This window comes from Amblyomma maculatum, chromosome 1, assembly GCF_055883805.1.
Source record: "Amblyomma maculatum isolate TAMU_Amacu chromosome 1, ASM5588380v1, whole genome shotgun sequence".
Classification (NCBI taxonomy): Eukaryota; Metazoa; Arthropoda; class Arachnida; order Ixodida; family Ixodidae; genus Amblyomma; species Amblyomma maculatum.
Genome location: NC_139344.1, coordinates 426,961,382 through 427,089,832, shown reverse-complemented (window position 1 = coordinate 427,089,832; position 128,451 = coordinate 426,961,382). Strand labels below are relative to the sequence as shown.

General features: G+C 48.8%; 2 protein-coding genes and 1 non-coding gene across 3 annotated transcripts; 1 reads left to right on the top strand and 2 right to left on the bottom strand.

The window, feature by feature from the left end:
- Positions 1–2,641: 2,641 nt before the first annotated feature.
- LOC146209312 (uncharacterized) lies at positions 2,642–3,463 on the top strand. Its single transcript, XM_084579940.1, has one exon. The coding sequence runs from the start codon at positions 2,642–2,644 to the stop codon at positions 3,461–3,463; it is 822 nt and encodes a 273-aa protein (XP_084436066.1).
- Positions 3,464–30,243: 26,780 nt separating this feature from the next.
- TRNAV-CAC (transfer RNA valine (anticodon CAC)) lies at positions 30,244–30,316 on the bottom strand. Its single transcript has one exon. It is a non-coding gene; the product is annotated as a tRNA-Val (tRNA).
- Positions 30,317–37,452: 7,136 nt separating this feature from the next.
- Positions 37,453–117,034, bottom strand: wts (serine/threonine-protein kinase warts). The gene is made up of 9 exons (XM_084599422.1): positions 116,547–117,034; positions 81,782–82,071; positions 59,272–59,395; positions 54,938–56,271; positions 53,916–54,200; positions 52,431–52,851; positions 49,199–49,372; positions 47,565–47,671; positions 37,453–46,030 (listed from the first exon to the last, which is right to left on the bottom strand). The coding sequence occupies exons 2-9, from the start codon at positions 81,980–81,982 to the stop codon at positions 45,572–45,574; spliced, it is 3,105 nt and encodes a 1,034-aa protein (XP_084455548.1). The 5' UTR covers positions 81,983–82,071; positions 116,547–117,034; the 3' UTR covers positions 37,453–45,571.
- Between the last annotated feature and the right edge of the window lie 11,417 nt (positions 117,035–128,451).

Here is a 128,451-nt window from a genome sequence, read left to right as displayed (position 1 = left end):
TTGACAAAAAAGCACGGGCTTTTTTTTAACGAAATTTGCGCCTTCTTTTATGCGATTGCATTAAATTGCAGGCAATTGCATACAGTTACTAAAAGGCTATGTCTGATAGGAAGCCATTTATACACACATGCAAGGGTTTTGTCATCAGTGATGCATTTGTAGCACATTTCACAGCAGGGCTAATGGAAGTGTCATGCGTGCAACCAAATTCAATCGTTGCTCATCGCCTCCGATGCGCTTTTGGCTGGAGGCGACGGGGAGGATGACGGCGGGGCTGTGTCGTGCTAATGTGTAGCCACTAGCAGACGGAAATTACTCTGAGGTGACACTTGTTCACATGCGCTTATTACGAAGCAGCATATGGGGCTTTCCTCCTTGTCTTGCGGTCTGGTATTGTGCTGACGGGCTCGCCGGTTGCTTCCTCTCTGAGCACAGGCTGGGCGGGTTGCCTGTCGAGTGACGACACGTATCTCCAAACCTTGCGGCTTCCCTGGCTCCTTGCGGTAATACATTTCATCTTGCTGTGGTCATATGCTGCAATCTTGCGTTGAACTACCTGCTGCATTGTTCGTTTGAAGCCGATTTATTGGTCCCAGAGATGTTGGCACTCGGCAGTGGTAAGCGCATTTTTCACCGCTGCTTGGTGCAAATAGTATGCTTCGCGACGCACGTAAAGGGCAGCCTTTACTTCTTCATCCCACCACTCCTTGCGTCGACAGCCGCCTCGTGAGTTGAACCGAACCTCATGGATACTCATGCTACGCCTGAGTTCACCAACATACTGTTCATAACTCTCAGGTGGCGCAATCTGAAGCCTAGTTTCAAAGGCCTTCGCAACAACCTCGTACGCTGAGGCCGGGAGGTAGCGTCGGGATGGCTCACGCTGCTCCCTGTGCAGATTCTGCCACACCTATGTGCGCAGGCTGGATATGTTGCGCCAGCTTATGAAACGTGAGTCGATGCACCTGCGGCTGTTCCTTGCACACCACGTAAATTCACCCATGAAATCGGGCCGGTGCTGCCGCGACGCTGGCGCCATCTCTCGACAGTTAACTAAACACGTTGGCACCATCTTGAAATAGCTAGGGTAACTATCACGGGGGAAAGCCGACTTTAAAGGGAACGATGGGAGATCGTTCCCCACAATTCTATCAGCCATATAGTATCGCCACCATATAGCCTTCCTACTGGGGGGATGTAATAGGGGGATAAATACGTTTTCCCCACTTAGTCGCGGCTGACAGTCCAAACCGCGGCCCCGACCCAGTGATCGCGTGCGCTACTGAGTGTACGCCGATCACTGCGGGCCGTGCTCTTCGGAACAACGCGTGCTGACAACTGGCATTTATTGCTGCAATAACAACGCCAGCTAGCAAAAAACACGCTAATGAATCTAGGTCGTCCGACTCACCAGCAGGGCTACGGGCGAATTTTCGCCTACGCAAGGGTATGGAATAAGCTCCGAGTCCGGATAGGGCGACCAGGCGGGAAAAGTCACGCAAGTCTTCGCCTCGCCGACGACTGCGAAGTCCCGCGAGGAGGCGTTGCGTCCGTTCGCGTCGAGTTCCCGATGCCGAAGACAACTGGCTTTCCCGCGTGCGCAGGGGGGAGGGCTTCCGTGGATCCCCGGCTACCGCAACGCTGGCACCATCTTTCGATAGTAAATGTTAACCACTAATGCTGGCGTCATTCCGCGACAGCTAAATACCACGGGGGGAAAGCCGACTTTAAAGGGGACGATGGTTGATCGTTCCCCACACACCTAAGTACTAACAATTAGCACTACTAACAGTGACTACCAATCAGCAACTAACGAAGGACACTATACTTAACTATCATAATGTTCATGACAGCATGTTATCACGTCAATTAATTTTAAGGATACCACAAGTTTACTTTTTTTCTGCTGGATGCCATTTGAATAGATGGTGTGGAATATTTCATTTTAACCCTCATGTTCAGGCTCAGATTCGTACGATGTTCGTTTTATGCTGCCAAAACTCGAGCAAAATAATTTCGTGCCTAAAAGAAATTGATAGAACAGAAGCCTTCCTATCCGCTTTTTTTTTTCATCTTCATTTTTGTGCCACACGCAAAAGACAAATAAAATGCAAACTGAACTCTTAGTTTAGATTCCAAAAAGGCTCTTACCATAGGATGGTCGACTACTGATTAAAGTTGGCTAAAAATGTTTTCACCATTAGCATTTTCAAACGACCTATGTGAGCTTAGAATTCCATGCGAGAATCGAGGTAAATAGAATTTTTGTGTTTTTATTTAGTGTGGCCATGGGCCAGTTCAAGACGAACGTAGTACCTTCTTCGCCACAATGGAGTTCATGGAGAGAGAGCAAGAGGGGGAAGCGGTTTTCAAGCAGACATCGGCGAAATTCATGGGGCTTGGAGTGCTAGACACTAAAACCAATTCTAGTCAAACGAGATGAATTTACAGATATTGCCTTCTCTGGGAAGCACAGTTCCAGCCGAAGGAGATGTATAATCATCTATTGTTTCCAGGTCACAGCACCACGAACAAAAAATCGGACGTGAACCGGGAACGGCTTAAATAATAACCGATACAAGGAATTCTACAGCGCCACAGTGCTGCAGACCTCTTTTTCCTCCTAAGCAGGGCAATCGAAATGTCCTCATCGTCGTCATCTTCATCATCATTGTCATTCCAGATGCTATCAAAGCACGAACTATTCCACACCAGCGCCTACCGCCGCCGGAGACGCGGATGCGATGCTCTGGCCGCCGCTTGTCCAGTAGCCTGTCCGCAAGATGCTGAAGCCAGTGTGGTAGTGGAAAAAGCGGCGGCAAGCACCTTCTTGCGGGGACGTTCTGAAAATTTGAAAGGTGACGGGGTGCCCAGTATGGCGACATGGTTCCACCCGGCCACGATCCTGCTGCTGCTGCTGCTTCTGGTACCCTCCGTTTGTTTCTGTCTTCAAGCTAACCCTAGAAACCGGCGCGAAGTCCACAAGCGCGGAAAGCCACCCGGAGGCGACGACGGTGGACGGCCTATCACGGGCCTCCATAGCATCGACAACGCCAGCACTAAAGCAAAGATCAATGCCAGCAACAGCAGTCACAAGCAGCGGCCACACTTGGTGGACATCGGCAAGCTCCTGCAGGCCGTTGTATCTTCGCAGCCAAACAACCGCAGCGATCGCTCGTCGTCTAAGCAGCAGCAGCCGATCAGAAGCCGGCACATCGACGCCTCCATGGCAGAGCTGGTGGCCGTGCAGACGCTGGAGGGAGATGTGGCCTGGATCGAGGTGAAGTTTGTGAACGACTCGCAGGGGAAGGGTGCGCGGGGGCATCGCCACAGGACGCGACCCTACAGCATCGACGAACGTCTCGCGCTGATCGTGCCGGTGTTCTTCGTGCTACCGTTCCTCGTTTGGCTCACCTGCATGGTGACGTGCATCGCACGTGTATCGGCCAAAAGCCCGTACTGAGACACACAGGCTGACATTCCAGCTGACGAATGTGCAGAGACACAAAACCTGAGCTCCATAACGGCTCTGAGCATTGCTCGCCTCTATGTTTCATTCCTTCAAGGACGTTTAATTCCTTGCACCGATTAACACGTCGTAAACAGATGGGAAAGAAACGCGTGTCCGTCGAGGATGTTTAATTTCTTGCACCGCAATTAACACTCTCTAGAAAATTCAAGAGAATGAGTGCCAGGGACGCAAATGATGGACTTTTTTTGGGGCTCTTGATCGATCCACGAATCCGAGCTAGCGCACAATGCGTCATGATGTGATCGCCTCGCTCTTTCAGGTACTGCCACAGAGGTCGTGTGGCCACAATAGCAGTCACAACCGATAAGTAACGAACGAAAAAAAAATTCTAAGGATAGCGCGACGAATTTCTCACAGCGGAAATATAATACCACCTGTAACCGTGCCAGTGTCCTTCAATGGTTTGATTGTACTAAATATTTAGCAGACGTCTGGCTGTGCTTGAGATAGTCAAATATGCACATTATGTAACATTTACAGTTAGGCACGTCGTATTGCAATAAAAGGTTTGTATCCGCGATCCTCAGTAAACAGTAACGGGCGTTTTTCGGTCCAAAAGAATGATGCAGAGGCAGCGGCGTTCAGCATAAATAAAAAACTGGAACCAAGCATGCAAGCGGCCCAAGAGTGCCTGAAGCCCTGCCCACATGGCTCACGTAACGCACGCTTTGATCAAATGTCTCAACGTACAAATGCAACGCCGAGCTGCGGCGCGGAAAGGCGGTAGTGTCTATTGGAACTGTCATCACTCACAACATGACATTTTGATGCGTTAGCTTTAGAATCTCGTCGCAATAGCAAGAAAAGCGTCCTTCAAAAAATTAGCTGGGGTTTAGCATTAGTTAAACTCGGTAGGCTGCATAAGCAAAGCCGACGTAGCTTCTCTTTCTGATCTGTTCTTCTTCTTCTTTATCTTCTTTTTCTTTCTTTTCCTTCTTCTTCGCCTTCTTCTCTCCAAGCCTTCAGTTATGTTTTCAACACAAAATATACTGAAGGCAATATTTTGGTGATAGAAGCATATTCCCTTCCTAAATAGTATTTATTTCATGTAATTAGCAATGAAAGGAGGCTTTTAACAGATGCTGCAGAAGTTTTGATGTTAGAAATGAAGAAATTAGAGGAGACAGAAACCTGATTTAAAATCTTGTATTTTCTAGAAATTTGCACATTTTCAAGTGAGGATTAGCTTTTATGTTTCTAGGGATGAGAATCTCCCCCAGGGCTCATGCAGTATTACTTGAGTTTATAGGGAATGTGCTAGAGGACCAGCTACTCCCTTTTTTACTTCCTTATAGGCTTATTCGTGTTTAGAATGACGTCTGGTCAATGTTGGTAGTCGGGTTGTGGGACGTAATGAGAAAACGACATGATCGTGTTGTTCCAACTGGGCTGTTTCAATATGGGGTGGTGAGAGGTATCGAACGTCCAGGACATTCGGACTCCGAATCAGACATGCTACTCTTATAAATCATGCACGTATACATGCAGCTTGGCTAAACGAGACTTTATATCTCTCGGATGGTCTTTCACATAGTTAGGTAGTCTACAACGGTATGCTAAAGCATGCACGCGAAATAATAAAGGCACTAGTAAAAAATAGTGATTAGGCTATGAGCATAGCACATGTGAGCATATGCTGAGTTAGTGGGACTTCGGAATGCTAACGGAGCTATTATTGCCTCATCTCCAAGAGAAAGGGAGGGGGGGGGGGGGGGTCTATTATTATAACCTGCTGAATATGTGAACCCACAGATAATAGAATTACGGGCGACATGTGTGAAGCGAGAGTACCAGGAGGAGACGGAGGTTCGCCTAACGTACTTTTGTTTAGCCCGATCTATCGGGAAGAAGACATTGTGGAGCTGCAAAAAATGGGCATTCCGTGAATATACTGCACAGGCCAGGGCATTTGGGGAGAGCCCAGCTTCAGGCTGGGTAGAACGATTTTATGTGTGGTGCTGTGCCATGGAGATGATCGCTTAATGTTCGAGTGTCACCCGTTTCATGACCGAGCGCTGCCAGCTTTCTTGGAGGTAGCGGTGACTCCGAGTCAGGCGTCGGTGAGATTAACAAAATGTGTTTTGTGCACTATACATACAGGGCATTTTACAGACAAGACAGGCACAACGGCCGAAAGCTACTAGCAATACGCGACTGTTCACGCACAGCGACGGCCAGCGGGACTCTACGTCCCACCATCCGGCTCTCCTTGCGAGAAACACTCGACGGATGGTCGCGATGGCCTCTCTCTCCAAACGGCAGCGCTCGTGCTTATATATAAAGCCCTGGAAATCACTGTCACTCAAACTATCCAATCCGAATGCAGCATTTATTGGCTGCCAACCAATCAGCGGGCGCATGCGGATGACCGCTTTAAATCGGCCGCGGCACGATGGGATTCTGCCTCAAGGGAACTGGCACCTCAACGACTGGCAACTCGCCACTGGCACCTCAACGACTGGCAACTCGCCACAAGTTTGGACACGTCGCTCGGTAATGCTTCCTTCCAGTACGCGGCTGCCTTGCGGCGCAGCATCGGGGTTTTTCAAGGAGGCATCAGCGGGATAAATTTGGCATTCGGCTGAATTTAATCCGGGCAGCTTGCCCGAGCACGACAGCGAGCCTGTGCCATATCCGTGTCTTCTTCTGTGGGCCCAGACTGGGCTCGGGCCTATACTTTAACGGGTCTGGGCCGGGCTCGCGAGCCTCTGTACTAAAAGCGGCTTTATGCGAAAACATTACTATATCCCCACTAGGCAAAATTCTGTCGCCTCCAGGCAAGGCGCACTCGGGCTCTCTCTCTTTGGCTCTTGCTCGTGGGGGAGACAAAGCGGCGCGCCCTTATGAACATCAATGTCGAATATCGGCCCCGAATCTGGGGAGAGCCGTAGTCTCGACGCTTCAAGTCCAAGTTTAGCAGTAGCAGCAAAAGGGTTTATTTCGGAAAGGAAAAGCTAGGGCATATAGTTGTATGGGAGAGAGATTTGGAGCTTCAGTGGTCAATTCTTCTCTAGCTCAGGATCCTTCCGCCACCACCTTGACCCTCGTTACCAGCATAAGCTGTGGGCTCGGGTCGGGCTCAGTCAAGAGGGCTTCCAATTGCCCTAGACTATAGCACTATTTAGCTTTGGTAATGGTGAGTGTTTTTTCACGTGCTTAGGTGACGTCGATAACCGCACACTACACGCATTCTTTCATGTATACCTGGTTGGCTGCGTTTTACGATACGTGACTCTGCTTGGGTATCTGTGTGTTTACAAGCGCTCTTAAGCAACGCCGCGCGCCTTCAATTCCTCCCCGTAAGATTCTGGCGATCTGAAGGGTTCAACCGGCAAATGTACCCACCGGCGAGTGGACCCTCAGATAAATGTGTCTATCGTGACATATGTCACGATAAGAACAAAACAAAAGAGAAGAACAGAAAGAACATTAATAGGGAAACTCGACCGCGCAAAAGGTAATGATTTCGCATTCCCACATATAAGCAGCCTGAAATGTCTGTATAGAACAATTTATTTTTTTACACTCTTTATACGCTATCGCGAGGTTAACAAACGGTAACTCGCAAGGTGTTGCAGTTTTGAACAATTTATATGTATATGTACGACATTTTTAGTTCAGTAATATACGACTGCTAAATTAAAGAAAAAAGCGGGCCTTGATAGAATCCTGGAAGCACAAGTTTCACTGTGTGCTTCACCGGTCACTAGTAAAAGGAAATGACTGTGAACTAAATTCATCTCATTACTTTCTGATCGTGCACTTTTCGGGCATTATAGAATATCAGCATAGGGCAAGAGTATGGGCTATTTGGTGTTCCAAGATACATACCAACGCAACACAGCAAAACACACGACGAAGACAGGTAGACACACAAGTGCTGATCCAGTGTCGCGCGATTAAAAGCGCCTGAGATACAAGAGATAAACCAGTAGGGTAAGATTGCGGGAGTCACTGTATCAGCCGCTTGTGTGTTGTTAAGGGTGGCGACAACGGGTTGGCGCGGGAGCTGCCGCGTTTTTCCATCGAGGCAAGCAGTCCCGACCGAAAGAGGTGAACGGCCAGGAAACGGCGACGGCCAGACGCCACTTGGAGTGGCCATCACAAAAGAAAGCCGGAAAGGAGCGCAGTGTTGCTCCGCCGGTCTGCGACAGCGGTCAACTACAGGCCATCGGGACCAAAAGGTTCAAGTGTCTCCCTCAAGGCAGCCACACTGACATCTCTTCTGAGAAGTCGAGCGGAGTGACAGAAGGTGTCGCCTCTGGCTACGCTTCTTCAATTCGTCTTGCCGCCGGCGTGCGGCGGCCTGTTCGACGCAGGTGTGCCCCAGACCATGAGACGCCGGCAGCCACCGATCGACGCAGGTGTGTCCCAGACGATCAGACTCCGGCAGATACCGATCGAGTTCCTCGTGTGCTGCATCTACACCGCCACAACAGCTTCCTCCTCACCCTTCAAGTCTAAACTTTAGAGGGGACATGTGTGCGAGAATGAAAGTGTGTCAATGTGAATGGCATTAGAGTGATAAGCTCCCTCGACAACGAACTCGCCCTTCACCTAGGGAACCTGGGGAACACGAACCCTTTAAAACTGTGTATTCGGGCGTCGTCAGTTCTTCTCCGTAGTTCTTCTCTACTCCTCCTAAACATGTAAATAAAACAAGTCTTCGTCCTTCTACTCCCAACTTCTTCGCTCAGCGGCACTTCTTCCTGGATGGAGCGGGCGTCGATGTGGCCGAGGATCCGTCCCCGCCTCTAACAGTGTCTACCTATACCTCGTCTTACAATATACCTGCAGCACTGCGAAAGGCAGAGGAGCCCTTGCAATTGTCTAAAACAGTCTAAATTGGCTAAATTGCAATTGGCTCCTTGTAATTGTACTCCTAAGTGTCTCTCGCCCCTGTTCACTATAATAGAGGATTGTGCTCCTACTGTCACCCCCACCAATTTTGAGAGGCGCGTAGGAGTGCAACTGCCTATTGTAGTGCATGCCACCATGCATGCGACCTGAGTTCAGTTCCCTTCTACCCTTTGAAAGGATCGGAAGTGCTGTGGTTACTACCTCTTTGATCATAGAGTGATGATATAGTAACACTATAATTTCAAACCACCACTGAAACCAAATATCTCACATCACAGTCCGATACTTAAGCATTCTCTCTATATTGATTTCCGTCCTAAATAATGGAGGAGGACGAGATAAAATCTCCTATAAAGTGCGGCTTGAGAGGCCCTTGATTCCTTCACACATTCGATAAAAACTGATAATCATTCTGTGATTTGAATGCTTATTTATAGTTATTGGCATCTTTTGAGCGGTATTGAACAATTTTGCCTCAGAGCTTCAATCGGACTGGCAGATTTGTATCGGAGATAGCAGACAGCTCAGCGACAAGTGTTATTTTGCACCAGACGGTATGGCTGATCCGGCGGGTCGCTAACCGACACCACGGCCTACGCGAGCACGACCTCCGTCGTCTTGTACAGGCCTTTGTGCTAAGCCGCCTTGTCTACTCCCTCCCCTATCTCTTTCTGTCTCGTGCCGAGGAAGACAAGGTAAACCGTCTCATCCGCCAATTAACCTATAAGTCGGCTCTCAGGCTACCCACTTCCACCCCCACTTCTCGTCTGCTGGCGATGGGCGTCCACAATACTCTTTCAGAACTTGTGGAGGCCAAACGCATGGCACAACTCGACCGTTTATCTTGGCAAAGTCCTCCTTACTTCCCTTCGCTTGACCCCTGTCTGTGTCGCCCATCCCTTGCCCAGCTCTATCTTCCCAACGCTCACTGTCAAGCCCCTACCTAAGAACTTGCACCCTGAGCATCATGCCGCTCGCAGACCTGCCCGCGCCTCCACTCTCTGGTGGCAGTACGTACGGTACACGGTCTGACGCCGTGTATGTTGGTGCGGCACCCTACAACTCGCACCCGCCTATGCCCTGACCACTGTTTCCAATACACGATCCCCCCTCTCCGTCGCCACTACCCCTGCTCTCACTTCCACTGCCGCAGAAGAAGCAGCCATCGCCCTCGCCATTGCCAACACACCGGCCCTTTTCGTATTTACCGACTCCAAGAACCCAGTCCGCAACTTTGCAAAGGGTAGACTCTCTTCCTCTGTGCTCAACATTCTTCAGCACTCCTCCCTCCCTTCCCGACCTATCCAACTCTTTTGGGTTCCGGCTCACGCGGGGCACCCTGGAAATTAGGCGGCAAATTCCATCGCTCGCGAGATGACCGACCGAGCTGACCCCCTCGACTCCGGGATGGACACGCGTGACTTTCTCCTCCCCTTCCATAACATATTACCCTTCACTACCGCAGCTCCCGCTTATCCCTCCTTCCCCCTCTAAAATCGAACAGAATACGTGGCGCCATTTACAGACCCACACTTCCCTCGCCCCTGCACACCTTGACCTCATTCACCCCGGTACCTTCTCGCCCAGTTATGCACGGCGCTCTCCCCGAGCCGACTATGCTATGCTCACATTCTGTACTTTGGTCCGGCACACTTTCCCCCGTCTCCTGGCAATTAAATAAACACCTCGCAGCTGTAGGAGGCTGCTTTAGCCAGCTCGGAGCCACATATTCAACAGAGGCTAACGACCTAGGCAGCGGAAGTTGCCACCAGGCGTGACCTGGAGGCCAGGACCAGCAGCCGGAAGGACCACGGAATGGCAGCAATATACATTTATTTTGGCCTTCACTAAATAACGTTTTTACCACCACCACCACCACCTCGCACCATCTGCTTTTGCGTTGCCTAGGTGTACGTGGTGCATATATAAGTAGGAACGCGCGGCCAGAATAGACCAACTATATGAGGAGAGCCCTCAGCGCGTAGCCTAAGCTATCCTAAGCGTAGCTATGCAGTTGTTGTTTTCGCAACTCAACTAGGTTTACTCGGTGCTAAAACACTCAATATTTTTCGTAAGAAAGCCAAAAGTTATATAGCAGCATTGCGGGCGGCCTTCGGTCTTCCGGCTATGGCATACAAGATGCGCCTTGTCGCGACTCCCTCCGTCCAGGTCACCATCTAAAGTTGGACGCCTGGCTCGGTGCTGGACAAAGCAGCCTTCCACTGCTAATAGTGTGCCGGAATCCCCGGGTTCGATCCCGAGCGCCTGTGAATGCCTTCCGGCGGAGGCGAAACGAAGAGGCGTCCATGTGCTGTGCGATGTCAGCGCGCGTTAAAGATCCCCAGGTGGTTGAAATTACTCCGGATCCCTCCACCTCGACAGCCCTTTCTCTCTTTCCTATTTCACTCCCACCTTCCTCCCTCCCTTATCACTTGGGTCAGGTGTCCACAGAGGGAATGTGGCAGATACTGCGCCTTTCCTTTCCTGTGAAAGATTGATTGATTGATTGATTGATTGATTGATTGATTGATTGATTGATTGATTGATTGATTGATTGATTGATTGATTGATTGATTTATTTATTTATTTATTGATTGATTGATTGATTGATTGATTGATTGATTGATTGATTGATTGATTGATTGATTGTCCATTATTGAATGGGAAGGCTCATGGCCATGGATGGGGGTAAAGGGGAGTAGACAGAATTTTCGTTGTTTGCACAGGTCGTCGCTCAAATCATATTGCTCTGACCACGCCACTAAGGGAGCCATACTTGGCAAATATCATCTGTAAGCATCAGTTTGTAAAAGGGAATGGTAGTTCAGGCGGTATGGTTTGATCTCGGAGTATCCAGTAGAAAAAGCAGGCCAATCCCAGAGTAGATGAGATATGCCGCCGCGAGTTAGAGTCGTTTATTATTAAAATTCCGAAGTTCCCCCCGAAGTTCGCTTCTTGGCAAAGCGGCCGTTGATCGACGTTCGGTCGCTGCGAAATAACGGACGCATTTAATATGCGCTCCGCAAGCTTTGTCCTTTGCAACGGGAACTCATCCCAGCTATCTGTAATTGGTGCGATGAACCTGTGCATCTCATCAGGAACCTACTGATGCCAACTTTTTCCTGCTTGACCCACCACATAACAAGGAAAGTCCATCTTTTTACTCATCACGCTGCACCCAGAGGCTGATCCTTGCGGCATTGCCGCACAGCAGCCACCGACACCGAACGCCGCAAGGGAAGCATCTTCGCGCTCGGACGCCCCGGCCCTTCGGCGCCGTGATGGTGGCATGGAACCCATTCTAGCAGACGACGTATCGTTCTCGAACTAATTGCTGCCAACGGATGGTAATTAGCTCATGGCAAGCGAAGCCAGAATCGTGAATACTCATCAGCCATTATTCTAAACCAGCCCCAAGCCACGGCGGGACGCCGGCCCCGACCACCCCAACCCTCTGCCATACGCCATCCAAAGCTTCCCATTCACGACCAAAAGATAACTTTCCGCCCCATGGGGACCTGAATCCCCCGACCGTGAACGGCGTTGTGCTTCGCGATGCCATTTTACAAGCAGCCCGCCTCGGACCCCAAGAGGCGAAGCCCGACACAGTCATCATCAACACCCTCCAACACCTCGTCCTCGTTAACACTCCTGACCCGCAACGCCCACTCCGTTACCTCGCCATCAAGTCCATACACATCAAACGCGTTACCTACGACATTACTCCTACCAAGCAGCCCCGGAGGGTCGCGCCCGTGTTGTGGTCCACAGTGTCCCCTCCTCAGTCACGAGCGGAACCATCCTATCGGGGCTTGGCCTTGCGACGCCTAGGCTTGACCGAGTCCATCACCATCATCTTCTTCGAACAAGACTGAGTACCTAAGCACATATACTACTCATCTGTGCTGTATAGGTGTCACCTCTTCAAAAAGAAAATCTAGCATTGGCGGAACTGCGGCGCACTCGGTCACCGCACGAATGTGTACCCGGCTCCAAAGCAACGCCGCTGTCCCGGATGCGATCAAGTCGAAACCCCCAAGAACCGTTTCTGCACGCCACAATACAAGATCTGCGGCAGAGTACCCATGACGGCAGACAAAGTCTGCAAGGCGCGCTTTTGCACCTCATGCTTCGTCAAAAATCGTACTAGGATGACAAGCGAGTCGCCGAGGGAAGCGTCAGTCACGCTGCCACCAGTCACACTCCACCCCAATATCGCAGCCGATCTACTACCCGCATCGCCCGGCCCCACAGGTCCGGTCCCATTCCTGGGCCGAAGGAAGGCAACTATCACCTATAGTCGCCACGAGAACATCTGCCCAGGCACTTGACCGTCGCACCAGTGAAGTGAGCTGGGCAGGTGTAGTCTCCCATTACCACCAATCTCGGCTTCTAGGCTCATCTGCATGCCCTCCAGCAGGCAAAAAACCCCACCCCTACTCCGGCGCAAGCGGCCGCGGCCACACCTACCTTTACTCCCACTGCCACCTCCCGCTACTCGCAAACCGCCGGCCAAGCGGGCCGCAACTGCCACTATCTCCCCGACTTTACCAACCTCGCCCGAGGGAGCACCAGCCCTTCCCCCGAATTCGAGGAACTCGTAGAGGCCAGAATTCAAGCCGGTGTGCAAACAACCATTCAGGCCACCCAAAACTTTTCTAACCTCACTACTCATCTCGACGAATTCATTCGCCGAATTTGAGACCCTCCAAGTGACACTCGGTGCTGCCATGCTGCCAAAAAAGAAACAGGCCAGGCTGCACGCTCTCTCTAACCCCTCCACAGCAAACGACACCCTCAGTGATTGCGAGTCCATGCGTGCACTGTCCTCACCACCTGGCAGTGGAACTGTGGAGGTTTTGGCTCCAAGCGAGGACTGGTTCATCAGTTCCTATAGCTCGGGAGACGACCCCGACATGCTCGCGCTGCAAGAGCCCTCCAGTCCCCTCACCCTACCCAGCTACATGCCCATCGCTCCCATTTCACCTACACCCTCTCGGGTCGCATTTCTGGTACACTGTAAGAAAAAAGAGGGTACCAGGGAACGCCTTTTGAGCACGTAAAAATTTGCCACATGTGCGACTCCTTTTGGAGGTATCTAGTGACTCCCCTCCAGCAAATACCATAATGACCTTCCACTTGCAGGCAAACCGTCAATGCGACTCCGTAAATAATTGCCGCGTTGCCTCCGTCAGGGTGGTCAGATGGCAACCCTTCAGGCGTTATGCTGAACACCTGAAGGGTTGCCATCTGACCACCCTGACGGAGGCAACGCGGCAGTTATTTACGGAGTCGCATTGACGGTTCGCCTGCAAGTGGAAGGTCATTATGGTATTTACTGGAGGGGAGTCACTAGATACCTCCAAAAGGAGTCGCACATGTGGCAAAGTTTTACGTGCTCAAAAGGCGTTCCCTGGTACCCTCTTTTTTCTTACAGTCTACCAGAAATGCGACCCTTAAGAATAAAAAGGCTCTCCCCTTGGATTCGCATTGACCCTTTAGAATATCGCCGAGTTGCCTCCTTCGGGGTGATCAGCCGGCAGCTTTTCAGGGGTTCAGCAGGATTCCCATCGTTACAGTGAAATGACTCCCATTTCTGGGTCGCATAGCGTTTGTTGTTCGCCGGACGACTCCCGTAAAAGTGTCAGGTGATTCGTATTTGCGGCGCCCTGCTAATCCTCTAGGAAGTCCCTTGAAGGAATGGCCATACTCTCCACTCACACTGTGCCTCCTTTTTTGAGGTGTATCCGAGTTCCATGAGTGTCTCTGTCATGCAACGTGAGCATAAACATTCTTCTGAAAAGACTGGGTTCTGAAAAGGCAAAACTTTATTAAAGAGTGTTACAATTTATTATTTCTCCAATGTCCAACAAATAAAAATATAAAAAGCATACAGGGAAGCAGCAATCCACAAGTACCCTGACTTTTTAAACATTATCTGCAGCGCACAGTAGATTCCTCCGCTACTTAAGCTGGATAGCACAGCATAAGCTTTAAATCGTAAAAATAACCAAGCAGCTACCACACTGTTTATTTGCCTTGAACAGAAGAATACCAGAACTTCAGGTTCTGAAGGCTTACCTCTTTGCCAACTTTGAAAGTGGGATACAGTTCAGAAAAATCATTCCAATTTGTCTCAGTTTTGAGGGCTTTTTGTTTGCTCGTACTCTCCTGTCTATGGTGTCCAAGTTTTTATCTTGGAGTCCTAAATTATCCCTGTACGAAGGGCTGCTTTCTTGATTTCCTTTTTGGAAAGTTCAGAATGTCAGTAAAAAATCTCAGTTCAATTCAGTCGTGTCCGACTCTTCGTGACCCTATGGACCATGTCACGCCACGCTTTCCGGTCTCTCACTATCTTCCTAACATCACATAACTTCATCTGCAGTGCCTCGAGGATACCATATAACCATCGCGTTCGCTGCCTACCCCTTCTTCGGCGACCCTCAACCTTTCCCAAGATCAAATCTTTCTCCAGCGACTCCTCTCTTCTCATCAGATGACCAAAGTAGCTGAGCTTAAACTTTAGAATTTGACCCTCCAATGAGCAGTCAGGGTTTATGGTCGACAATATCGACTGGTTTGATCTTCTGGCAGTCCAGGGAACTCTCAAGAGTCTTCGCCAGCACCACAATTCAAACGCGTCAATTCTTCGGCGGTCAGCCTTTTTCACAGTCCAACTCTCGCATCCATACATCACAACTGGAAAGACCATAGCACGAGTTATACGGATCTTGGTTGGCAGACTAATGTTTCTGCTCTTTACTAGGCGGTCAAGGCTAGCCATTGCTCTCTTTCCCAGAAGCAGGCGTCTCCTAATTTCATGGCTGCAGTCTCCTTCCGAGGTAATCTTGGAGTCCAAGAACAGAAAATCTGTCACAGCTTCCACTTCTCGTCCATTGATGCTCCAGGACTTGATAGGGCAAGACGCCATGATCTTTGTCTTTTTAATTTTCAGTTTAAGCCCAAACTTCTCACTCTCTTCTTGTACGCGCATCAAAAGTCTCTTGAGATCCACTTAACTTTCTGCCATTAAAGTGGTATCATCCGCATATCTAAGGTTGCTGATCCGTTTTCCAGCAATCTTCACTCCAGCTGAAGACTCGTCCAGACCGGCCTTCCTCATGATGCACTCTGCATATAGGTTAAATAGGCAGGGCGACAGTATGCAGCCTTGCCTCACTCCTTTCTCGATCGGAAACCAATCAGTAAGACCATGCCCAGTTCTGACTGTGGCCTCTTGCGCTTCATACAGGTTCCTGAGGAGATAGATGAGGTGAATTGGAACTGCCATCTCTTGGAGAGCTTGCCACAATCTGTTGTGATCTACGCAGTCAAACGCTTTCGCATAATCAATAAAGCAGAAGTAGATGGGTTTCTGGAACTCTCTTGCTTTTTCCATGATCCAGCGAAGGTTAGCAATTTGGTCTCTAGTTCCTCTGCCCTTGCGAAACCCAGCTTGCACGTTCGGAAGCTCTCGATCTACATACTGCTGCAGCCTACCTTGGAGGATTTTCAACATCACCTTGCTAGCATGCGAAATAAGCGCAATCGTGCGGTAGTTGGAACAATCTTTGGCACTGCCTTTCTTTGGAATGGGAATGTAAACTGACCTCCTCCAATCCTGTGGCCACTGCAGGGTTGTCCAAATCTTCTGACATAATGTATGCAGAAAGTTAACAGCGTCATGGTTGAGGTTTTGAAGCAACTCAGCTGGAATGCCATCAATTCCGCTAGCTGTGTTCTTAGCAAGGCTGGCTAAGGCCCATTCAACTTCACTCTTCAGGATGCCCGGCTCGAGATCAGTAATCACAACCGTCTTATGTTGAGTTTGCACATTCGGGTCCTTCTTGTACAGTTCTTCTGTGTATTCCTGCCACCTCTTCTTTATCTCTGAGGCTTCAGTGAGGTCCTTGCCTCGTTTGTCCTTTATCACGCCCAGCTTAGTACAGAAGCTTCCTTTGATATCTTTGATTGTCTTATACAGAGCTCTTGTGTTCCTTAATTGGCGGTTGTCCTCAACTGCTTGGCACTGTATGTTCAGGAAGGCATTCTTATCTCTCCTTGCTATTTTCTGAAAATCCGCATTGAGAACCTTGTATCTTTCTCTTTCCCCCATAACTTTTGCCATCCTCCTTTCCTCAGCTATTTGCAAAGCCTCTTCAGATAACCAGTTTGCTTTCTTGCATTTCTTTTGCTTTGGAACCACCTTAGTAGCAACTTCTTGTATTATATCACGAACATCAGTCCACATCTCTTCGGGCTCTCTGTCTTCTAGATCTAATTGTTGAAATCGATCCCTCACTCCCACAGCACATTCTAATGGAATTTGATTCAGATCATACCTGAAAGGCCTTGTAGTTTTCTGCGTTTTCCTCAATCGAAGCTTAATTTTGGCAACAAGAAGCTGATGATCGGTGCCACAATCGGCCCCAGGCCTTGTTTTTACTGCTTGTATAGCGCTTCTCCATCTCTGCCGGCAAAGAATATAACCGATCTGATTCCTGTACAGACCGTCCGGTGAAGTCCATGTGTACAGGCGCCTCTTGTGCTGTTGAAAATGAGTATTCGCTATGGTCAGGTTGTTTTCTTGACAAAACTCTACTAGCCTCTGCCCAGCTTCATTTGACTCGCCATGACCGAACTTGCCTATAATTCCGGATATTTCTTCACTCCCGACCTTAGCATTCCAGTCTCCTATGAGAAAAACGACGTCTGATGATGGGTGCGGTCTAAAAGGCATTGTAGGTCCGCATAAAATCTCTCAACGTCAGCTTCTTCAGCAGTAGTGGTCGGTGCATAGACTTGGATAACTGTTATGTTGAAAGGGTGACCTTGGATCCGAAGTGAAATCATTCGGTCGTTTTTCGTAAAAATCTAATCCATGTCAAATGTGCTTGCAACCCCCGCCTGAAAGTAAAGAAACCATGACACAACACATTACATACGTTTTACGTTCTCTCCACTGTTAGAAACGCCCCGCCGGTGTGGCGCAGTGGTTACGGCACTCGACTACAGTGCCAGAGGGAGCGGGATCGAATCCTGGCCACGGCGGCTGCGTTTCCATGGAGGCGAAATGAAGTGGCATCAGTATGCTGCGCGATATCAGTGCACATTAAAGAACCTCAGGCGATCCAAATTTCCGGAGTCCTTCACTACGGCGACTCTCATAGCCTGAGTCGATTTGGGACGTTAAACACCACAAGACAAACCAAAACTGTTAGAAACACATAATAATTAAGCAATACTTCAATGAAAATCTGCATATTCAGAATAGAAATAATTTTCATGCATCTCAGAACACTCTTCAATGTTGCAACAAGAGCTGCAGGATGCCAGTGTCTGCATGGAAGCTCGATGCTTCGTGCAGCAAATCACCTGCACTGAACATGTTATTGATTAAGGCTCGTTGAAAATCAGACAGGACATTTTGGTATAGAGCAATGAAATAACAGAAGCCATTGAATCATCCAAAAGTTTTGTACATTAAGACTACCCATCGGCAGACAGTTTTCACGCTGTCTATCATCAGCATACCTATTTACCTTTTTCCTCTTGTGCATCAATTTTGGTACTGCCAGAAGCATTCTCTTTCTATTTTTCCTAATCCTGTTCCTTACAGAGAAATACCAGGAAGCCTACTCAAAGACCAACCGACTAGCGCACCTATTTTAGATGCGAGATATTTTAATGTTAAACATTTGTTGGCAACAGAGTACAGGTTATAACCTAATATTGCTAAAATATAATCACCAACGCAACAATATACAACTCCACATATGATATAAGTGGTGGGAGAATTTAAGACAGTTGTATGGTGTAGGTGACATAGATCAAATTCAATCTGCTTACAACTGCAAGGATTTTGCTTTCATTAGTCCTCACTGCTTGCTGCAATGTTTCATACTGTCAACGGTTTTATTTTTTATTCTCTGATTAATTTGTGATTGTCTTAACAATGGCACCAAGGGTCGTGAAAAGGTCTCGTTTTACATGAAATCTTGCTATGGCATAGATTAAGGCATTTTGAAAAATGTGTGCGTAATTATTAGCAGAAACTCCATGGCCCTCGGCGAAACCTAGGCACACCTATTCCTGGGAAGTAAGGGCAGCGAACAATGCACTAGCCGACTACCCCCGTCTCAAGCCTCCCGCCCCGCCCGAAAAGTTATTGTCGTGAAAAAAGTGTTCAAGGCATGGTGCACCAAAACCAAATCCTGCTTTGAGTGCCAGGCCTCATGCCTTGGGGAAAGAAGTTTGTGAAAAGGGTGAAGCAGTACATATCTTCCACAAGACAAATGTATAGTAAGCGAAGCGCAGCTGCCGAGCTCTGCGATGCATGCGAGGAATTGACGGAGCTGTTTTGCTGGAGACCGACTGAAACATGCGCAGAATGCTGCTTCAGTCATGGGACATTTATCAGACGTCCTCCAAAGTCCTGTGCCTTTATCGTAGCAAGCCAGAGAATGAGTTGCCGAAAGGAATCCCGCTACATAGTGACAAACGTATTCATATATTTCAAGTCGACACATGAAGCTACATCGCCACAAATCTTTGGACTGGCACTACGTGAACGCAACAGATCTTTGGTCTTTCTACCTGACGAATTATTCATTGATTCGTCATGTTTTCGAGCTCCTTTACTTTACTCGCCATGAAAATCGGAATCCTTCTCTGCATACTGCGATAACATGCGATAACGCATCTTCAATCAGACGGTATGCTCTCGATACTGGGGAAGAGCTAGTCGTATTTTATCCTGGAGTCATTTGCTGTGGCAGCGTCGATGAAACGAAGTATGCAAAGATGCCCAAACTATCAATACAAGGTGATGAGAGCGAAAGTTCGGCGGCCACGTCCATTTAATCAGGGCTCTTTTCATATCGATCCAGATATCGATCCTGATGTCGATGCGGACATATATTCACCCTGGCCAAGGCCCTGGGGTTTAGAGGTAACAAAGGAGGCGTGAACGAATCGGCGGTACAGGTTGCAACAGACGTTTGGAAGATTGGAGGAGGCAACTGGGCATCCATAACACATGGGATGAGATCGCGGAAGCGGTGCGTACTTCACAGGTAGAGCGGCTCCGCCTAACCTCCACAGCCAGATCCATACTAGAAAAAATGGAGATCGACCCTTGTGGAGGCGCCCAGCCAAAATCTGAAATAGACATGGCTGTATATGGATACCCCCGCTTCCAAAAAACATGCATCCCGAACACCACATAGGAACCTCAGGAAAAGATAGCTCAAATGATCAGTAGGAAATATAGCCGCCTGCCGCCGGAGGAAGTAGCCTTTGTAGATGCTGCCGGAAGTACAAGCCCCTTTATGGTTGCAGCGGTAACTATCGAGCGGGTCGGGTAGACCGCGATCACCGCGGTCACCCTGACAACTAGATCACCGGAGATAGCTTAGGAAGTGGTAGCTCTACGAAGGCGAAGGCGCGTTTCGTGGTCTGCGACAGCAAAACTGCCATACGAAATTACAATAGTGGGTTTATTGCCCCCCAGGTGAATCGAATATTACACCAATATCCAATTTCGCGAACTGTACAGTTGATTTGGACTCTGGAGCACACTGGCGTTTCCGGCAACGAATCCGCCCATGCCCTAAGGCGTACACCGAGCTTGTGGCAGAGAGAGAGAGAGAGAGAGAGAGAGAGAGAGAGAGAGAGGGTGGGAAGGGGGAGCATAGAGTGTGCCAAATCTTATCCCGAGATTGTACAGCGCTATCTACTGAGTAGGCAGGTAGCTGCTGTGCCAGCTCCTACCCTAAATTGCAGGCAGGCCGTCGCCTGGCGTCGCTTTCAGACTGGAACATTCCCACATCCGCTCCTGGCGAGCCATATATGTTCCCAGGAGAAAGATCAGAATTTTGTATAAACTGTGACTCGAGAGGGCCCTCGAACACATCATCTGCCTGTTAATCTCACGCCGCAACTCTGGGTGAACATGCTGCGCTGCTCGGAACCTGGGCTCCAGCTAGCTGCCATCCAATTGGCCTGGGACGCACCGGCCAACAACGTCTTACGGCCTGCGTCTGAGGCGGGGCCGCCGCCATCCATCCCAAGCGACGGAGGGTCGGAGCTCCTACATACGCTGGGGCAAATAAAATGTTATACTCTCACTCTCTCTCTGGATAAATAGCAGGGAGGGGACACGTGGAAGCTAAGTCGAAATTCAACACGGGGTATTTAACGATAACCCGGGCCTGAAAGTAAAGTCGTTAAAGTTGAAGGGTTATCTCAATTAAAAAGTAAAAAAGAAAGGTTGAACATCGTGATGATTATCACCACCCCATTTCCCCCCCCCCCCTTCCCGAGGGGATGCTCCCAACATCCATCCATCCATCCACCAGGAGTGCGCTAGCAACCTGCGTGCTAGGGTAAAAAAAAAAAAAAAAAATCTGGTCTTAGGCATCAGCAGAGATTGTTGCGCAATCACCACTAACTCTAACAATGTGTTACAGATCATTATGTGGCACTTGATTGGCGTAATAATAAGCAGTTTTCAGCACAGCACCCATCCACTTCAGAGAGCTTGACGAACTCCCAAAGAGCGCGTATATGAGACATTGGACGCCTGTCATTGCCTCGGAGGCCTCTAGAACATATCTATAACAAATACAAAGTAAAATGAGTAATAAAGGCGACGCTCCCAAACAACCGCTTTACAACATTTGTATATCCACAGAATAATATCTCTCGAAATAATTAATACAAGGAGTGCATTTGTCAGTGATCACATTTACTTTACTTCACGTCCAATACATGTCCCTATTGCCTCAAAAGGAACATGTACAGAATTGCAGTAAATATAATTTTCGCAAAAAAAAAAAAGCATTATCAGCAATTGGGAAAAATGCGACAGGTGGAAAATATTTATATAAGTCCTTTACATATGCTGAGTCGAAACAAAAACGTTTAGGGCTAGTGACCCTGACTATATGTATACAGTTTAGTTTATGGGGTACGTCCCAAATCAACACGGGCGATGAGAGACGCCGTAGTGGACGGCTCCTAAAATTTCGACCGCATGGAGTGATTTAACGCACACTAGCATCGCACACCACACGGGCGCCTTGCATTTCGCTTCCATCGAAAGGCGGCCGCCGCGACCAGGATTCGATCCCATATTCTTGGGTACAACTTTCGAGCGCACCACTGCACCGACGCAGCATGCAGGGCCCTCTATATAATCAGTGTCCAATAAGGGATGGTCACAGAAATTCTGTTAGCGTCTGCACGATGTGCCAAACTTACATTAATCATATCGCAAAATTCATGTATAGTAGAGAAGTAGGAAACAACTTTATTTAAAGCGTAAGCGTCGAGAATTTCCTCGGCCAGGGTCACCAAGACCAGCTGCTCTTTCAGCTGATCAGAGGCTAACCAAGCCCGCCACGTTGGGGGACGAGGGTGTGGAAAGTGAGGTGACTGAATTGCAACAGGGCAGGAAAGCAATGCAGTGTTCTACGTTTGCATAGTTCTCAGAACAATTTGAGCATGAGGGGGATCTAATGCGGTATAGAAACGATCGGGCAGTAGTAAGGAGTGTATTTAGTTGTATACGTCGAAGTATTTGCATGGTGGGGAGGGTCTGGTCAGGAGAAGTGTGCGAAGGGTTTCCCTAATGTTGGCATAGTGTTGTTTTCTTTTCTTTTTTTTTTTAAGTGAAGAGTAGCGTCCCATGTGGGTGAATAAGGCCAGGGAATCCCAGGCGGCCGATGCTGAAGTTCGCGGTCGAGGATCGCTACCTCATCGCCTGGGATTCCAGCGAGACCAGGAATCCACCTCAGTGTGACAGTGTGGGGACGTAGTTTGATAAGAGCTCTGCGTAGGTCATCCTGCAGTTCTCCAGGAATGCGACCCGTATGAATGGCGCGTATAGCTAGCTTGTAGGGGGTGCTTGTGCGAGGTCTTGAATACTGGCGACTATTGGCAGGGTCTCGAAAGTCGCTGTAAGAGGAATATCTATGTAAGGTCCGAGGGTATGCGTCAATGTCTTGCTGCAACTCTCAATTGAGTAGGCAGCCGCCCCGACGTTAGTTCGTGATGCATCTGTGTAGACGATCGTGGAATCACTAGGATGAACACGATTCAAAACTCGAGCGGAACGCAACGTTTTTTTGGAATGGGGTTACTCGGTGGTTGTCTAGAAGCGGGGAAGAAGGGGTAATGGAGGCCGATAGGTTTGACTTCAACTTGCTGAAGTATTCAATGCCCTTGTTTGGTGCCAAAAAGGCGTGCCGTATTGCTGGTCTCGATGTTGCTTTATGAAGTCTTCCAGGGGCAAGAACACCCCTTTAGAGTATAGGCGCTCAGTGGACGTATGTACAGGGACGTTAAGGTCAGCCTTATACAATGTATGAAGCGCAACGTCAATCTAATGTCTTTGACGACAGGTTAGATTAAGGTGTGGAATTGTATATAAAATTTTGCTGAGTTCTAATGCGTGGACAAGCTGCTTGACTTGACCCTCGCGTATCCCGACATGCTTATTGACAATGCGCGCGACTAGATGCGTAAGCTGATTGCAAACTTTAACGGTTGTAGAAACATTGGCCTGATTGGTTGACTCATGGATATGAAGTCCAAGGATCCGGCAGGACGATACGCGAAGCATGGGGTGACCTGCCATTGTCAGAGTGATTAGATATGGTTATGCTGGCATTGATAGCGAGTTTTTTAATCAGCAGCAATTCGGACTTTTCAGGTACGGGAAATAACCCTACTTTGCAAAAATAACTAGTAACCGCGTCGATACGTCTTGCTGGTGGGGTCTCCTATACTACTCCAGGAGACCCAGGAAGCTGAGTAAGGTCGTCTGCATATAGTTTGTTTTAGGCTTGGGATAGACGCTAGAATATAGACGAGGTAGTGGAGCCATTCCAAGGTTAGAAATGGTGAGTGACAGAAAAGCGCCCTGAGGAGTACCACGTGTGAGGGAGGAAGATCAGAGAAAGAATCGGGGAGGCGGAACTTGGTCATGCGGTCGCCGAGAATTACAGTGAGGTAACTGTACGTCTTTGAACCACAGCCAGTAAAGGAAAGGATGTTTAAAAGAGGATCGTGGGCAAGGTTATCAGAGGCCTTACGCACATCAAGAGCCACTATGGCTTGGTTCTGGGAAGAGGGAGGAGGGTCAAATTCATTCGCGAGGAAGAAAAGGAGGTCCTGATAGACACACTTTTTCGGAAACCAATTTGTTGAGGGGAAAGAAATCTGTGGATCCAAGATGAACATCGAGCCGATTGAGCATCATCCATTTCATGGTCTTTCCAAGGCATGTTGCAGAAACTGGGCGGAGATTTTGAAGTGCAGTTTTTATTTCTCAATAGATCATCTATTCAGTGTGTTTGATATTGTGACCATTTGGGGACATCTTGTGAATGTTTCCGGTTTTCTGGGCTCGACTGTTTCTCGACTGTTACTCCCACCGGTCATTCCTGCATACATACGGGGTTTTCGATCATAATGAAAAGGAATAGGCAGCACCAGAATATATAGCGGCTAGATTAGTGATGTAGCGCGGAGAAGCACAGGGGAGTTAAAAACTGGTAAGGCATGGTGCTTATATGCTAGTTTTATTTTTCAACATAAAACTAATAAAATGAACTGCTGCAGTGCCAGGAATTTCGCATAAGCGATTACTAAGAATTAAATGAGAGAATAGGCGCCCGGCAAATTAATGTGACCGGGCCGAGAAATATTGCCACTTCTATAGCTTACAACTTACCGCCGTCACTGACGGTAGCACGTAGTATGCCACATGGATACGTACCACTTCCGAAGCGGCTATTTTTCGAATAGTCCTATTGCGGAGGCGCTCTGAACTTACAAGATGCGACATTTTTCGGGTGCCCTATCATGGACACCATATGGACAGGGGAGGTCTGTTTTAGGAAGCGAGACTTCTATTTTTTTTTTCGGGTGTATTTGATATTGTATGCATGACTGATATTCAAAAAGCACTGAAAAAAAGCGTCAACACAAAATAAATAAAGCAAGAGACGGGGTTGAGTGTTCATGTAACGTCAGTCTGTCCGATGATGTTACCAGTGGGTGGTGGTGGTAAGAACATTTATTTACACAAGGGCCAGGAGGTATGTTTGGATCGGCCCATAAGGGACCGATCCTTACAAGCACTAGGTGGAGGTCCCTAGTTGGGGACCCCAGTGGCGGTTGCCGCCGCTCGGGCGCGTCCGACTAAGGCTTGTTGGGCCTGTAAGTCGTGGCAGCCGAGCAGGACCGCCTCCCAGTTCTCCCGGGTTGGGTTGGGGATGGGGGGAATAGCCGGGTTGGAGGGGCAGGCCCACACCATGTGATAGATGTCAGAAGACACCGCTCCACAGTGTGTGCAGCTGCCACTAAAGGAGGGGTCAAAATGTTTTAGGGCTGCCGGGCACAGCAATGTATTGGTGAAAAGGCGGAGAAGAAGCCGCTCATCCGCCTTTTTGAGACCTTTGCGTGGGCTGGGATAAAGGCGATGACAATTTTGATAGTACGTCGTGATATCTTTGAAGGTGTAGGCCGGATTAAAATCGGGTTCCTGATCGGGTAGGGAGGAGAAAACAGCCCGGTGAGAGAGCGCGCGGGCGGCTGCGTCTGCTGCCTCGTTTCCTGCCAAACCCTGATGAGCAGGGGCCCATATAAGGTAGCGGTGTGCGGGGTCCGTATCCCGTATGCAGTTTAAGTAAATTTTATAGGCTAGTAAGGGAGTCCAGCCTTGTCTGACGTTCCGACAGGCTCCTCGCGAGTCGGTAATTATGTATTTTGAGTCGGAATGAGAGGCCGCGAGAGCAATCGCCACCTCTTCTGCGTGTGTTGTACTTTGGGCTCTGAAGGTGAGACCGTTAACCGTTTTGCTGTTGTGAACTACAGCGGCCGTGTACCATCCCCCGTGGTGAGGGCCGGAGGCGTCCACGTAGTATACACCTGTTTTGTTGCCATAATGTCGGGCTAGGGCTTCCGCTCGTGCCAAGCGCCGACCATTATGATCTTCGTGTGACATATTCGCTGGCAGAGGTCGCACGCAGAGGGCGCGTCTCCACAATTCTGGGATGCGAAACCTGTCTTCCATGAGTGTGGTGTGTTGGATATGGAGTCGAGCAAGAAGGCGGCGACCCGACTCCGTTTGCGACAAACGCGTGTACTGATTTGTAAGGTGCGCCTCCCGGAGCTCCCGAAAAGTATTCACCACCCCAAGGGCCATAAGACGGCTGTTTGAAGTAGTGATGGGGAGGTCCAGGGCACGCTTGACAATTTTGCGAAGGATAACCTCAAGGGCATCCTCCTCTTGTTTCCGTAGGTGGAGATAAGGTGTCGAATATAGAATCCGACTAGTCACGAAGGCGTTTGCCAGCCGCAAGGCATCCTTACTTCGCAACCCCCCGCGTTTGTTTGAAACCCGGCGGACCATGCGGCCCACCTGGTCCCCCACCTTACGGAGTTTGGCCAATGTAGTGTCTGACCGTCTGTGTTTGTGTATGTAGAGTCCGAGTACCCGTATCTCGTCAGCTTCGTGTATGGGACCACTGTCTAAAGAAAGAGTGATTTGAGTTGTGCACTTTCGCGAGGGGCGGAGGTGCACAAATTCTGATTTTTGTGGTGAACACTGAAGACCACAGCGGCGGGCGTAGCTGTCTACTATCGTCGCCGCTGTTTGCAGGCTGGTTTCAATGTCCCCGATACTGCCATGCGTGGCCCACAGGGTGATGTCATCGGCATACAGGGCGTGCTGCACACCAGTGACACCATCGAGCTGGGCAGGCAGGTGCATCATAGCCAAATTGAAGAGCAGCGGGGAAAGTACTGCGCCTTGGGGGGTTCCCCGCGTGCCGAGTAGGTAAGGACCATGCTCATTATCTTGGATGCGAATGTAGCACTGACGATCCGTGAGAAATTGCTTGATGTATTGGAATGTGTTGAGACCACAGTCGGTCTGGCTTAGGTGGGTGAGTATAATCTCGTGTGTTACATTATCAAATGCCCCTTTGAGATCTAAGGCGAGTACTACCCGGTCATTATGGGGGTATTCGAGTGGGTCAAGGACTTCCCGATTGAGTTGCAGGAGGACATCTTGAGCGGATCTGTGTGGGCGGAATCCGAACATGGTGCCTGCGAATACATGTTTTTGTTCAAGATATTCAGATAGCCGGTCCCGCACCACCGTCTCCATTAGTTTGCCCACACAGGAGGTGAGAGAGATGGGACGGAGGTTATCTGTGTCAATTGGTTTCCCTGATTTAGGAATAAAGGTTACTAGAGCCGTTTTCCAGTCGCTTGGCAGGGGGATGTCCCCGCGCCAAATCGCATTGATGTAGTCAAGGAGGGACAGGTATGCCGAGTCGGGCAGGTTCGTCAAAAGCTTGACGGTGACCTTATCCCTTCCCGGGGCAGTGCCCCGTTTCATTTTGGCAAGAGCCGCCCGCAGATCATGGAGTTGGAAAAGTTGATCCAGCTCTGTGTTCTCTCTGCCTGCATAAGAGTATGATGATCCACGGGGGTCTTGGGCTGTACACAGATACTGGTCCCGGAGTTTCTGTGCCAGTTGAGTAGTGTTGCCAGAGAAAGCATGCATGGCTCTCTGCAAATGTTTCTGTGTTTCGGTTCGTGTTTGGGTTGGGTCGATGAGGGCTCGAAAGAGGCTCCATGTGTTGCGGCTAGACATTTGTCGCGCGGCCGTGTTGCATCTATCCACCCAGTTGGAGTCGGCGAGATGGGCCGCGTACTCAGCCGCTTTCTGGGTGAGCTCGGCAATTCGAGCTTTAAGCTTTCTGTTGTGTTTCTGGCGTCGCCAACGGCGGACGAGGCTGCGACGGGCTTCCCAGAGGTGTAGGAGGTGGTTATCCACGTCCGTAACCGCCTCTGAGAGCTGGATATGTGTTTCATGCGAGCGAAGGTGTGTCAGCAGCTGTTGGGACCATGCTGAGTAGCCCTGCTCGGAAATGGGTGTGTTATCAAGTGAGTCAAAATTTTGCCTGAATTTCGTCCAATCTGGGATACGGGCTTGTGTTGTGGGACGTTTGAGCGGGCGTGTGTGTATTGTAATGTTAAGGATGCAGTGGTCACTACCGAGGGTTTCCTCGGTGTTGAGCCAGTCTGCGTGTCTTATGTTGCGAGTGAAGGTTAAGTCCGGACACGTATCCCGTGTCACGGAGTTTTCTAACCGTGTTGGGCAGACCGGATCAGTGTGGAGGGTGAGGCCCAAAGTGGACGCAAGTTCCGCCAACTTACGTCCGCGCGACTCCTCCTTGCGATACCCCCACAGCTGACTGGGAGCGTTAAAGTCGCCCACGATCAGGAGGGGATCGCGACCCGCTACTCTTAGCGCGCGGCTGAAGAGGTCCGCGAATGTCACTCGCTTGAGTTTGGGAGGGCAGTACACGTTGAGTACATGCAATGGCGGGTCCCTGCGGCGGAGTGGTAGAATTGTCACCATTACATAGGAATAACCTAGTTGGAGATCGAGATCCACCAAGTTGGCTGTGCATGCTTTGTGTACGAGAAGACAAGACGCGGGATCCTGTTGGAACGTCGTGTAATTTGAAAGTGTGGCGCCTAGGCCTGGCTCCTGGAGGGCAACCACGGCTGGTACACACTCGAATGTTTCAAGGTAGAGGCGGAAATTGGCCCGCTTAGTGCGGTCCTTAAAGCCTCTACAGTTCCATTGTGTTATTAATGTTGAGATGGCCGAATTGGAGGTAGAAGAGCGCCTTTGACTAAGGTGTCTCGCCATGATTTAACATTTTTGGAGGGGAGGAGGAGGGAGTGGCTGCCCCAGAGCCAGCTACCTGCGGCACCAAGGGGGTTGCGGCAGGAGCGGGGCAGCTGTCCTCATTGTCCGAATCAATGATCCGACGGTTGAATTTTGCAGGACGGGATACGTCCCTAATGGGCCCCGACCGACGGAGGAGGCGGGGGTTGTCCGAGATGTGTTTTGAGACGACCGCCGGTATGGCAGTTATGACCTTGGTGAAGATCTGGTCCATAGCGGCTTCTATCATAGATTGCATTTTTGAGGATAAGCGTTCCTCCATCGCGGAGATCGCTGTCACGAGGGCTGGCGAGAGCTCCGTGTCGCTCTCCATCGCGTCCGAGTTCTGCGAGCTCGGAGCGGCGGACGCCAATTTTGATTCTAAATTTTGAATTTTGTTCAGTAAAATTTCATTCTGTGCCCGGGGCACGTCAATCTGTTTTTTGTATTCCGCATCGAGCGCGGAGACGGTGAGTGGGGAAGAGGGGGGCTGGGGAGAAGAGGAGGCGATCCCCGCCCAGCTGCTCACCTGTTTGCAATGTTGGGGCGCAGATGCCCGGGCGCCGGCAGCGCCACCCGTCTTAAGAGCCGGGAAGTGGTGCTTGTCCATGCCGCTGGGCGGTGGCGGTGGAGGCGCCTTCTTCTTCCCAGGCGGCGTTTTGATGTCGGTGGCAGGATCAGCAGGCGGCGTTCCGCCATTGCCACCTGGAGCTTGTTGCCTTGGCTGCCGCCGTTTTGCTGGGGGCTCACGGCGTTTGGCCTTGGGGCCTGGTGCCTTGAGCTGGCGGAATTTTCCCGTGCAGTCACGTGAGTTGGTAGGGTGGGCTTGCCCGCAGACTGCACAGGATGGACTGCATTCATGAGGTGCCTTGACCCCGTCGACGGTCGGCACCGTTTGGCCACACAGGCCGCACTTTTCGTTGTCCGGGCAGGGGCATGTGTCCGCCCGGTGGCCCACAGTACCGCATCGCACGTAGGCCGGGACAGTTCGCTTGTACGCACGTACAAGGGTCACTTCTGAATTATAGTGAATAAATCGCGGCACCACTTTGCCCACAAAAGTGAGCGCCGCGACGTTTGATTTCCCAAGCTTGCGGATATCGGCAAGCTCTCCAGCACGCCACTGGATCTTGTTTTGGAGTGACTCACTGGTCTCGTAGTTTGCTACGGTGATGACGCCGCGACACACATCACCAGTGAGTTTCAATTGGCCGTACATGGGGAGCTGACCTTTGGGTGACGCAATTTCGAAATCACGCAGAAGCTTGTCAGCGACGTGCGGTTGTCGGGTGCCTGCGACGATAAGATTTTGCTCCCACGTGGGGAGGAGGCTGAGCGATGCTGCGGCCTGGGTGCCCAGGTAGGCCGCGAACGCTGCTCCCAGCTCGCCATGTTGGAAGACATCCTTGAGAGCGACGGTCACCCGGGGCTTCAGGATGATGACAATGCCTTCGGGGTGAAGCCGAGGAAGCGGCTTTGGTTTCCAAACGGGTCCAGAGTTACGCGGGGGCCCGCCGTGAAGTGCTGCAGCGCGCACAGCAGCGTTTTGCTGTGTTGAGGGGTCATTCAACTTGGTGTCCGCCTTCTTGGCATTCAGCTTGCGGGAGCGGCGTTCAACCAATTTGAATAGCCTCGCGTTCTCGATGGGCGCAGAATCCGGGCTATCAGGCGCAGACGTTGCCGAAATCTCTGAACAGGTCATGGTGGCCGGGTCGTAGCCACGTTGTAACTGTTGAGCCATCTTGCCGCTGTTGGGCGACTCACCCACTGCCGGGCTGCGGCGCAGCCGTTAGGCCTAGCGTCGCCGCCACGACACGCAAGTGATGATCGGCCCTAAAAATGCCTTAATAGTCCCACCTGTGTGCGGGTGGTGTCCACAGGTAGCTGCCAATTTCACGCAGACAATCGCAGCTGACTTGATGGGGTTGAGGTCGAAATTTCGTTGCTCCAGCCAAAACTTTCTTACCAGTGGCAGATGCCAGCAGTGCACCGTTGTCAGCCGAAAGAGAACTTTCGCACAGTATCCTTGGTTTTTCCGAATAGACTGTAAATTGTGAACAAAAATAAAAGTTACCGAAAAAAAAAAAAATACTGTTTCCGCCCGGGATCGAACCGGGGACCTTGCGCGTGTGAGGCGCACGTGATAACCACTACACCACGGAAACGGGATGGGTGCGTATGATTTCAGGTTAGTATTACTTCAGTAAGCAAGGTTTTGTCCGTAAATACTTTAGTTTTTTTTGTTTTTCTCAAATGTGTCTACATCATCCTGCTGGACCGCATGCGACGGCGCTGCACATCTATCAACACAATTGTACACAAAGACATTTCAGCTGTTACATTCTTTGGCGTCGCCCATGGTCGCCCTGCACAATGGCAACGCTTTCAACATTGCCTGGCCCTGCAGTTCTGTCGTGTAGAACTTCCAAACAGACTACATCGCCAAGAACCAAAAAAATGCATTCTGCAGCGACGCATGCACAGTTGTAGTTGGTAGCATTTTTGTGCTTTAATTGAATAGGTACAACACCACTTTGGCGTAACGTTCAGGCGTTGTACAGCGGGAAGCATCTCGGCTCTCATTTTATACGGTTTTAAAGTAATCGAATGTCTTCAGAACTACTTCCGAACACCAATACTGGCGAAAGGAAACCGCCTGCTCGAGAATGGCCATCTTTAGAACGTGAACGGCGTCGACGTCATCGCGAAGATGTGCGTGCCGCTGGCGACGGAACAGAATGACCAAGGAATGACCGCCTGACCGCGCGCACAAACGGAGGTCTTTTTTTTTTTTTTCTTTGTAACGATATTTATTGCATCAGGGCATCAGTCGGATATGTGGTGATGAATTAAGAAATGATTAAATGAATGAAAAATGTTGGCTGATGTAAACGGAGCTATTCATTTACCTATCGTGTTCGCACCTCATACCCAAACATTGAAAGTGCGCAGAGAGAACCTCGCCGTTTCTTTTTTTTTTTTTTTTTTTTTTTTTTTTTTTTTTTTTCTTGCTGTTTGATTATAGCAGCATAATAATTTCCTCGCGGTTTCGCTGTACCATGACGAGCACTTTTGTTCTTGGTGCACCTTTCGACAGTGCCGCGTTAGTTACAGCTTAGGAATGCAGGTGCGGTTCCCGCTACGGGTGTCGTGGCGATTGCATGGCACTGTGCGGTTGTAGCGCGCGTCATCAACGAAAACTGGCATGAATTTTGTACCTCCCTCAAGCTTAGGGAAAGCGCGGTGGGAAATGTTGGCACTCATCGACAAAGCTTCCGTAAATGATTAGAGTTCGGATTTTTTACTGTAATCACCTACCTGGCATTGTAGTTTTTCCTGATACTGCCGCTTCTACTTCTTTTGCAGGCCACAGAATCCCTGGTTCCATGGCTGATAAGTACATACTGAAGATTTTTTTTTTTCTTTTTTTCACTTCATGATCCACTTTCTTGGTCTATCACACTTGCGACTCGCGAAGAAGGAGGCGCGACCGCGGCAGTCGCATGCGACAAAAGAGATGCACTTGCGTATTCGACTTGCGGGTTGCTTTCCACATCGTGTCTACCTTGACTGTTCACCATGTTCACGTCAGCTAAGCCACTGATTGGTTTAACGGTTTGCGACCAGCAGTCGCGCGACTGGAAATCGAGCAGTGCCCGAACGGCCCGCGGCAGTCGTTTTTCGACCGATGTGACCATCTGTGTCTGTCGCTTTTCGACCAAAACGGTCGCGCTACCGCTGCGAGTCGCAAGTGTGAACGGGCCTAAGCTATGCATTTCATCATTTCATTTTATACCATCGCTCCACGATATGCACCTTAGAACACATGCACTTAATGGACGCATTTTATCTCCCCACACATTTCTTTTAATCTCCTCACGATTCGTTTTCCATCTTTACGTCCCGAATTCCCCTTAATTCCTACACACAGAGCATGTCAGCGAAATTTAAACGCCGGCTAAAATCTCTGTTCTTCATTTAAGGGTCTCTCTCTCTCTCTCTCTCTCTCTCTCTCTCTCTCTCTCTCTTTGAGCAGCTTGAGCAGTCGGGGCATGAGATATATTTGGCGCGGAACGATAGAACAAAGCTTCATGCTCCGCGTAAGCCCACGAGCTTTTTTTTTTTTTTTTTTTTTTTTTCCTTCTTCATTTCGCTTGAAATGCGACTGGAATTGATGCTGCGGCTGCGCGACTTCGTTGCTTTTCTGGACGATACGTCTTTTAAAAGAAGGCCAATGCCACTCGATATACCAGTACACACCTGATTTTACAGCACGGAGCGCGTCGAGAGTGTTGCAACAGCGTGCGGCTCCCCGAGTCAGGAATTTATACCGTTTCCTCCGCTCAATAAGCAATCGCCTTATTTTAGTTCCTTGGCGCATGTATACGCCATTGGCCTCATAGCAAAACGAATTTCAGTTACATATCTCACAGCCACTATATCCTTCTCTCATATCATTTTCCCCAGGTTCAACACACAAAGCGGTGCACTTGGGTTTCCTTCGCGATTGTGGCAGTCTTTCTCGCCGCCCTTGCGTTTATTTTTATTCTTGTTCACATCCGTAGTAGTCGAAGCATCGCGACCACTGAAGCCACTAAATGAGTAAATCACACTCAATGGGATAAAAAAAAAATTGCCCACGATTACGTTACTTCCAATTTGAGCGCAGCTCAGCAGCTAGCTGTTTCACCTTTGCGATAGATTGAAGCAAAGATTTCGAGCTAGACACGTATGTACAAGTATACAGACAACGTTTTTCTTTTTTAATTTTTCACGCGTATTCCTTCAAGAAACACTCCACCAACAGTTCTTGGCTGTCATGAAACGGAGTGAGAACGGGAAATGTTCTCCAGTTGCTGCGCGTGCTCCTGCCCCCATCGTTCGCCGCTGAGTGTACCCCCCCCCCCCCCCCCCCCCCCATCTCTTTGAAGCGCCGGCTCGAAATAGGGGCATGAAAGGGGGCGGAGCTGGTTACGAGGCCGACGCGGCCGACGACGACGCGAAACCCAAGAACGGGTGCCAAAGAGCTGTGCTCTAAAAACGCGAATGCAGAAGGAACACGTACAGCGGCCGCAACCACGGCCGCTCAATGGAGGCGCACTCGCAACATACACGCCTCATCGCTAGCCGTCGACCGCCAGGTGGCGCCACACGTCTCAGCAAACTCCATTGCAGGTTGCTTATAACTATAGTGAACTAGAATACTATCCGTATTCTAGTTCACTATACTTATAACTACGCGGATCAATGTTATTTGTTTGCATCACGGCCGAGTGAGACCGCGTGCATTGTTACTCCTGCTCCGACCGCGTGTGGCCACTCCGGCTCTTGACGCACGCGCGTAGTGCATAGAACCAGAGTGGCAATGCACGCGGCGTCACTCAGCCGACCTCAACTCCAGTACGTGCATGAAATGCGTGAGACGCAAAAGCCTGCAGAGCTTATAGTCTGGCTTCATCCAATGGGGGTTTTACACAGGTTGAAAGCGATCAGAGCAGCTGGCGGCCTGGTTTGCCCATAACATAACTAAGCAAAATCATATCTTGCAATGTTACTTTTTCTCATTTTACGGCACTTACCTGAAAAAAAGTATTGACACCGCGATCTATAACGGCTGCAGTTTTTAAAAGTCCTCTTGAATATTTTGCAAAGAATCATTCTGTAATTACACTTCACAATTAAACACAACTCAACCAAGTGAGTAAAAATTTAAGCAACAATTTTTGCCCCACTTGTGGATGAATTATGGAAAAAATAATGTAATCAAAACGAGGTTGAGCTTTCTGACAGGGAAATACAGCCTCCCAATCATATTGTGCGATTATCATAAAAATTCGCTCATTCAGCACCTAAAACACAGTGCGAACTGACAAAATCATAGGGCAAGAGCAAATTGGTCAATAACTCGAAGTGAGAACGGTGTTGATCGAATATTAGGGGAATCCCCCAAGGTGGAGTCTATTAAGAGAGTGATTACTCATTGCCATCCACCTAAGCGCAGCCATACGGCTGCAAAAGAAAGCTATACAGCTTTCTCAGAATTAAACTTTGTAGTTAAAAAAAAATTTGTTCCGGTCCAAGAATCGAACCTGGGACCACTGCCTTTCCGGTGCAGTCACTCTACCTACTGAGCCAACCAGAATGGTCAGCAGATCAGATGGTAGGATGAGAGTGAAGTGATCAATAACCATTCCCACTTCGAGTTATTGATCAATTCGCTCTCGCCCTACCATTTGTTCTGCTGACCATCCTGGTCATCTCAGTTCAAAGAGCGACCGCCTCGGAAAGACGATGATCCCGAGTTTGATCTCTGGACCAGAATGAATTTTTCTTTAACTATGAAGTTTCTGAGAAAGCTGTATAGCTTTCCTTTGTAGCTGTAAAGCTGCACTTGGTTGGATGCCAATGACTAATTGCTCCCTCATTATTAGTCAGTAGAGTAACACCATAGCCTATTACTGCTAAACACTAAACAGTGATTAAACCGCGCTCTGAACTTCACTGGCTTTGGGTAACCACATGCAGAGGCCTCCTCTAATGCACATCTTAATGTTCCTGTGACAGAACTCCCTCTCAATCTCACACTGAGACAATTTCACACTTTTTCCACACGGTGGAAGGGAACCAACAATTCGCTTCGACAATTGCCTTTGCAGTTCCGGTCAGCAGTGATGAGTTGATGAAGTATATCAATAGCTAAAGCTAAAGATGAAGTTTATCAATAGCTGAAGCAGGAATTCAAAGAAACTGAAATGGGCAATTTGGTGTCCCACTTACTAAAAACAGCAGCCGTCTATCATTAAGAAATAGTGATTGCTCTATTATTCCAAATGCTCACCTTCCCATCAGGAGAGGGAGAAGACAAAAGCACCACTTCACAGGCTTCCTACACACTATTGCCACATGCCGCTTTCATCATGCTAGAGCACCTGAAAGATTCGTGTGCGCGGTGCCTATAGACGCTGCTATTGAGGTCTCATACTATAGTCGGATACAACTCGTCTCCAGTAATCACCCCCCACAATTCCTCCAAAACATAGAGTTGTCTGCTGTTACTAACCATCCAACCCAATTCTAAGTTTAAAAAATTTTATGTGATTTATTTGTTCGGTATAATGAAGTATCAAAAACTGGTTTTTGCACTCTCCAAAAGCGTTATATACACACGCTCCATACCATGGACCACATTTACCAACTGCTGTTTTTTAAAGCTTTGCGACATTTGAATGTATCGTCTCAGAAGTTTGATTTTTTTGCTTGACTGGTTTAACGCAAAAGGATGTGATTTTTAAATTTCCAATCTTACATGCGTATGGGAAGTTCCCCTTATCTAAACGCACAGCATAATATCTTTAAAATGGAGATCGTAAACACTGTCCTCATAGCAAAGGTTGCAGGCAAATGTATACATTTAACAATGAAGCACTGAATACACCATAGTGGCAGAACGCAGTTTTTATTGCCTTCAAAAGAGGAGCTGTACTGCTTGCTCATCTTTGTTCATCGCAATCACATCTTCACTTTCTAATTTCTACTAATGAATGCATGTTTCCCTGTTGCCCTCTACCGTAGCTCTCCACTTCAAGCTCTTTCCACATGAAATCAAGGAAACAAGCTCACTGAACTTTATTGTGGAAATAAGATGGCTGGACTGTATCTGTGCTTTTAGTAATGTGCAATTAGATAATGAAAAATAAATGAGGTATGTTTAACAAAACTTGAAGTTGGGCTAGATGGTGCATTGTAATTTGACTGAAGATGAAGCGCACGGGAAGACGCACACAAGAGAAGAAGACACAGCGCGTATCCTGTGTAGCGCGTGTCCTGTGTCTTCTTCTCTTGTGTGCGTCTTCCCGTGCGCTTCATCTTCAGTCAAATGAGGTATGGGTGCCCGCAAGAAGCATATATGCGTGTCTTTTGGTTCAGCCAATGCACTAGTGCCAATTTTACTGCTGTACAGAGGAACGGTTTCATCACCCCTCTTTAATTATCTGAGTTGAAACTGGTGCGATGAGGCGCTCGCAAAGAAAAATTTTATACCTCTGTCATTGGTGCAGTGGTAAGACGCCCGACTACTGTGCCGGAGCTCCCGGGATCGAATCCCGACCACGGCGGCTGCGTTTCGATGGAGGCGAAACGAAGTGGTGTCCGTGTGCTGTGCGATGTCAGCGCACGTTAAAGAACCCCAGGTGGTCGAAATTTCCGGAGTCCTCCACTACGGCGTCTCTCATAGCCTGAGTTGCTTTGGGACGTTAAACCCCACAAACCAAACCAAACCAAACACGTTTGATCCTCATCGAACTTAATCTGCACTCAACTCTATGCAGATTGAAGTCACACAGCAACTTTCAAGGGCAATCGAGCCCAAGTGAAGCCGCTTCCTCAAGCGCTCTCGAGCTTTCAAGCACAATCGAGAGTGGTGCCACCACGCTCGATGTCAGCTAATGACGCACACAAAGGAAACTTCTCAATAGTAATTCAAAATGGCCGTTTAGCACCGGATACTCCAATCCTTCTTGAAAATCTCAATGCAGATCGAATTCAATGAGGATCGGAAATGTTCGTGTGATAGGTATTAATTAGGCACCATGCAGAGCGAGGCACCATGCACTGTCAAGTAAGACTCCCATAATTGTCCACAATTTTAACAAGTTTTTCATTGGTAACTGTAATAATGTCAGCAATATGTTTATAAAACAGTTCAGTAAACGCTAGCATTACATCTGGTCACCAGCAAAACGGAGCCATTAACCAGCTATAGCAGTAAGTTTCATCCCGAATCGTACACACTCATAACCAGTTATTTCCACTATACTAGGAACCAACGCAAAGAACCACAGCAGATTCGAGAGCTGCAATAACAGGAGCTACTGAACACACAGAAGGAAAGCACAGAAACTAAGAGAACATCAATGATATCAGGCCTCATACAGCTTTCACTGCTGATGGCAGTTATTTATTCTCCTAAGGGGTGGTTTAAACTGTCTTTGTGGGGGTTACAGCCTGCATGAAAGCAAAAAAAAAGCCAAATACATGAATTCTTAATTTTCACATATTAGGTGAATCAAATGTTAGTAACTAGAGTTCGTTACTTCTGCCTACCCTCGGGAGACCCATTTTAGCTTCTGGCATTCTCAAGCAAGTCAATGGACACCACTTACAGAGAAGATTGGGGTTCTTTATGCTGTTCTCATTAACTATGAACACGTCATGCCGCCCAGTGAACACAACGGGTGCCACCTGCAACCACAAATTGTGCATGGGTGCGATGACAACGACAAAGGGAGAGACAAGCCACAGGTTTGTGGAAGAGTTTTCGTTTTATTGTTATTTCTGTGCCAAGGCAACACAAGAGCTGAAGATAAAGGCTTCAGGAGCTGAAAATAGGAGGAGGAGAGAGAAAGACAGTGTTGTGTGAAGCCAAAGAAATGCAAAGCACTTCAAGAAAAGTGTCGGAAAGAATCCAAGTCTGAACAGCACATGAAAGAGAGAAGGAAACAAAAACAAAAGCCTTTATGAGACATCCTCGGAACAATGCGAGGCTGAAAACTGTACAAGGCTTCTTTGTTTTGACTAAAAGCCCGCATTCCTATGTACACCATCCTAGAAAAGAAAAAAAAGAACAACTTGTGTTGCAAAAAAAAAAAAAGAAAAACAAGAAATACACAAAACAAGACGCCTATATATATATATATATATATATATATATAAAACGAGAGAAGCTACAAGGGGAACAGGGAACAACAGTCTTATGTCCAACCAAAAATTTACAATATGTACACACGGCACAGAACAAATCAAGAAACGAGAGAGTTACAGCGAAAAAGACGAGGAAAGACGAGGGAGCAGCAAAGCACTCTCTCGCGATGCTTCATTTCTCCCCGACAGAAGCGTGGCTTGAGCTGAACAGTAACCGAGTTAAACAATAATCAAGTTCATATCTAGGGTGCAGTATTCCTCTATGTTATCACAAAAAGCAGCATGCAATGGGACAACCATGCTGTGCTTATTTTCAGGCATACAGCAACAGGTGTGTGTGTATACATACGTCTCATAAACCAATATAAAAACTAGTCGTCTTCTGACAAAACAGCAAAGCTTCATATCCTTCATTTCTCATGAAAATTGCAAATGCTCTAGAGGTCGTTGCATTTTACAAATCATCCGTAAAAACAAAGTAATCAGCATGTGGGTTTCTTTCTCGCTGGGCTAAAATAAAACCAAGTGCATTTTTGTGACATTGTACACTTCACAGGCCACCAGTCATCCCTTGTGCAGAAAGGGCTCCCGCAAGCACAAGCAGCAGCATGTTACGAATGCAACCTTTCGAGCAATGCTGAAACGGCGTGATGTGGAGTAAATATGTGTGCCTTACACACCTTTAACTAACTTTGAATTAACAATCACCAATACGCCCTTGCCTGTACGGCAGCCCATCAAACATCCCACGATGAGAAAGCTTTACTGCCATAAAGCAAGCAGTAAGAGGTTTCCCCGATGCTCCCACTAATAATATAAAAAGTCTCAGAGCACGTGCTGGTTTCACACTGTGCCGTTATATTTACATGCCAAAACACAACTTAAATTTAAAATGGATGAGTATCTACAGCTACATGCCGTAACCAAGAACAAAGCAGTGTTTTTTTTTTTTTTTTTTCATATCTAAACCATTTTCCATGGGCACACGCAGAAAAAAGCTTCTTTGACCAGGCACTTTATATAAGGCTACCGATAACATAGGCCAAAGTTTAAAAGCACTGCTCTTCTTTGACCCTGTTATAGCAGTGATTAGCAATTTTAAGGCACACTACCACAGTGGTGGTTGTAAAGCAGTTGTGTTACAAAAATATCTGCTCCACTGAAGCAAGAGTTTAAAAGTGATTTGAGTTCCAAAACTTGAGCCATGAATGATCACCACAGTGCTTAAGTGACACTTCGAAGAACAATTTTGTTGAATGGTGGCACGGTAAGGATTGTTTTAGTCCATTTGAAAAACAACATCCGTTCCTCAGTTTCACTTCGACCAAAAATTTTCATGAGCCAGCAAAACAAGGAAGGCTTTTGCACTATCACAGCTGACGCCAGTACAAACTTCGGAAAATTTTGAAGAAAAATAATTTAAAAAAAAAAGAACTACGGTATTTGTAACACAGCTCTCACACTACATGCGTTCAATACTAATGGCAGACAACGGTGCACAACTTTTCAAAAACCAGAAACAAAGAAGAAATGCTGCAAGACAGCTGGTAAGAAATGCATTAGCCTGAGAGGCCAAAATGGTCATTAAAGGTTTTCCATGCACAGTGACCTTGATGCTAATAACAAGTGCCACAACTCCGACGACCTCCGGCACTGCATGGTTATACACAAACACAATACACACACAAGAGAATTAAACCAAGACAACACAGATGATGTGCTCGCTACCAACTGCCTGTTCTTGTGGTACGAAGAAGAAGGTTTAATTCTCTTGTGCGTGTATTGTGTTTGTGTATAACCATGCAGCGCCGGAGATCGTCGGAGTCGTATAGCCAACTAGCCCGTTCGCAAGTATTACTGAGCCACAACAAGCTTTTTTTCTTTTCGTTTCAATAGGTGAACATTAAGCAGATGATCAAAAGTTTCTACTAAAGTGCATTTACCTACTCTCACACAATAAAAAATCCTCCAACAATCAAACAAGCACTCCTCTCTGAAAACCTGTCCCACATTACTGCACGCTGAACAAGTACCGCATAGTTCAGACACCAACAATTACACTTCATGGACAACTGGAACTAAACTCTGTTCATTTCTTTTTTCCTTTTCTTAATTTTATAATCTTGGAAGGCATCAGAGCAGACAGCACCAATGCTACCTAAACCAAGCTCTACAACAGTCAACAGACGATGGAGTGAAAACAAAGTGCATTCTAAAAAGCCAGCAAGACCCTTCAGAAAATACGGTCGCATTATTCTTTACCTTGAAAAGTGTAGTAAAAAAATACTCTCTTTGAAGTTGGGGACATGACCCCACTCCTCCCTATTTCCCCCAATGTGCGTGCATTTACAAAATATCGAGCACTGCACTAACCTAACCTAAAATGCTGCAGTTCCCCATATGGCACGTAAGAACACATCTACAACCTTAGCACAGGCCCGTAGAGCACAGAAGCTTCAACAAAGCTATTAACGAGCGAGCAATTCGTTGCATGCATTTCTGTTTCATGCTGAAGGAAACAGCGGCTGGTGTAACTGAAATACAGTGTTCTGACTGCTTCTAAAGAGCCAAGGTGCCATGGGAAGAAAAAAGTCGGTGCGTAGCTACGAATGTTCTTTTTGTGCTAACAACAAACTGCGGGTGCGAGATGACTTTAAGGGGCACTAAGACAAATTTAAGTTGGCCTGGACAGGAGGATAGCAATGCTGTAACTAGGTTGTTCGCTCTAGACGAGTATTTCGAACCGTAAACATTCAAACTAAATGAAAAATTATATACTTTCCTGTTCAACCGAATATTTGAAATTATAGACTATCCTTACGGGCTTATTAAAAGCCCCGCAAAAATGAAATACAGGTGTCTCAACTCCAGCCATTTTCATTAAACCAATCACAATATATGCCAATGCTCTTTTCTTTTTCTATCCCAAATCTCCGAGGCTAGACGATACTACCGTGCAATTTTAGCTAGCAGACATGGAGTCCTTAACTGAGTTGACATCTTTATCACTGTCACAATCATTATCAATGACATAAGTTTGAATATCGTGCAAAGGAAAAACATACTACTTTTAATCAATTTCTGAGCAATAAAAAGTCTTTTACTGCAAAATGAACATCAACCAGGCCACAGAAAGCCTAATGACCAAATTATGCCAGCTGAAAGAATGGCTGGAGTTGTCCCTTACATTTTAAGGCCAAGCTCAGTACCTGTAAGTAGTAGCCCCACCTCGCCACAACGGCAGGATTAAGAAGATGCAACTTTCACACACTTTCACACTGATTCTGTTTCACAGATTTCATGCATTCTGATTACATAACGGCAAAAACTGTCAAGACACAGAAACTTCCACTCCGGGGGCCATCTGCCTGAAGCTGTATTCCTCCGCTGTATGAGCAGGTCATTCATAATGGAGAGAAAACAAAATTCTTCCAGAACTATCCCCAAGGCATACCTGAAACCTAATGTACAAATAAAAGCACGAGGAAAGGATAACAACTACTTCGTCCTTTTCCATCCAAAAACCGCTGCCTACAAACTGCAAAAAGGTCGACAAGGTCCAACAGAAAAACATTTCCCTTAAGGCACAGGCTTATAATGCAGCAGATCCTGCATATGAATCTCTCAGGTGACTGATTACCACGGGTCAACTGATCTCGGTGTTTAGCAATTCGCAAAATTGGTCACAGAGCACATGGGAAGGAATAGCATGTAATGAAAAGGCTCAAGGTGTGGCGCATGCAAACAATATTTTTACTATGGACGGATAGCTAGTTCATGCAGGTTTTGCTGCAGTGAGGTATTCAACCAAACGGACACCACTTATCTTGCATAGCAAGGATTGCTAGCATTATAGGCCGAATTCGATCCTCCGTTCTTATATAATTCTCTTGAATATAACAGTTGATGATCTAGTGGACAAGGGCACCAACCCCAAGAAGGTTTCTGAAACTGAGCGTTGTGAGCCGGCACTGAGGTGTATAAGGGACTATTGACATTCATTCAAAAGGAAGACATTATAGTGGTGACATGTCTGTGACGTGACTGTACTGACTTTACAGATCCCTCTCCTACCCACTACTTTTATATCCACTCACCCCTTTCCCGCGGTGCAGGGTAGCAAACCGGTTTCTTTTACCGGTTAACTCCCTGCCTTTCCTCTTCATCTTCCTCCTCCATTATAGTGCGCCACTCTGAGTCTTCTATGCAACAACATGTGCAGCAAAGCCTTAATTCCAGGGGTGCGTGAATATTTGAAATTTCGAATATTAATCGAATATGTTTGTTATTTGACTCGCATTCATAAAAGTGATATTCGAAATTCTGAACTTTTCGCAGATTACTGAATGCACGAAAAATATTCGAATTCATTGCAGTTTCACCCCAGCACGCTCGACTGCATGGAATATGCAGTGAAGCATCCGCAAAACGAGATGGGACCATTGTGAAAAGGACCTTCCTGACAGTGCGTGCAAGGCAAAGCACTTGAAACCGGAAAAAACATCGATCATTATACAGGTGCTCATCAGACAAAATTACTGTGATGCAAACGGCTTTTAGCAGCTTTTTCAGGCCCATTCAATGATTCAATCTTTTTGGCTTATTTGGACATTTTTTTGAGGTCCTTTGAAGGCCAAATTAATGAGAGTTTACTGTATTGAGCAGCAATATGACAGCTCCTCCCCAGTTCATGTGGGTTTTTTCTGTAACAAAAAAAAATTCTGCATAGAATATATGGATTGGGTTTTTCGGTAGGGTACCCACTTCTATGCAACTCTGGGTTAATTTTACTTGCAAATACCATGTCAATTCTGAAATAAACAAGACTTCTTTCCTTCACTGATTAGGTATTCGATATACGATTCTATAGTCGAAGGCATTTTTTCTCATTCGTATTAAATCAGTATTCAAATTTTCAATAGCACACCGATAATTGAAACCCTAGCTTATAAACATTTTTAATGCCAGTATATTTGCCTACAAGCAGAATAAGTTCTAACCCTCTAAGTCTTAGCCCAGTCTTGTCCTGTATTCCACTTTATCCCGTTTGTAGCTCTAATGAACATTTGTCTTCAAGCACTAGCCCAGCTATGTGCTCGAAGTGTTTCATAAACACTTGCTCAGGCATCTCTTTCACCAACTGCCTGCTGAAAAAAAAGAAAAACCTCTCATTCCTTCCGCGCGTCTTGAAAACGTCACGCGGCAAACAGCCGATGATGCGATCGTCTTTGGGGAAGGTGCACCGTCCAATGCGTGGTGCGGAGTTCGATATATGTATCAAACAACCGGCGCAATTGAGTTTGATATACGACGCAGCTTTCCTATACTTTTACATGGGATTTTCAAGGGGATATTCCGTGAGTTCGATATAACCAAAATTCGAGATGTCCGGGTTCGATATATCCGGGTTTGACTGTATCACCTTAGCACTGGATATAACCCCTGGCAAAATCTCTCCAGCCAAATTCATTGAAAACATTTTATATGTCCTAGTGAGCAAAGACACAATGGTAGAACAGTGCAAACTTTCCCTTATGTAAGGCACAGTTTGATATGACTGGATGAACTCAGTGTTCAAGCTGCAACTGCTCCTCAAGCTTAAACCACTATAATTAGTCAAGACTAAAGAGTCCTCTTTAATGGCAATTGCTGTTTCAAGCATCATTAAGTTCAAAACAAAATTCGATAAACAATTTCGACTGCCTTGCACGCTAAGACAGCTATACGACGAGAGGATAAATGATGACAAAGTTGCTGTGAACAAGACATAAGGAAACGGACCTAGAAAGGTATGTACTGAAACTGCCTTCAATGGGTTTCAGTCAGAGCGCATACCTGTGCACAAGTTGTACTGTTGTGAATTCCCACACGAATGTTATTTCTCCGCACTCTATACATACATGTGTAAGCAGCCTACCGTGCTCTGCCAGTCACCGCCATTAAGAGGAGGTTCTCTTCCCACCCACTCCTGCTCACAAGACCGCACCTCGCGCTCTATCGCCTTCCCCGTTAAAGGATGCAACAAAAGGGTAGAACAAAGTAAAGGCTGTCACACACCAAAACCAAACATACTCGGCAAATAACAGAAAGAGAGAACTACACAGAAGACACAGCGGGAAAAGGAAGGAACAGAGAGAGAGAGAGAGAGGACAGGCACTCACAGACTCCTCCAAAATATCCTTGCAGATCAAATAAATAACACAGAGGGCATGAACTCCTCAAGAGGAGAGGTAGCTGGTGGAAGCTATTATACAAGAGGTAATAATAATAATAATATAATAATAATAGCATTATAGAACAACAAGCAACAATGGCGCTGGCAGCCAGCAGGTGGCATGTCCTCTCCCGCCTTTTGTGTGTTGCCCACCGCTGCTAAACGCGTGCGCCGGGGAAGAAAAAAAAAAAAAAAAGAAGTGTCCTCCTGCCACGCCACTTGCAGATGGCGGCTTTACTAGCGAACCGCCTCGGTACGTATCACAGTCCAGCACATCTCCCAGCGCAGCGGGCCACCCTCCTCGAGACAGGTCAGACAAGGGGGTGGACAAGGGAGGATGGGTGGGTGACGGCAGGAGGGCATGTACACCTTCTCGCGAAATTGGAACACAGTTTTTTCTTTTCTCCTAGTAAAGGACCGGGACTTGGCTTCGCTTTGTCACCAAAGCAAAAGCAAAAAAAAAACACACGCACACACGCACAAAGAACAATGCAACAGTGCCACAGTGTGTGGCATAGCGCAGTCAGTACTACGATGGACTCCTCAGATCCAGGTGAACTTTCGGTAGCGGGAACACAGCCTCTCCACAGTGGTCTTGAAGAAAAGTTGCCTCATTTCCGCTTCTTTTCTTCTTTTGTTCTTGGCGCCAACAATGACTGATTGACTTATTATTGATTGAAGGCACAGAGAGCAGTGGCATGTGCCAGCATATCGGCTAATTTGTGCACATGCTGTTCTTTGCAGGCGCTGACACCGGCCAACACTGCTGATTTTGTCAACCTTGCCAAAGACGGCCGCTGCTTCAAGCACATTGCACTCCTGGCAGCTTCAGTCGGCACAACAGGAAATTCATGGTTGTCAGGACTGCCGGCAGAGCAGCAGAGCAGCTTGTATCATAAGAACGAGGTTGAAAAAAAAAAGGAGCTGGCAACATGCAGGGCTCAGGGAGACCAAGTGTCCCTTTCCTCAAGCTATGACAGCTTTGACATTTCTAGCCGCACGGCATGCGAGTACCGAATGCAAAGACCACAACTGCTGCTATGAGCTCACTCTAGAAATGAGTCACTTCCAGTAGATCCAAGTGGCAAAGAACTCACCGCTCTCAGCGGGGGCATCTCTCGGTGCGCACATCAGCTTTCCACGCTCTTGAGGCAGCACTGTGATAGCCACGCCTCAGTAGACACTATAGATGCAGCTCAGGCACAGATAACAGGCCTGGGGTGTTTGCCAGCTACGCTTGTATGGGACAACAACCTCCTCACACTCTAGTTTCTGCCATGAACTAACAGTGCTTGCAATGGTGTTAACAGTGGCAGACCTGGTCTTAGAAGGTCTGGTTTCACATATGAGCCTGCATTTACAACAAAGCCAGCACACCCACGTCCAGCTGCTGGTGTCATCCTCTAGAGACGACACCACTCGAAGAGGGCTGCCAACCGATTCACATAGGGGATTCCGACACCTGTGCTCGCAACCAGAACTCTCATCAGAAAGGCAGTACCACTGGTCACACATAAACTGGCGACCCCTGTCCATCGAGACCATCCTCATTGCTCGGTGACCCCGTGACCCCAAGGGCAGCCCCCGTACCAGCCCGGACTGGGTATGCCTGGCCACCGTCATCAAAGAATCTCCGAAAAGTAAATTCGAAGAAAGCGTGCTCTGGATGCCGTCCATTGGGTTCTGGTGCGGCGGGCGGAGGCTTGTCGAGCGCCACGTCGTCCACGGGATCAAAATTGGACGTGTCAGCCGGGTAGCGAATGTTGGGAATGTAAGGAGCTGGCTTGTTGCGCAGGCCACCCTCAAAGTCGATGGAGGCGAAGAAGGGGTGCGCCTTGATCTCGTCAGCGCCATTTCGGCCCAGCCGCTGCTCAGCCCCACAACATAGCCGCAGAATCAAGTCCGTGCTCTCAGGCGACAGCTTGGCCATTTTGGGAATCTGCAGGGTCGTCTCCCAGTGGAGCACCTGCACGATGAACACGCAAGACCCGTGAGCAAGGACTGCCGCAGGAACAACTCTTCCCCGCACTGCAATGTTGCTAACCACCAATTACAGGAGGTAAGCTTCCTCATCAGCAGATGTGCAGGCAGGCATTCAAAAACGCTGTATCGAAAAACAAGAACAAAGTTTAAAGAGAGTAGCGCCATCTGGTGGCAAAAATGCAAACTTTCAGGTAGACTCAGTTAATGCTACCATTAGAACTATTTACAAAGTAGTTCTAGGGCTTACCAGCAAACTGGGCATATACAACACACTGGAAGAGTTGATAAAGGCACATAAAGAAGCAGAAATATTAAGGCTTTCAGCCTCAGTGTGCCGCATGGTACTGTGCAGACTAGGAGTAGAGCCGGTTTACAACTCTAGCTACAGGGAGGTACTACCAACTGCAGCCAGACGACATGTCAAAATCCCACCCCTCCCCAAAAACATGACAGTGGAAAGACGTGCAGCTAGGAGAGCGAACCGTGCTCAAAAAAAACCAATGACAAGCACAGTAGCAACCCAGCTGCAGTCTATGTAGACGCGGCCAAATCAAAGGAAGACAAATACTTCACCACTATGGTGCGATTGACAGACGACGAGCCCAGGTTCTTTGCAGTAGCAACAGTTGCCTCAGCAACAAAGGCCATAGAAGTAGCCATTGCATTAGCTCTCAGAGATGGTAGTGTAGGCACAATAATTAGCGAATCTAGGATTGCAATCCACAGTTAAAAAAAAGGTCTTATTTGCTCTTGCAGCAGCAAGACTAATCAAAAACTGCCAGAGAGTAAGCAGAGTAGGAATTATTTGGGTTCCTGTAGCCGAGGGAAACGGGGGAAACGAAAAGGCGAACCGATATGCTCGAGCTTTAGCAAACTGGGAGGGATCAGAGAGTTTCTTGGCGTCCCCTGTAAATGAAACTAACACATAAAAGACAAACACCAATCTTCATGAGGCGCGGAAACTTTACCCTCCACCTCACCCAGACCTTACCAGAAAACAACCCTGAAACCTACGTAGAGCCCAAGCTGGGACAGTCATGACCCACATTCTTCGATCAAAAATTACGAAACAGCCCATCGATCTCAACTGCTTAAACTGAGGTCACAAAGCAACAAGAAGACCACTTCTATGGGAGTGTAAGGTAAATCCACCACCAAAACACCTCCTACCAGCACCCTCACAGGGGCCTGGCTTAGGCTCCTGAGGGAGCCGGACAAGAGCACATGAGCCAAACTTGCGGACAGGGTGGGAGAGGTCGCCCTTTGTTAGAGGGCCACTGATCCCATCCTATTATCTTCTTGATCAGTAAAGTTTCTACAATCCAATCAAAAAGCAGTAACATGGTGAACCACCAGGTGCCTCTTCCATGCGTGCCTGCTATGTTAAATATGTCACTGTAAAACTTCGTGCCACAGAAGCCTTTACAATCATGTGCATGAGGTTGTCTCTTGAGCTACAAGGTTGCGCTGCCATGTCAGCTACTCCTCCAAGCATGTGCAATGCTACAGGTCATTACCTTGTACTGCGTTTCGCTAGGTGTTTTGGCCAGGAAAGGTGGCTGGCCAACCAGCATCTCGTACAGGATCACGCCAACACTCCACCAATCGCACGACTGTCCGTAACCTGCGAGTGAAACAGTGCGCGTCACACAAAATGCACTCACATGCCAATACACGGTTACAATTCTCTACACTCTGACCTATAGTCCATTGTGTATGGTGTATGTACTAATCCCTTAAGACCTTTAGTACTATATGTTACACCACGTACACTAAGCTAAACTTTATTTCCGAGATTTTGATACCAGATCTTTCAACATGTCGCTCAACAGAAAAACAATTTTTGCCAGTACAACCTGGGCACCAAAAAGCTCACAGTAGTCGCTCCATGGCAGCCTTCAAACCCAATTCAGTGCCCCGAATTTTTACATCAGGAAAGAATAAAAATGAACATACAATTTCATACAGATGACAATGACCATAACAAACCAGCACAGTTCCAAGTTCTTTCTTGCAGTGCCAGTAATTTCTTACTGTATAACTGAACAATATGTTGAAATGCTGTACAGCCACTTTTGGATATAGTATAAAATTACTAATGCAAAAGGCTTATAATGACCCACTAGACAAAATTCCATCAGAGACTATTGTTGGGGACAAACGCTGGTGAAAAAAAAAGTAAAGGGTGGCAATGCATCAGCCTTTGTGTAGCCACCGAAACGGCGAGCACGACGATGGCATGCAGAACAGAGTGACCCTTGGAACAAGGAGCCAGCCCCCCTCACCTCCACCACAACTGAAAAATGACCTGTATTCCCAGGCCTCGAAAGGCCATCACTTCTCATAGCCTCCAGCTAACCATTTGCTTGTTCAACTAGTTTTTAAGCCTTTCACACCAAGACTGTGATGCAACTGTTCATGTGCCGTGGTCTATAGGAGACTAGAAAACTGTGCAAGATGGTGCACAACTTTTGGTAGGCAAAAAAAAAAAAATGTGCGCTGAAACGACACACACGGAAGGAAGAGAACCCAGGAAAAGTGGTAAACTCTCACTTGCCCTGCCTTCCTTTCGTCTGTGTCTTTTAGTGTGCTTAGCAGTAACGTAACACATTTCTGACCACAACAAGTAATTTTTTATTTTTGAATATGACCGCTGTACAAAGCGATGCAGGTGTAAGCTCCCGTTTTCTCCCCAGCACCAACTGCTATCAATCCGTACCTTGTAACACCACCATATGCACTAAATGTGATGGACACATTAGATGTGACCTGCAGTTTTATTAAAGCCCACGTCGACAATGTTGCAATGCAGTTGCTCGCTGCGTGTGAAAATCTCACCATAGGGCTCATAGAAAAAAAAAAAAAGAAATTATGAGGGACTTTAGCGACTAAAGTAGTGAAAGGTGAAAGCCTGAGTGCCGCATTCTGCTACGCAACTGGCACTAAATAATTAACTAACAAGAAATTATGTTGGTAATTAATAGTTAACTAGTCATCGACTGGTACTTAATTAATTAGTAATTGAACATTGATTAACATCTGGCCATATAAGGCACGCATTCGCGCATACTGTGATGGTGCTCAGTGATTCGTCGAGACCTCTATGACGTCATCCCGCCTCAGCCAATCGGCAGAAACCGAGCTCACTCACCGTGCCTTGCCAGCACCTCTGGCGCAATGTAGTTGGGCGTGCCCACCAGCGACTGTGCCAGGCATCGCTGGTGCTCTTTCCTCCGCCGCCTCTCCAACGGTTTGCTTTTGGAACAGTGGCAGTCCTCAGACCAGTTCTTGTCCGGCTCCATGGAGTCCTGGCGTGCATGCTCGCCTGGCAAGACACAAGCAAAGAAAAACAAAAAAAAAGTGAGCATGCAATAGCAAAGCAATGTGTGAGAAAGCAAGTGCGCTCCGATGCAACCCCGCAAAAGGCCCCTGCCCGTCCCACCCAGAAGTCTCTCATCCCCCGCAAGCCGGTCAGGGCACAAAATGAACAGGCTCTGAAGTCTTCATCCGAAGAAAGGGCTTTGGCTTCAAGTGGCTGCACTTACACAAGGTCAATGCATTGAAAGCCTGACAGCTGAGGTCATACTTTAATCCCTGTGTGCAGTTCACGCCCTGTAGAAAAATTGCCATGCTCCGTCGGATGCTCTGTTCATGTGAGAATGCAGTTTTGAACCGCACTACCTACAATGGAAGCCACAGGCCACCACAGAATTTTTCTCCCATTTTGTACCCGAACCCAGAGCACGGCCACGGAGCAGTAGAAAATGCCCCACAACCATTCAAATCAGTACCAACATTTCCGTGGTTATCGCAAACATCATGCAGAAAATATTGCGAGCAGCGTTTAATTCAATTTCAGTCACCATTGCGGCAACCTTGACACCAAAGAAGTCAACAATTTTCGAATGCAGGTGAAAAGTAAGGCGCCCGTGTGCTGTGCTATGTTACTGCTTGTTAGAGAACCCCAGGTGGTCGAAATTTCCGGACCCCTCGACTATGGCATCTCTCATAGCCTGAGTCACTTTGAAACGCTAAACCTCACAAACCAAACCAAACTAAACCATTTTCAAGCTGAAAGTACAGCTCAACTTTTAGGAGCTCCAGACTGAGATTGCGGCAAAAATGCAGTCAGATATGTGACGGCACAGTTGGAAAGGGGAGGTAACCAGAAATCAGCCTTGTCGCATTTCCTATCCATTCGTGTTTCTTGTTAAACTACATTTCCATCACATTTACTCGGGGCGGTGGCTCCGCGTGAGAGAAAACAACTAAAAAGAGTCGAAGAAAGCGGGCTGTTCTGACTAGCATCTGCCGCCCCCAGAGGCGGCACAAGCTTGAGGGAGCCGAGTGGCCTAGCAATTCAAGGCGCATTCTTTTTCAATGGGCGTCATGTTGGCCGCGGCACTAGCTTGAGAGCCTAGCGGTCCAGTGATTCAATAATAATAATAATAATAATAATAATAATAATAATAATAATAATAATAATAATAATAATAATAATAATAATAATAATAATAATAATGATATTATTATTATTATTATTATTATTATTATTATTATTATTATTATTATTATTATTATTATTATTATTATTATTAATTGGTTCACAGGAAGGGAAAGGCGCAGTATCTGTCACACTTGTTTCTCTGGGCACTTGAACCGCTTGCGCTGCATCTGGGGACGGTAGATGCTAGTCGGAACAGCCCGCTTTCTTCAACTCTTCTGTCGTTTTCTCTCTCGTGGAGCCATCGCCCCAAGTAAAGCCAAATACGATCACTTAGGCTAACTAGTTCAGAAGCCCTTTTCCAAGCCCCATGCTTATTTGGCTCATACGAGTAGTTTTCACTGGTGAAAACCGTTTGGCACATGAAGGGCACCTGGGACTTCGATATCGACACTGCGGCAGCCCGAAGAAGACTTAAGCATGAAGTCATTACAACATAAGGGTGAAGACAAGCATCGAAAGGCAAACAAATTTCACACTCACTTTAAAACATTTGAGCAATCCTACAGTGTCAACATAACCAGGCACACAACAAGTTCAATCTGATCACTGCATGCGAGGATGTGCTCTTGGTTGCTTGAGTGACAATTTTGAAAGGAGTAGAGACCCCAAATTTTAGTGATCACTGCATGCGAAGATATGCTCTTGGCTGCTTGAGTGACAATTTTGAAAGGAGTAGAGACCCCAAATTTTAGTTGTGTATTCTGTCTATGGGATAACGCGCCGCACATTACCAAACATGACTAGCCAGGTCGACTGCGTGAAAAATCACTAAGAAATTGATAATTTTCATTTCCCCTGCAGCTTTGACTTCAACCACTGAAGGACGGCAGTGACGTCATGGACACGCTGAGGTCGTGTGAGGCATAAAAAAACTGCGGTATTTATCCCTGCTTTGCTCATTTTTTTAATTTGCAAGGATTGTTTAAATAAGCCCAACAAAAAGTTAAAATCTCAGAAAATGAGTGAGCAACAATTAGGTCTCACTTTTCTTCATCACTCACTTGATCAAAATTATTTAGCCGGTTTAAGTTAATTCCACATGGTGATTCATGTACAGTATCATTTTGCACACTACTAGGGAGAAGAAAACACGTGTGAAACATTCAGGTGTCCCTACTCCAAAACTTCAAAAGGCATGATTTCATGCTATGCACGACCCTTTTCTTCTTTCATTCTGTGATCACAGCTCACAGGCTTTTATTTTATTTGCGAACATCTACAACACCCTGCAAACTTCTTGAAGCCCACTGAGAACTGTGGAACACTTTCACAGCTTGACTAACTTAACTAAACATGATTCTTGAAGCAGAGAAAGCTACAGCCATGTTCCACCATCAAAAATGTGGCGGTCAGTGGCAGGATCAAAGCCTTCCACATATGCCTTCAAATGGAAGCATGCCACCTCGACCTCACTTTGCTCAATACAAATCAACACGTGCAAGTGGCTGCAGCTGGTGAACAGCAAGACAAGCTTAAAAAATAAAAACTACCCGTTGAACAAACTTTGGTTTCATAAAAATGAAGGAAACCCAGTAGCAGCAGCAACGTTGACAACATGCACAGCCGTTTCTGACTGGCCCAGGTCGCAGCTTGGCCTCACTTGTATGTTCTGTTTCGCTCAATGGCTGTCATGATAGCCATGGAAACGCTTCAGGCATTGCACTGCTCGGGCAATCCTGCAGCTTAGTGAGAGCGCACCGAATATGGAATGCAAAAAGGTACCTTGCTAGCATAACAACAAGCACGAAAGCTGAACAAGCAGGACTCCGAGGATGAGGGCATCAGATTTAGCCCGAGCAAGACTGTGCCAGAGAACAACAGCCACAGCAGCGGCACAAGCTAACTAAACAAGGAAGGCCCGATCAAAGGGGCTCACCATTTTTCTGATAGTACTTGGAGTTGTGCGTCCACCGGAAGCCCGTGCAGAGGCCAAAGTCGGTGAGCTTGATGTGGCCGTCACGGTCAATGAGCACGTTGTCCGGCTTGATGTCACGGTGGATGAATCCCAGCTTGTGGACACTCTCCAGAGCAAGCACCAGCTCGGCAATGTAGAAGCGTGCTAGGGGCTCCTCGAAGATGTCCCGCCGAATGAGGAGCGACATGAGGTCCCCTCCCGGGATGTAGTCCATAACGAAGTACAGGTTCTGCTCATCCTGAAACGAGTAGTAAAGCTTGACAACCCATTCATTGTCTGCCTCAGCCAGGATGTCGCGCTCGGCCTTGACGTGCGCCACCTGGTTGCGCTTGAGCACGTCCTCCTTGCTCAGTGTCTTCATGGCATACAGCTGGCTAGTGTCCTGCACAAAGGCGACAAGGATAGTTAGTCCCACCTCTGTTGCACTAAGAAAGACCGCTGATATTGGATTCCACAAAACAATTATCGCTCCCACATAAGATTTCACCAAAGAGATTTCATCGGTGAATGCACTCAATATATCCATCCCAATGCTGGACACCACGATCAATGCCTATGGCTACAGATACACACTGGTAATAATGAGATATCAAACAATAATGTGGCCCTGGCTACCAGGCAGTACACTTCATATTAATGTGTAAAGTCCCATTTTTTGTTCCACACTCAAATGCATTACAGCACTCTAATACTATATGTCTTGCTGACAACAATTTCAGCAGTCTGGAACTTCCTTTTTAAATCTGCACTACATCGCAGCACCATGGCGATAAGAAGGGGGTATTTCTCTTCATAGATGCACACAAGAGAATGGAAATAAAGATTCAAGGACCCTAGTTTGCCATAATTCAAGAAAAAATTGTGTATTTTGAAATTTTCGTGGAAGAGCATGTTAACAATAATATTAAATTTTCCGATGTTCAGGTTACAGAAATTTGCACAGATGACCGAAAAATGGGGATGTGATCACTTTTATGAATCATCAGAAATCCTCTCAGCGTTGGAGTCTGCCAAAAAACAAAACCCTTCTCATGCCTCAAAATCTTTCCTCACGCATCTGCTGGAGCAAGCTAGCATGTGAAGCACAGCAGCTGTATGAACCCCAATACTGGCACCACTCGAAAGCAATATCATGGTGTTTGCACTAATACAATGCATCTTGCCCTAAAACTTCTTCCTGAGAACACACATAAAGTCAGTCGGAACGAATCAAGCTACGAATATAGTGCGACCTTGTTTCCTTTGCTCTCCAAAGTGGCCACAGCAAGCTCATCCAGTAAGCTTCCCAGTTGCAACGATAATCCGAATATATGTTTCAATCTGCTGGTGGTCCCTTTAATAGAAGGTGGCATTGCATGTGCACCTCTACACAGTGAAACCAGCACCCCTTCCTCTCCCAAAAAAAGAATACACAGCAATCAAAGATAGAAAAGCACAGGACCACACCTTCTTACGGACAAGGGCCACCTCGCCGAAGGCCCCTACCCCGATGCGTTGGATGTGGCTGAACATGGACTTGTCCATCTTGGCGCGGCTTCGACGAATGTAGTTGGACTCCTTCTGGTAGAGCATGTGTCGGATCTGGCGCTGGGCTTCCTCGGAGAGGCCAACCTTGGCCATTTCGGCCTCCAGCTGCTGCCGCCTGTGCTGGCGCTGCTCGTGACTCTTGAGGATGTTCTCCACATGCTGCTCCATGAAAAACTTGTACGCCTCTGGCGAGTAGTTGCGTACCTGCAAGAGAAGGGCAATACTGCAACTGCGCCTAACCACTACTCGCAACGAATCAACCAGTAGCGAGCAATTACGATCACTGAAAGAACAGCAGACACTTTCATCACCTGCCAGATTCCAGTCAATTCTGCTTTTACGATCTAACTCTGTTTGAAGGTGCATAAAAGGCAGCTGGATGCTGCGCGGTGTGCATGTTACAGGTCCCCGCATGCTTGAGATTAGTCCGCAAATTTACACTATGATGGGTGCCATTCAAGACCAGAGTTGCTGTGGGATGTTAAGCCCGGAGAAATGGCCTCCATCAGAGGAACTGTCTTAAATGCAGCGGCACATGCATCTCGTCTAATTAAGCAATGAGCACTCATGATTTTTGGCGTATTGAATGGTTGCAGCCGACATCCTGCAAGATCTCAAAGTGAACTGCAGCTTAAATGAAATACTGTACTCCCAATACATGCAGGAAATTTGCATTAAACAGGGATCTAAGTTGGGTCAATGCGTACATTTTCATGACACATGCTTTCTGCACCTAATGCTAGATAACACCAAGACGTGGAAAATATGGCACTGCATGCTCGGACATTAGTGTCACATAGTTCCCATGATGCTGAGCTCTCGTCTCAATCTTGCATGCTGTTCTTTTTGAATGTTCACATTCCTGTATAAAATGCAGCAATTGCCTGCACATAGCAGATATATACAGCTTGCAGGGAACTGAAACAGAGGAATGGCCATACCTTGGATGCGCGCCTCTCTTCTTCTTTCTCCTGGGGCCAGGCTCGGCGAATGGGGATGGGAGACTGGTGCGTTGTCTTGCCCCGGCCCGAGTCGTGTGTTGAGTCTGACTGAGTAGATGGCGATGACGCTGATGTCACCGACACAAATGACACAGGAGACTCGGAGCGCGATGCCGAACTCGCAGTGTCGGTGGCCACGGGCGACGCCTTACGCGGCCCCCCGCTGGCACCCAACGTCGCGCCCACCAGAGCTGACACCTGTGAAGAGCAGATGCTCGCCACTGTAGTCACCAGGTCCGAAGTGGCCGATGCGGTCGTCGTGGCCACAGTCCTGCCACCGAGCAGAGCCGAAGACGTCTTGCCACCTAGCGCGGCGGCGGCCCTTTGCGCCGCCAGTGCCACCACGGAGGATGCATAACTTGGTGGCTCGGTGGTGGGCACGGTGGTGGGTGGAAGCGGAGGGGGCGGTGGGTCCTGGCGGTGCAGGGCGTAAGGGGGCGGTGGGGCCCCGTTGTGCGCCGCGTAGGGCGGCGGCTGGGGCTGAGGCGGCTGGACGGCGGTAACTGAGGCAACACCTCCTGCACTCTGGTTGGGGTATGGCGGCGGTTCGTGAGGTCTCGATGAGGCCACCGAGAAGGTAGGAGGTGGAGGCGTGGAGGCGAAGTTGTAGGGCGCCAGCGGGGCCGTGGGCGCGATGGCAGTCTGTAAGATGGGCTTCTGGACCTGCGTACTCTTCACCGACTGCATGATGACGGGAGACTGGGACTTGGCCTGCCGTGCCGACCAAGCCTGCAGGGGCCGCGGCGGGGGCGGCGGGACGCCCGACGGCGGCGGTGGCGTGTAGGCCGGCGGCAGGGCGCGTGACTTGGAGCTTCCAGAGGCGACCGAGTAATCGCTGCTGCTACTCACAGTCGTGTTGGCGGGGCTCTGGCGGCCCCCCGAGCTGGACGAGGCCGCGTAGGATGGCGCCGACGAGAGGCTGCCGCTGCACGGGTAGGGCGGCGGTGCGGCGCCGCTCGGGTACAGCAGCCGGCCGCCACCCATCAGGGGACCCTTGAGCGGGCCTGCAGAGCCTGAGGAGGCGCTGCTGTAGCCGCCCACCGAAGAGGGTGCCCGAGGCGGCTGTTTGAGTAGCGGGTGGTGCGAGTTGCTGGTCAGCTGCGCGGCGGCCACCCCTCGGGGTGGCGGCGGCGGCGGTGGGGGCTCGCTGGGCGGAAAGTCTGGTCGCTGAACGGGACTGTCGGAGCGCGCCGTCTCCATCATGGAGCGTTCCCAGAGGGGCACGCCGTCGGCCTGCAGGCTCGCCTTGCGCAGGGCCTTCATGCCAGGTTTGCCTGCGACACCAGTTTAATTCGCCTCAAAACATTTGCTAAGAGCGACATCTCAAGGAATCGTGAGCAGACTATGGTACCCCGAGGACAGTCTACCAGAGGCGGCCCTCTTAACGCATCGCGCTACGAGCATGCGTTCCACCGGGGGAGGCGCATGCGACCACGGCTCTGGCTACTGCGCGGCGGCGTCCGGCGTTGTCGACCGTAGCCTGATCGAGCACCGGGCGACTGACACGCGGGTGCGCTCCCCCGTGACGGTGCAGCGCTGACCGGGGAGGAGCCGTGTATAAATAGAAGGCCGCCGCGCGCGAGGCCCCGAACCTTCCGCCAGGGACGCCCGTCCGTCTGCGTGCGTCAAGGCGGCCCCAAACAAACGCGCGCTCGAGCCCTGGCGCGCGGCCCCAGACTCGTCTGGACGCTGCCGGCCGCGGCGCGAGCCGGATTCCTGTGGTTTTGTTTCTAGGCGTGACTCAGGGGACTCTTGGCAAACGCGGCGCGTGCTCAGGCGCCCATTTGACTACACCTTTTCTCCTTTTTTTTTTCTTTTTTTCTTTTCTTTTTTTTTTCTGTCGGGAGCTCTTCTGGCACCGCGAAAACGGCTGCAGACGAGGCTCCGGTCGGTCTCCGGGGTTCGATTTCTGGGTCGCGCTCCGGCCATGACGAGACGAGCACAAAAGCCCACCACCCTTCTTCTCTCTCTCCTTTATGGAGGGGAGAGGTACGCCCCGCGTAACGGCGCGAATGAACATGCGAATCTCATGACCATGCAGTGCACTGCACGAAGACCGTGCTAACAGCGCAATGCCGGTGCGAGACGCCATCTGGAGGAAGACCCGAGTCCATTTTCCTAGTCTGTGCCGTTTTCAAAGTGTCGTTACCGCCTTGGCCTGGACTCATATGATTAGTGGAAACGCCGGAACCAGAAGTGGCTACCACCTCTGGCTTCGGCGTTTCCACCAATCAGACGACTCGTGGTCAGGGAGATAGCGTAACTCAGAACACATGTCTGCTAATGACGCGGACCTCCGCTCCCAGCAATGCGAGACAGCGACTAGCACGAAGCTGCGATCCCTACCTCACTGCTGCACCTTGCTTTGTAATGTTCACCAATCCTTTATTACCACGGGAGCGTCAACGAAGCGGCACGCGCAAGCGCACAGAACGTTAGCTTAGTTGCAACTTCGTCTGCTCGAGCGTTCTGGCGATAACTGACGTGACACAACCATTCTGCACAAGACGCTGCGTGTATGCTCCACTCCGTGCGTATGCACGTACCTTTGTCCGTTTCTCCCCTGCGGTCCTGAATGGGACGCTGAACGATGCATGGGTCGACGCTACCGAGCTATTCCTAGAAAAACAGAAGAGCTGTACGCTGGAGTGCTTTAGCTGGTATCCGCGCGTGGCTCTGATGTGCGAGTGCGAGGTCATGTGGGAAGGAGCGTGAAGAAAGTTGCCCTATGACAAGACTGTCCTTGAGTCGCGGAACGCCTCTAATCTGAGTTTTGGCTAGACGAAATTCAGCTTTATCGACGATGCAGACATTGCTTAGTCAGAGGCAGTCGGAGAGAAAATTCGTGCGCGTTTTTAAAAGCAGCTGCGACCCGTGAGGGTGTCCTCTCATACCCAGCGCAATATTTGGGCAAAAAGAGCCTTTATGCGGGCGGGGCCCTTCGTGAAAGTTTCCGCGCCTAATAAGACTCCTCGCACACATGCGTACACATAGGGTGTTGTGTTCATCGAGGGGCAAAGTCATGTTTCCACAAGACGGCATGACACAGTGATGTCTGTTGGCACAGTATGTAGCATACAGGTTCGCATGCTTTTTATTTTTTTGCCCAATAGGGGTACAGTGTTGATCAAAAATGTTCAGGACACAGAATGCGTCTAGAAGTCGAGAAGTCCGGTAGGGACAATTTGGCACTTGAGGCGTGCCTTAACTGCCTAGACTACGAGGACAGAAAGCAAAGCCGCTGGCATGAAAACGTTTGGACCTGGTTCTCCTTCGAGGGTATTCCTAAACAGCACGGACACAATGCTGTGAACGGGGACTACGCGATGAGGAAGCATGGCATGCCGATGCCTTATTTTGCACGCACGTAACGTAGAGTGTTGACGTATAGCGGCACTGCGCAGCCACCACTCGGAGCAGGCCCGCACTGAGCACATAATTCGGGCGACGACTCAGGGTTTCGTATAGAACAAGAGAAAAGTTTCGGTTAGCGGTTACAGCGTCTGCCTGAAACAAGCAACAGTAAATCTGCAATGTCATCAACAGCGTGGGCCAGTTATGCGCGCCTACCAGACTCCGTGGTAAGGTCACGCTGGCAAATGACGCCACCCCGGTGACGATACAACACTGAAATGACTCAACACGGCCTAAGCGCTTGGCCCGGACGGAGGCTGTTGACGAATGCTGCGCGACTCGTCCGTCTCTTGCCGCCCTTGGCAGCACGCCTGAATACTTCGCAGAAACCGGAAGACGGGGCGAGCGACAGGCTTTTCAATTGCACCAGGAGGGCGGCGCAACAGCCGCGTGTACCAGCAAGTCATTGCGGCGGACCTAACTACATCCATTTCAAAATTGGCCAAAGGGCGCTGCCATATTGGAGACTGGGCTGCGCTCATAGCACAGGAAAAAGCTGCGGATTCTCCGCTCACGCCTGCTTCACAGCCCAGTCAAACCAGTTTCTCCCAGGGTCGTGAAAAGGTCAAGTCGACAATGTCGATTCGAATCGGCCTACCGGGGTCACGCGAACTCTGGCAGGACGAGTTGAGCGAACCTCGCAACGAGCCGATTCATCCCGGTATGTACAGATATTAACCGAGCAATGACGCGCGTCAGCTGCAGTGCCAGCACTGTGAAGCGAGAGTGGTCACGGCAGAGCAGCTGACCAGGGGACAAGACGGCTCCTGTGACTCCACATTAGCTACGCGCACTCTCCGTAACATCCTGCTTAACGCCGAGAAGGTGACACAAAGTAAGGGGATGGGAGGGGTACTCACTGGACGGCGCGCTCCGCGACAGCCCGTTGACCATGGGCGGAGGTGGCGGTGGCGGAGGCTCCTTCTCCTGCCCGTACTCCATTCCCTTGGAGGCGCTCCATTTGGAGCTGCGCGAACTGGTGTCCTGCGAGACGGAAAAGAGACGGCGTGAGTGAGAGAGGGTAGCGACGTAGGCCCACTGTTGTGTCCCGCTCACCCATGACGCAGCACATATGCACAAGTCGCGCGATGAGCTGTCAGCACTAGCCCCTTGACCGCCGAGCAAGCGAAGCACAACCAAAAATGAAACCACAGATGGCACAGCTTCAACGTAGCAAAAATGCGCAAATAGCGTTGTGATGTAATCACATAATTGGGGTATGTATATTAAACGACGGGCGTAGCCACGTTGTGACATCATTAAGTAAGAGTAGCCGCCATGGGTAGGTATGTTGTGACGTATATCACGACAAGGTGACCATGCTGTGATGTCACCAGATTCGCGCGGCCGCCGGGCCAGCGTTACTCCCTATGCAGTCGTTCCGCTATATACAGGGTGTCCACGCTTACTTCAGCCAAGGGTTAAAAAATAAAACACTTGAGGTAGGCCAGAGAAACCACTTGTACACAGTTGCCAGCCATCTTGTGCACCACGGGCAATGTTTTTGTTTTGCAATTAATTAATCCGTATTTAAGATTTTTCTGATTTACGAGCTTGCAAAAAGTTATACGTGAGGCTTTCTCGCAAATAAATGAAATCGGGGTTTCAGAAAGTGCTGTCCAATTTCGCCAATCACATTGTCTAAAGAGAATATTTAGTAAATTAGATAAATTATTTTAATTGCTAATTAGTTAATTGCAAAAAAAAAATGTCTATTGTGCGCAAGATGGCTGGTAGCTGTATACCAGTGGTTTCTTTGGCCTACCTCAATGTAAACCTTGGCTAAAGCTAGCTCGGACATCATGTATAAACATGCCAGCCCGACGGGTGCCGAACTGGGCCACTTACAGCTATCATTGCTGTCAAAATTGTGGCCCACCCGGTTAAAGCAGAGGGTTCGGAGCGATGGCAGACGATTCGGTACGATATAGAGCACACAATTACTAGTTGAGTTAAGACACAGCGTGCCTCAGGGATTCGTATCCACGACCTTTGGTCCGCGAAACCGTAATGAGGGCGACCTTCAGAGGGCCGTAGCGGCCAAACCAGCGGTCGCAGAGACACCACTTCGTCGCTTCTCAAGTGAAGCAACGCGTTCAACGAGCGCGTCATCGCATGCACGGCGATGGACGCGGAGGCGGGACCTTCCGATTGCTTCCAATGCTACCGAAACGGAAGACTAAGCTGACGCCCTTCACTCGAACGCTGAATCGGCGGAGCGCTATATTTTTTTTTTTTTCTTTTATCCTCGTGGGAAATGCAAATGGTGAGAGGCAGATGAATGAGCTATATCCGCTGTGGACTGTTCGGCGCAAGCGGCGTCGGAACTCGGTTCTACATGCAGTTCTTCCCAAGTGCTACTCGATCAGTTATGAAATATTAAAGAGGGCATCTCTAGATTATTTTCGCATCCGGTCAAAAAATTACAGGACTGCACCTAGCTTCGCGCAGAGCTTAATGGCGAAAGCCTTTCCTCCTCCTTCTCTTATTCTGTCAACCTCTTTTCTTCTTCTATCTTGCGTGTTTGTGTACTCGTTATGATTTCATTACTTTCTTTTATTTGGCTTCGTCGTCAGAACCTGTACTGTAATGTTAGTACTGTATATACTTATCTGTACTATATGTCAGACTGGGTGGTTCTTATAAATTGGTGAAAAGGAGTAGCCGGAGCCGCTATGCGGCACCAATAAAAACCTATCGTGACGTCCTTACCGAGGAAATTATGTTGACGTCAGAACCTATTGCGACGTCTCGCTGACACATCTCGCGGGATCACGCAGAATCTCGCTGAGACATCTCGCGAACACGAGACATTCACCATAAGCATTGAAAGCCTTTCGCCTTAATAAAGCAAGCCCTGCCATATATCCGCCCCTAGCACGGTACCGAGCAAACGACTCGCGTACATTCGAATACGGTGCAGACCAGCCGGTGGTCCCAAGCGCCGAACGTGCAGTCCGTACCGTGTGCGCAGTTTCTCGTTCTGCAGCAGCTGTGGCCTCGGACGATTCGACGGCGAGCAGACCCCGTCGGGGCCCATGGGCCGACCATAGCCGACCCCGAAATAGCCGCCAGCCGGCCACCGGCGGCAGATGCGCAGCCGACGTGCCGAGGCTCGGACACGCGCAGTTTTCAGGGTGCGAGCTTTGGCCGCCAGCCAACCTTCCCGGAACGCCGCGCACCATGTGCACCCGCGAGGGAGAAGCAACGCGCCGCCGCAACCCACGCGCCGTTTGCTGATGCGGCTCGTGTGTCTGTCACGCAGGCCGGAAAATGAGCGCGCCAACAACCCCGGGGCTGCTATTCCATCTGCCGCGACGTCTCGTGCGTCATCGTCTTCTCGAGGGCTCACGACGGCAGGACCCCGCGAAGTCCCCGGGCGACCGGGAGCAGACGACGGCCCCGAAAGCCCCAGGGTCGGCACAGCATCAGCGTCTTGAGACGACCCGAACATGTGGCGCAAAGCGCGGCAAAGTGCCGGTGGCAGTGGCCGCCAGCCCCGCGTCTCTTTCGCCTCCTTGGCGCCCTCCGCGAGCTTTCCAAGAGCCGACCGCAGCAGTACACAAAATAATCGCGCTTACGGAAGCCGGCACTAGGCACCAAGGCACGCAGTGACAGATGGACAAGATACACAGGTCGAACAATCTCACACTTCTCCGAACCGCCTTCTACTCGATGCCTTGATATGGTCTCTGCTGCACCGTAAACCTTTCCTGTCTATCAGCTCGTAGCAATGCTTCCTCCAACTATTTACCTGCACAGTTCGACTTGTGAGCACGTGTTGAAACGTGCGCCATGGAAAGGGTGATTCAAAGTAACAAAGAAATTAAAATATATTTCTATAATACACATCGTGGAATGACACGGCGACGAAATGGTCACAAATGGTTTTACAGAAATGTTAAAAAAAAAAAAGAGAGATTGTTTACCGCGTTAGCGCTGGAGGCCACACTTGACAGCTGCGATGACTACATGGCTAAGGTCATGGTAAGGTGACATACATGGTCGATCGCGAATTGGTCGACAGGGTTCGTCAGGCAGGGCAGGTCAGAAGTTCCACGTCGGAAAAATTACGAAAGATGCTTACCGCCTAGTTGAACGCTTCATCGAACGTTTTGCATATTTTATTCACACTCTATGACATTTAACTCTCCCAATACACAGCACACATCTTCTACACCCACTTCACAACGGGATAATGATGAGCAGCATTTCCAGCCGCCTTTTCCGCGTGGCGTAGTTCCTCCGCCTGCACCGCCCGCGACTAAGGCCCGTGGTCGTCACCCATAGCGAAGCGGAATCATGCTCTGAATCCATGCGGCAAGTTATACCTCACTTCACGTATGCACTCCAAACTCGCAGCCAATAGGAAGGCGAAATTAAAGAGTTTCGGGAAACAGAAGGCACATCTCGCTTTCTGGTGGACACATCACGCTCCGATTTTCTGTGCCTCACGACGCGACTTTGAGACATATAAAGGTTTATGGCCCTTGCCTAACTACTGCCCAGCGTTATAGCTAAGAGGGGGAACACCAGCGAAGGGGAGAGGGAAGAGAAGATAGGGTGGAGAATAAAGCCCCTCAATAGTGGAGAACGGAGCGCAGCGCCCAGGGATGTCTGCAGGAGACGGGGGCGAAAACGGCACGCCGCGGTATTTATCGGCCGTTAGGTGCAGCTTTTGAATTTCTTTGCATTTTACATTCCTTTAAAATAACATACTCGCGTAGCCTCCTTCACAGCAAAAAAAAAAAAAAAGTCTAACGCATATATGCAGTATACAACTCATTATTCGTTTGTGATTTTTTAAATAAATTTGACTGCCACATAGCCACAGTGGCACTGTCTTTATCTGCAGTGTCAGACCTGTGCATAAGATTGTAACTACAAGTCAATGTGTTTGGTCGTAGCGTTTGAGCTGCAACTCAAGCACTACGGCCAGAGCAAAATTGTTACCGTAAAAAGGATGACTAATAACATGTGCAGGAGGCGTAACATGGAAATTCTGAAGAGGCAGACAGTCAGAGCGTACTGCATAATGTTGAAGAAAATATATAGCCAGCTCACAAAAAAATTGAAATAGATGAGAAGTACACTTTTGGAAGGTGATCATAGAAGGTATTTCGTCTGCAGATGGGATAAGCGGTCAGAAGAAAATATAGGAAACACAAAAAGGAAAGACACATTTTAAACAACAAACAAATAGTGGCAATAGCAAAGTGTCCTGCGGAAAAGTTGGATTATAAAAATGATTTATCTGTAAGAAATTAAAAGTAAAAATGAAAGCCTGCTAAAAAGAAGAAAAAAAAGCCAAGAAGCTGGCGGCTTTGTGATGGTGTAATCGAGCAACAATGAATGGCTTCGAAGGGAACAGAGAGTGGCGAAGAAGGCGACGTTTTCGCATCACGAAATAGAGAAAGAAAAATTTTTAGAAAAGAAACTGGAGTTAAGATCTTCCAGGGCAAACTAAAGCAGTCCAATTATCACAGAATGGCTGAAGATCGCGATACAACCAAAAGTGTGCCAAAAAATTCTACCTGAATAAAAAGAGCCAAAAAGGCAGATGTGATGTTGAGGGAAGCAGGCAGAAGGGGGGGGGGGGGGGGGGGGGGGGGGCTACAACACTGTGATATGCATTACATCATTCATAGACGAGACATTCAAGAGCAACAATTAGGAATTATCACTAAGAATGTGAAGCTGCACAGGTCAGCATTACAGAAAGTAGTTCGACTGAAAAATCTTAACTAAAAAAAAAAAAAAAAAGACTGCAGCAAATGTTCCTAAATGCACAACTGCAGGGACATAAGGAATTTCATTAAATTTAATGGATGCTATGATGGCAAACATTAGGCCTAGTTGGTTATACAAGTGTACTCCTTTGCATAGCAATAAAAACTTTCTTCAGTTAGCAAACTTTCTTCACCTTGCCTGTGTCTATTTTGTTCCATCCCGCAAAGGAAGAACATCGTTGAAAGCTTGGTCCGGATAGCCAGTAACAGTGTTATGATTTTTGAATTTGATCTACAAAGAAAATTGAGATACTACAAGCATAAAACCCTTCAAAGCAATTATGACAAGTTCAGTTGCATACAGGCTGCCCATGCAGGCAGTGAAATTAAAAATGACGGCTTCGACAAAAGTAATCAATGAAAGATCGAGCATAGTTCTGTCCTTGCACACTACACATATTTGCTCCCGTCAGGTCACAGAAGAATTGTAAGCTCAACAGCAGGAACATCCTCCACCCAGAGGTGAGAGACAAAGCTGGGAGGGTATGCTGGCTGACCAGTAACAGAGCCAAAAGTTGGCCTCCACGCAGGCACATCATGGAATAGGACAGTGAGGCATAACAGGTGGGTATGCACACACCGCTTGCTGGCCATAAAGGCACCACACACAGCATAAGAGGACCCCAACGCCAGACATGGTTGCCTTACCGATTGCTTTGGGAACTTCACAAACACATAAAGTTTACACCCTCTATAGACAGGTTAACTGCTTTTGCTAGTGTCATGAAGATATGTTCATAATAACTGGAAGTTACATGTTTGGAAACTTTCTATGCAGTGGTCGTTTAACCACTCATCGAGGTCACTATAACTTCTATTTTACATTGCAAATACAAAAGAGAGTAAGGCCATACGCCTTGACAAAGGATATATGCACATTTGCTTTGATGGCCATCTCTCATAGCCAGGACTGTAGTTTGTACAGTTATTGGTGCGTAAGTTATTGGTTGATTACGAAAAAGCATTTGACTCAGTTGAAACCTCGGCGGTGATGCAGGCATTGCGAAATCAGGGGGTAGACGAGCCGTACGTGAAAGTGCTGGAAGATATATATAGTGGCTGCACAGCAACCATAGTTCTGCATAAAGAAAGTAACAAAATTCCCATAAAGAAAGGTGTTAGGCAAGGAGACACAATCTCCCCAGTACTATTCACAGCTTGTTTAGAGGAAGTATTCAGAGACTTGGAATGGGAGCAGTTAGGGATAAGGGTAGATGGAGAATACCTCAGTAATCTGCGATTTGCTGATGACATTGCCTTGCTAAGCAACTCGGGGGATGAACTGCAAATAATGATTGATGACCTAGACAGAAAAAGTAGAAAGGTAGGCTTGAAAATCAATATGCAGAAGACTAAGGTAATGTTCAACAGCCTCGAGAAGGAACAGCAGTTTACATTAGGTAGCGAAATACTGGAAGTAGTAGGCGAATATGTCTACCTAGGACAGGTAGTAACCGCAGATCCGGACCATGAAAAGGAAATAACAAGAAGAATAAGATTGGGATGGTGCGCATTTGGCAAGCACTCGCAGATTATGACTAGCAGCTTACTGGTATCGCTCAAGAGGAAAGTATACAACAGTTGCATCTTGCCTGTACTCGCCTATGGGGCTGAAACGTGGAGGCTAACCAAGAGAGTTCTACTTAAGTTGAGGACAACCCAGAGGGCTATGGAACGAAAAATGGTAGGGGTAACATTAAGAGATAGAAAGCGTGCAGAGTGGGTCAGAGAAATAACTCAAGTTACTGACATTCTAGTGGAAATTAAGAAGAAGAAATGGACATGGGCAGGACATGTAGGGCGAAAAGAGGATAACCGATGGTCACTGAGGGTAACAAACTGGATTCCAAGGGAAGGAAAGCGTAGCAGGGGGCGGCAGAAAGTTAGGTGGGCGGATGAGATTAAGAAGTTCGCAGGGGTCAAGTGGATGCAGCTAGCACAGAACCGGGTTAAGTGGAGAAATATGGGAGAGGCCTTCGCCCTGCAGTGGGTATAATCAGGCTGATGATGATGATGATGGTGCGTAAGAAAGGTGGCCAAGTTTGGACACTTTGCTGTGGCAACGAGGTAAAGACAGCAAAATCTGTTGCCATGTTCACGCCCGTCGTTTGTCAATGCTCAAGATCTGCAGTTAACATGCAATGCCTATGGATTTTGTGGCAACCCAGGTTCCCCAAAGTTCTCAATGAGTGCATGTTGATGTGACCACGAACCAGTGACCAGACCAAGCCTTGATTGTATACGCTGTTGAAGGTCGGTTCAAACAACAAACTGGAGAACGCCCACTTCGATATCAGGTCTCCATCTGGTCCATGGCCGGACTCGTGCGGCGGTCCAGTCGTGTCTGGTCATGTCAGTAAACGCGGCATACCAAAAGCCTCTCCTAATGTCTAATCAACGCAAGGCAGGCAAATTCACATGACGGACCAGCTGAAGACCGAACGATCACGTGAAATTGTACATACGAAGTGCCTGCCCACAATGTGCACTTATTTATGCAACAGGAGAAAACAGCAGATGAATGCGCTGAGTAACTCTAGCTCCTGGAACCCAGTGCGAGCGGACAGCCTCACATGGGCTCAATGTTTTCCAGGATAGCCCAACTTCTTAAACATGCTACATTCAGCCCTTGAAGGGGGACCATCCGAGTTCTGCCCCTCTGCTCCCGGTAACTCAAAAACCCAAGCTTATACAACATAACAAGTGAGCGTGCTGAAACGCTAAAGGAAAGCGACAAATACCTTCAAGCGACTGACCTGTGCTGCCTCAAAGCTCATGCATCCAGTGTCGCAGAGTTACTAAAGGCTGTCACAGTAATTTGTATGAAAACCATGGTGGACGAAAGAACTGGATAAAGGCGATAAAACGACTTTAAACTATATACTAGTGAGACTGTATAGTAGTATGGACGACTGTTGCATGGTGCTGAGTGGATGCACTCTTTATTATGTGGCTGCAAGTAAAAGATATATTGCTGCACATAATACAAGCACACTGCTAGGATGATCGGGATGCAGGACCATGTGATACTCATTTGTATGCAGCTGTACAAGTCATTCCCATAATATTGCTTCTCACTCTCGTCCAGCATTTTAGTGCAATAGTAGTATGTTATGTTGTGCATGACTAGGCACTGGGAATATGAATGGAAAGCTTTCTGTGAGACAAATAAAAAGAATGTGTTGCCCATGAAAGATTTAAATGCAAGAAGCTCTCCTAGCTATATTGTGAATAGCTGCTCACGGAATGAAGCGGGGTAGCAGAAATTGGTAATGTGGAGTCACATCATGATGGCACACAAAAATGGACTGCCATTTTGAATTTACCGTTATTGCCACCTGCTGCAACCTTTATCACTGCCAGGGGTGATAAGCACATTAAGGATGGGCACAGCCTTTCATCATGACATATTTACCAACATGAACTTCAAACACCGGAAACGAGAAGTCGCATGATGCCGAATCCGCAGGCAAAAACCAGTCCACCTTGCCGGCCTAGATGTTGACGCGGTGACGGAGTCAATCAGGGCTTCATACGTACGACAGATTTCACAGCTTTCACTGTAAAGGAGTGATTTCGCCGCTTCCTAAACGCCAGTCTAGAAACTACATGCTTCAGGTACGATGCCCAGTGGTGTACTGTCAACTTTTTCTCACCTGGCTAACTTCCTACACATGAGGTAAGCAGAGACATCCACCGAGTACTTTGCAAAGCACAAAACTTTGGAGCGGCAGGAATTTGATTCCCTTACACCGCAAACAGCATCCCTCGTTGCAAGAAGTTTTCTAGATTTGACCGCTTCATGTCGTCCGGGAACGGCGACCATCGGTGCAAAAAAGAGGGGGGGGGGGGGGGGTGACATTAACGCTCTAAAATAAGCTTCCCACGGGAACCGCGTCCGAGACTAGTGCGGCAGACTGGCAGCCCCGATACCGCGACGGCCAACGAGGGAGAGGAATCCGGCATGCCAGGAGAACTACACGCCGCGCTCACACAGCGAACTGACCGGCTTTGATGCCCGCCGCCCGAGATACGCGCATCCGGGGCATCTGTATTCCGTTCTGGCTCTGGTCCAGGGAGCGCCGACGCACCAGCGAATTTAATTCTGCAGCCAGACCCCGCCGAACGACCGTTTCTCGCAATCGGTTGTAAGAGAACAAAACAGAGAGGACGGGAGCAGGAGGGGACAAATTAACGAAGTTCACCTTCATATCACGCAGCAAACCTCATACGAGCGTTTTTCTTCGCCGTAGTATGTCGCTTCCGGAAACCACCGCGTTCCCCCGCTGCCCTATGGCCAATGTACTCCAGCCGCGCTTGAGCCAGCTGGTACATGTCGGGGTGGGCAGACCCGAGAACGCACGGATTCGCGCGCATCCGGGCCTGGGGTGCAGTACAGCCATGACCTCTAGGCGCCGTCGAAGGCCAAGGAGTCTGGCGTTTGCCTTGTCATCACATGCGGCGGGGTGTCCGGCATTGAGCGAAAACCTCACCTATTTGATTCCGCGACGGTGAGTCGCGTGCCTCACCGTGCCCCCTCTCCTGTCCCCGCGCTCAGACGCAGTAAACTTCACGAACAGCTAGTTCCTGCGGCTACCATTCAAGCGTTTCCAGGCGGCGCAACAAACACCACAAGCATTAAATATCAGCATGAAATGGCCAGCTACGTGAATGATGATGATCGGGCAAATCAAGAATATACTGCAGTCCTCAAGGCGACGCACGGTAGACGCAGGTGAGGGAAGAGATGGGGGGGGGGGGGGGGGGTGTACAGCCTACGACACTCTCCTTCACCACAGATACCACACGCCGAACCATACTGGCGTCCTCGAAAGGGTCAGCATAGTTCCGCGGAGACCCGGCCGATGAGCGGTCCGAATCGGACGCTGGACAGCTTCGCCGAGGCGAAACAACGGCGTCCTCTCTCCGCAGTGTTGACGCCCCAACGGGGTCGTCGGGCGTCAAAAGCGAGAGAGGGCAGAGAAAGCGCACGGCGTGGAAGACGGCGTCCGCGCGATCCCAGCCATGACGGGCCAGGCAGTAGCGGCGGCGTCCGCCGGTCCGGCCGGCGCCAGGCGACCGGTTTGCGCAAGCCGCCCATTACTGCCGAAGGGTGGAGGGAGGGGGCTGGCCAGCCGTGTCCTCGACCGCCGAAGAGCCCTCTTCGACCGACCCGACAGGGGTAGCCGGTCCCGAAAATTAAATTACCGGCGGAGGGGGCACATGCCACAACCGCCGCATCAGCGGACGACGTCTCTTCGACGACGCTCCCTCCTCCGTGGGGCACAGACGACGTCGTCCGTCCTCTCTTCCTCGCGATAAGCGGGTGCGTGCCATGCGGTTGCGCAAGCGCACGCCAGGGGGGATGCTAACCCCCCGAACGAGGAGAGGGTGTTCCGGCCAGCCAGGCGACGAAACACGTGCTTCAGCAAGCTCTCCCCACTCCGTGCTCGAGCAGGCCAGCCGAGCAGCAAAGGCCAGAAAGCGAGCGCCGCGCGTCACCGCGGCACGCGCTCGTCAAACACCACAGCACCATGAACGGCGAGGGACGGTGCCGGCGATCGAACACCCTGCCGGAGCCGCGGGGGGCGAGTCGGACTTGGAACAGACGCGAGTGCTCTCGACCATGGGTTGGGGGTTGGCCTCCCGCGGTGGCGGAGAGGCCGCGTTTTGTAACGATCCTTTCGCACCCATTTGATCGCGCTTCATTTTTGCGTGGCGTCAAAGTTGAGACCTGAGAAAGAGATGGACGCTTGCCGTTGCGGTATCGGACACACGGTGCTGACCGGTAACGAGGACACACAAGTGGTCCGTGCGAGCTACCCCTGGGATCACCTCTTGTGATTCCGTCACACATGATGGTTGCAAGCTGAGCGCCAACGGCTGCATATACCTACCGTGGCATTTCGCCGGCCGAAAACATTGCAAGTCGTTCTTATTGCGTTTAACCGGCGAAGGTGTCTCGCGAAGTAAGCTGCATTTCCTTTGAACGGGGCTTCGCAGCCGGAGTTTCGAAGAGGAACAGTTGAAAGGACAATATGTTCCCCAGGGATAGAAGCCCGCATTCGCTACCGCCGGTATTCCGTAGAGGCTGCCTTCCCTTATACTTCTCCCCAAATGACGATTCTAAATACACCACAACGCGTTCGGAGACAAAAAATGGATGAGGAGGATATGATGCTGATGCGGCCATTCCGCTTTGTATCGGGGATCACAAAGTTCTGGATCAGGCCAGTTCACAAAGTTCAGGATTAGTTCTCTCTCTGAGTCGCTGGCGATAGCTTCCCCTACAGGGTCGCATAGCCGGGATCACCGACGCTACCAGTCGGCTCCGAATCGCGGAACTACTCGTGTTCCGAAGAGGGGGGCTCTCGGCTTCAGCCGCAGCTTCATCGCACCAACTTCTGGGCGAGGAGACTCGGTGAAGCTCGACACAGCCGCTTTAATTTCGCCAAGTTCCCCGAAAGATGAGAAAGAAGATGCGCAAAAATATTTATTAAAAACAACTTCTTCCATGTCATAGCACCCGTATGTCTCCCGTGGATGAAGAAGCAATTATTGACAACTGTCGTGACGCTGGGGCTACGTCGACCCGGCCTTCACTTGGTAGCGTGCAGAGACTCGGGGTTGAAGTAGGATTGAATCTTCGAAGTTGGTGAAATATGTACAAGCAGGTTTAATGGCACTTTGAGAAACTTATTTACAAGATTATTTACACGAAAAAGAAGGGTACATCAGCAAAATGACAAGCGTTAAGAGTTCATAGCGAGAAGCGACTGGATGAGCCGTTTACCCAGGGCCCAGAGCGACATTTCGTGCTCTGCAGCGTCCTTAAAACCCCCTATGTCCAGCCCCTCTCTGAAGATGCTGACCAACCAAATCCAGGGCACGCCCCTCAGGTATCGGCATCCAATCGAACAAATCACTGCACTGATGGTCTGAAGCACTGACTGGTCCGGCATTCATTCGTTGGGCGTGATCACTTGTTGGCGGGAAAAGCTTGGGAACGGCGAGGAGAGGAGGTACATTTCTATTCTTCAGCAAAGAAACCACAGGCTGGTTCTGACAAGGGGTTTTACTTCTCAGAAACCCGAGTGCACGTGGCGCCGCATAGGGCTCCCAACATGGTCCCTTTTCGACAATTGCAAATCTTTCCTGCATTCCCGGGAAATCACTTAATGGCCGTATGAGTCATGCTCCTTTCTTGTCCTGCACGTCAGCGGACATGTCACTCTGTCGTCTCCTTTGGATAGGAGGCATTCATCACTGGAGGATAGCACTTCTCGACTGGAAGGGTGAACAAAAGAAAGAAAGCACTTCCTGCTATTTCCCGCAGGGGGACGTTTCTTTGTGTTTTTCCAGACGTTCTCTTGACAGGGTCAATTTGGCATTTGCAGGTTGTCCACAAAGCAAAACAGGCTTACAAAACAGGATTCCTGGAAACAGGCTCACTTAGAGCCATTGGACCATCACCACATTTCCACAGCACTTATTCATGCCCACAGGCGAACAATAGAGCGCGCAAATGCGGATGCACGGTCGTAACAGCCTCCTCCCCCGCCAGAAGAGACTCGGAGGGCAGCAGTCGCAGCTGCTGCATGAAGAGACGACTTAATGGCCTGCACGTGAACGCTTGAAGCTCGCTGTTGCTTGTCGCGTTGTCTTGATTGTCGTAGGCCAAATTGCTCGAGCTGTCTGAAACTCAACCACATGTCGAAGCAAGCACTCGGCTCCCGTCTGAAGAGACCAGGTCAAAAGAAAACTGCCATTGTTGTTCGAGAAAAGCCCACACTCAAGACGTTAGGACCTACGTATTCCTAGAAAACCAAACGTGCTGCTTTACATAGTCACACATATACAAGCGCACGAAAAAAAAAAAAAAAAAAAAAAAAAAAAAAAAAAAAAACCTGATTATCAATTTGGATACATGGTGAGGAACATCTCGGACCGCTTAGAAAGAGCGGCTAAGCGCGTCCGCATTCCCATTTAACTTCCCTTTTTTGTATCTTATTTCAAAATTGTACTGCTGTAAAATCAAGCTCCACCTAAGAAGGCGACTGTTCTTCGATGTCGCAGTTTGCAGCCAAGCTAGGGGACAATGGTCCGTCTCTACGGTGAATTTGGCCCCTCCAAGATAGCACTGCAATTTTTGAATGGCCCATACAATGCAAGCGCACTCTTTCTCTGACGCGCAATAAGCCCTCTCTCTAGAACTCAGTTTTCTGCTCAAGTAGAGCACGGGGTGCTCATTACCGTCATCTCTCTGGCAGAGAACAGCACCTAGCCCTCGATCACTGGCATCACACTGGACCGTGAATTCTCGGTCATAGTCTGGAGCTCGCAATACCGGACGGCTAATCAGCACAGCCTTCAGGTTTACGAAGGAGGCTTCCTTTTGTTCGTCCCAGACTACATTTGTCGGTTCTGTCTTGCGGAGAGCGTCGGTCAGAGGGCTAGCCAAAGCTGAATAGTTAGGGATGTAGTGATTGTAGTACCCAGTCAGACCCAGGAATGCTCGAATTTCCGTCTTCGTGCTCGGCCGCGGGTAGTCTGCTACCGCAGAAATCTTAATCTCGCTGGGTTTCCTGAAACCTTGACCTACATTGTGACCCAAGTAGTCCACGGTCGCCCTTGCCAGGCAACATTTCTCGGCCTTTACGGTTAGTCCAGCTTGACGCAAAAGGCTCAGTACAGCTCTTAGATGTACCATATGGTCCGCCCATGAGTCGGAAAAAACCGCAATGTCATCTAAATAAGGCACCGCGAATGTTTCACACCCATTTAAAACCCTATCCATGAGTCGGGAAAAACAAAATGGAGCATTTTTGAGCCCGAAACTCATCATTGTTGGCTGGTAGCTGCCCGTCGGAGTGACGAAAGCCGCGTATCTGCTGGCGCGTTCAGTGAGCGGTACTTGCCAGTATCCTCGAGTAAGGTCCAGCGTAGTCACATATGCCGCTCTACTGACCTGTTCTACTCTCTCCTCAATATTCGGAATAGGATACACTTGATCCCTGGTGAGAGAATTTAGCTTTCGGTAGTCTACCACAGGCCTAGGGTCTTTACCTGGAGCTTCTACTAAGATCATAGGCGAAGCATAATCGCTTTCCGAGGGTTTTATTACTCCTAATTCCAGCATGCGAGTTACTTCCATATCCAGAATTTCTCTTTGCCTTGGAGAAAATCGGTAGCACCTTGATCGCACTGGCACGTCTGAAGTCAGCTCAATATCGTGCTCAGTCAAATCAGTTCTGCCTGGCCTGTCCACGAAGCAGGCCTCAAACTCTGTTATTATCTCGCCCAGATCGGACAGCTGGGATTTCTTTAGTTCTCCTCTCTGCTCCGTCTTTTTGAGAAGCTCCTGAGCGTTGCTTCCTTTTCCGCTGAGGCAAATCAAGTTGTCCCCCATCTCCCCGGGAAGGTTTAACGTTAGATTTACCACGGCTTCCCTCTGCACATAAGGCTTCATAAGATTGCAATGATAAATGCGCACTTCTTTACGCCTACCGGGAATTTTCACTGCGTAGTTAGTGTTAGAAAGCTTTGCAACGACTTCAGCCGGTCCTTCCCACTGTACTTCGAGCTTATTCTGCCTTGAACTTCTCAGCAACATCACCTGGTCCCCGATACAAAACGTCCTTTGACGGGCTGTCTTATCATAGTACACCTTGGAACGAGCCTGGGCTGACTTCATGCTGGCCTCAACGAGTTCCTTAGTGTTATGTAAGCGATTCAAGAGGTTCAGAATGAATTCTACTACTGTTGGGTCTTCTCCTCGCCCCTCCCAGGCTTCGCGCACCATTCGCAAAGGTGAGCGCAGTGACCTTCCGTACACCAACTCGGCTGGGCTAAATCCAGTGGATTCGTGCGGCACTGACCGCAAAGCGAAAAGCGCTGCAGGCAGGCAGGTATCCCATTCGCGCTTGTTTTCATAGCATAGTCCCCTCAGGACTCGTTTGAGAACAGAGTGCCATCTTTCTACGCTGTTGCTCTGCGGATGATGGATCGAGCTATGCACTACCTTAATGCCGCATCGCTCGAGAAATGAGGTGGTGAGGACACTCGTGAAAACGCTACCCTGATCACTTTGGACCTCGGAAGGGAATCCAACTCGTGCAAACACTGACAGCAGCGAATCCACTACACTCTCGGACGTCACCTCGCGCAGCGGAACAGCCTCTGGAAACTTTGTGGCTGGGCATAACATAGTGAGGATATAACGGTACCCTGACTCTGTCACAGGAAGTGGCCCAACTACATCTATTACTAACCGGTGAAACGGCTCGGTAATGATTGGTACTAACACCATCGGAGCTTTCCACTTATCTTGCGCCTTTCCAACCCGCTGGCACGTGTCGCATGACCGTACAAAATTTTCCGTGTCCTTAAAACATCCAGGCCAATAGTATTCTTGCAACAGCCTCTGCTTTGTTTTCTTTATTCCAAGGTGACATGACCACGAGCTGCCATGGGAAAGTCGCAGTAAGTCTCCGCGGTACTTTTGGGGAACGACTAATTGGTCCCGCTCTACTCCGCGCTTATCCTTGAATAAGCGATACAGTACTCCCTTTCTCATCTCGAAAGAAATATTGTTTGCTGTCTTAGTGGCGCGGTGGCGCTCCCTTATCTCCTGTATCTTGGGATCATTGGCTTGCTCTATAGCTAAGTCCTCTCGGGTTCCACTTAAAAGTCTCGTGAGATTACTAGACACTGGCGGCAAGAGGTTACTCTCAAGAACGTCCTCATTCCGCGTCTCATCAAGCTCACTTTCAAGTTGACATATCTGAGATGCCTCGCTCTCAAAGTTTTCTGACCTGCTATCTTCCGCATTTACCACTGTTTTAACTGCCGTTTCCTCCGCTGTGGATTTTTCTGGAATGAGCAGTGTAGCTAGTTCTCGCGCCTTTGAACGTGTTAAGGCTTGCACAACTCTGTCTCCGAAAAGGATGCCCCTCTTTCGCAGCAGCATGTCCGATTTGTTGGAGAACAAATACGGATAGCACTTAGGAAGCTTTCCTGAAACGGCAGCCTCGGTTGTTAATTCGCCGAAAGGGCCCTCGATGACCACGTTCGCGATCGGCAAGCACACACTCTGTTCCTCAACTACCTGTCGGATCCATGCACACTGTCCTGTATAGTCGGAAGGCGATACATACGCCGGATGGACAACATCCATCGTTGCGGCCGAATCGCGCAGTACCTTGCAAGGCTTCCCGTTGACTACTAGGTCATGCAGGTAGGGTTCTAAAAGCTGCATATTTTCATCGCAGTCCCTGACATACGAGAAAGCAATCTTTTCTTTCCGGCAGTTGACGGCAATGTGACCCTGCTCATTACACCTAAAGCATGTGAGCGGCTTCCTAGCCTCAAGCTTATTCTTTGTGTTCTGCACGTTGGTCACTTCCCCACTTTTCTCACTGCCGTCCTTTCTATGGAATTTGCCTGAAGAAACCTTCATTTCTTCGTTTCCAACTCTAGCAAAGTGCCTTTCCTGACGGTTTTTCACACTGAACTTGGGATTGCGGGGCCTATCCACTGCTGGGTTGCTGAATTGTCGGCGCGAAGCATACTCCTCAATAAGTTCGGCAGCTTCAGTTGCCGACTTAATTTCGCCTCGGTCCTGTAACCAATTTCTTTCTTTTTCTGGGAGGCAGTTATAAAACTGTTCCAAAAGAATTCGCTCGACTACAGCGTCCCTATCACTGTAGGAATCTGTGCTCTTTAGCCACTCGCCCAAATTGACTCTTAAATTGTACAGGAATTCAGGGTAACTCTCGTCCCTGGACTTAGTAGCGTTCCGAAAACGTTGTCTGAACGCCTCGGCGCTAAGCCTATACTTTCTCAGAAGGCAAGCTTTGACCTTCTCGTAGTTGTCCGCGTCCTCCTTGCTTAGCCGCGCGACAACCTCCGCTGCCTCGCAGGGCAGAACCGTCAATAATCTCTGAGACCACGTGTCTCGCTGGAAGGACAGTTTTTCGCAAGTTCGCTCAAAGTTAGCCAGATACAGACCGATATCCCCTGATATCACATATGGCTGCATGTACTTTGACATCTTGAAATCTGCCTCCTTGTTGAGACGAGGTACCGCTAGCTGGGGACAATCGCCCGACCTCTTGCTCAACTCTAGTTCTAATTTCCGGAGCTCAATTTCTAGCTCCAGCTTTTTTGCTTCTCTTTCAATTTCACGCTCTTTCTGCTGTCTGAGCTGTTCCTTTTTTTGACCGATGAGGTTCCATGCTTCACTGAGCTCCTCATCATCGGTTCCCAGATCAGTGATTGCCTTTATAATCAAGGGTTTTCGTGCCAAACCACTTGTATCAATTCCCAATTCCTCACACAATAGCAACAGGTCCGGTTTCTGCAGCTTTTGTAGGTCCATGATCGCTCCGAGTGTCGGCTACTTCCAAAACAACTGTGCAAACTACCAACCTAAAGGCGTTTCCACACTCTCTTTACCAGTTCTAAAATCTAACCCTGTTCTAGAACCTGGTCCACATCAGAAGAAAAGCCAAGCACTCACCCACACATGCGATCGATGTTCCGAGCTGCTCTCTTGTTGGCCGATTGTTGCGCCTGCTTGTTGCTTGAGAGGCCACCTCCGATCACCAGATGTTGTGGCTTGCAGATTCTGATCCACCTCGAATCACCAGATGTTGTGGCTTGTAGATTCAGATCCCACCGCTGCCACCAGTTGTCGTGACGCTGGGGCTACGTCGACCCGGCCTTCACTTGGTAGCGTGCAGAGACTCGGGGTTGAAGTAGGATTGAATCTTCGAAGTTGGTGAAATATGTACAAGCAGGTTTAATGGCACTTTGAGAAACTTATTTACAAGATTATTTACACGAAAAAGAAGGGTACATCAGCAAAATGACAAGCGTTAAGAGTTCATAGCGAGAAGCGACTGGATGAGCCGTTTACCCAGGGCCCAGAGCGACATTTCGTGCTCTGCAGCGTCCTTAAAACCCCCTATGTCCAGCCCCTCTCTGAAGATGCTGACCAACCAAATCCAGGGCACGCCCCTCAGGTATCGGCATCCAATCGAACAAATCACTGCACTGATGGTCTGAAGCACTGACTGGTCCGGCATTCATTCGTTGGGCGTGATCACTTGTTGGCGGGAAAAGCTTGGGAACGGCGAGGAGAGGAGGTACATTTCTATTCTTCAGCAAAGAAACCACAGGCTGGTTCTGACAAGGGGTTTTACTTCTCAGAAACCCGAGTGCACGTGGCGCCGCATAGGGCTCCCAACATGGTCCCTTTTCGACAATTGCAAATCTTTCCTGCATTCCCGGGAAATCACTTAATGGCCGTATGAGTCATGCTCCTTTCTTGTCCTGCACGTCAGCGGACATGTCACTCTGTCGTCTCCTTTGGATAGGAGGCATTCATCACTGGAGGATAGCACTTCTCGACTGGAAGGGTGAACAAAAGAAAGAAAGCACTTCCTGCTATTTCCCGCAGGGGGACGTTTCTTTGTGTTTTTCCAGACGTTCTCTTGACAGGGTCAATTTGGCATTTGCAGGTTGTCCACAAAGCAAAACAGGCTTACAAAACAGGATTCCTGGAAACAGGCTCACTTAGAGCCATTGGACCATCACCACATTTCCACAGCACTTATTCATGCCCACAGGCGAACAATAGAGCGCGCAAATGCGGATGCACGGTCGTAACAACAACCCAGTCGCCTTTCCGGAAATGACTCCAAAATTTGCTTCCGCTACTGTTGATTTTCTCCACTGTTTGCAAGGCGTAGGGCTTATGTTCTAACAAATTCAGCTTACGGCTGTGTAGCGAAACAATATTTGTGAGCGAACTTTTGTTCCGATAATGAACAGCGTTCAACCGGACAAATCATAAGACGTTCAATGGTGCACACGCAAGAATCGCGTCCGGGCCACGGCAGATTCGGTGCAAAAACTTTGAGCCACCCTATCACAGTAACCAGATTCCGCTAGGCCTCCCTAAAATAGTCATGGTCATACGGAACATTAACGTCTCCGAGAATCTGGCGAACGGCAGTGCTGGGATTTTGAGGCACCCCTTAAAGTTATGGCATTAAGAATACTCCCGAAATTGCAGGAGTAGCATACGCTCGCAGAGACCACAACAAAATGATGGGAGTGCCCATCTATCTGCATATCGGTCCGTCTGAAATAAGCCTCAAATACTTGTACAGAACTCCTCATTCGGAACCGGACACTGGTGCAGCAAGCAGAACACATTTGCATCCATTTCTCTGACCACGGGGCTTCCCTCCTCACTATTAAAAAGTGGGAAAGGAATGTAGCTTCAAGAACGAGCACGTGAGGAAAATAAAGTGTGCTCTGTAACTGTACGTGCATGACTCTCCAAAACAGTTTGTTTCAGCATAAAGAAAGTAAACAACTGCGCTAAAATTCTTCGTTACCGAGTGTCGTGATCGTCGGTTCCATTCTTTGTCTTTCAACCTAGCAGTGATCAACAAAACGCAGACACTGTCACTACGCGGAAAGCAGGGGTCAAAGTCCTCCGAGAAAACGCGCACAAACAGATCATCCATTATCTGGTGGCATAAAAGCCGGCAGGACTTCACACCAGACTGTTGATGCCCGTCCTAAAGCACGTACTACCACGTTTGCTGCATCATTATTTCCTCACTCAGCCCCAGACCGGAATGGCCTTCCACACGAAATTTTCTATTCGTATGACTGATATAGTTAACCAATAATATATTTTTCTGCATACGATTATTTATACCTGCACCCACTCCTAGCGTAATACCTTCGAACTGGAAGTCTGGTAACAAAGTGATGTGAGAAGCAGCCTTCATGCCGGGCGCCGCGTGGCTAACGCAAACAGCGAAATACCTGCGCACAACTGACAGCCTTTTCTCCGCAACCTGAAAGACTGGCAACGCGAACGCAGGCACCGAATGGGCTACAAAATATACCTTCGGAGAAGCAGTTCAAGCTATAAAAAAAAAAAGGGGGGGGGGGGGAATGCTTAAGAGGCCCGGCTTAGCCAGCTAGAATACCATAGCAAACAGAACAGGCAGGAGGGACGAGCGAAAAGAGACGGGGGTGGGTGGGGGGCGAAGACTCCCCCACAGAGGCGTCGTGGCCACGTGCCACTGCGGTCACGTGCCGCCGATACAAATAAAAGGAGGAGGAGGAGGAGAGGGAGACAAAATACGCTGACACACGCGTCGCTGCGAAGAAGGCCGCGCGAAGGACGCGCCCGTAGACGAGAGCCGCGGAGAAGCTCGCAGGCTCCAGGGGACGAGCACAGCTTGTCCCGGGGGCGAATCTCGGCCCCCGCCACGAAAGCAAACCCAGGCAACGAAAAAGGCACGGCTCTGCGAACCGAGATGCCTTCCCCACAAGCCCCGGGGGCCGCGTGCGGTAGCCTTTGCCCCCGTTCCTCTCTTTATTCTCTCATTCCGGCAGCCGTCAGGATGGTCGCCGCCAGCACAGCGCCGGCTGTTGTTAGAGGGGAGGAGGAGGAGGAGGAGGAAGGCACGCTCGGAATGCGGCCCGGCGCTTTTGTTGCCTCGGTCTGCGGTGGGCGTGGTGGCCTCTCTCCACCTACAGCTGCTGCCGCGACCTTGAGGATGGAGCGAAGAAAGGGAGAGGACGATGACGACAGACAGTTGGCGGCGGCTCCGCGCGTCGAAAGAAGAGCGAGAAGGCGGCCGAAACGTCTCCAGGCCACGGCGCGACGCCCAAGCAGGGCGTCAGGAGGAAAGGGTGGCTGGCCCCTTCTTTTGTCCGCGGACGCTTCTTGGGACGCTGATGCTGCAACGCGACCCCCGCTGTGGCCCCGCACCCTCCCTGATCTGCCACCGGATGCTGAGGACCCGTGAGCGGTCGTCCCTTCTTGCACCGTAACCTTCGTTGGGCTCTGTTTCTCGCGCGACCAAAGTTCCGATTTCGGCATCAGCCTCGGGGCGAATTTATGGGTGCGTCTCGAGGTTGGCGGGAGGGGGCACTATTTGTGCAATGCTTCCTTGGGTCTCTCAGCTCCGAAAAGATGGGCATTTTCCTTGGCTTTCATATCCCATTTAAAACGCCGCTCGTTTCATATGTTACTAAAGTCAAGCAGAAAATAGTGACCCCGCCCTGTATTCTGTGCTCTGCCGATCCCGGATGAAAGGTCATATCGTGATATGACTAAATTTCCATCGGGACCCCACGTCCACTTCAACCGACACGTCCTTAATCAATAATGCCGGCCATATGTGCAGCAAATAAAATAAATTGCGCTTGGCCAGTAGGTTAGCACCAGAACACGAGGTTACGCCATTTACGCATCGCATGGGTCGAAAGAAGAACACTATGCCGAAAATCCGCGAACGCCGACTGCCGAACACAGGTGCGTAGAGCTTGGTAGAGCTGGTCGACAATTCGCTTGGGCGTTCGCTTCGTGTTCTTTTTGGCTTATCTATGTAATGATGTTTAAACGAATCGGCTGCTCAGCAATCCCAGTGCTTCCGGCACTGGGTACAAAGCCCACTCCGCTCAGCTGCCCGATCCCAGTAGCCTGCGCTGACCCCTGACGCTAAGAAGTCAGAATGACTGCACATGGAGAACTTTTAAGCACCGTTAGCTCTGTACCCACACAGGTGAGGCCTCGTTGAGAAGCGGCCATTTTACAAGTGCCCCGGGAACACAAAGTGTGCCGGTATCAAAGGTGCGGTCTTTATTCGCTCAAGGAGAAAATCGCCGCGACGTGGGAAATTCAGATGACAAGCACATACTATTTTCCAGCGACCAATTCGTGGAGGTTACCTCCTCTGAAGCCAGCCGGGCGCTGTCGTGATCACGCGTCATCGTAATATAGACAGCGGGAGTCCACGATATCGCTAAAGAAGGGATTCTCAAACTTCTTTACCTCACAGAGCCTCCCCCCCCCCCCCCTCTTCCTCCTCGCCAACACAATTAGGCATCGTTGCGTATGCAGGGGACCATCCTGTTTTGTTGTTGTTGATTAACTCACATTTGTAAGTATTTGTTTGCTTTCTTGCTTTTGGTAATCAGCTAATTAAATGCGCGACCTTCCCTCATGCAATAAAAACGCTAAATATTCAGCAACTAGACCAACACTCCGTTCCAATGAGAGCTCGAGGAACCTACAGTAGCAGCCTGCTGAACCTAGTCAGAAAACCCCTGCAATAAGCGGTATGAAGACGCAGCGGAAATGCGCAGGCCACAGGAGACCCGAGTGGCGTCCGCTTAGATAGAGAGGTAGATCAAGAGGAGGACGAAAGGCAGGGATGCCAACCAGAAAGGCGCTGCGGTTAGCTACCCTGCACTGGGGAAAAAGGAATGAGAGGATTCGAAAGGGAACAGAGCTGGAAAGGGTGAGGAACACAGTCACAATTTGTCAAGGCAGTCGCCCAGGTAATAAAACTGCTCCTTGTAGATGATGAGGACAGTGGACTGATGCGGATAGGGACCGAGATCTCTTTCGTTAAAAGGCGATGATCGAGGTGGTCCAGACTCGAACGCAGCGTTTGTGTAAATGTTTGTCACAGCCTTCGGGAGGCCCCTACGCATAGCATTGCAGCAGTTTACGCTAAGCGAGACAGAAAGACCCACGTACCTCAGAGGAGGCGACCGAGGGCGCGTATGATCCGGACTCGCTGGCAGTGGACGAGGCGCTGGAGCGGCGGTCCCTAGCTCCCCCCTGGTGGGCGAAGGGCATGAGGCTGTTGCGGATCTGCTGGAGCGCCTTCTGGCGGTACTCCTTGTGCGCGGGTGCCCCCCCGGACCCACCGGGGGGCTCGCCGCAGGGCCGCATCATGGCCGCCTCAGCCCTTCTCCGGGAGGTCCCCCGCTAGGCCCATCGGGGGCCCCCCCTCCTGGCGAGCCGCCCGAGACACCCTGCACGTCCTGCACACAGAGAGGGAGAGTTTCAGACACGACACTGGGGGCGAAACCACAAGTCGTAAGCGTAGGTCACAGATTCACTCGCCAGCCGAAGGGATCGAATCACCGTCCAGGAAGAACTTGTCCAGTCCTTCCTGCACGCTGGTTTTCCCTCCTCGCTGGACGGCATTCGCCGCAGTGCACATGCGATACAATAACGCGTAAACCACTCTTCAGTTGACTGCGAAGTCTTCGAGATCGCACAGAATAGCATCAGGTGCCAGTGAGAAGTGTGAGACCGGGGCACGTCGCTTGACCACGAGTGTTGCTAAAGTGTACGCCAAGTCAGTTCAAGCAGGAAGCCCGCAAAAATAAATCTTACCCATCGCGACGCGAAAATAAGCACGCAAAGCGAGTTGGAGACACGACACTTTTTTACGTGAGGCGTCAACAGCCCCTTAGGCGGTGGGGGAGCTCTACAAGAAAGCCATGCCACACAAGCACAAATACCAGCTGACAGAAGTACAAGTACTGAGGATGGCGTCAACTGAGGACTGGGAACAACGTGAAGCCATGCGCACATTTATGGGCAACAGCATAATTGGTCTCTCGCCCCATCAACCCACCTTCCAATATACGTTTGAGCTGCAGGGAAAAAAAAAAAAAGTGAATAGCGCGGTCAAGCAACGTAAGTATTTGAAAAACACAGACATCATAAACACCCTCCACTTGGTTGTCGCAATCTACATTATATATGTCACACAGATACGACGCGCTTCAACCATCCCGTATGAGCATGCCTGCTTGGTCCCTGAAAAGCCTGGAACCAAGAGGGCACGTGCGTGCTCGATCTGCTGAATATACCTGTTGGCTGCATGCTCAACGAGCGCGCGATGGCTTTTTCTTTTCTTTGCGATTCCGCAAGCTTTCGTCTCATAATTCGTGACTGCATGCGCCCATGAGAATCCTGCACATATTTTCCTGCCTCAGACATCGTACCACTTGAGACAGACCACTGCAAGCAGACAGAGCAACTGTTCAGGTGCACACTGGTTCGCAGCACAGTACCCCCCGTTTGCCGCTACACGCGCACTGCACGAACCGGTGCATTGAACTCACGGAGCCAACGACGGCGAAAACCTCGCCTCTTTTATTTTTCTGCTACTCGCGACACAAAAACGTTGTGCGTGCGCGGTAAGCGGCAGCCAGTCGTTGGGTGGTACACGAAAACATACTTTTTACGTGCAAAAAAAAAAAGAGGGGGGAGGAGGGGAGAGGGGCTAAAAAATAAACACTCGCACACTGTCCCTTCCGCTGGGCCGAGGTGACAAAGATGGCTGGAGCACACAATGAAGACAGGCGGCCCCTCGCCGCCTCACAAAAATAAATAAATAAATAAATAAAAAAAAACGTAGGAAGACCAGGTTAGGTCTATTTGCAGTAAACCCTTAAGACATTTTTCGGCGAGTAAATTCGCGAAAAGTGCATCCGCAACCCGGTGCTCGGGAGCGGCTGTCTCTCCGCAGAAGCGAAAGGGCCGCACGCACTCCTCCACGGAAAAGGCATGTTTCACGGCTGAGTTCGCGCGCCCAGCGGCGGAACCAGCTTCTACGTGCGCACGCGCCCTTGGAGTAAGTGGAGCAAGTGAGAAGATACATCGGGGGTGCCTGCGGTTGAGGCGAGACTACAAGGAAGCTCTACCAGATCCATTTAGCGGCAAGATCACTCCGACTCACTCGCTCTTTTCCGAGGCATTCCATTCGCCGGTGGCCGAAGCCGCAGTGACGTCTCGAATGCTACTTTGCGTGCGCTGCCGTTTTATCGCACTGCCACAGTCCAGTCACGGCCGCTCAATGGAGGCGCACTTGGTGCGGCCCGTCGCGTCGCGCCTCAATGGCTGGGGAAGCGCGTATTGGGAGAAGTTACAGTTTCCGCCGTCATTCTCCGCGGGGGCGCCACCACTCCGGGACAAAGCGCCGCCGGCACGCCGGGCACCGACGAGCAGACGACGCGGAAGGAGCGCGCTGGCTGGGTTGGCGCGTATTATCGTTTTGACCACGGTGTAAGAAATATTGTTTTGACTACTCAGAATAACCGCGTGGTTCTGATAGTTCTGCATGCGTGTCATCGGTGTCTGCGTCAACAGCGTCCTAAGCGTATGCAGCACCATGCCAGGCAACTGCTGTGTGCCGCTGTGCACCACGAAAGCAAGAAAAGATCGGTTACCATGAGTTCCCGTGCGATTCACAACGTCGAGCAGCATGGCTGGAAAACATATCTCGGGAGGGCTAGGATGGAAAAGGAAGCCGGTGGGAGCCGAGTGACAAGTCACTGGTATACTCACTGCACTGCACTTCACAGATGACGATTACAGGAAGAACATAAAACTGAAGATCCTGCTTCCTTCAGCTGTCCCCTCCGTGTTCCCGAACTGCCTACATTACAAGTTAAGTTACTCACGCGGGCTCATGTTGAGCCAAACAATCTTGAAAAAATTAATGTGCGCAGGTCAATAGCTTTATTTTCCCCACTTGTTATAGCTACACTTCATTTCCTCCTGGACAACCCCCGTGTCATCCTGAAGCATGTGTGTTTCAAGATAGCTGCGCCACGATCACTTTTATGACGATTATATCAAAATGGTATGCCTTGCCCAACATCGCATAAGTGAAGCCATGGAGACACCAAGAGGAGCCGCTATATTTGTCAGATGACGAGCGACTCTCTTGGTTTGAGTTGGACTTTGCCATATCGAAGACATTCAGGTCCAAGGAGGCACGTCGACGCAAAAGCTAACCATACAAACGTACGAAGTGACAATCATGACAACCAGATCCACAGTGGCGCAAATTAAGGACCTTCTTGATCACATCAAGTATCTTACAACAATGTCTTCTGTGTGCCTTACTAGTGCATTGCATTTACCCGAATCTTATTTTCAGCTTCCGATGCGCCCTAAAGCAGGCTCTGAAAGCGGGTCTATAGTATCGCTTTTTAGCAGCCTAAGGCAATTCAAAGGCGGGAACGACAAAGTTGACGCAAGGGCTGCAGTTTTCACCTCGGAGAAAATACTGAAGGTACCACTAGCAAAAAAAAAAGAATATATCGACTGAGATATTACACATTTTGCCATGCTTTGTGCAGGTTGGCACCTTGCAAGCATCAGTCTGCAAATGCACCTATCAACAATAGGCAGCTATAAAACTTGGCATTCGTGATTATGAAAGTACCTTGCCAACTGCCATATCACGTCTGCTGCGAGAGAGTTTTCGAGTCAGCTTGGATTCATTCATGTGTGGTGTGAACCAGCAGCTGACATAGAGTTAGCACCGATTGTATTCTTGGCTGGTTACCTTGCACGTCCATTTGAAGAGAAAGTATACGAATAGTCTTACAGAGTCTCATGAAACATCTTTATTTATTCTGTTTTCAGTGCCTGCCCGTGTTTTCATTATTTATATATTACCAAAGTTTAAATAACTTCTAGTGCTTACTTTAGAGTGTCAATAATTTTATTTTATTAGCCCCCATCCATTTATTAACTGTGTGCCTTGTGATTCCTGCAAGACCCTGGACTTATCAAAATTATTGATGATGGACGCCTAAGGTATCTGAAAATCATCATGCACCTTTGTTAGCAAGGTGATAAGTGCCCGAAGGTCATAAGAAGCAGCAAGCTATGCCACATGTTAGTTTCATCCCTTCTTCCCTATTTTGTGCAATTTCCGGAGTTGCTTTGCGAGAGAGAAGACCGCAGTCACACTAAGGACCTAACCAAACTAGCGACCACTGCTGACCAACTGGACAGGCAACATCAATTAGACAGTGTAAAAAATCACGCTTGCACGTAAACCTTTTTCGAGAAAAGTTCTTCGCTTGTAAAATAAGCTTGCGTGTCTTCTGTGCATCACGCGGCTTCATAATTAAACGAGAAAAAAATTGCCTGAGCCTGCGGGCATGTCGTTGAACTGGCTGTCTTGTGTTGTTTCTTTTGCAACAGTTTGTGTTAGCTAGTATGTTTTGGTGATGGTACCCACTTGAATATTATTTCCAATGAAAAGGGAGGAACAGGCTGAACAATAATAATGTTGAACGCTACGTCCTGAATTGTAAGTTTCCAGAAAAGTGCGCACTGAATAAATGGCCCCAGACCATGTCCCGATTTCAAGATTGCAATATCTAATACGTTATTACAGTGGTTGAAACGCAACTAAATGGGTGCGCACTCAGCGAAGCACACGACTGCCTCGTTCTCGTTGTAAACGGAAGACCACGAATGACTTGGAAAAGCCTATTGATGATGACTTGCCTCTATCACCTTATCAATAGCAAACTTACACATAACATCACGTAATGTGTGAAACGCCGCTCATAATCCTAAATTGAGTAAGCGCCGACCACGCGGACGCCGAAACGAAAGCACAGCCACGGCCGGTGCGCGCAGCTCTCCGCCCGGACTCGTCCCGGAGCGGTGGCGCCGCAGCGGTGGCAATGAGAACTAGGCGCAATACGGCTCTTCTGGGCGACACGACGGGCCGCACCCAAGTGCGCCTTCATTGAGCGGCCGTGGTCCAGTCCCCGCGTGTGCGCACGGTGTGTGTACGCGCTGTCACGTCGCCTCTGCGGACACATGCCAACGCCGCCGATGACGGCCAACGCGGCGACGTCATGAAAGCACGCGGATGGGGGAAACAGCTGCGGGGTGACGTCACTCGGTGGCCGGCAGCAGCCAGTCACGCGTCGTCTCAGCTGCCGCGTCTGCGGCGCCGCACGGCAGCTGTGACAACGGCCTGGCGATGGCCGAGGAATCCCCGCGCTGCCTTCAACAACGTCGTTAACGATTATTGCCAGCCGAAAAGTAAGAAAACTGCGGCGGTAGGGTGTCAGCGGAAGGCGGATTGCGCGACCGTGGTCTGAGCCGTTCAGTGACCATGGGTCCGAATTCTCCGAAGCACCAGGCCGTCAGAATGAAATCCTGAGTCCCAACGCTCTCTCCCCGACGAATACTGCCGTTCCCTCCAAGCATGATGGCATGGGCGTGGCATGCAATCCGGACAACGGGTAATCGCACGTCCCTTGGCAGAAAGCAAGCGTAGGGGGCAATCGACGTTGCGAGTCAGGTGGGCTAATTAAATTATCGATGGTTTAGGGCAAGGCCAGAGCAGGGTTGATTACAGGTCAGCGGCAGGCCTAGGCATCTGTTCAGTAGCTGGGACGATCCCCGAGAAAGTGCTTACACGGTTCTGGATAGAAACGACTCCAAGAAAACCACCGCGAGGAATGCGCACAGCGCACTGCCGTAGTGCTTAGGCGGCACTGAAAAATCTGAAAGGAGCCGCATATGACATAGCCAACGTATGTTCTCCTGCTTGGCGAGCTGGAATAAGGCGCACGCAATGAACAGCGGAGCAATTAAGCGACAACGATGAATACTACTCCATCCTTACGGCAGCTGGGAGTAACAACGCCCCCAGATAAAGCGTTCGGTCTGACACGTCCGCCCAATTCGAAACAAAACAAAAGATAGATACTATAATAGCTTTAACACTTTGGATAAGGAAGAGACTTCTGTCATAGAGGCAACGGAAGCAGTTAGGGTGTTGTGTAATGGGCCTTTCTTTTTTTTTTTTTTTGTTTCTTTTCGAAACCACTCTCCTACCATAGACCACGCGCGGCTTCATCCTCTGCTTAAAGACTGCGCAAATGCAGCGAATAACTAGACATAACGTCGCGCACAAGGGTGCGCTGCGGAGACACCTTCAACGAAATAGACTCCTCTGCCTGAACATGGAAACCAGAGCCCCAATTGGCGATACCCCATTAACCAGCCCTACAGTGATCATGCCGCTGAAGCCATACAACGCTTTGCAACGATATGGCAGTTGCCAGGCAGTAGAGACGTTCACCCCTGGTTCTCGCTATGTCGCTCGGCGGATAATTAGGCTCCACAGCGAGGGAGACACAGCCACGGAATGTTCAGAACAAGGGTGCGAACGAGAGCTAGCGAGCACATGTCGCGCATTCCCTTCTGCCGCGCACACTGCTCCTCCTCTATTCGTTTCATTTTTCCACCCGCAACTATGCTTCCGACGACGACTCGTGTGAAGGCCGACAGCCATGCGGCTTTACAGCAGCCACAACTCGAACTTTGCAAAGGCCATGTATGAATACTGTACGTACTGCATTAAAAGAAAAACAGAGAAGGTACATGCACATGTACAAGTTCCTCCGTGTCCTTTTACGCTGGCGCTCCCCTATGTGATCATATGAAGTCGGACACGATAAGAGAGACTCAGCGCCACGTAGGGGATCAGCGAACTGTTTGTGCATGCGGAGTGAGGTTGCATAACCAGTGAGTGAATAAACTGTATTGAATTAAGACAAAAGCAAAGGTAGCGTAAGTGGGCCCTTAGTCCAGAACCACAAAAAAATGATTAAAAAAGAAAAAGGATTAAGGAGGCACGTCACGCCACGAGTCGGTGCAGCGGTGGAACAGGTCTTCTATGACGCCCTCAATTCATTTCTGCCAACCGCAGCCACGGTTACTGCGTATTGTCTTAAAACGGTCTTCTTTTTATCATCTCTGACATCCAGCTGCTGATCCCTGGGCCCTGGATTCTACCCCCCCCCCCCCCCCCTCACCATTACGCAGGCCAGCCGAACTTCAGTGCAGGCGAAATGCAAAAGATGCCCGTGTGCTGCGCAGTGTCAGTGCACGTTAGAGAACCCTAGACGGCCTAAATCAAAAAGGAGCCCTGCACATATTCCTCGCCACCTATTGTAGCTTGCTTCCTTCCTTCACACCCTGCCTCGTGGCGAAGCTAAGGCGTCCACAGAGATGTGACGTGGATACGGCGCCTTCCTTTCCCTGAAAAACACTTCCCTTCTGTACAACGAGACGACCTCTCGCGACGCAGCCTGTGCGATCCGCCCACATGTGCCGTCTCTGCAAATACGCTCCACCAAAATTCTTCGTGACTGAAATGCGCTGAAATTAACGCACACTTCGACAATTAAAAAAAAAAAAAGAAAAGACCGGAATGCGGGGGGCGACGACTATCGGCCGACAAACACACACGGATGTGGGGCCTCCACGTGTGACTGTAGCACTCCCCGTGCGCGCAGCACAGGTGGACGCCGGTATGCGAGGTAAATCATTTATAGAGCACGCAGAGCTTTTTTCCGCCAAATGCGGTATGCGGCCCTACATCCTCTCTCTCCGAGTGCGACTGGCCATTGCGGAATGCGAAACAGAAAGAGAGAGAGACGCACGCGTGTAATTGTGTCTCCCATGGCCTTTAACCAATCCCAGGCGACCGAAATAATGAGCGGCCCTCTCCCGTTCTCTTCCTTTCAATGCGACCTTTAATCTCACCCCTCAAAGCGCCGCTGAGGTATCCACCTGAAGAACGGTATGGTAATGTCCCTAATAAGGGACGGACAATACGAAGGATACCGCTGTCGAGGGCTTCGCATTATTTTGGAACACCACCACCTTTTTCTGACGTCTGCTGGCATCGCACAGCACATGGACCATCCTACATTATACTACAGATAAGTCCTCCGTGTGCTGTACGATGTCAGTGCACGTTAGAAATCATCCCCACGCGATCGAAATTATCCGGAGCCCTCCACTACAGCGTCCCTCATAGCTTGAGTTGCTTTGGGACATTAAACCTCCCAAACCAAACCAATAAAACTTGCTCCCGATTGCCGATTCGAATATGCTGGGGTGGGGGCAACCTTCCTAGCGATATAGTATATATATTCTACCTGGGTCGAAACTTACGTCGAACACTTTCTTTTTTTCAGAAGGAAAAACCGAAGATATACCCTTTCCAACGGCGTGGTCAAATGCGGCGAGACTAGGAGCAATGAAGAGGTCAATAAACTCAACAGAACCGATGTACGCTTCGCATTCGTGTTATACCTCCGATGGCCCTTCCCTACAGCGTCCGCCATAGTCTACGCGAAGTTATAAGCTTTGATCCCGTTGTACACTGCAGCAATTCTGATGACAGGAACCCACTTTCCCGACTGCCAGCAGGGAGACAAATTGGCCGACTGGCTCGTTTCGCATCTTTTACCCGTCATGAGCGACCATTGTACTACATCGTGACCACGTACGACATGGCACGCAGAACGTGAGACAATCAGGACAGCGCGGCGTAGACAACAGCTGCCCGCAAGGTGCACGAGAAATGCGCACGTTATCCGGTGACTGGCTGGCAATATTTTGCCGCAGGGAGAACAACGGAAAGGGAAGGCGATAGCTCTATTGCGCAGCACACAATACCGCGTGTCATATGCACATCTTTTCAAGCCTGTTTTCGTGCACTCAACAGAGAGAGAGAGAGACGCTTACACGCCGACGACTCTCGCATGACATCCCAAGCTCATGTCAAACGACGCCAAACAGCGTAGCTTTATTGAGCACGGAATACTGTCATACGTTCATACCTTCCATTCTCAGCGAACTCAGCCCAAACGTCATCGCGAAACAGCGGCGAGGACAGAGCGCGAACCATTGCGAAAATTTCCGCCATGTTTATGCACTGAAACCTCGTAATTGCCATCCCCGTTAATTCGGAGATTTGCATAATTTGGTAGCCTATGCTGTCCCGACCAACGTGCACATAATGTACCCAGTGGAACACGATATGCTCTGTCCTTTTTTGCAAAAGAGAAAACGGCACCCCGCCGCACGTTTTGGCAGAATGCACAGAACTGGTGCCTGCGTACACCACCTCGAACCACCATTAGGCACCTCGAACGGTGGGCCTAATGGGTCACCCCTAAGTTTGGTTTGGTTTGTGGGGTTTAACGTCCCAAAACGACTCAAGAGAGACGCCGTAGTGTAGGACTCGGGAACCTTCGACCACCTGGGGTTCTTAAACATGCACTGGCATCGCACAGCACACGGACGCCTTGCTTTTCGCCTCCATCGAAAAGCGTGCGCCGAGGCCGGGATTCGATCCCGCATCCTTGGGAACGCCGTAACCACTGCGCCACCCAAATGAACTGGAAGATGTGTCGTGCACTCGGTGGACCCAGAACTGCAACGTTTGCTGGTTTGGGCCTGCGTGTGAAATAAGGCTCACAGATAGACGAAGGGCGGGTGTGACGCGCTGCTTAAAGTCGGTGAAAATCAGCGCTCCGCGAATGCTTTTCACATGTCCTTGCCTGAGAAGTTCGGCCGAAGAGGCTTGAATCCCGAGAGCTGTCCTCCGCCACAGATTGCTGACTAGTAAAATGCACGCACCTAATGTGCCCCACATAGGTGGCGCAGAGCGTCGCAGACGGATTGGAGGCGCACACCGGTGACAGGTGATTTCAAAACGCAACAGGGAAAACGACGCTGGGCGGAGAGTGCGCTACGGGCCGTTGCGGTCTGGAGGGTCTCTTGGCGTTACAGAACGTTGGCGTGCAACGACATCGCGCTGCTGTCATGCTGCGTCTCATTCACGGTGCAGTAAGTGTCCCGCAACCTTTTGCTCTTGTCCCAGCACGCTTCATGCCCGGTTACTTTCGAGTCTTTCGGCATTGCGGAATCAACCGGAAGACGCCGCCGCCTCTCTCATCGTTGAGAAAAGAAGTCGCCACAGCAACGTCACTGGTCGTTTTTCACGCAACTCTTCCCACTCTCTCCTCCTTGGGCAGCGAGGGGAAAACGAGGGCGTGGGACTGGCGGGACGCGCTGGTGTCAACCCCCCCTACCCCCGCGACCCGGTCGTTACGCAGTGCGTGACGCCACGGTGCCGCAATACCCCACAAAGGTAGCGAGGCAAGTAAAGTAGTATGAGTGAAAAGGAAATAGGAAGGGGGAGGGGCGTGAACACGGTAGGGCCGGAGCAGAGACCGGATGGGACAACAAACAGCCGGACACCGTGTCGCCGATAAGCAGCGGTGAATGTCGATGCCCGCCCTGCGTCGAAACGCATATCCACCCGGACATCGCGGCGGTGCTCGCCGCCTCGTCTTTCCGAAGATCGACGTTCGCTACCGCCCGCCTGCGAGCCAAGGCGCAGGAGCTTAAGAAAGCGGGTACCCGCCCTCGGCGGGCGACTCCACAAAAAGGTCCCACGAACTGGGAACGCACCGAACACGTGAAGCGAACCGCTGGAGTGCAGGTTGCAAAAGAACTGGAACTCTGCCCAGTCCTAGCGGAACCAAAGCTGGCCCGCTACACGCAAAGCAACTGCTTTCGAACAGGACGCGCAAAGGGTTTGGCGACGTAAACCTCACAGCGCGTACCTCGCGGCACCGGAGCACGCGTCGTTACTCAGCACACTGCGGGGTCAACCGCGTCAAATCATGCCCGTCTTTTCGGCAACAAAAGACGCGTTCATTGCTGAGAAAACTCCGTGTTTTCTACCCACCAGGCTCAAAACACGCATCGCCAAGACCGAGGAACACTCCGTGATCCCCGAATTGCGAATGCCGGTTCGCCTCGGGCATCGGCACGTACAAAAACTGTATCTGCGCTCTCTGCGCAACTGCAGTTCGCGCGCGGAAAGGGACGGTGGTGGACCACCCTATCTACAAGCATTTCATCTTTTGCTTTCCCAGACTCTGTGTTCAGTGCATGCACAACCTATTAATTCTGTCATTAAGCCACGGTAATCCATCGACAGAGCACCTTTTATTTGTACTCGCTGTCCCTTCAACAGTATAGGGGCAACGAAGGACGCACAGAGGCAGAGGCAACTGCAGTCGAGCACGCGCCACTCATCGATAGCAATGCTGCGGCGGGCCCCCTTCCTTCGTGGTCGAAACAACGGCTATGCAGTGCCCACAGCCCAACAATCAGTGCGCCGTGTCGGGTGGGTGTGTTCCCAATACCATCACGACAGTGGGCGTCGCATTACACATTCACCCCTGATCACATCCGCCACTCTATGGCGCACAAAGTGCCCCGGATAGTACGCAGATGGCAAACATCGCACTCACGTCGCTGCACAGCGTACACATCTTTACGACCCCGTGCGCGTATTCTCAAAGGCGCTGCCAGCGTTCGTGACAGTCGTGCGCCATGCATATATATATTTTTTACCGTCTTTCGAGAATATATCGAACGGCTTCAGATCGGTCTGAGTCAAAACGGGGCCCAGCTGTTGATGCAACGACAAGCATCGAAGCGACCAACACCTCAGCGCGCACACAGCGAAAACCCACCCTTGGAGAAAACCGAAATCTAAGTAGGCAAACAAATCCAGCAGCGGGCCCCATTTCGGGTTCAGGTTCATGTTTTGTCATAACGTATTTAGTGATCATGTTCCCCGAGCATAAAAGGTGTGGTTTTTTTTATTTATTTATTTATTTACAATACTGCTAACCCCAACAGAGGGGTTGTTGCAGGGTGGAAAAAGACTAACAATGACATAAGTGAGACAGCAGAGCGAAAAAAAAAAAAAAAGGTGATACAGACGCAATACCGTTCAGACAGACAAGCGGGAAAGAATTGATGCCGAAATTATAGGAAAATTGCAAAGTAAAATAACCAGAACTATATTATACAGGCTGTACAAGATACAGAAACTAATATTAAGCAAATAGCGACAAAGCGATTACAGTTCCAGGAGAGACATTGAAAAGCACTGTGAGAAAGTTCTTAACTCGACCAAAGATAGAAATATATCATTGTCACTTTTTTTTTAATTATATGATCATCCGATTTGTTAAATCCACTACTGTGCGAGGCGAGAAAGAATATTCGAAAACATTGTTTTAGGCATGAAAAGGAAGCAGAGAGAGGGCATGTCGGACTTCTTGTGGCATAACCAGATGAGAAAGTTAAGCATTGCGAGCTGTCGAAATTTAAATGATCATTTCATTATTTTAAACACGAAACGCAAACGACTAATTCTATTACGTTCAGGAACACGATTTAGTCCTGCTTTTGAAATAAGCTCGCTAACAGACGTCCTCCCAAATTCGTTAAAAATAGACTTTACTGCCTTACTGCGCTCCCTTTCCACTTGATGAAAGTTCACATCCGTAAACGGGCCGCAAACGGCGTTAGCATATTCAAGGATGGGCTGAATTAGAGACAAGCGCTATTGTCTTTGTGCTACTTGAAGAATTCCGAGATGTCCACTCGAGGTATTACTAAGTTTTGTGATCGCACTGTTGAAGTTGGCGGAAAATATGATGGTCCCAGCGAAGGTCCTCACATTATATGTGCAGACCAAGGTACGGAAACACGTGGCAAAAAATTTCAATTCGCGGTGCAGTTGAACATGAAGCGCTGCTTCTTGTCACAGATATCACAACACTTTTCTGGTAAATAACAGTCATCTACCATGTTTTGCATCATTGCATCAAGATATCCAACTCTGTATTGAGTTTTATTTGAAACGTCATGGAGTTAACCACGGGGTATATAACACGCAATCATCGGCGTAAAACCATTTCACGTTGTGCTCATGTACAATATTATTTATGAAAAGAACAGGGGGCCTAACCTTGTGGGACACCAGACAGAACCGACGATACGTTCGAGTGTTTCTTATTAAATGCAACGTACTGTTTCTATGTTATCCTAATTATACCGGCCATCGTAGGCAGGGGAATCTGTGGCGAATCGCACACCTCGCCGAGAACCGCCCGGTGGCCTCACATATGCTGCGAGGGCGAAATGAAGACGCCCTTCGCCAGTGGGGGACAAGAGTGTCGCGAACAATGCGCCAATTATCGCCCTGCGACCGAGGGCCGCGTTCGCATGATAAAGGACAGGAAACGGAGACGGCTGGACGACGGCGCAGACCGCAGTCGAGGGTCTGCGTCGCGCGCGTCCGCCGCCCTCGACAAGCGAGAATGCAGCCGACGACGCAACGCGCGGGCACAGGTGCGCCTCCGTCGGGGCTGGAAGAGAGCGACCCTTGCGCCGCGGTGCTGGAGGCTCGACCTCGTCGACGCGCAAGCAGAGCCGCCGGACAGTAAGCGCGACTCGCCCAGCTGTTTGGAAACGCGAACGAGCAAACACCCGCGCACTCGGGCCACCGGGACGAACAACTCCGACGTCTACGCGAAGATGGCGAACGCTACAACCTCCCAAACATTTTCATTAAAATATTTTCACCACCACAACCATGGCGAACGTCGAACATGTTCTGCCAGGGCGGGGAGAAAGCCCCGAGGAGCCACGCGTTGTGACCACGGAGCAGTGCATGCGGACGCAAAGCAGGGCGAATATGCCCACCCCGCTTACTCCCCTTTCCCTTCACCCACCCGAGAGAGCTGGGAGGCTGCCCTGCTCGGCTGCTCTACCTCGGAGAGCCAACGTGCTCTCGTGGCTAGGGCCCGAGCTGCCGCGGAAGCCACAGGAGTAGCGGACTAGGGGCCCCTCCTAAACTTTGTAAGAGGCTGGCCCTTAAGGCCTGCCTCCCACCCTTTTTTTTTCTCTCTCTCGTGTAAATATTATCTAATAAATGTTTTTCACCACCACCACCTACCCGCTCGAGACCGTTATCAATCATGCGCTCGATTTCCGGCCCTCTGTTCGCCCCAGCCTATCTTACCCGCCCAGATCACTTCCGGGGCTTAAGCAATCTCGCTGATGAGTATGGCCTCCGCCGGGTGTATAAAACGAGATTCAACAATCCGGGGTGCAACAACGGTAGCTTTTCAGGCTGGGGACAGGCTCAGGCGCGAACAAGACCCGCATTCTGCCCACGCAACCACAGCCGTAACCTGTCGCCACTGTTTACCATCAATTTTCACCGTCCAAAGACACCATGCGCTTCCATGAAAAGTGCCATGACTACGTATCTCGGAAATATGCAAGCCCCACTATGAGCATTTAGCCGCGTATTTCGGGCAGAACGAAAGCGAAAAAAAAAAAAAAAAAAAAAAAAGGATAGTAAAGTTGTGTTTAAGCATGCATGGTTTAGCCAATGGTCGAGTGAAAGCGGTACGATCGACGTTCCGGCTGAGTATACACGCTTCCGATAAGGGCCAGCCTCTTTTTCCTCTCTCTTTCTTTCTTTCTCTCCCCAGTACACATGGCAAATACCTGGTCTTCTGGCTCCGCCGCGGGATCGTCCTCCTAGTCTTCCTTCCTCGCGGAGCGCTGCTATGCGAGACCATGTCAGAGATCGACTTTAGCACTGAGCCGAGCTTTCAACGAGGGCGCGAACAACGCATGCTGCGTACAGATCTTAACCTCGCTTTACATATCGGAAAGGAATTGCTGCAGCAGCTAGTTCAATGTACTCGGATTTCGATGCAGTATCCGCTGTGCTGCCACACAAGCGTCCTTCCGGTATCAGGTCGGGAAAAACCTTGTGGACCCACCGGGGCTGCCCAGACGTTCCGGCTGATCGCCACCTGACCACGCAAATGGATAGGTTGAGGTCATATGAAAGGAAACGCAGCATACCACTAACGACTACTCCTTTAGACATTTGAAATACAACCCCATTTCGGCTCGCATGCAGCTTATTTGGAGTGACATTTGCGAAAATGACAGTTCTTGGTGTACACCCAAAGCACACTGTGCCATGGCGCTCTTCAGCCAAAGCTCATTAAACTGATCATTGATGTTTCTCCCTTTCACCTAAATATATTTCTTCTGGTAGGATAATTATTACTAGGATTTCTCGATGCCCGCGCCTGCATCCTTATTTTAATATTCTCGGCGCTACACTGTCCTGACGTTCAGCTCAACATTCGACATGCATCCACAACACCAAAGTTTCGTTTATTTACGACGTATACGCGTTTTGCGCTGGCCTGATATGGCTACTTAGTGTCTTTATTCTGTTGCTGTCAGCTATGCTCAACTCTGTCGGCCATTACTTCGCCACCGCCCATGTATGGTCCCTCATAGTCCACGTGCGCACTGCTGTGCGACTCCCGCACCGCCCTTACTGCAGACGGCTGGCCGTGACACCTCGCTGCTGTGCACGATGCGTGAGTTCACTGAGCGCCTCACAGAGCCCGGTGGGCGCCTGGTCACTGCGGCGTACGCGGCAGTGAGCAAGCCGACGAGTTCGTCACCGCCGCACATCAGCTACTTTCCAGCAGCAAACCACTCGCCCCGCCCCGGGTGACCTACGACCACCTCGGTCAGCAACAACCGGACCGGACCGCGCATCGCGCGCGGTGCTGTCTGGACAGTGCTTGGACACTTGCGCGCGAGCGATGCGATCTAGTCTACCTTTTGCATTTTGCAAATAATGCACAAAGATCATCCTGTACTTGCTATCGCTCCCCGCTGGCCCTTTTCTTTCCGCCGGCTACAGCAAAGGTGCTTAAGATGTGAGATAGCGATTGCCGCTGCCGGCAACATTCTTTTCCTTCCTTTTTATTTTTCATAAACCATCCCTCCCCTCTCCACAAGAGGCAGGTTCTTTACGCAGCCCTTTTCGGCACTTTGCACCTCAACGCAGAACGCGCAACAATATTTGTAACTGCGAGAAACAGAGCCGTTCCTCGTCAAATCACAGTGCTACCTGCAAACACTGCGCCCAGGGCAGCTGCAGCCGGGGCATCCGGGAGGGTTTGCACTGCATAGCCGTCGTCTGTCCACACTGGCGGGAACCGTGGCGACACCGTTTTTCTTTTTTCTTTTTTTTTTTTGTCTCCCGAGGCCGCGACACGCACGCACGACCGCTTCAGAAAATGTTTCACACCCGGTGCGCAAGCAATGTTTTCATCGTTCGCAGTGCTCCGCCACATCCCCCCTCCCCCCCCCCCCCCCACACACACACGCACACAGGGCAAGATAGCGGGAACATTCCCCGCGGCCGCCCAGTACATCCCCGCCGACACATCCGCAAGCCCCGCGATTATTTAGCGGGGCCCGCGTGGTTATCTGCCGGGTCGGCCGCGCCGACGACCCTATCTAATCCACCTTTTCTTAGTGTTATTTTCCCGCCGCGGAGACACAACCCAGAGTCCGCCCAAGGACGCGGCTGCAGCGTCGTCGTTATGGCCAAGAAACACTGCCAGCTAGCGGGGAAGACGCCTCCACATGAGCGTCGCCACAGTCCGTGGTCACGCTGCAAAACGAATTAATGAATAAATAAATAAATACGAGAGAGAGAGCGATAAATAGAGAGAATCCTGTTTTAGAGAATGACACGGCAACTGATGCTTCACTCTCGGTGAACCGCGCCGTAGAAGGCAACGAAGCCGAGTGCGAAAGGGCCGAGAGAGAGAACGAGTCACTGCACTCGAGAGCCCCGGGTCGTATTAATTTTGACCATCTGGGGTTCGCAACTAGCGCAGACGGAAAACTCAGTCAGTATTCGTTTCATGTGATGCACCCTCCCAAAGCAACGCCACAGTGGTAACGATGACCAGAGCTGTGCATCTTTTTGCCAACTCAAATTCAATGGCAAAGACGCGTTCGACCTAACGTTCTTTCACGCTTGGATATCACGTCTGTATGGCTCCGTCATACTGTTAATGCTAGGACAAAAAAAAAAAAAATGGCAAGTACGACAGCCATAACGGGCATTTATGATGGACTGTTATGGATACACTGCCCTCAATCTGCTTGTTCAAACACCTAAAAGCACAGAGAATGATGCTACCATGCAGACAAAGCTCGCTGTCTAATGAAGTAATCGAAAATGCAGCAAAGGCTGTTGAAAAAAGAAAGGAAAAGTACAAGAAATAAAAGGATTAGGATAGATTTGCCCAAACTCCACAGGACAGCTAAAGGTTCTCAAACCCAAATAACTGTTCTGCACAGCACAATTTGAAAGCAGCTCAATCGCCAGTGCACATTCATTTGGCTCCGGATCCATTACATAAGAAACTACAGCGCTGAAGGCACGAAACAGCAGTCAAAAATGGAGATGCCTAGACTGTAGCACTCTGTGCGCTGCCAGCTGGGCATATATAGTTATTTCATTTCCGTTTCCACAATACTGAATGGTGTATATCACTGCGTTATGAGTGCGGTAAATGCTGTAGTGCTGGTGGCACAAGCAGCAGCAATATGAAATTCCTGGCGCACTCAAAAACACATAAGTCATAATCAAATAAGCATCATTTTATATATACAATGACCCTAAACCTCTGACGGAGGGCTGCAAACGAATGACATGGTACAGAAAGCGGACGCTGAGCTCAGAATGACTGGAATGCACAACATGCCATCAGAAGGGGCAGGTCACCTGTCACTGAGTGAAAAGGAACATTGCAGAGGGCCTCCCTCCCAACCCCAGTAACTTAATCAATGCAGCAATATGTGGCCACTCTGGAATGAGGAGCAGGTTTGGAATGCGGCCTGATGCTCGCTACCAAGCACAGCTAGCAATCAAATTTATTTTCTTTTTTTTTCTTCCTTGTATCCCATAAATCACTCAGCCCCATTAAATGTTGTGAGCACTCAGGGTTGCTCTGAGCTTTCAGAACTCCTCATGCAGTCAACGTCTTCATGTCACTGTGCTGAGGTCAGGGTATGCAAGCTCAAAACGGGCATACAATGGCCCTGATGTTACACAGGGGAAACCAAATGCTGTTCTTGAAACTCAAAGCTCATGTAAACATGTGCTTTAAATATAAAAAGAAAATGGTGACACAGTACTGATCCACTTGTACACCTGGTCACTCCTTTAACACATGCTCCTTGCAGCCCTCGCAAAGGACTGAAACAAAATCAGAAACCCAGTCCAAAGGCTATGCGTTCACAACCACACCTAGCCATGATACTATAACAAGGACCCGTCACTTTTAGTTTCATCTCTTTTTCCCGGAATTCAGGAAGCAAAAAATTATTCAACATTACATGTAATGCTTATAATTCAGACATAAACCTGGTTATTCAACAATAAGTTATGGAAGTTGGCAGAGGAAAACACAATTTGCCATCCATGCACCTTTCTCTCTCTCCTTTCTTTGTTCAGGATATTAGATGCTAAATGTTTGCTCCCTATTTTATTACAAAACATGGAAATGGCTTATTTCATCATCATCATCAGCCAGACTATACCCACTGCAGGGCTGAGGCCTCTCCCATATTCCTCCAATTAACCCGGTCCTGTGCTAGCTGCATCTACTTGACCCCTGCAAACTTCTTAACCTCATCTGCCCCTCAACTTTCTGCCGCCACCTGCTACGCTCTCCTTCCCTTGGAATCCAGTTTGTTACCTTAAGCGACCATTGGCTGTCCTCTCTACACACTACATGCCCTGCTCATGCCCGTTCTTCATCTTGGTTTCCACTAGAATGTCATTACCTGCTACGCTCTCCTTCCCTTGGAATCCAGTTTGTTACCTTAAGCGACCATTGGCTGTCCTCTCTACACACTACATGCCCTGCTCATGCCCGTTCTTCATCTTGGTTTCCACTAGAATGTCATTAACTCGGGTTATTTCTCTGACCTACTCTGCACGCTTCCTATCGCTTAACGTTACACCTACCATTTTTATTCCATAGCCCTCTATGTTGTCCTTAAATTAAGTAGAACCCTTTTCATTAACCTACACGCTTCATCCCCATAGGTGAGTACAGGTAGGATGTAACTGTTGTATACTTTCCTCTTGAGTGATACAGGTAAGCTGCTAGTCATAATTTGTGAATACTTGCCAAATGTGCTCCATCCCAATCTCCCTTTCATGGTCTGGATCTGCAGTTACTGCCTATCCTAAGTAGACATATTTGTCTACCACTTCTAGTGCTTTGCTAAACTGCTGTTCCTTCACGAGGCTGTTGAACATTACCTTAGTCTTCTGCATACTGATTTTTAAGCCTACCTTTCTGCTATTCCTGTCTAGGTTAGGTTGTTAGTGCTATTACATTAACAACTTAAAAGATTTTTTTTTTTTTGTACATCTTACAACTATTCCGTTGTGTCTATTATTTCTATTATTATTACAACAGTGTCGGTTGCTCTTGCACATAATGTGACATGTTAATGAGTAAGTCCGAGATAACGGAGGCAAAATTATAAGGTTTGTGGCTAAGCAAGTCACAAAGTGTATGCATACATGCTTGAGGATCCAAAAAAGCAGGCGTAGGTGGGAGCCGTAAACAGTGCCTCGTCACATACCCAAAGGCAGAGCATATGTGACCTCCACTCTCCCCGCCCCAAATTTCTAAAATGTACAAAAGCTTTGGAGCAGGACTTCGTTAGAATGGCCAAAACATGATACGATGACGTCCCTAAGACATCAAGTCAGTGTCCATATTGTGTGTGTTTTTTAATAATGTGGCAGCATTAAAGGCCTTGTTCACTGGAAATCCGTCGTCGGCGTTGTGAGCACAAAATCCCGAGCATGGAATTAGCAGGTGGTAGCTGGCAGCTAACACAGCCGCACACTGACTGGATGGGCATAGGGTTGCCAAACATTACGTTTAGCAGCAGCTGTTAACTCAGGCATTTCCTTTCATATGGGAGGGCGATATCAGAATCGGCTTGCCAGCATTCACGTCACCTGCATTCCTGCATTCACATTACCCCTAGGCCAAACAGGCATGTTTATACGACTTTGTTAACGCGGTGTTTTATTAGCCTATGCTATAGTGTCATATCCTTCAAAGGCAGAACTTTAGCGTTCACCATGTTGTCTTTTTTTCTTTGCTTCTAAAACATACTTTCACCACTTATGCTCAAAATAAATAGCACCACGCACTAGGAATGCTAAGAAGCAACTTAAGATGATATTTAGATGAGAAAACCCCTCCAGAGTATGCATACAATATGAACCAGTTTTCATAAGCTGTTTTCAACCTTGCGCGAGAAAATTCTATAACGTCTAGAAGATTAATTTTTTTAGGATAAAATCTGGTTCAATACACTGTTTCAGAAATTGGCTTGGTATGTAGAAGGAATCAGGTACAATCAGTTTCTAGCTAACAAAAATTAAAGGGTCCTACCCATACGCTATCAAACAGGTTATAATTAGCAAGGCTCCCTTCCTGAATTTGTACCTATAATGTAAATACGGCACTCCTCTGTGATGCGAAAAGCCCTTTTCACCTATCTAAAAGGCCCCGACAACAATAGGCAGAAACAGTTGTGCGGAATACTCTCATGTTATTCGGGCAGAACAGCCTCTACCATTGCCACACGATTTAGTTGACAAGCCATGCATGGCACCACTGTTCTGCAAGTGCACGCTTATGCATGACCCCCCCCCCCCCCCCCCTTCCATGCAACAGAGGTGGCAGCACTCTAGCTACACAAGCAGTCATTGCATGCATGGTTCAGTACAACTGACACCATCTGACACTAACTGTGAGTCTATTACACAGACACGCACAAAAAAAAAATTTGAAAAGCAGTTGCCAGCACTAGTACGCTGCTCCTCAAAGGGCTTTCTATTAAAGGCACCTCAATTCACCAGAGGTGCAAAGTCTAAACCATACAGCGACGCATCTACACAGTGTAACAACCTGCTGCACATAAGGTAAAAGCTTGAAGACAGAGGCAGAGTAATTTATGTGTTTGCACAGTACTGAAATACATTTCCATTTACTTCCTCTGTGAGAGAGCTGCCAACCAACAACTCTCTAAACAGGTGCCAATTTCGTTCGTTCTATGTCACCAAGGACACTTACTATAATGCTGCTACTACATTCTTGCAGAATTAAGTCCTCAGCAAACCTATAAACACTTGCTTAACAAATAAAACCAGACAGCATTCTCTAACATGGAAAAAATATTGAAAAGTTCTCTACACTGGATAGCTGCATAAGCAGCTTTACTCCTTTGAAGCTGAACAGGTACCGCGAACACCTCCCTTCAACTCCAAGGACTTTGTGAGTGGTGGAGGACATACACACACACAAAAAAGGAAATCGGTGTTGATGCATGCAGTTAACCTGCGAATTCGATAGGCAATGGCGACGCCTTTATTTTTGTTTTTCGAAGGTCTAGCTAAAGTGGGCATTGTATCTCGGTTCTTAGAAGAATACTGTAGTCTATCAATAAAAGCCAACTTTGTCCTCAGCGTAACTTTGTGTTAGTTAGTTCCACCTCTCCTTTTCTCAGTTGCCTGTTTTGTATCTCACCTCAAGCCTTTTATAATTATCCCCCACAATTCAACCCCACAGGTGAGTAATGGCAAGATGCAATCATTATTCTCTGAATGACCTCATTTTTGTCAGGGCCTAATTACCTCCGAAAAAATTTGCACCACAAATAATTTCGGCAAAAAAGAATGCTAAGGCGCTTACCACCTCTGCTGCACAAAATTCAGTATCGACACAATGTTCTGATGTGATTTTACATAAAACATTTGAGCTCCCTAAAAATAAGTTTTTACGGTACACTTTTCTTTAGAGCAATACCAGTATGCCTCTATTATGACAAATGAACCCCATTTTGTCCTGTTACCTATTTCATCTTCACAGTCCAGATCTCTGATCACCACAAGCTGAAAACATTCCCTTACCACTTTCAATGTCTAGCAGCTTTATTTAAGTCAAACTATGCACCTCAGTCAATTAACTTCATGCTCTGCAAACAGTGACGACGCAATGCTGTAAAGCAGCAACACTGTGAAAATAAGCAATGCGACCTTATCCTGCTCCAAAAAATAGCACTAATGTTCTCAGAAAGCTTGGCCTCCTAAAAGAGACAATGACCTTAGCTCCAACCAAAAGCACAATCAGAAGGTATGTCAGATCTTCGACACCTGTACACGCATTGGCAGCACCCAACCCTAAATCAGGACAGCTACACACCTAAAGCAGGATTTGCACATGCATCTGACAAACACTGCTTCGCATATGGTCTTTCCGCATCGACTGAAAACATCTTAAATGTGGCATAAACTTGTCTTCATTTTCATTCGCCAAAGGCACATTTCAAATATGTTCTCGCAAAAGCAGTTTCTTCCTATATATAGCACAGCAGGCTACACTGTGAGCTAGCAGGCAAAACAATGCAGAGTGAGGCAGATATTATCTCACAAACTGTGCTTCTCTGCTAGCCAAAAAGGGTCACAATTACCAAATCATAGTGACCTGGTCTGTCAATGCCTGCACAGACCAACAAACATCCACCAATCCTAGTGCTGCAAACAATGTTTAAATTAAAAAGAAAAGGTAATAAGCCCTCACAGACTGCTATGGAGGTTACCATTCTATAATGTAAAGTGCATCACAGTACAAAATATTTTAATTTGCTTACAAAGTATACTAGGCAGTTGCTCTTGGAGATAAAGGAAATATGTTTGAAAGCACTATAGCCCAAAAGAAAATGACACGGTAATGCTGCCAGGAAAAACAAATCATCAGCTGTGTCCCTCTCAAAGTTAGTCCATGATATGCCCTTTCTTTGAGTACTCAGTGGTATAGATATCCTACAAATCAGTCAAACAGGAAACTAACAGAAGATACTGTCAACAGGCATTCTGGCCTTCGCCTTCTAATCCTGCTGAGCCTACGCATTATATATTGCTTGCAGCCTTGACAGAGTCTCAGTTTCAATGACGGTTCATAACAAAATAGGTTATAAGCACGAAACCAATTATTTGGTAACTTTGCAATTCTCTTACTTCAAAATATCTAATACTCGGCATCTGTTGTTGATATTAGCCGGCCCTTTTTCTCTCTCTCGCTAAGGGGTCACTACTTCCTCACACTCCGGTAAACCATGAAATAAAGCGAAGTAAACTCTGCTGCAGTCATAAAAGCTAACTGGCAAACTCTGCTGGCACCAAACTGGTCCTGTTTTGCTTCACAGAACAGACACGCAAGAACTTTAGCTGCACAGTTTCCCTCGACATATAATACACAATTCCCTACCTTCCTCTCCACCGCTTATTAGCCCACTTCTGCAGCGCAGGATAGTTCTGGCTTAAATGATGAAAATCTGGCACTAGACACAGTGTCGCAGCGGAAAGAATGGCACATATGAAAAATAGTAAACAGCACAGTCCGGTGATCACATAGACCTAAGGGCAGCAAGGCCTCGGTGTGTATAATGCCCTCAATTCTGCAAGTTACAATAGACAAATTTTATTGTGAAAGCAATACTACAACAGCCAAAGCGAGATCTCGGGTGGGTGCGGTTATGCCATGAAGAGGCACAGCTACACCGGCGTAGCTCCGGTCTCCTCATAAAAAAATCAGCCTGCCATGACGTTTGAATTCACGTTACCCCTATGCCATGGGGAGGAGCTGCCAACTCGGGTCGCTCCTTTTCATATAGGATGGTGATATCAGATACAGCCAGCCAGAACCGTTTGCATTCTCGGTACTCCTACAACAGGCAGATTCGTCCATGCGGCTTGGTAGAAGCACGACTTTATATGTGGGCTGGTAGCTTACGCTCTCACATCATACTCTTAAAAGGATGAGCTCAAGTGACCCCAATAATGTAGCACCTTACACTGATAGGGCTTGATAGGGGAATAATGTAGCAGGCAAAAGAAGCTTTTGCCGTTGCTTTCCCAATTAAACTAGGGTTAACCAGAGCTAAACCACAACTAATTTTTGCTTTCCAATTTGTGAAAGGCAGCAAGAATTTCAGTACTGTCAGTCAGGCTCGAATCGGGCTTCAAGCTTGCAGACTCTGCAGTCAGTCGTGACAATGAATACTGGATTACTGCCTGACTAAGAATGCTGCCAAACGACAGTGGGGAAAAAAAAAAACATCTGCCGCAGAATTCCACTACAAAAGTGCTGCAGCATTCCAGGTTCTTCTACTGCTACATTATTCCATTGTCAAAGGCTTTCCATTCTGGAGATTGAGGAATGCAGAACATCTCAATCTCAGAAAAAGCTCTCTCTTAAATCTAACTTTGTGAGAAAAGACAGAGGCACACGGCAAGCTAGAACCGGTAAATGCACATGAACTATCGTATAGAATAAATTGCAATGTTTATTTATTAATTTATTCACTCAAATACCTCACAGGTTCCAAATTTGCAACATTGTGTGAAAGGGAAGGGGGTTACTGTGAACTGGAGTCAAAAAGCCCCATCCCTTGAAAGGTCAAAGACAGCAACCAAAGCTACCATCATTTAACCTCTGTGGTTACCTTTTAACTGCAAACATTTCAAAGCCTTACAAGTGCACGATCCGCACACACACATGTAGCCCAGAGCAACATCTGAAATATTCAAATATTTGTGCACCATTTCACATCATGATTTTTTATGTGATAGCATCAGAAGCATCATAGGGGAAAAACTATGTTGTTGGCCGCATAACTGCCAGGAGTGAAAGCGACACCACAAGGTAGAGGAATAAGAAAAGAGGTACTAAGAAGAGGCAGGAGAAAACAAGGTGGAAAGGCTTTTGCCATTAAGCTCTTAACCAAAGCCTGCAATCCTGTAAACTTTCTTTATCTCTAGCTATGCCAAACAAGCCATATGCATCAAAATTCTTGAACTATTAATTTTTTGGTCTAGTGGTTAGCTCTGCATTTAGGTAACCAGAAATCAGAGTGGGTCAGAGAAATAACAGGAGTTAACGACATTCTATTGGAAATCAAGAAGAAATGGGCAAAGGCAGGGCAAGGCATGTAGTGCAAAGAGGGTATACCCGACGGTCAATAAGGGTCACGAATTGGGTAGGAAAGTGTAACAGGGACGGCAGAAAGTCAGGTCGGCGGATGAGATTAAGAAGCTCACAGCAGTCAAGCAGATGCAGCTTGCATAGGACCGGGTTAACTGGAGGAATATAAGAGAGGCCTTTGCTCCGCAGTGGATATAGTCCAGCTGTTTATGATGAACCAATAAAAAAGCTTTGACAGCGGAATACTTTCATACTTTCTGTCATGGAGGAAACGTGTGTGATGGTTACTGCAGATTTGAGTCGTATCCGACTCCAGAGGCCCCGAGGCGATGTTTGGTTCTGCGCAGACCACACGCAAACATGCAAAGGGCACCCAAACACAGCAAAATGATGTAAAACTCAATGTAAAAGCAGCAACAGCTTCAAATGCTGTAGTACTGCCAACAAATCATGTAATTAGGTGTCCCTATGAATTGCTTCATGCATGAAAACCTGCTCACACACTCGCTTCACTTTTCTCTCAAGAAGAAAGGCAGCCAACTATAGCAAGCATTCCTTGTTTTTTCAGTGATACAAGAAATGCCGTTTTAATCCCACAGAGGGCAGCAAGGAGAATGAGAAAAAGAGAAACTATCATACTACTAAAGAAGTTTTTAACAATGAAGTAATGGCAAAGGTTTTTGCAGATATACAGCTGTAGCAAGCAAGCAATACATCAAGCATGACCATCAGGAAAAATTAAAAGCTATTATCATCACGCCAACTGACGTCCACTGCGGACCAGCTCTGACTATTGACCTCGATCTGCAGTAGCTGCAGCGATCCCATACTTGGGAACTCCCTGATCCCACCCCCCACCTTCTCCGACTGCACTGCATTATCGATTCCCTGCCACACTCTGCTATGCTTCCCTGTTGTTGAAATTTACTCACAAACCGAAGGAACCATCGGTAATGCATTCTCTGCACATGCTGGCAACTAAAATCTCTTCTTTCCTTACCCATTCTGCTCTCAAGGTCTCTGGTTTGTGAACTGTAAGCCCATTAATCCCATGAAGCCCAACAATGCCCTCTAACATGTGTATCTTGACCCCCACGTCGGAATAAAATCAAGGTGCTAAACAGCAATTTAGTCTTGCACAAGGCAGAACATATAAACATGCATCCTTGCTTTGCAAGCCCTCATGATTTTCATCATCAGTCACAAACACACATAAACAACATCAAGCAGCAACTACCTTCATTTGGGAATCCAAAACGAAGCAACCTCAGGAATGCTGATTCTGTATTACTGAATTTGATTTAGTATAGGCTAGAGCTTACAACATTGGCTACAAGCACTTACAAAGGTCCCCAAGGCGCTTAGAGAGAGAAAAAAGAGAAGGGCAAGGTGGAGACCTACAGGCTTAAAAAAAGATAAATGTGTATTCTCTGCAATGCCCATAATGGAAGTAAAGAAACAGTATCAGCGCACAACAATGCAGAAACTAAATCCACAACTCCGCAAATAAAGGAAGCTTCGTGACAGGAAAACACAGAAAAACAAAGAACAAACAACAGCCCAGTATCTTTTTCACAACATTCACGACGGGCCAAGAACCGAATTAAGCTCATGGACAGCAATATGTGAACAAGGTGCTCATGTACCAACTTCTTGCAACAAATCTGAGTAACAACACATTTCCAGAATGTCATTTTCATTTCAGCAGCAGCATACAAAACTGTTTCGACAGCTTCTCAAGAGAGGCAGCATGATGGCATCAGCCTGCAAACTAACTTTTGGTTATGCCTTGCAACAATTAACTCATGCACTAGCATCAGGCACAAGCCCTTAGACGTAAGCAGTGCCTTAATTTCCATTCACCCAGCTCATTACAACAGCCAAGTCAGCACGCAAAGGGAAGTCAAGAACAAAAACCTCACGTGGATCCAATAACAAAGGCATTCAATTCACAGAAGACTAGGGATTGCATTTCAAAATCAATAACACAGGAAGCTGATCGGGTCACATGGTCCTGCTGATCGGTCAGAGCATTTTATTCTATTTTAATGCACAGAAGCTGACGCTAGCTAAAGTGGCATGCAGTCGAAAGATGTCAGGCAAAGGCAGCCGAACAAATCTGCATTCCTTTATGCCTTACTTTCTGCGGTGTGACAAATCAAATACAGCCTGACTGGTTCAACAGCAAGTGATAAAAGGAATATAATGTGTAGCAAAAAAAATGCACAAAGGTGCATGGCACATACCAACGTTTACAAAAGGCCCCAAAAGCTTGATCACCAAGAGCTTGTCAATGCTTGGCCCATTTTTCCACTCCCACAACTGTGTGGTGCCAAGCGTAACCTTGCCCTTGGTTAAGACCTACAACCATAGCAGCACTGTTCCAAGACAAAATGTTGGCCTGTGTGCCGCTCTATGACACACAGGCCTCCTGCAGTCAGGGGCATAATCAGATTGTCACTTTCTCTTCCTATTCACTTGTTCCAGAAGAAGAAACCCCCCCAACTTCTCACAGCTGGAACAAGCGACAGCTGTGTGCACCCTTGCCTGAATGGATATATCAAAGAAATGTCAGCAGGGATGCAACAATGGGAGTGCAGTGACAGGCAGCAATGCCAACAAAAAGAGCCCCTTTTATGCCACGCCTGTTTCTTCAACTGAGCACTTTCCAAATGCCTTTTCCAAGAAGAGGTGCTATAAACAGCCTCACATTTTTCCCACAATACCTTGTATAGAGAATAAAACAAAGCCACAAGGTACTTGCAGTGGTAGTTTAGAAAGCCCTATGTGCAACAGAAATGTGAACGAGGTTCTTTCCTGTAGCTTGAGAAAAATACCCGCGAATAGGCTTCCTGTTTTCCCAAAGCGCATTCAGAAAATGACAACTGTGTCATTAATCAATACATCTATTCAAACTAGAAACGTGTGGAAAAAAAAAACAACCGACAACACTCCTTGATGACAAGCAACCAATAATGATGGGAAAGAGTACAAAAGAGAATGGAATGACCTGCCATTATTACAACAGCACGTAAAAATTCCTTTTGTTTTTACTGCCACAAAACTCTCCCGCTATCACATGTCTGAAAAACATGGCAAGAATGCGCAGTGTTATTCTATGCTTCATCAAGCTGCAAGGTCTGTTTGGAAAGAGGAAACCACTATCTATCTCTACTACCCATTACACCAACCTTGCCACATAATGCTTTCATTTCCTCAAAGCGTTTCTGAAACAATCAATGTTAACAAGTTGAGTAGCCAAAGCACATACCAACTGCTCTCTGCTTAGGCTATCATGCTGAACCGCAGATAAGGTCCCTCTCTTTATCCGCTGCATGCACATTCCAACATGCTTTCAGCAGCAGCTGGACAACTACCAACAGGTTGCCATACACAGTAACTGACACGAATGATGCTCAGAACTATAACTCTAATGACCACCCTGTTCTAAAGCCGACACTAACTTTGGAAAAAGATTTCCTTCAGTGGCCGAGCGCACAGTCAAAGCGTACAACAGAGTTTAGATAACACTGACTCTGAAATGAGACAGCAGCTTTCATTTTTCTCTGCAAAAGTTTGCCCAATTTTGTTTGAGTGCTAAGAAGGTTCAGGACACTACAGTTAAACATGGCTTGAATGGCAAAGAAAGGCTTCGGTTTCTCCTAATTTCATCGAAGCGAAACATCAGAAAAATCACGAATGATCTTACTATTCCCAGAGCGGCAAGCGTTGTTAACCACATTGGGATAGAGGTGCACCCTGATTTGACTGTAGTAACTTCAGCAGATGATATGTGTGTATGAGTGAAAGGTTTCTCGAGAGAAATTCTGTGCAGCTGTTACATGTCGGCTGCACCTCTCGGTGCTTGGTTATGGCATTTGTTCTTTCATTGTGGGCATGTGCTGTTTTTTTCGTTTTCCTCGTTTTTACCACGCCTCCAAAACAAATGACCAAATCTTTTGTCTCAATTTAGTGTGCAGTTGCATAAAAAGTGTTTGGGTCCGCTCATCTTGTTCTATGCTTGTCTACAGTCAGCTAAGACTGCAAGGCCGTACAAGAGAGGAAATTAAGTACAAAAATTTCAAAGTATCCAAATAATGCATCGCACGTTCCAATATAAGCTTAGGCTACCTAGTTTATGCAAGCAACCCCGTCAAGGCCTACACTCATGCCGACATTGAATTTCGCACCCTCTACCAAGCTACGAAATTCCTTTCAGAACTTGCCCAGGCATTTCCAAATGAGGTACACACTCTCACTAACAGTAAGCAAAGAGGATGAAAGTATTGAAATGAAGATGAATCTTTAGAGTAAATTCATTGTAAAATGGTCCACATAATTCAAATAAGGGCAAAGGAAAAAATAAAAAGGCTTGTCTGGTTGAAAAGAACACAAGAAGCAAATTACTGTACAAATGAAGTGAGCTTATGGCAACGTTTTCCACTGAAACCACATTCTGACGGGATCCTCAGCAATGGACACCAATTGTCTAAGGCAGAGCGAATGGATACATTCAAATGCATCAAAAAGCTTCCTTCCATCAGAACAGTCATACACACATCGACCACTGATAGAGTGCAGCAGCACTATACCCTATGCTCACTCTCCGATTGCTGAGATAAATTTTTAGACTCGAGGCACAATCAGGCATTTAGCTGAAAGTGCTGCAGATACACTGTAGTTAAGGCTAAGAACAGTCCCCCCAAAGCTTTTTTTTTTTTTTTTTCATTTACGAAGAGAACTGCAATTAAAAAGAGCACTAAGTAATATCTTCTATGCTGAAAAAAGGCAGATATACAGAGGCAGCATATTTCAGCCTTTTGGTCATGCTCAGGAACTAGCATGATTGCATGTTTCCCATCAATTAAACTGGCACAGCCACATTCTCTGTTTTAGCAAACTACTGCATGCTTCCAGGAATGATCCCTCACACAATTCAGCCACAATGCAGCTCTTGTTCACAAAACTCTTGTACAGACCAGCACTAACATACTTGCTAACAAACAGTTCCACATAAAAATCCAAGTAATGGAAGATAATCCTCAAGGGCCTGCTTGCATGCTACACTGAATGCAAATACAAGATAAGCCAGCATGCAAGTTATGTTTACAAGTCATGCTTTAAAACTCCTGCCAACATCCTAATGCGGGCTTAAAACAAGGATAAACTTGCCTGAATCAACGAGGAAGTGAAACCGACATTGACTGAAGCTGACATTCTTTGTGTCCAACTTTTCCACCTAGATGACACAGGGACCAACAGATTGACTACTCACGAGCCACAACAGCGCAATATCCAAGCTGGCTTTTTCATAGAAAGTGGAAAAATAAAAAAAGGAACATAGACCCAAGTTTGGATCTCCCTTCGTCTACGCTTCTCAAGCAATATGGCAAAAGTGGAACCTCCCTTTCATTCTAGCCCACCAGTTAGGTTAAAAAAGGGAGAGAGTCTGGGTAGATGGAAGCCGTAGTGGCGCAGTGGCCTGACTGAGAGAACGAAGGTGCAGAATCGACTCCCAGCTGCTGCACTTTTTAATGGACCTCTACCACGTGTGCACCTCTGGGTCATTAAACACCATGTATCAAACATAATGGTTCTTGGCAGTTAGTTTTCTGCAATGCTATTGTCATGCCAATCTCAATTTGCACAGCCTCCTCCTGTGTGGTGTCCCCAAAAGTTGCTCATGTGCACACGTCGGCCAAACCAAGAGAGTCAGAGCACGGCGATCTCAACTTCGACTGCACACTGGATGAGCAACTAGCACTGCATATAGTCCAGTGCCCATGCTGCTGGTGCACTCGAGAGAGGAGCAGCTATTTGCTTATTCAGCCAAAAATATTTTCACTACTTGAGTGCACACTTGCAGGGGCTCACGTAGTGATATTGTGATGGCAGTCTAGCAGCCCAAAAGCAATGGCCAGAAGGTAGTTACACCTCGCTTCTAATTCATTACGACATCTCTAATCAACAGATTGAAAAGCACAACCACGTGCTGCAAACTACCATAAAAATGCTCATGCAAATCACAATTGTGCCTGTACAATAGGCCCATTTTTTTTAACCCCTTCAATGCATTCGCTCAGATTAAAGAATGGCTTCACTCAAACTATGTGCATTTAATGTGGAACCACATCTGCCAGCTATAAAAACACAGCAAACAAGAATGTGCTAATATCAGCAACTTCTCTAAGCAAAAAAAAAATTATCGACATAGCTTCTGCAGTGCTATGCCAAAATCGGGTCGGCATCAACTGTAACACTGCCGGCCACTTCCAGGCTATCGACAGGCATGCATACTCCGACTAACACAATGTTGTCATCATCATCATTAGCTATCCTCCATTCGCATTACATTCTCATTTCATCTCCTTGATTTACACTCTTCCCCTGGCCCACTCTGCACGCTTCCTATCTCTTAGTTACACCACCCATTTTCCTTTCCGTAACTCTCTGCAGTGTCCTCATCTGAACCCTTCTTTTAGCCTCCACGTTTCTGCCCCATAGGTACCCTGCATCTTTCAAGCCGCATCACTGCAGCTGGTATGACAGCACACTGTTTCCATCAAAAGTATGTGGAGCACTCCACATATGCGGCTTGAGTGCACGGTGGCCACCTTTCCAATATGCCAAAGCCACCTACAGCATGGGTTCCTGATTTTTTCAGCCGTGAGAGAACACCAGAAGCCTTCAAAAACGTATCCAGCAATCCCACATGACTTGGCTATCCCTTATTGCTTAACATACATACAAAATAACATTATGCAAATGTGCACCCCCTCAAGAAACACCCAAATTCAATTAGCAATTGCTTACTGCAGAGTGAAAGAGTGTTAGGAGCGATTACTGAAAAGACAATCCCAAAATAGAGTGAGTAAATCAATTAAAACATTGGCCTGTGTTTGCTGGTTCGTTATAAAATTTTTGAGTATACAGCGCTAGTCCTGTCACTCCTGTGCTGCTTCATAGCCCCTTTTTTCTACAATTTGCAATGCAAGAGAGAGTGCATAACCTTGAACAGTGCCTTAAATTTCCATGAGAGTTTGGGGCGGGCAGTTTAGGCACTGCATGAGCACAAAAAGAAATCTCTTCGCAAAAATAAACAAATTAGAAGAACCAAATCCCAGTTGTTGCTGTCCAAGAGCTTTGGAATGCAATAAGCTTGGCGACTTGCAGCAACCAGTGACAACTCTGGTCACGCTTGTGTTAACACACAAGTGAAAGGCCTCAACTTTGAACGTTTTAGTGAGCCTCGACTCCAGCCCTAACACAAATAAACTTTCTTTATCAGGCAATGATAACCACAGTAACTCATCACTCACTTTTGGTACACTTCTGCTCTGAGCATCTGCCAAGACGCCCCGACTTGCAACAAGGCAAGGCTGGCTCGCCGGATGTGCAAAGAGGAATTGTGTCCCTTTCTCACAGTAACTTTCCACAAGTCGTAAACACAGCAGACAGTAACGATTGATCGATCTCTCTTCCTATACCCACTTAGTAATGCCATAATGGAAGCTTAACAGTGATATCTGGCAAAGTATATTGTGTTTAAACAACTCCAGGCTCCACATGGGTTACAAGATGCAATTAGTGGCATCTCGAGCTTATGTACTGTGCATGGGCACTGCAGAGTACACAAAGGCACATTTGTATTTCGCCTCCTTTGAAATGCTGCTGGCATGGCTTCAACTGAAACCTGTGGGCGAGTTAAATACCAAAGCCATTGAGTCACCATATTGGGTAACAGCAATACAACATTGGCTGCACAAACTTAGAGGCTGCCATAGGTAATCAGCATGCCCACACATAGAATGATAGAGCCATTCAATTTCTCCCGTCTATTACTGGACAGTGGCACAACCTTGTTACAACCAGGGATATAAACTTGTGCATAATAAAGCCCACTTCAGGAGCACTGTATGTGAAAGGTTAAGCAAGTTAGTATACATATTTGTAAATGCAAGGATACCGCTAGGTGAGGAGCATGTATGAGGCCGTGCATGCCATACTGCATCTCACCTGTCCTAAATATTTTCACATAAGTGGCAGTCACATGACATTTTTATTCTTTCCTGCGCAGTATACGTGTTATGTATGCATATTTTGTGAATTTCAGACTCTTCCCGAAGAAAACTTCTCTGTGAATAAGAATCTACAGGCTTTTTATATCTTGCCTTTTGTCTGCTTCACACTGTGTCATGAACGTTGAATTGCAAAAACCTATGCATGAGCTAACAGCTGTAAGCGGATACAAGCAAGTTATATCCAAGGGTCAACGACATTCGCTGTTCAAATTGCTACAAACCATTCTACATTTGTAACTGCGAATTTGCGATAATCTCAGAACCACTAAGCAGCACAACACAGTCATCCTAACCAACTCACATGTGAAATAGTAAGTTCTCATTCAGCACGCCACTCAACACACTAATGCAACCCCAAGAGCTCTCCGATTTTCCCTATCGCGGTGTCAAGCGCTTCTTGCGCCCAAACGTTTGCCTACGCGGGTCTATTATTTCGCGTCTGTCATCCAAGTGTCAGCTCAAACGCATCCCCCTACAAACGAACATGAAGCTAGCGTATACTGGGCGAAGAATGGGGCCACTGAAAAAGCAGCGCTGAACACACGTCTACCCGTAAGACGACACCACTCTTTCGCGCTGCTTACGCGTGCGCTATCGACGTGCCAGCGTCGTTAGAAGAGCTTTGGAACTCGGAAACGCGAGACTAGCGAGCGCTTCGCTGAATTTTTGTTTTTCTTTCTGCGATGGTATGACGAATAAACGCAAAAGGGTAGTGCGCGCATTCTTCCACCCTGTACAGCGTGTGAACGCGACTCGCCCAACGTCAGAAGCTAGAGCTTTCTTGGTGCACAGCAGCGTCAAAGCGACCGCAGAAACTGTTCAAAACGTGACTCTTGCCGCCGCAGTCGTTTGTTCCAGCCAGCGACAAGGAGAAAATTTCTGCCCCGAGGTTATTCACGGACAGTCCCATAGGATGGACGACGACGGCCCTGTGATTCCGGCCGAATAGAGAGAACACAGGCCGCGACATAAACAATCAGCACACACAGAGGAGACAGATTGCTGCTTGTCACTGCTAGGAAGAGAAAAACCTAAAATATAAAAAGGATCAAACGGAAAGCGCGCACAAACAAAGCGACGCGAGTCGACCAAGCCAACTGCGTGACTCACGGACAGTGCAGCAGCTCACTGCGAGCGCGTGTTTTGGGCTGCACTGTTGACACTTCATGTGTGCACGAGCTTAATGCGAACCCCGATCCAACCGCGCTGCTTGCACTCGTTTGTAACGTTCGCAATGGCACGTCATGAAATAGCTTCCGCGAAAGCGGCAACGCGGAAAACGCCACTCGGCGGCGGTCAAGCACTGTTTTAGTGCCTTCGAGGACGCCCTTCTTTCTGTTTCGCTTGCACTTCCCTTCTGTCTGCTGCGTGTTTCCATTGCGACCAAGAGCAGGTAACACGCGGCCGAAGCGAGGCCCAATCGTGAGTGCCGACAACGCGCGTATGAAAACCCGGCCGTCCTGAGCGTGCCACGAGCCCCCGACGCGGCAGAACCGAGCGCGTCGCGAGCGAAACCGAGTCGCCGTTAGGCTTAGCATGAATAAACTTTCTGCCGGTCGACAGCGAGCGCTTCAACGCGCGCCCGCGTCGACAGGAAACAAATATCACTTTGAAACAGAAAGCACATATCTGAATATCTGCTTCACAGCGCACATTACGGACTCGAATCTGCTGGCACGGCGCAAAATAAAGCGCGCTGCACCACTGGTAATGTGATATCCCGAAGCAGACCGCGGCACGCACGGTCGGCGTCCGTGCACGTGCCACGGGCAGCGATCGGATAGTACGGCGTCGCTCAGCATCGTGCCGTCGAGTGTGCCGATGTGAGCCGTGCATTCCGAAAGCTGCGCGGCCGCTCGGAGACAACGCACGGGCAACCCCAATTTGCTGCCTCGGCAGTCGCCATGTTGGCTAGCCCTCACCGCCCGGGCTGCACCAAGAAAGCGCGTTCGCGGACAGCGCGCAAGACCAAGGAAAGGCGCTCGCACCTACCTACGTGGTTACCGGGATACGTGTAATCCAGAGCACCGAGCGTCACCACAACGTGCACTAGTCACAACGACGCGCGGCACTGCACTTCCAAACATGGTCTCCGACGGACCACGGCGCAGATCATTTACACGTAGGACCGAGCGGGCATGGTATCCTTAGAGCGGTCGGCCGGCTTCTTCACCACGAAAACACTTCAAGCACAGCACAGGGCCGTTGGCCGTCGCCGAAAACACCGCGACATGGTCACTGTCTACTGTATTCGTTCAGAAACAGTTTCCTCGGGAATCCATGAACAAGCGCCCGGGAGCCAAGTTTGAGTGGCGTACAAGCTCCTCCCACCTTCCACATTGTTGACATTCCAGTGCGGTCACGTGACGCGCTTGATTGACGCACGCTCCGCCCCCTGCGTGCCTCGCATTCCTGGGGCCGACACGTGACTCGCCGAGAGGACTCCGCCGGTCTGCCGCCGGTCGGCCGCGCGGATTTGCACGATTTCCTCTCGCCGACGAGATAAAGGAGAGGGTCGCTTTCTTTGGCCGCGCGGCGGCGACACCGCTGCCGCCTCTCGGACACTGCCGCCGCGACGGCGTAAATCAAAGGGGGCTACTGCTGCTGCAAATGCCGACACGGCTGCTCCGATAGTCTCACGTCCGTCCTTCTCACTTCCTCGTTGCTGACTGCGCGCTGCTGCACAATCGATGCTTTCTTCCCTCTTTTCTTTCCCTCGCGGATCTTGCGAAATGCCGACATATGCGTCGTCCGATGTGTCGATCACATACCGCGGCGTCGACGAAATACGAACCGCCCCGTTCTCCCTTGGCTTTTACGCAGCGCGTGCACGCGCGCTGCGCTCATTCTGGTCTTACATGCCTCGCTCTCTTCTTTCGTGTTCACAAATAGCTTTCACTGGAGCGGACGTGCAACAAACCACGGCTTGTTCCGCACCCACGCTCGCGGCATACCGAGACGCACTGGCTCGTCGGTTCACTCGCGCACCCCAAAACGCATGCATCCTGCCCAGGAGGTACGGCAAGATATTCCAGGAAAATTTTGCATCATCTCTCCGCGTTTTGCATTGTTGTCGTGGCTCTCCACTACTCAAGACTAGCGACGATCGCTTCCGAAACTGAGACGTTCAAAACGCACTGATCGATATTTTAGTCGCTCCCCAACCACGAAGCTAGAGACGAATGAAGCACAAATTAAGTCGGACAGGTCTTGGATCACATGAGAAAGGTTGCTTTGTTCTAGCGACGATCGCTTCCGAAACTGAGACGTTCAAAACGCACTGATCGATATTTTAGTCGCTCCCCAACCACGAAGCTAGATACGAATGAAGCACAAATTAAGTCGGACAGGTCTTGGATCACATGAGAAAGGTTGCTTTGTTTATATGGTTTAACATTCCAAGGGGACGTGACAAATGTGGGATTCCGTAGTGGAGGGCTCCGGATCATTTCGACGACCTGCGTTATTTTTAAGAGTGGTGACATTACGCAAGACGTGGACGCTATGGTCTCTTGGCTACTTTATGGAAACCGTGCCAATAACTTGAATGAAAACAGAAACCAGATGCTGCGCGAATACTGAAGGGCAAAAAAGTCTCACACACTTCATGTGTACGCTGCTGTACAAAAGAAAACACTAAAAGCTCCGTATCTGAAGCCAATCATTCATTTTAATGCGAAAGCCTTTTGTGGCTCATTAGTCGCCAGCGTGTCCGTTCGTGCGTCCGCGAGAAGTGCCTCACTTCTTCACGGGACTCCACATGTCAATCATCCTGTTGACGTCATCAGAAAAAAAAAAATAGAGGGTCTCTTAAGAGGAGAATGGCGAAAGCCTACCTTTCCGAGTCCTATAATTTGCCTCCCATCGTTAGCCTCTTGTTGGCATTCGTTGCAGTGCTGCATAAAATTAAATTGGTTTGCAGGAAAGGAGAAGCGCAGTATCTGCCACATTTTCTGCGACACGTGTGCGTTTGGACGGTAGTACACCATCGATCCTGTCGCGTGGCGTTCCTTGGCGCTCGTTCAAGTGTGGGATTGCAGATGGCAGGAACGATAGACAAGATTAGACTTCTTTTATTGGCGTTCGTTGCAGTGCTACATATAATTATAATTAGTTTACAGGAAAGGAGAGGCGCAGTATCTATCACACTTCCTCCGGCAATTAAAGGAGCGAACAGTCTCGGAGTACAAGGCAAACGTTTTTTTAATTATTATTATTATTATTATTATTATTATTATTATTATTATTATTATTATTATTATTATTATTATTATTATTATTATTATTATTATTATTATTATTATTATTATTCATACTGTTGACATTTACAGGAATGTTGTCTTGTGTTGATTATTGGAATAAAGAGCATTAAATGCAAAGCGGAAGGAAAAAACAACGCGCCGATGGAAGTTTGAGTTGGACGGTACACCATCGCTCCGGTCGCGTGGCGTTCCTTGGCGCGCGTTCAAGTGCGGCATTGCAGATGGCAGGGATGCATCCCGCCTCGGCCAATCAGAACACTGTAAAAGCGGGACACACTTTGTCCACGAAAGCATGAGCCATTAAAGGCTTTCGCCCTAAAATCCAGCCTCCGCCGGGAATCAAACCTCCATCCCTCAGATCCCCAGCCGATCGTTTTAACCAACTGCGCCACTCCCGGGATTTCTTTCTTTTCTTTGGTACTGACACAAAACGTAATTGTAAAACACGTCAGCAACACATTTACTGACGTGACAGTTTTAAAAATTCTTCAACACCACCAGTTCATCAAGCACTCCAATTCATGAAGGCTGGTCAGTAAGTACACGACGCGTTTCTCTGAACCGTATGACACTTTCAACGAAGGGCTCACGTATACAGATCGCACTTCGATACCTGCGTTGTTGTACTGCATCCTCGTTTTCCGCGAACTGTGGAGGCCCAGGAGACTAATAGCATCAAAATGAATCTCATCCGTTTCTACAGGTAAGAACCTAATGCCATAGAGATGTAACGGAAACTCTTTCTTAACGTTCTCTGAAGGATATATCTCGGAAAAAATCGCCTCCCAACAATCCAAAAAACGCGTGTTCTATTGTTTCAGGTTTCTTACAGATGGAAGTTAGTCGACCAAGGGACAGAAAGGTCTTTGTCATGCATCCATGTTTTGACTGATAATTTATTAGTGTGAAGTTTGAAGAAAAGGGTTGTTACAGCGGTAATTCGTTGAACTCTCTCGAGGACGTCTCCTCCTGGGCCTCCGCAGTGCGGCAAACGTTACGTCGGTACTGGAATCATGTCCACTAAGTCTCTATACTTTTTTTTTCCTCGATTACTCAGGTAGTCCATAGAAAGCCGCACGTGCAACATCCTCTAAAAGGGCGCCACTTCTCGCAGGTACCCCGTCACTGAACAAGTGATGTTTTCAGACGAGCAAACAAATACGGAAAGCAGACGGCCCGACCGTGATTGCATGACTCTCCTTAAAAGTGCATACTTTTGATGCCGAAGGAACACGAAAGCGCGATACAACCTGTCGCAAAAATAAATGCATCAGACGAAGCCCTCTTTTTTTTACATTTATAAACAATTAGTTTGTTCGGCTTGGCCTTTCCTATAGGGCTAACACTCGATGCGCCATGCCCGGAATCGCGAAACGCACATCATAATTATCCTTGTCTGCCGTGAGAATGATAGCAGCAGGAGTATAGGAGTGGCAGATTTAAGCATGCATAGCCACTGAGTCATCACGGTATAGGTAGCAAGAGCAAGAAGTAGGGTGACTTGTGAAAGTGGCAGGTAAAAATGTCCGTTAGGGACCTGCAAACATGTTGAACGAAAAATGGAAGGTGTAACTGTAAGAGATGGGAAGCGTGTAGAGTGGGTCAAAGAAATAACTCGAGTTAATGACATTCTAGTGGAGATTAAGGAGAAGAAAGGATCATGGGCAGGGCATGTAATGCTAAGAGAGAATAACCGATATTCGTAAAGGATAAAAAACTGGATTCCGAGAGAAGGTAAGCGTAGAAGGAGACGGCCGAAAATTAGGGGTGGATGAGGTTAAGAAGCTCGCAGGGGTCAAGTGGATGTATACCAGCACAAGTTGGGGAAAATGGGAGATGCCTTCGCCCTGCAGTGGGTATAGTCCGGCTGCTGTGCTGCTGCTGCTGCTGCTGCTGCTGCTGCTGCTGCTGCTGCTGCTGCTGCTGCTGCTGCTGCTGCTGCTGCTGCTGCTGCTGCTGCTGCTGCTGCTGATGATGATGATGATGATGATGATGATGATGATGATGATGATCACGATGATGTTAGCCCTCCGTGGTGGCTAAGTGATTAAAACGCTCGACTACTGAGCCTATGGAGCCCGGGGTGCGAACCCGACCGCGGCGGTCACGTCCCGATGGAGGTGAAACGCAAATGCGTCTATGTGCTGTACGATGTCAGCGCGCATTAAAGATCCCCAGAACTGTCATCATTTTACTCACCCCACCGCGGTGGTGCAGTGATTAGGGCGCTCGACTTCTGTGCACGAGGATGCGGATCTACCGCCCAGCCGCGGCAGCACCTTTTCAATGGAAGTGGTGGTAGTTAGAACATTTATTTCCCATTAAATGGTTGCAAAGAGGTGATTGGGTTAGGGCCTCATTGGCCCCCTCTGCTCACAATACTAGATGGAGCCCCTAGTTCCGGAGCCCAAATTGGCAAGCAACCCCGATCGCATCCGTTAAACCTATTAAGGCCATTTGAGCCTTGAAGACTTGACGGCCGCGCAGGAGTAGACGAATTTGATTGGCACGCCCAGATCACATGGAAGGTGGCAGCCAGCCACCTACCCAGAGCACTGGCACACGCTGTCAAAGGATGTGTTGAAATGCTTAAGCACTGCCGGGTACAGTACAGTGTTGGTGAGAATATTGATGAGGAGGCGCTCGTCAGAGCGATCAAGTCTTTTACAAAGGGCCGGGGAGCTCCCGTGCTCCTCTTTGTAGTAATCGGTGATGTCTGTATGTAAGAGCGAGGTTGTCTGATTGAGAGTAGGCTTCCAAGAACAGGAGATAGCCCGGAAAGAAAGTGCGCGGGACGCCTGATCGATTTAATAGTTCATTTCCCTGGAGACCATAGTGGCCGGGGGCCCAAACCAGATTATAAGGAGATGGGTCTATGTATCGGCGGCTAGATTGCAGTGTGCGCCGGGCACGCGTGAGCCCACCCCAGCAAGGTGCCTTCGCATGTCGATGATGTCGTGTTTCGACTTGGGAATATTGTGAGCAAGAGCGATGGCGGTCTCCTCCACGTGCGCTGTGCTGCACATTAGCCGGTTAACTGTGTTTGTGTTGTATACGACTGCAGTCACCCCCAGTGATGTGGGCCGGCAACGTTCACGTAATACACGTGTTTTTGGTGACCAGTATCGCTCCAACGCTTCCCTGCGCGCCTGACGACGACCGATATGATTTTTTTTTTTAACATCTTGGGGTCGAACCCGGAGGGCGCGTATCCAGGGTTCTGGCACTCTCATCCTACTCTAAATCTGGCATTTATGTTTGATGTGTAGCCGGTCCAAGGGTTGGCGACCAGACATGGACTGTACAAGACGCCTGCATTGGTTGAGTTAATGGGCTTCTCGAAGCTCCCAGAAGGTGTTCACCACGCCCGGCCACAAATCTTTGGCTGGACGGTAGACCGGGAGGTCGAGAGCCCGATTGATGACATTTACGTGGGTGGCCTCCGATTGATTATCGTTATGTTTGCGCAGGTACAAGTAGGTGGTCGAGTAGAGGATTCTATTCGTTACGAAAGCATGGGCAAGCTGAAGTGCATCCTTGCTTCGTAATCCACCCCGCTTATTTGAGAACTGGTGGACCATATGCAGCCCACCTTGTCTCCAACCATGCGCAGTTTTGCCTGGGTGGTATCGGCCCTGCGTGTGGCGTATGAAGAAGCGAAGAACGCAGATCTCGTTGGCCGTTCGGATCGGTCCTGGGAGGAGACTGATGCGAAGCTGAGTTCTGTCTTGAGGGGAGGGGCGTACGTGCAAAAATTCAGATTTAGGTGTGGCGCACTGGAGTCTGCAGTAGGTCGCGTAGTCGTCGTCTACGGCCGCCGTTGCTTGCAGACAAGATTTGCGGACAGGGCTCCATGCGACCCAAATTGGGACTTACGTGGCCTAGATTGCGATATCATCCTCGTAAAAAGCGTGATGTACGTATCCCGGGAAAAGGAGCCAATTTGAGAGGAAGATGAAGCATGATCAAATTGAAAAGGAGGGGAGATAAGACCATGTTTTGAGGTCCTCTCATCGAGTCGATGGTTGCACATCTTGTATGTATATAGGCTTGGCGTTTTTTAAGAAATCGTCGTATGTATAGTTGAATGTTTTGTGGCCACAGTTGGTGCGATTGAGGTGGTCGAGGATTACTTCCCGCTTGAGATTGTCAAATGCGCTTTTAAAATCCAAGGTCAGGACCACCTTGTCGAGGGAACATTCGACATTGTCTAAGATGTCGTGATGGAGCTCCAAAAGTATTTCCTGTGCTGATTTGGGATTGCGGAAACCGTACATGGTGTCCGCAACAATGTGAAGCGCTTCCTGAAATTCGGTGAGTCTTTTTTTTTTTTTCATGCACCATCGTCTCCATCAACTTGCCAACACAAAATGTGAGGGAGATGGGGCAAAGGTTCCACATTAATAGGTTAGCCGGCCTTCGGAATGAAGGTCACGAGAGCCGACTTTCAATCGAGAGGGAGAGGAGCCTCCCTCCCAAATATTATTAATGCATTTGATGAGCACGGCATATAGCTTGCCTCGGAAAGGTTGACCAAAAGCTTGTCCGTAACCTTGTAGCGGCCGAGTGCAGAGCCGCGCTTCATCTTAAGGACGCGCGGAGGTCGTGGAGCTGGAACGGGGCATCCATCTCAGTATTTTCTTTGCCTGCACTTTACGTGTAGGCAATTGCCTGGGTGTCCTTGGTGGTACACATGTATCGGTCCCTAAGCACGTGCGCTAGCTGTGTTGCACTCGTCCACCCAGTTAGTGTCGGCTATAGTTGAGCAGCATATTCACGCTTGCTGTGGGAGTTCGAGTATGTGAATCTTGAGCTGGCGCTTAGCCGTGTTGCACCTGTCCGCCCAGTTAGTGTCTGTTAGCTGAGCAGCATATTCGTGCTTGTTGTGTGAGTTCGAGGACGCGCTTCCTGAGCTGGCGCTCAGCCCTGTTGCACCTGTCCACCCAGTTAGTATCTGTTAGCTGAGCAGCATATTCGCGCTATATAGCTTTGTGAGTACGAGGATGGGCTTCTTAGGCATCTGTTAAGTTTCTGTTTCATTGCGAAAGCAACACTACTCTAAGTTTTGAGCCTTCAGCGTAGCGCGGCCGATAGCCACATCTTACCCACTTGACGTTGTGACGTCACACTCTACGTGACACTAGGGTGAGAGCTGGGCTACAAAATCAAGCAGTCGGCAGGAGCTGCCAACTTGGGTCTCTCGTTTCACATGAGACGGTTATGTCAGAATCAGCCTGCTAGCACCCTGGCATTCACGTACTACCCCTATAGGCCACTAATTAAGGCACGTTCGTATTGGTTGGTTAAAGCAGGACTTTATATGTGGGCTGAGGAAGAAGAAAAAGAGAAGAAGAACGCTCGGTCAACCGTAGCTAATGCTTTCGCTCAATATTTGGTTCAGCAGCGTTGAACCCTTGTAATTTTTTTTTTCATCTTTTTGATACTGCGGTGGACATCCCAAAGACTTAGGAGATCGTTATCCGCGTCCGTTTGCCTTTCTTTGAGCTGTATCATGCTTTTCGTATTGTCTCAGAGCAGATGTGAGTGATTTGCACCAGGTATCATATCAGAGAGATAAGGAAAGTTGTCCAGTCTGAGACACGTCTGTTTGTGGGCGTTTCAGCTGACACGTGTAAATGGTTGTGTTGATTATACAATTATCACTACTGAGTCTCCTCTATATTCAGCCAGTCGGCAGGGCGCGTGGTGAGCTCCGGGCAAGTGCCTCGTTGAATCGAATTTCCGACACACGTGTTGGATTAGCGGGGTCAGTGTGGAGGGCATGTCAGGAACGAAGTTCCGTGAGCTTCCTCCCATGCGTGTGTCCTCCCGATGAATCCCCCAGCCTGCTCGAAATATTGAAATCAAACAGAAGAGGGCCCCTTAATTCCCGCCACTTGTACAGCTTGAGTGAAAATTTCTCTGGACGTAACGTCCTCAAGTATCGGAGCTGTAAATGTTTAGAATGTGATGCATCAGACCGCTTTAAGGGCAGTACCGACACCATCGTGTACAAGAATGTTAGTCTTGCGGGGAGTGCGTGACCTCTTGCACAGCATATTGTTTGTGAACAAGTTTGCATGTCTGCGGGCTCTGTCTAAATGCAGTGTAGTTTGTGAGCTTGACACCTGCGCCGGGTTACGAGGAATTCAAAGGTCTCAAGGTAGAGGCGGAGTTCAGCCCGCATCTCGTGGTTCTTGAGACCTCTGCAGTTCCACTGTGTTAGTGTAAGCTGCTGAGTTTTGGCTCTCGACTTATAGTTTTAGAGGCCACGGTCTGAGCGGAGGGTATACGGTTACATTGTGAAGACTACCCAGTCAACGGGCAAGTGTCTTCAGAAAGTCGGACTCATCGGGAAATTTTGAGGGGTGGTTAAGGTTCCTCATGGTGCCTACGCGTTTAAGGACGCCCATATTTTCTTGCATCCCTTTTCAGATAATGTGAGTTACGGTTTGTGTCACTTGTGCGACGGCACTCTCAGTCTGATGCGTGATAGTGTGATGGATAATTTTGGGAGATCAGTCAATTGTGTTTTGATCTCGGTCGTCACCCGTACCGATAAGCCAACACGCAGAGAATTCACAGCGCTAGGCTACGCAGACGACCGACGCAGACGACGGTTCTAATTCAAAAACGAGCGGAGTCGTAACGGTGACTCCATGGTTGCAAAGCGACTCTCCATAGGAGTAGGAATTTCCTCGTCATGTTTTTCGCCTCGTCGCTCTAGGAGGAAGAAGTTTCGTTTTCATGAGTTAAAGATCGCTGGCTAGTTTTTTTGTTTTTTTTTTTTTCTTTTGAGCTCGCAAAAGGGCGTGTTGATGCCTAAGTTCCTGCTTGTCGGCGGTGCTGGTGAGGGAGGAAGGAGAAGAGAGGAGGCAACCCTCACCCAGCTGTATTGGACTGGAGGAACTTTATTGACCGACAAGATCAGTAGCATGGGCTCAGTGGCCCTCTGAAAAAGGTCTGTTCTTGTCAGGCTCTCTCAGGAGCCCAAGCTAGGCCCCTGTGAGGGTGCTAGTATGGTCTTTCAGTGGTGGCTTTGCCTTACTGTCCAATATATCTGAAGTGCTCTGTCGCTTTGTGACCGCAGTGCAAGCAGTTGGGATCGATGGCTGTTTCGTAATTTTTGATCGAATGCGATTATGACTGTCCCAGTTTGGGCTCTACGTATATGTTTCTGGACTATTTTCTGGTAAGGTCTCGGCGAGGTGGAGGGTAAAGTTTCCGCGCCTCATTAAGATGATTGGTGTTTTTCTTGTATGTGTAGGTTTCGTTTAAAGGGGACTCCAAGAAGCTATCTGATCCCTACCGGTTTGCTAGAGCTCGGGCATATTGGGTCGCCTTCTCGTTTCCCCCATTTCCCTCGTGTACAGGAAACCAAATATTTTTACTAGCCTTACTCTCCGGCAGTTTTTGATTAGTCCTTCTGCTGCACAACAAATGGCACCTTTGTTGTAATTGTGGGACTTTACCGATGACATAGTCTACTCCGCACCCCCCCCCCCCCCCCCTTCCTCCCGCCAACCCCACCCAACGACATTTGCGTTTTTGGCAACCCCGACAATCCTTCACCCTTATTTGAACAACAGCATTTTCGGCATTTCCTTGTCACCAGGAGGCTCACTGACTTGCCAGATGTCCCACTTTCCTGGCTCGAGAAGGAGACTTCCTTGACTGCTAGCTGTGGCCTGCTGTCCTTTCACGACATCATTACACACTACCGCAAAGAAAAGAGAACACACGTGTCCCCTGCCCCGACCCTCAAAGTCGCTCAAAGGCGCTCATCGGCACAAGTTACAAACGCACACAGCCCCATGCCCCAGCCATTATCCCCGCCCACTTTCCTGCCTAATTTCCTTCCGCCTGTAAGCTCTGTGGAAAATCTGCTGAATTTCTACACACACTACTCACCTGTTCCTCATTTTCACATCCTCCGGCGGAAGAGGTGGTACTAAGTTAACATGTGCACCTGTTAAACCAGTTCCTCCGATTGGGACGAGGGCAAGTTCATCACAGTGCCTTGACCGCGGCGGCCACGTTTCCATGGGAATGTGTTCTGCGACGTCGGTGAGTGCACGCGCTCCACATCGGCTCCCGCGATTTTCGTCGAGTAGGTCGAAAATTTTTGTTGCACCCTGAACATTTTGCGGATATTCTCTTCCCAAAACTGCCAGGACCACTAGGATACCTCTTTAACCCAGGTGAGATCTTTTTGGACATTTTATGTCCGATGTCTGATTCTGCCTCGAGGGAGCTGCTAAGCCTATAGCGAGAGCTATAGCGTCAACATCGCCCCGTATGGGGACTCCCCATAGCCGCCGACCAACATGGCGGCCTGAGCTCTTTGGGGTTACGATCTATCTACCTTGTCATGGACCGAAAGCTCCCCCGTTGCTGCTGAAGACACTGCGCAATCGTCAGACGCTATTTCTGACGACAGTGCGCTCACGTTGATCACTTTGCGCATGCATGGCCAACGCACCAAGAGAGCTGCGTCGCCACCGGCACAGACGCGGCGTCTCAAATTGCTCGTGCTGTCGATGTCGGCGTGGCGGCTCCGCTAGCACAGAAGCTATCGTGGCGTCCACTCAGGATGCCTTGCTTCGATCGAGAAGGAAGAGGTCATTGTAGTAGTGAAGCCGCCGGTCACCGTGGACTTCCGCCAAGTTTTCAAGCCCGGTGAGCTAGGCCTATCCCTTACCTTTTATGTTGGCGCCGAAGTGGTCAATGCCCTCACCATCTTGCCCCACTGGGACGAGAACATCCTTCTTTGCGCCACACAAGACGTCTCCACGGCCAGCAAGCTGGCATGGGAGTTCACTCTGAACTCAAGTGAGGAATCACTTCTTCTCATTGACCATGCAAAACTCTACGGAGGTGTGCCGGAGTGTCATCACCGTCCACGAGCGAGAAACCTCGGCTATTCTCTGCGAAAAACTCAACTGGCACGACGGAGAAATCGCTTTCGTCCGCAAGTTCGGAAGCTTGTCTGTTGCGCTGGCCACATTCGTGGACAGGAAGGTGCCACACTTTGTCCTCTACAACTCAGCGCTCACACCAGTGCAGGAGTACAAGCGCACCATCCCTGTTTGTTACCGGTGTGGAACCATCGGACACTTGGTGACCATCTACCCTCGTCCGGTAGAGGAACGCTGCGGCCATTGCGGTCAAAACGTAGGAATGGCTGCCGATGGCATAGCACCCCTAGAGTGCAAGCCGGCTTGGATGGTCTGCGGAGAAGCCCACCTCGCGGAATGGCAGGCTTGCAAAGGAAAATTTCGTAGGCTCCAGCAAGCCCGCAGCCCCAAAGCGCCCCCAGCAACAAATCATCCCCAGTCGCCGGGCAATGCGCCAGGAGGTAGATGATTCCAGCGGCAAGGCTGGCGGTGCGCCGGCGAATCCGAGGCCACTTTCATCCTCTAAGAAGGCGTCATCGAGGACGTCGCCAAAGAAGACTTCACAGGACCTGGGCGCTCCGGCTCTCCAGGCTGAGGACTTTCCGAAGCTTGGCGGCAGTGAGTCACCGACGGCTGCGGCTTCCAAAAAATCATAGAACTAGGTAGGCAGCTGGGCTATGTGTAGCCTCCTCTCCCGCCTCTCGCACCCTGCCTCTCTCTCCCCCGAATTCGTAGAGA

Coding starts and splice junctions, on each gene's coding strand:
- LOC146209312 (XM_084579940.1), top strand. CDS start 2,642: ATGTCCTCATCGTCGTCATCTTCATCATCATTGTCATTCCAGATGCTA.
- wts (XM_084599422.1), bottom strand. CDS start 81,982: ATGATGCGGCCCTGCGGCGAGCCCCCCGGTGGGTCCGGGGGGGCACCC. Junction 54,201..54,937: donor AAGAGAGGCGCGCATCCAAG/GTATGGCCATTC, acceptor CTTCTCTTGCAG/GTACGCAACTACTCGCCAGA. Junction 46,031..47,564: donor CTAGCGAAACGCAGTACAAG/GTAATGACCTGT, acceptor TTCATCGTGCAG/GTGCTCCACTGGGAGACGAC.